Source organism: Periplaneta americana, chromosome 16 (assembly GCF_040183065.1).
Source record: "Periplaneta americana isolate PAMFEO1 chromosome 16, P.americana_PAMFEO1_priV1, whole genome shotgun sequence".
In the NCBI taxonomy this organism is placed as follows: domain Eukaryota; kingdom Metazoa; phylum Arthropoda; class Insecta; order Blattodea; family Blattidae; genus Periplaneta; species Periplaneta americana.
In genome coordinates, this window is record NC_091132.1 from 76772239 (window position 1) to 76916417 (window position 144179).

The following is a 144179-nucleotide window of genomic DNA, read 5'->3' on the forward strand; positions in this document are numbered from 1 at the left end:
CTTATTAACCATACATCTGGTTTTCATTTACAACATAAACAACGTTGAATATAAAAATCAAAACATCTTTCAGCGGTTACAAAGTAAAAAATAATTAATGTAATAAGTGTTCCTGATTTTGAAATCGCGGCCTCTCAAATCTGGACTGAGTATTCGATTCATGTTCAAGTTTAAGATTTCTCGCTTTTGTTTTGATGGTAATCATAGACGAAAAAACATAATTTGCATGAATACGAGATTGCAAATGTTATCAAAGATTTCAGAGTTCCTTTTGCAAACTCGAGGTATTCTTTAAGAACTGGTCAACACTCTGAGAAAAAAGGGCCTATTTTCAACATTCCATCACTAGATACATATTTCATTGAGTGTTTCTGTCATATTTTTTTGGAATTTCAGTCACTTGGACGCAATGGATTCAGTATCCATCTGGGACTGACGTAATTGCTTTGAGTTTCTTTCGAAAATACTCAAAAACCTGTTGTTTAAAATCGTACTTTTACTGGTATAAAGTCTCGCAAGCAGGGATTACCGACGACAGGAATGCGAACGAAACAACCTATAAGGAAGAGCGGGCGATAGGAAAGGTCACGAGATAACTTGAATGATAAACAATCGGAAGAGAAACGACGTCGATAGAATCAGTCTTGCATTGTGATAGTTACATTACGGTTTTAGTTTCAGTTCCACTGCATGTCAATACGTGTCTTGTTCCAAGGGCGTGTATTTTATTATAGGCTACTGTGTAGTGATGAAGCGTTCCCCTCGCAGAGTATCGTTATTTTATTCGTAAACATATGTTGCGTGTTTAATTTCCTTCGAATTTTAATTTCGTTACGCTCTTCATTTCCACAGGCGATGTTCCCATTTGTTCATCTTCTTAGAAGAGGCAGTACTTCATCGGCCCGCGCCTCTCTCTCCCTCGGCGTGCCTAAATACACGTCAAAACAGACAGTAACGTCACCACTGCTTTTCGGTAATCGTTCCTTGCGCGAGCTATATTGAGTAAAATTGTAGTATAGTTGTTCACGATTTTACAGATATTTGTATCTTTTTAAATGGAGTCAATTACCGGTACAGTAGTGGGGGTGTTCGAACTGAAGTCTCATTCAAAAGTAGGTCGCGCCTTGTAAAAGTTTGGGAACCACTGATCTAGATTAGATAAATAAAGTACATCGTCAGAAGTATAAATTATCTTAAGGGTCATTTACAGAGAAAGTGGCCACTTTTGTAACCAATTTTCTCAATTATAAAATATTGTTTACAGTGAAGGTTTTGATATGAATACGTCTCTAAAATCAGACCAACACGTACGTAGGGTACCAGACGGAAAAAATGATGTAGCGTTTGCAGGGTGCTCCATTCCGACTCTATAACATGATTGAAATAAATGTTGTCTCTTTCGATCGTGTATACGACTACGATGCGAGCATGACCTTGAGTTGGCGCCGTTCATGGGCGAGGCATGGTAGGGGACTGCGACGTCTGACAGCCACTTTTGGCGTGGGCGAAAAATTTCGGGCAGTATATCTTGCGATTCCGATGTGCTAGCGCTCTGATTTTGGTGCCAAACGAATAGATATATTGATTCAAGTTAGACGTATTCGCGTAAAGCTCACGGCCGTGTCCTCGACACAGCCACACCCTGATTTTAATTATACAGGGTGTTTCCGGGCTGGTGTTACAAGCTTTTAGGGATGATGGGGAAGGACACATGTATCAATTTAAGATAAGGAACCCTGGTCCGGAAATGACTGAGTCGAAAGTTATAAGCAAAATTAGTTGTGTGGAAATGGAATTGTAATTTCGCACCATGTGCCCTCCTTCCCTTAACCTTTGAAACAGTCGTGGAAAGATGGTATGGGCCTAATGTCTTCTACGTGGGTACTTGGCCCGATACAATCTGTGAGCTTGTCTATTGTTCCCATTGGCTCATCCGTATTGGAAAATCAGGTCTGCTTATTCCGCTCTCGTGTATTCCTCCATTTCACTAGGACTGATCAACTGGACACTGCAACTTGTACACGTACACTGCTGTCTACAGACGTGCATATCAAGACCGACCATGTCCGTTACACATTACGCTATCTGCATTGTTTTAGTGTAGTTCCTTGTCCCCACCCCTCAGACAGCGCACTGAATGGAATGGAATACTGTAAGCAGACAACGTAAACAACGTCAGGTGAATACAGTAGTGTAAGATGTACAGATAAATACACATAAATAAAGTGTACAGAGGAATAAGATTATTTCATTTCCACACAACTATTTTTGCTTGTAACTTTCGATTCAGTCATTTCCGGACCAGGGTTCCTTATCTCAAATTGATACATGTGCCCTTCCCTATCATCCTTGAAAGTTTGTAACACTAGCCCTGAAACACCCTGTATAATGAAAAAGGAATAATAAATACTTCAGTATAAAAACATACCATCCATGCTGAATGAGGTAGTTAAAATACATTAATACTATACTGAATGAGCTGCTGTTAGTTAATTGATTCTTTGTGTACCACACTGTGTTAGTCTACTAAAGTGGCACTTCTTAGGGACTGACGGTGGGATTTTTACAGTACAATAATCCACGATGAGGCCAAGAAAGCAAATATAGGGTTCAATATAGAAGTGTTACATGCATATTATTATGTGTCAACCTATACTTTTTAAGAACTCTTTGTGTATTTAACAATAATACTGTATATGATTGACACATTTTCCTTTATCTTTGATCTTTTCCTTTATCTTTGATCTTTTCACCTTTGTATGTTGCCATAAAAGAATCAACAGTCGTTTGATTTTGAATAAGTCGAATAACTACGCCTTTACTAATTCCACTATTTTGCTGACTTTGCTTTTATGTAATGTAAGATATATTTTCCCCCCCCCTTTCCTAAATATTTCATTTATTTTCTTAAGTTTCCAGATGAACTCGTTTTTTTCCTCATTGTTTTTGTAACCTTTTATTTTTTGTATAGCATTTTTGTCCGATTGCCGTTTTTCTGCTTCATCTGGATTGGCTGAGACGAAAAGTAGGTTAAATGGCTGAGATTCTGAAGACACTTTTATTCTTCTGTTCTACTAATTCTTCGCTCGATGTATTCGCTGCATCTCATTTCACTTCTTTCTTATTGCCTTTTGATCTCTCCTAGTGCGTATCCTTTTTCTTTTCTTTTGGTATGTTTATTTTTCTGGAGGTCTATGACTTTTCAAAGATCTTTATTCACTCCACCCATAAAATCCCTCTGTCTTTCCTTTGTTCATTTTTCCATTCATTCATTCATTCATAGTGTTTTGCCCCAGGGGAGGTCTTTTACTGCAAACCCAGCTTTCTCCAATCTTTTCTATTTTCTGCCTTCCTCTTTGTCTCTGCATATGATCCCATATCTTAATGTCGTCTATCATCTAAACCCCGAACTCTTCTTTCGTTCACCATTCCTTCCGTTGCATCCTTCAGTAGACAGTTTCTTCTCATCCAGTGACGCACTAATTCCTTTTTCTCCTGATCATTTTCAGATCATCCTTTCTTCGCCCACTCTTTCCAACACAACTTCATTTCTTATTCTGTCTGTCCATTTCACACGCTCCATTCTTCTCCATATTCACATTTTAAATGCTTATAGTTGCTTCATTCTGGTTCAGTAAATACATTACAAATAATAATAATAATAATAATAATAATAATAATAATAATTATTATTATTATTATTATTATTATTATTATTATTATTATTATTATAAATTATTAATAATAAATTATAATATACTCGTAACTTACTGTACATGTACTATAATATAGAATAAAATGGAATGTTTATTTCATCAGTCATATTTCTGCAAGACAAACCTGTTGCAATTATATTTACTCAAGTCTGTCTTACTCTACACCAGTGGTGGGCAAAATGAACGCAATCCACAAGACAGGAACTACATACTGTGGGAGGGGTTGCACTCTACAGTGCAGTGACGGATTTACAGACAGTTGCGCCACTACACTCCTACCTACCATATGTAATTAGAATAGCCCATTCACGTGATATTTAATTAATCATTTTTCAAAGCAATTTCTTCGAAATTGGGATTTATATCTGTGCATGCTATTTTCAGTTGAATTACACATATGATTAAGTTTCGCTTAGCAATGTAATTAGATAAGAGAAAGTGAAATTAATTAATCACTACAATGTATATGATATTTTTAGTAATATATCAATAGCCTAACACAATGTAATCTATCCATTATGCAACTGACTGTTAGTACATTCCAAAGGCAAACCATAGGTTAGAATTCTTCATTTTCATGTTCAAGCTTACTTGATTTGATAATAGCATTAAATTCTTATTTATTTGTTTGCTACTTGAAATTAAGACTTTGTTTATTAAATTTAACTATCCTGCTGATAACCGTAATACCACTTACATATTATAAAAGAACTGACCTTGAACCTGTATATAAGATAATTTTTTTCTGAGCACAATACTCACAGTCAAACAACTTCCACTATCTCTCTGATGAATTACATGTCTGCCAGACTTTACTGAAACTTAAATGCCTTGGGATTCTACACAATTAATGTGTGGCCTGTTAGACCAATGACAAAGGTGGACAATTAGTTATTCACATTTTTATATATTTTTTATTTGTAACACAAAATAAATTAAAGGAAATATGAAAGTAAAAGCATTTCCAACTAACCGTACCCAAATTTTCTGCTTTTTCAGATATTAAATAAAGATCATAATATTTAATTTTTACATCTTGATTACACAACGTTTAACAATATATCACTTCGGAAAAAGTATTATGTGTTTTTCTAGTGTTAAATTTCACATTACCTCGTTAACATGTTTCACCCTATTATCGGCCATCTTCAGACCTGGTTGTTGCTGGTCTTGGCGTCTTTTGTTTGTGTTTCCTGTGGGGATGTGTTTGTGTAGTGTAATGTGGAGTCAAAGAGTGTGTGTGTTCTGAAATTGAGTTGTGTGTTGAGAATTTCATTTAGATGTGTTTAATGTTTATATAGACACACAAAAACATCCAAATGAAATTCTCAACACACAACTCAATTTCAGAACACACACACTCTTTGACTCCATATTACACTACACAAACACATCCTCACAGTAAACACAAACAAAAGGCGCCAAGATCAGCAACAACCAGTCCCGAAGATGGCAGATAACAGGCTGAAACATGATAACGAGGTAATGTAAAATTTAACACGAGAAAGACACATAATACGTTTTGCAATTTAATTGTTAATTAATAATGCCTACAATGGGACAGAATTCCATATTACACTGAAGCATAAGTTTATGAACTTAATATTTATTTTTTTTAATTAGCTGAATTTATTATCACTAAATTTGTACACAGCCTACGCCTTGTGTGCTAAGCAGTGAAAAATATTTTGTTACTTATAAAATTTAAATATTTAAATTAAGTTACATTTAATGTTCAGATGCATAAAGTAGCCACCTATTCTTAAAATGACCTTGGAACATCTCAGTATTTATTAGATGTAGTTATTCCACAAGGTATAAACATTAACAACGAATTAATAGTTCTTTTATGTGGAATAATGCAACTCTTTATATAAATCCGAACATTCTATGCGTGAGTAGTGACTACACGAAGTGTTCAAAGACAGAACACAGTAATTAGTAGGGGAGACTGTTGTACCTTTAAACACTTTTCATATTTTATTTATTTATTTTTTTTTTAATTTTGGGAAATGAAATTTTTGAAATGAAAAAATGCTTGAAATAATTGAAGCGTCGGCTTATAAGTTACATTTGGTAAAATTTACAGGAGCTGCAAAAATGTATACACGTACAACGTTGTTCTTATAGGATAGCAAACTTTTGAGTGGACAAATTTCACGTACACTGCATTGATGGACAGTTGCAAGCCAAAGAGTATAGCAAGGTAACATGACATACAACATTATTACACGGAAACATGCCGAATGAACATTTTGTAACTTACAACGTTGTTCCAGCCGACGCTTCAATTATTGAAGTTTCCTTTGCATCTTCCTGTATGTATTTTCCTGTATACAGATCTATTAAGGATGGAAAAAATAAAATGAAGGGATATGTAATGTGTTCAAAGGTACAACAGGATCATGTACCTTGGAACATACCCTCTTGTAAGTTGGAACACATGGAATATAGGTGGGAATATAGCTGTAAAAACTGACAATTATATTTAAAATGTATTTTCAATCAGAGCAGGCTTCTCTGATTTAGATTTTATTCCTGGAGAATCAATAACTGCTTCAACAGCTTTCTTCAAGGCATCCGAATCAATTGGGGACCTCTTTAATTCCAGACTTACTTCGTGACATGACCTTAAAATAAAAGAAAAACAAAAACCGATAGTATCGTGTAATTTGGAACATGTTCCTTGGTAAAAGATGTTTTGTGTTCAGAGGTACAAGAGGGTGCACATTTAAACAAATATGGCTCCCAAAACTACTAGAGAGTCAAATAAATTACGGAAATTAAAATATGTTATTACTCACCAGATGGTAGGGAACACATCGTACTTGAAAGATATTAACAAATGCAATCTGGTTTTATGTTAGAAAAGATACATCAATGAACGAAATGTTTACTTTTGGTACTAAAAGAACTTATTTCGTCCACGGAACTCACACTTTACAGTAAATCAAACTGAAACTACGACCAGAGCTACTTAGCGGCGTTCTCTACAATCTACTTCATTTTGAATCCTCTAGGTAGCAGCAAAAATTGAAAAACAAAAAATGTTCAAAGGTACACTGTGCTAAAGGTACAACAGTCTCCCCTAAAACTTGTAGCCTCCCGGATCCCAGAGCCTAAATCTCTATGGGCCGTATTCATAGACGTTTTTAGCGCGGGTTTCCGGTGGATGATCGTATTCATAAACCAGTGTTAGCGGTAGGATATGATTTGAATTCTGTACAAGTAACCAATGGATAGCCGGGGCTAGCTTATTACGCGCCTGCTGCGAAATGTCTATGAATAGCACCCTATGGCTTTTATTTGTAGACTACCCTTAAAACAGAATGTGTATATAAACAATCCACACAATCCGGAGAATTTAAAGGAAAGTATTCGTCAAAATGTTTCTGAAATAGAGAGAAATGAACTTCACGCGATCTTTTCAATAGGATTATGGTAATAGAGTAAATACTTCGATCGTCCGATATCATGATGAATACCATTTGATTGTTTCTAATAAGTAATTAAAGTTAATGCGTTAGTAAAGTAGTGTAATGGAAACTTGTCTGGTTTACATGTAATTCAGTTTTTCGTCATTCTAGTAAAAAGTTGTTTCTTGGTCATAATACGATTTGAAACGCTACTCCTCATATCCTTTCAAGTATAATTTAAAATTAAATTATCAAACTGCATAACTTAAGCAAAAGTGAATGTTGTGAAATGACTACAGTACAGTGCAAGGTGAAGTGACATACTCGACATCAGAGACTTTTTACTGCTATAGTTGGTATTATAAATCCTTCACAGTTTCAAAGGGTTATAAATGGTGTTTTTGCTTACACTACAATCTTTATCGGTTATGTGCTCAATTCAACTACTTCCCAATACAGTACGTACTGCTAATTATTATATTAGGCCTGTGCATTTCGTATATGTCTAATATAAAAGGACTTTGCGTGTAAATTTATGTACAAATTCTGCCTTATGAATACAAATCTTGACATAGGCCAAATTCTAAGAGAAAAACTAATCTAATACGTTAGCAACGAAAAATATTTGCCTAATGGCAACCCTACTGCTGTACTGTTGGCATTATCCACTTGTTCCCTTAGTTCATAATTAAGGATAAAACAATCATCCCGTTTAGCAGTACCGTAAAATACCTCGGAGTGCATTTCTAATCTAATATCAATTGGAATACACATATTAAATATACATGTTAAGAAGGCATTCTCTAGTTTCCATTCACTAAAAAGATTGTATCATTATCCATTTAAATTTAAACAGACGCTGGTACATTTCGATTATTGCGACGTTTTGTTCAGTGATCTCAGGATTGATTCCTCTCAGAAACTACAGCGTGTTCCTAACGCGTGCGTCCGCTTCATTTGTAATATTCGATACTGTGATCATATCTCATCTTCTTTCGACAAGTTATCATAGCTTAGATTACATGAGAGGAGAAATCTGCACTCGCTTTCTCTCTTATATCGAATTATACACACTTCATCCCCCTCTTATTTATTCGCCCGTTTTCATACTCTCTATCGCTATCATAATATTAATACTCGATCACAACGCGATAACACGTTAGAAATTCCACCCCACACATCATCTCTGTATTCCTCATTTTTCACTGTTGCTTCGTCACTGGAACTCTATGCCGCCTGAAGTCAAGGGCTGCCGAACCTTGAAATCTTTCAACTCCAAGTTAGAAAATTATCTTATGACGAGTTGTCAAACTAACTTATTGTTTATGAAAAGTGATGTATTGCATGTTTTCACGTATTCACTACATTTTTTTTTATATTCTAGTGATATTTAACTTATTTTATCTTTTTGTTTTCATATTTCTCGCTAATGGTATATCTATAATGTGATAACTTGAGCTATATATAATCATAATTTTCCTTACTGTGTGTACTTAAATGTATTGTGTTCATTGTATGCCTTGTACTTCACTATTTTTACTACTACTACTACTACTACTACTACTACTACTACTACTACTACTACTACTACTACTACTACTACTACTACTACTACTACTACTACTACTACTACTATCAATATTATTATTCTTATATTTTTATACTTTGTCTCATTTATTTTGACCTGCTGTTCACATTTTATTATGCATTTCCCTTTCTTTCTATATAACTTATTATATATTAAGTCTGATATCTACTGATTTGTTGCTTACATTATATTATGATTATCTACTTCAGTTTTGTGTGTAAAATTGTAGTGTACTTTACTTTGTAAATTTGTAGTGTTTTTTGTATCGCAGTTTTACTCCTGGTTGAGTGCTAGAGAAGACGTATGGCCTTAACTCTGCCAGGTTAAATAAACCATTATTATTATTATTATTATTATTATTATTATTATTATTATTATTATTATTATTATTATTTCATAAAGCAGGCAATAATCACAATGAATGGTCTATTAGCAGTTATTTCTCGTCCATATTTAAGTACTTGAAGGATCCGAATATGGAACTTCGTTTAGGTGTGACGAATTGCAGCAGCTGACCTAGAAATGTTTCATAATTTTAAGTCGCTCAGTTTCTCCACCCATTTATGAGCATTAAATCACAGCTCAAGGTCGGGTTGCCAACTCCCCGTATTTCCTGGGATCTCCCATATTTTGCTTCATTTTGTTGAAACTTTCCCTAGTTGATACTTTACTAGATTTGTCTCTCATTATTTGCACCACATGAAACAACAACTAATTACTAGGCATTAGGATTTATATTAGTGCTGTTGATCGATCAAAATATTTAATCGATTAATCGTTAGATTAATTTGAGTTTTGATCGAGTTGAAAAATGTTTTAATATACTGTAATACATAATTATTGTTAAATTGAACTTGCGTTTAGTGATAAGTATAAATATTAAATGTTGTATATCTGTGTATACTGTATCGTTATATTACAAAACAACTATTTTAATTATTTACTAACATATTTATTACGAGGCTTATAATTTATTGTGCCAATTTCTCCGAGAATTTTTTAGACAAACGTAAATAAGAAAAAGTATGAAGACTTACCTAGTTAATACTGCTACATCCATGATTTTAAACATGTGAGTGCATTCACATGCTCCGAATTAAGTGCTCCTCTACGTCTAGTAACAATGTTTCCTGCATCACTAAACACGAAAAAACTTTTTTTTTCTGTCAAGCACTTCTCCACGATCATTCAATTTAAATCCAAACGTTTCACGGAGTTTACCTCTCAAATTCTCATATGACATAATGGAGTTTACACTTTTCACAAACCACAGAAAACCGATTTTTTTCTTCTTTATCAGACTAAACACACAACCTTCATATACAAACTCAGTACAGAAACTGCAACAGTACAGCGGTCGAAACAGAAGACTGGCCCCTATTGTAATCGAATTACCAGTGCAGATATGGCTATTTTATAAGGGATGAGGGGGACGAATCCCAGAAAAGTATGTATTTCATATGCTAGGAAGATGAGCTGACTGACAACAAGGTGGAAGTTTTCTTGGAAAACCATAAAACTTAATAAGGGTTTCGCATTGTGTTTCAACTTTCAATAGAGGTAGACTAGGCCACTGACCTCATATCTCCATCTCTTTCTGAAGTGTTTGTGCAAAAATTTTCTTACGCTACCTGGTTTAGAGTTAGAAAATAACAGTAGTATTGTGCTTTTAAGTAAGTAATTTCCGAGAGAGAAATATTATCGGAATTTTTAGTATGAGTTTGTATTAACAGCTACAACCGATTAATTTTAATCGACTCGATTATTCGATTCAATATTTTGATCGATTAATCTTACAACAGAAATTGATCGATTAATCGATTAAATCTCACAACACTAATTCATATACAAAACGGTATATGATAGTTTTCTTTCTTTCTTTCTTTATTTCTTTTTTTCTTTCTTTCTTCGTTATGCTTTACCTTTTCCTTTTATACCGACTAAAATCCATTTCTGTGTAGGGGAGGGTATCGGTTTGGTGGCTCAGTTGGTGGAATCCCTGATCACATATACAGGATGAGACAGGAGGAAAGGTACATGCTGTCAGGGTTGATAATATTGGTGATTCTGAATAAAAAAGTTTATATGAACATATGCCTTGTTCTTAACCAAACCGACATCAAGTTGTAACAGGATCGATGAAACGTATCCTGGGCATTGGATCGGTTGCGTTGGAGTAATTGCTTACTCACCGAAGTCACCCGACCATTCTCCATTGGATTACTGTGTGTGGCGTTGGCTTAACAGCCAAGTCTACATATGCAAAGTGGAAATAAGGGAAGAAGTCCTCACTCGGATTTTACACGCTTGTGCTCAAGTAAAGGAATCAGCTCAGATCAGCAACATAGCAGCTGTCTACAAGAGCTGCAAAGTGTATTGAAGTTAACGGTGTATTTTTTGAACATGTTCTGTAAAGAAAAGTAGACAAGTAAACAGAACATAAGGTGATAATGTTTTAATTTACTATCAAATGCACTCTTCCCGTTCCTCATTGTTCCCATTAGTTTTCTCTCAGATCGTTAAGAACAGGACATATGTTCATATAAACTTCTTTGTTCAGAATCACCAATATTATCACCTCTCTAACTATGTACCTTTCCTCCTGTCTCACCCTGTAGATCTGATTGGCCAATCCAATAACCACCAGGATCTCCACTGTTGAAATTGAATTTTTTGGTAATGACAGCTAGATGGAAGTACTGCTGCAGGCTATTACTCCATGCAATTCTATCAGAGTTATAACTTGACTTCTTTTGCGGCCGCTAGATGGCTGCATAGTGAATTTCATAAAAGTTACTGTCTTGAAAGTGTATTATGCTGCTCAATCTGTTATATGTGATCGGGGTAGAATACTGTCTTATGACTGTGGACTCTGTTCCAAAACTGGATCATATTATTGGGGGACAGATCCGAGGTTTCCGTCTGACAATACAACGAAAATAAATTTAAAATATAGATAAATTAGAAGACAAGACTAATAGTTGACGGATTGGGAAATTAAATATAATAAAATGCAAAACTTTGATATTATGTAATAGCCATGGATGGTTATTTAATCAGATATAATCAGACATGAATACTTTTGTTAATAAAATGTCTTCCATATCGAAAATTATTATAATGTAATATTATATTAGTCATTTCTGTAAAATCATAGCGATTATTTTAATCGGATTGAATCAATATTCAGGTTTCCTATATTTAAAAAAATAATCGTTGGCAACTCTGTTCACTGATAAACTACAGTGTCAGGTTTCAGGCTGACGGAAAGTTTAAGGGAACGGTTTTTATCAGTCGCTTACATTGATAATTATTCATAACATTTTGTGAAACGCGTTTTGAGGTCATATCACCGTACATTCGCCTGCGGTTACGTCTTGGAATATTACAGCTGTTAACTGTGTTGGCTGGTTATCTTGAATTTCTACATTTACCATGCTTGGATTGTTCTGCTTACACTGATTCAAAAGACAGTTTCATTTGATAAATTTCATTAATAAATCTTAATTTTTTAATTCTTCCACTGTACCTGAAATGCCAGTGTATCAACCTAAAAGTTCAGGGGCTACAGGTTCGAATATCGATAGAGAAATGAAAACATAGGTATTGGGTCTACAGCAGTATAGCATTCAGGGACTATTTTTTGTTAGGATATTTTGAATGTTATCTCATTTACGAATAATAGTTAACTACCGGCGTAGCTCACGCGGTACCACGTTTCCCTGCCGATCCGCAGTTGCGTTCCGGAGTAGGCTCGATTCCCGCTTGGGCTAATTACCTGTTTGAATTTTCCCAACTGTGTATTACATTGCTACGAACTGAAGTGAACTGCACCGAATGGAAGTCATCTGTATACAAACGCTCTAACCTTGAAGTCCCTTCGGCCTGTGTTATCTTTTTATACTGCGCAACACAAAATCTTCGAACTATCGATTTAAGGGAAACGTAAACGCTATTTGCTCTGCAATCGCGTTCGATTTGTAACAGTAAAAGGCCGACGGCATTTGCCCGAACGAAACCTGTCACCTGGTGAACGCTCTGTATAAGGGAAACCATTTTCATCTACAATTCTACATCGAGCACTGGGCCCTTCGGTCTAGTCAGTTGTTTTTTTCTTTTTCAGGATTCTGAACTAACAGTGATTATATAGTCACAAATAGTGAAACTTCCTGGTACTGCATTCAACATTGTAAAAGGCCATTTTGAAGACAAAGGGCATATCTCCACTTTCCTGCCTGTAAACCAGGGATGAGACGATATTAGCTCCCAATCACGGTAGAAGAGCTCGACCTTGATCACGGGCGCATAGCGCATCCACTGTAACGTAGGCAACAGGGATGTACATGCACATGCAGCGAATAAAGGCAGCAATTATTACAATAACCTGCGTTACTAAATTTCTGGCTATGTAATAGGGCTAATTACTAAGTTATTTAATATACATGTACATATATAAACAAATTGCAATGGGAAGGGGTTTTAGGAACAAAAAGAGAAATAGGAAAACTTAATTGTATGTAAACCATTTTCTTGTTAAAAGCAATTATTTATTATGTAAATACTTCACTTCATTGATTAGAAGAAACTAATAGGGTCTACCTGCTTGAAGTGTGTGATCTCTAAGTACTTTTGAGTATCTGTTGAAAAAATAATAACGACAATATTGATTGAAATAGAGTATATTGATTGTGTGATTGTGAAAATGTAGTCCTTACTCTCCAGTCGTGATTATGTAATGAGTTTTCTTAGAGTGATTTGTGAGATGCACGTAACACAGAAAAACAAATTGATTAAATTAAGATATTGAGAGCCATCGTAATTTTTGGGGTCAATCATTTAGGAGGATATGTATGACTTTTAAAACTTCCACACTTTTCAGCAAAAATGTTTGAAATTTAAACTATATAACCAGATCTATAATAATATCTTTACAAAATTTGGTGCAATTAGGTCTAATAGTTTTGAAATTATATTTTTAAGTATATTTTATATTGACGTTTTTAAAAAAAGCTCCTTGCATCAAAGTTTTCAAAATGTTTAGTTCATATTTGCTCAAAATCTTGAAAATAGTTACTGGAACAAAAGTGAATTGGGTTTTTGAGCTTAGTAATAGTATAAGTTAAAGTGCAATCAAAGATAAAATATTATTTCTAAATTAAAGAAACACGTAGTCTAATAAAAGTAAATATTCAAAAACAAGCAACAAATAAAACATCAACAATACATTTAAAATAAAGAAATAAAAGTAATCTAGATACAATCTACTGACCCAAGTGTAAATTAATTTATCTTCGATGTCAATTCCGAAATCAGTTTATTTCTCTCTTCTCCTGAATAATGCCTATATGTTTTTTTAATGTTGCGTCTCATAATGCCGTTTTATGTTGCTTTTTTTGCAAATGATATTTTTTTACACAAACACTGGACTTCATCACCATGCTCGAAGCATAAATATTTTATCTCCCACGCTTCCTTGAAACTTTATTGCATGAGCGCTTTTGTTCCGTCATGATGCACTGTGTTCTAAGATCTGTAAAGTCGGACCATCGGATCTGTGTCCCCGTAAGATATACGAACTGAACCCTAATTCCTTCTCAGCCTCGGTAATTCATTTCTCTCCCTGCATTTCTATCTCTCTCTTTTCTATCTCTCTCCCTTTCTCTCCCCCACTATTCACAATTTTGGCCTCCTTACGGGACAGTTTAGAATATTTGCACTTGCAGTGTCAACTCAACATGAATACTGTAGCACGGAGTGGCGAAAGAAATATTATTAAGCAAGTACGTAATAGCATTTTGCGATGAAGAGAATCAAACAGGTCAATATCTGTTTCCTATAAATCAGGCAACGACAAGAGCAACTGATATCATAGGTGAGGCTTATTTCATTTCAATTGATTACATACTAAAATTACTTACTTAACTAATACTAATAATACAACATTTTATGTAATTTATATAGACAGGTCAGAACTCCTAATAAAGAAAATCAGGAGAGAGGGAGTCTGTGCAGGAGATGAAAAGCTAGAATCACCACAGAAGAACAGACCAAGGGAACTTAATTCTTGTAGATCATATGAACCAATGTATTTTAAGAAGAAAGATACAAGAATTTTATGCCGTTCAGAAAGAAGTTTCAACATTGAAGAAGCTACTGAAGCTTGCGAGAGAAGCAATAATTTCCAAGGTTGGAGAGAAAAACTACGGAAAGTGATTCGAGACGTGGGATTTAGGTTTAAACATGTAGAAATGCAAGATGTATTTTGATTGAAAGAAATAATATCGTAACATGGAGGACCAGTTATTTATGACACCGTTTGACGGAAGTTTGGCAACATCCCTATTCGGCAAGGTTCGTGGCTTGCTGTTTAACGTGGTGGGAGGAAAACGGGTGGAATGGAGTGAGTACAGGCATGGATAAATATATAATAGGATGCGAAACTTAATGAGTTTCCCGTAACACATACTAGAGGCGCTGTTGTAGAAATTGATCTTGCTGCCATCTATTTCTGGGAGGGACGTTATTACATCTAGCAGCGCACCAAGCAGCGAAAAGAGTAATTACTCCATGCATTTAGCAGCGCACCTGGTGACGAAAATGTTAAACTGTGCAGAAAGTATTCCCTCCCACCCTCATCGATATTCAAAACTAACCCAATTTAAAATAAAACATTTACGGTTTTATTCCTCACAGCATATTCTACTGAAAATTCTTACCGGAGCCAACAGGAAGATAAAAGAGACTATGTTTTTACACTACCCGATTAAAATATAACCAGACAGGGACAAAAAATAAAGCAAAAGGTTAGATAATTGGGATTGTATTCTTTGGGTATGGAAAAGTCTGCAAGAACTACTTAGATAGTTCAATTTATTATATTAATATTACTTTACAATACATTCAACAACACTATTTTTACAACGTCCATAAACATCGCTGTTTAACATACACTGCTTATACACACACACGTATCACTTTATGTTCACTTATTAGCAAGTTTCAGTCCGCCATCTTCATCTTCGGTCCACACCTGTGGAGTAACGGTCAGCGCGTCTAGCCGCGAAACCAGGTGGCCCGGGTTCGAATCCCGGTGGGGCAAGTTACCTGGTTGAGGTTTTTTCCGGGGTTTTCCTTCAACCCAATACGAGCAAATGCTGGGTAACTTTCGGTGCTGGACCCCGACTCATTTCACCGGCATTATCACCTTCATTTCATTCAGACGCTAAATAACCTAGATGTTGATAAAGCGTCGTAAAATAACCCAATAAAAAAATCTTCATCTTCGACTCTCCCGTACAGCAATATCTCGAACGGATATATAGAGAACTCTCGGTAATGTACCCAACACGTAGTTCTAATATTCACCACCTACGACGTTGGGCGCTGATCACCTTATTTCAAACCCCCAAATCCAGATGGTGCTGACCGCAGTTTCGCATCCTATTATATATTTATCCATGGTACAGGCGTTAACTTTTCCAAGAACGACAACAGTGCTGAAGGGGCGCAATCCGATGGTCCGACAATATATCCTTTAGCAATGTTTACAGGTAAAAGAGCTCCGCGCTCTCGCCTGCAAATATTAGTCACCATCGCAAGACTGCTGTAAACGAAGCCGGGAGTAATGGAAATTCTGCTGAACGTGAGCCACAGATTACGACTGTAGAAAAAGCTGGTGTCAGCCGTGCTAATGAGAACAGGCAATACGAGATGCGTGCAAACTCATGTTTAAACATTACGATTTCCGTGCCATATTAGGAAGGGTGACCAATTACTTATTTAACTCTGCGTCATTAACAGATTTTGCAATTCTCTACTCTGCCAGCCGTGATATTCCCAACGACGAAGGCGCAACATTTATGTGGAGTTCACCATCGTGGGATCATATGATGATGATGATGATGATGATGATGATGATGATGATAATAATGGTTTATTTAACCTGGCAGAGGTAAGGCCATACGGCCGAACATTGAATTCTTTCAAATCCAAGTTAGAAAATTATCTTATGACGAGTTGCCAAACTAACTTACTATTATGACAAGTGTTGTATTGCATGTTTCCACGTATTCACATTTTTTTTATGTTCTAATGATATTCAACTTATTTTATATTTTTGTTTTCATATTTTCCGATAATGTTATATCTCTAATGTGATAAGTTGAGCTATATATAATCTTAATTTTCCTTATTGTGTGTACTTAGAAATATTGTATTCATTGTATACTTTGTACTGCACTATTTTATTACTACTATTAGTATTATTATTATTATTATTATTATTATTATTATCATTATTACTATTCTTATTATTTATTATTATTATTATTATTATTATTATTATTATTATTATTATTATTATTATTATTATTATTATTAGTTCTATAAAACTATGGCATTACCTGTGTTGACATATGGAAGCGAATCATGGATAATTAAAGAACGAGATAAAAGTAAATTACAGGCTGCAGAGATGAGGTTTCTTCGCAGAGTAAAGGGATGTACAAGAAGGGATCTGATAAGAAATGAGGATATCCGTAAAGAATTAAATATATACAACATAAACGATAAAGTTGAAGATTATAAAGGAAAGTGGAAAGAACACCTGTCTCGAATGGATAATGAAAGAATTCCAGCACTGATACAACAATACCAACCTAAAGGCAAAAGAGATGTCGGACGTCCTAGGAAGAGGTGGAACTGAATAAAATTTGAAGACGGAACAGGCACTAAGCCTAAACCATGAAGTGAAGATGATGATGATGATGATGATTATTATTATTATTATTATTATTATTATTATTATTATTATTATTATGAATAATTGTCTTTTTTTTGTATGCCTCATTTATTTTGACCTGCTGTTCACATATTATTATGCTTTTTTCTTTCTTTCTGTATGTTATATATTATGTCTGATTTCTTCTTATTTGTTGTTTATATTTTATTATTATTATTATTATTATTATTATTATTATTATTATTATTATTATTATTATTATTATTATTATTATTATCTTATTCAGTTTTGTGTGTAAAATTGTAGTGTAATTTTTAATTTGTAGTGTTTTTGTAACGCAGTCTTTACTCCTGGTTGAGTGTTAGAGAAGGCCGTATGGCCTTAACTCTGCCAAGTTAAATAAATCATTATTATTATTATTATTATTATTATTATTATTATTATTATTATTATTATTATTATTAACACTCAACCAGAAGTAAAACTGCGTTACAAAAAACACAACAAATTTACACACAAAACTGAATAGATAATAATAATAATAATAATGATAATAATAATAATAATGATAATAATAATAATAACATAATGCAAACAACAAGTAAGTAGAAATTATATATAATATATAACATACAGAAAGAAAGGAAAAAGCATAATAAAATGTGAACAGCAGATCAAAATAAATGAGATATACAAAGTGTAAAAATATAAGACAATTAAAAATAATAATAATAATAATAATAATAATAATAATAATAATAATAATAATAATAATAATAATGGTTTATTTGACCTGGCAGAGTTAAGGCCATATGGCCTTCTTTAACACTCAACCAGAAGTAAAACTGCGTTACAAAAAACACTACAATTTTACACACAAAACTGAATAGATAATAGTAATAACATAATGCAAACAACAAGTAAGTAGAAATTATATATAATATATAACATACAGAAAGAAAGGAAAAAGCATAATAAAATGTGAACTGCAGATCAAAATAAATGAGATATACAAAGTGTGAAAATATAAGACAATTAATAATAATAATAATAATAATAATAATAATAATAATAATAATAATAATAATAATAATGGTTTATTTATCCTTTCAGAGTTAAGGCCATACGGCCTTCTATAACACTCAACCAGGAGTAAAACTGCGTTACAAAAAACACTACAAATTTACAAAGTACACTACAATTTTACACACAAAACTGAATAGATAATAATATAATGTAAACAACAAGTAAGTAGAAATCAGACATAATATATAACATACAGAAAGAAAGGAAAAAGCATAATAAAATGTGAACAACAGATCAACATAAATGAGTTACAAAGTATAAAAATATGAGACAATTATTGATAATAATAATAATAATAATAATAATAATAATAATAATAATAATAATAATAATAATAAAATAGTGAAGTACAAAGCATACAATGAATACAATATGATGCATGTTTGTTCTGTGTTATTGATTTCCTATATTGCTCTGTCAAGTTGATTATCATAGTAGTCTTAATTGTAGTCCTCTGCGTTGGCTGAGTGGTCAGACCTTCACCTTGTCACGCAGGCGGTCCGTGTTCGAATCCCGGTTAGACCTAGGATTCTCCATTGAAAAATCCATAGTGACTCTTCTAGCGGACAAGGTTGCAATTGGGATTTTTCTCGGAGTTTTCCAGTTTCCTCATATTGGGTATCTACATCATTCCACCAATATCTTTCCATTCCGTCATCATTCCATAGCATTTCCCGAATTGCGGCTGGCGACGCACGAAGGGGGCTGACCTACGAACGAGAGGGTTGCCTCCTCGAAACTTTGGTAAAGAGCGAACTTTAGTGTAGTCAGCCGGTGTGAGTTTGAGAATGCGCATAGCTTGATGGTTAGTACAGTAGATCTTGTAAGATCGCAGTGCTGGGTCGTAGTGCCCCCCTTCTTTATTCAGTTAAATTCCTACCTGTGCTGTGTCTTCATATAATGTTAAGGCGATGCGCTACTGAAATTTCTAAAATACACAATTTTTTAGCTAGAGTGTTGAACTTTTTACTGAATATGCATATCAATACCGGAATCACGTATTGTAAATTTCAATCTTTTCTGATTAATAAAAAAAATGAAACGTATTTTTTTCTAATTTTCTTAGTGAAAATCCTATTTCTAAATATATATATATATATATATATTTTTTTTAAATATAATTTTTTCTTAAAGGTAACACTGCATATTGTGCAATGGTGGATTAGTAATGCCCTACTCTGATTTGTTCATTTGTAAAAAAATATATATACACTGTGTCCGGCTTAAACGTATAACATTTCATTATTTTATTACTTGAAAAGAATTGTTGGTATTTATTTACACACGGTTTGCTTCTATGGGTAGGGTAACTCAAAATGTTTCCTCTGTTTGCATGGCGGGAGTGTACATCGCATGCCAAACTATGTCTTTCGCGGAAATAGCCAATTAGCGCCAGTAGCCATGTAGACTCCACAGCAAAAGGCATTCTGTGTGCTTTCTCTCGCGGAGTTGAAATCTGTTACGCAGGTACAACGTCGATTTCGGAGTGAATATCAACTGCGACCAACTGACGATGTTCCAACGTACGTAAAATCATGAAAAAGGACACACGCCTTCGTGAATCTGGGAGTTTGGTTTCAAAGTCGGGCAACCACACCAAGCGCGCTGTTCCAGTGGCTGATGTCGAGTTAATCCGTACGTCTTTCCAGCGGAACCCCCGTAAATCAATCCCACGAGCAAGTAGGGAGCTAAATTTACCGACAGTACACGATGTCGTCCGTAGAAGGTTGCGCCTACGGGTGTACAAATTTCAGATTAGTCATCAAATCAAACCTGAAGACAAGCCGCGACGGTGGGCATTTGCGGAGACAATTCTGGCAAAAACTGATGAAAATGAGGCATTTCTCGTTATGGTGTGTTTCTCGGACGAGGGTGCATTCCTCCTTTCGGGAAGGTTAACAAACACAACCAGAACTGCGCCATCGCATTGTCGCAAATGTTACGCCTGCAATGCTGCAAAACACATGGAGAGAGGTGGAATGCAGATTGGAATGCCTAGGGGCGTCACTATACCTAAATCCGGCCCTGAATATAAGTGTATGTTTTAAACATGTGAACCCAATTATATCGTTGAAAATGGGACGGTTCATAAAACTGATGACATTTTGTTTGCATAATCCAGTAGATGTCTGTGCAGGTTTCATACCGTCTATTACAAGAAATCGGATCACTGATTGATGTTTAATTGCACATTGTCTTTTGACGTGAATTCGTCTTTAAAATCAGATCGAGATATAGGGTACCAGGGCGGTAACGGCATTCTTTTGCGTTTTGAGTTTCTTCCGGAAAATGCTAACAAATTTTTGTTTAAAATTGTGCAAATTTAATTGCATGTCCCCGAAAAGAAACAGTACTTGCCGTAGCATACGGCACGTAGCTAAATTTCCATCAGTTCTTTAATATGTTATTGGAATTAATCAAATTTCTAATTATTTATTTATTTTATTTATAATTGTAACATAAAACATAATATAAACACAAAAACTTTAGCTCGCCCCTGAAAGAGTAGCACTCGTGGTCAGGGGCGGATTCCTGAATTGAAATTAAGAATACCTATATAATACAATTTGTCTTATGTCTACTATGCAATTATAGTATATAAATTTAAATTTACAATTTTTCAATTTTTATAAAATCCATACATAAAACTTTTTAAATTTAATACTAGAACTATTAGAATTGACAAGATTAGGATATTTAAATATAAATTTCTTATATATTTTTGGGCCTAAATTACTGCTATGACTAAATAATGTAGCAGTGTTACATTTTGGTTCAAACAATATTAAAGAATTCATACCTTTTGTTCCATAACTATGAGAATACAATTCAAAATTATTTCGGTTTTTATGTATGAATTTTATTAGTACAGTATAATAAATGTGTTTTATTTTAAGAACATTAAAGTCCAAAAAAGAATTTTTGAGATTGAAAATCAATAGGTTTATGAAGACATATTTTAATTATTTTCTTCTGTAATAAATAAAGTGGATTAAAATTGGATTTAAATGAGCTACCCCATCCTATAATTCCATACATGATTACCGATTGAAATAAAGTTAAATATATTGTGCGTAATAAACTTATTGACAAGTAATTCCGCAATAAAACAAAATAATATACTATTTTACGTAATTTATTACAAAGGTAATTAATGTGTTGGTTCCATTTTAAATGATTATCGAAAATTATGCCTAAGCACTTAACTTAAGAGGACTCTTTAATAATCGGACATTTACACTGTATAAGACAACAATCAGAATTATGTAATTTAATACCTAATACAGATGTAGGAGGTGTGTTACATTTTTCAGATAATGAGAATGGAATAATTATGGTTTTATTTTCGTTGATAGAAAGATAATTTATGTGAAACAATGTTTTTTATTAATTCAAGTCCATTATTTGAGTTATTATATGCATCATACCAGGTTTTTCCACCAAAAAATAAAACTGTGTCATCTGCATAAGAATAATGAACATCATTGTATTGTTGTAAGTCAATTTTTAATAAGTCATTAATATAGATTAAAAATAAAATAGCGCCTAGAACTGTCTGTGCCTTGACAAATGATGTCGATTAGTCATCAAGTTTCCTTAAATATCTGCCGATTTTATCTCTGGTTATTACATTAATATCTCGACCTTGCAAACTGCTGTTCAAACTTCACAGTGATAAGATAGATCATTATGTTCATTATCAAGAGCGTTAAGGAGAGTCTTATGACACACTAAACATTTTGTAACCCATCCACTTCTACGAATAAGAAATCTTTCCATTCATTTTTAAAGACAATGCTTTAAATTTAATAAAATCGTATCTTAACGACAGAATTCAAATAACGAAAACTGACAATTATTCAAGTGAACCTTCAATTATTAATGTAGGTGTTCCTCAAGGCACAGTTCTATGCCCTATACTATTTTTAATATATATTAATGACTTATTAAAAATTTACTTACAACAATACAATGGTGTTCATTATTCTTATGCAAATGACACAGTTTTACTTTTTGGTGGAAAAACTTGGTATGATGCATATAATAATTCAAATAATGGACTTAAATTAATATAAATATGGTTTGACATAAATTATCTTTCTATCAACGAAAATAAAACCATAATTATTCCATTCTCATTATCTGAAAAATGTAACACACCTCCTACATCTGTATTAGGTATTAAATTACATAATTCTGGTTGTTGTCTTATACAGTGTAAATGTCCGATTATTAAAGAGTCCTCTGCTGAAGTTAAGTATTTAGGCATAATTTTCGATAATCATTTAAAATGGGACCAACACATTAATTACCTTTGTAGTAAATTACGTAAAATAGTATATTATTTTGTTTTATTGAGGAATTACTTGTCAATAAGTTTATTACGCACAATATATTTAACTTTATTTCAATCGGTAATTATGTATGGAATTATAGGATGGGAAAGCTCATTTAAGTCCAATTTTAATCCACTTTATTTATTACAGAAGAAAATAATTAAAATATATCTTCATAAACCTATTGATTTCCCATCTCAAAATTTGTTTCGAGACTTTAATGTACTTAACGTAAGACAAATTTATTATATTGTATTAATAAAATTCATACATAAAAATCGAAATAATTTTGAATGGTATTCTCATAGTTATGAAACAAAGGGTATGAATTCTTTAAGATTGTTTGAACCAAAATGCAACACTGTTACAGTATTTAATCATAGTAGTAATTTAGGCGCAATGATATATAACAAATTTATATTTAAATATCCTAATCTTGTCAATTCTAATAGTTCTAGTATTAAATTTAAAAAGTTATGTATGGATTTTATAAAAATTGAAAAATTCTAAATTTAAATTTATATACTATAATTGCATAGTAGACATACGACAAATTGTATTGTATACTTATTAATTTCAGTTCAGGAATCCGCCTCTGAGCACGAGTTCTCCTCTTTCAGGGGCGAGCTAAAGCTTTTTTTGTATATATTATATATTATGTAATAATTATTAGCGAAAAAAAAAATAAATAAATAAGTAAATAAATAAATCTTTGAATGACAAAATCGAAGACCTCCGTTTAGCACTGCTTGTTCTTGACTGATACATCGTTGTAAGGTATACAGTAGAACCCCGATTATCCTTCACTCTATTAACCGATTGGCGGATTTTCCGACTGTCTTTTTCTCATTTTTTTTTTTTTTTTTTGCTACAGAAATATATGAAGTAGGTACTGCACATTATATTAGCACGTTTTTTCTAGAGTGTTATTGCAAGTATTTACCCTTAAACATTATGGTCTATTGTTAGAGTTGTAAGCTTACTTTATAGACCCCATAACTTACATATAAAATGTTTTCCACGGGTATGAAAAGAAATCGTGTTGTGCGAAGTATCGAAAACAAAGTGCAAATCATTGAGTGTCTTGGGGAAAGAGAAATGTGGTTCACCTCGCATCAGAATACGACACTGGAGTTACAACTGTGTGCAATTTAATAAAAATTAAGGATAAAGCGTATAAAGTTTGTAACTTTACAACACGAGACCTCCACTATTCTTATCTTTCAACAGACAAACATTATAGTGAGTTTCTTTTACCCTTAAAAACCCGTCGTTGACGGCAAGACTTAAATTAGTGAACATCCGATCCTCTACCTAGAGTGTTAAATACAAGATCATGGAGGAAAATACGAAAGTGTCAGTATTATTCACAAAATTTACCAATACCTTTTATGGTACGGATTATCCGATTTTTTCGATTAACCGTTCAGCTCACCCCCTTCATTACCACGGATAATAGAGGTTCTACTGCATTGATGTTATGTTCCAAGTCCATCACTGACTATGTATGAACCCGCAAGCAAACGGCATGACGTCATGATCGTCTGCCAGTAGGATGCGCTCGCTGCCATTAAGGTTGTTCTTTGCCAATAAACAATTCTGCACGGGACTGCTATAGACTTTTAAATTCCCAGTGGTATAGGTCTCGCAAGCAGGGAATACCGACGGAAGGAATGCGAATCAAACAATTCGATAAGGAAGAGCGGGCGACAGGAAAGGTCAAGAGATAGCTTGAATGATATTCAAGAGTACAGTCGGAAGAGAAGTGACATCGATAGAATCAGTCTTGCGTTGTGATAGTTACATTACCACTTTAGTTTGTTCCATTGCATGTGAATGCGTGTCTTGTATCTCACGGTATTATTATTTCATTTGTAAATATATGTTGCGCGTTTAATTAGCTTCGAATTTTTCTTTTGCTACGTTCTTTATTTCCACAGCGGTGTCCTCATTTGTCCATCTTCTTGGAAGAGACAGTACTTCCATCGGCCCGTACCTCTCGCTCCCGCGGCGTGCCTACATACACACATCAAAACAGACAGCAACGCCACTATTGCTTTTCGATAATCGTTTCTTGCGCGAGCTATATTAGGTTACACCTCTTATACAGCTCCACACAAAATTTTGGCTATTTGTCAACATATTCCCCACCGGAAGTGAGACATTTGTCTTACCATGGGATCGATAGAGAGGTGCAGACGGCTGTCACACACTGGTTCCCAGGGTTGCCAGATAAAGGAATCGCAACCGCCGTACCAACTTATGAAAATTGTCGTACTTCAGCATAAAATTGTCATATATTCTCAGCTTCCTAATATATATATATATATATATATATATATATATATATATATATAATTCTAGTCTGTCGCTGTATAGTAATGGTTAGCATGTCTGACTGTGAAACGAGCGGGGCAGGATTCAAATCCTGGTTGAGACAAGTTACCTGGTTGAGGTCGTTTTCGGGGTTTTCCCTCAACCCATTAAGATCAAATGCTGGGTAACGTTAGGCGCTGGAGTCATTTCGATGACATTATATTAATGACTTGACTACAAACTTACATTACTGCAAGTATCACATTTACGCAGACGACTTACAAGTCTACATACACTCCCGACCAGACGAAATTGATGCAACTATTGGCAAAATTAATCATGACTTGAATCAAGTTTCTTCATGGGCGAAAATCGAAATCGAAATCGAAAAGAGAGGAGAATTGGGAAGACAAATTTAAAAGGTACGCAAAACGCGTCCTTGCAAGGGGTTGGGGGCTGTAAGAAACTAAATATGTGAGCTCCAAGCCTGTTGGCCACTAGTCTCACTCCGGGTTACGCTGCTCCACTGAAGGAGCTCTAGAAAATTTTGAAGGGGAAAACCAAAAATGGACGTAACCTCTTAGATACCACATACGCGAGGGGGATGGAAATGTGATCAAAATGATCACGGGACGGGACGAGGAGGAGATGGCTGGTGTAGACCTGCACATTGAAATGAACTGTCATTTCGCAGTGCAGAGGAGTCGAGAAGACTCTGTCGTCTGTTGTTCGATGACAAGGCAGGTGAAGACCGCCAGGAGAGACGCCGTGAATTCTTAATCTGCAAATTGAAAGGTTCCCCTGTCCTTTCGCATTGCGACATGTGTGATGTTGCACATGTATTTCATAATTTATACACTCTGAACTAGGGCTTTAAGTTGTTTGTTAGAAAAAAGGGGGGCTTATGGGGAAGGGCATGTAGGTCCGTGGCCCATTTCTCTTAGGGCTCATCCCGACATTTGTCTTAATGCCTTAGGGAAACCACGGAATACCTTAGGTAGGATGAGTTGTCTCAATATAAGAGACTAGCCAATTTGGCTTTTAGGTAATAGGTCGATTGATTTATGAATTTAGGATAGATGTAATTAATAATTAATTTTGAGTAATTAAGGGGTTCTTGGGGACTTAGGTTAAATGCTAGTAAGTCACAAGCTATAATAATTGGACATAAGAGACTACTGAACACAATGAACAACAGACATATCCCAATTATTACAGTAAATAATGCCACTATTCCGTACCATTCCGTCGTCAGAAATCTCGGCATTTTCTTGGACGAAAATTTAAATTGGGAATGCCAAATAAAGGAAATATCCAAGAGAGTGTGCTATACCATGCATTCTCTTAACTCATTCAGAAACTTCCTCCCGCCAGAATTAAAACAGACTTTAGTGCAATCCCTCGTACTACCACTGTTTGACTATTGCGACGTAATACTTATAGACTTGACAACTGAAATTTCGAACAAGCTGCAGTGTGTGTACAATATGAGGCTAGGGCTCCACTAGCTGTATTTGACGGCTGCTGTGAGCTGCATTCTACTGCCTAGATTTTTACTGCAAGAAGGTAGCTCCACTTGCTGTAAATTTTCTACATGTGAAAGCTGTAGTTCACCGCTCCGCTGTGCTCTGGCCCGGCCACTCCTGTTGTTCAGCTGAAAACAGCGTTGTGATGTTCTTTGTGTACTACAAGATCAAGCAAAAATTGCACTGAAAATGAGCACACTACAAGTATTTATCAAGGTGATTGTATGTTTGCTATTGGTTCGCTGTCGTCGAAGATTGCATCAAAGAACATGGTAGATACATCCAATATTAAGCAACAGAAAAACACGAAGGCATGTTTGCCGCAATGCATCACAAACTTAGGGAATATCCAGCTAAATTTGTTTAGTTCTACCGGATGTCGGAATTTTGTTCTAGGCATACGAAGTAATTGTTCTGTATGGTTGCGAATCTTCGACTCTCACTTTGAGAGAAGAACGGAGATTAAGGGTGTTTGAGAATAAGGTTCTTAGGAAAATATTTGGGGCTAAGAGGGATGAAATTACAGGAGAACGGAGAAAGTTACACAACGCAGAACTGCACGCATTGTATTCTTCACCTGACATAATTAGGAATATTAAATCCAGACGTTTGAGATGGGCAGGGCACGTAGCACGTATGGGCGAATCCAGAAATGCATATAGAGTGTTAGTTGGGAGACCGGAAGGAAAAACACCTTTGTGGAGGCCGAGACGTAGATGGGAGGATAATATTAAAATGTATTTGAGGGAGGTGGGATATGATGATAGAGACTGGATTAATCTTGCACAGGATAGGGACCGATCTTGGACTTATGTGAGGTCGGCAATGAACCTGCGGGTTCCTTAAAAGGCATTTGTAAGTAAGTAAGTGAGCATACCAAGTAATAATGCTCATACATAAGGGATGCTTCGCCTCATGGATAATTGGAAACAGGAGGACTACCACGGCCAGTGTAGCCAGGCTTCGGCGACATAACGGCACGAAAATGGAACATGTTCTATTCCCCTGGCAGTAGACCTTGGTACTGCCGCCGAAATTCTGTTAGGCGCAGTGAAATACTGCCCATATAGCCACCTACACTTGTTTTGCGTGTATTCCATTTTCAGGCAGTAGACTGCAGCTCACAGCAGCTGTCAAATACAGCTAGTGGAGCCCTAGCCTGAGTGTCAGATTCATCAGCAATGCTCATAAATTTGACCACATTACACCCTCGCTCAAATCTTTATCCCGGCTGCAACTTAGTAACCGTAGAACACTTCATTCGCTGTCTCTCCTGTTTCGAGTTCTCCACACTTCTACTCCAAATTATCTTCGTTCCCGGTTTAACTACTTATCCTCCAATCACAATCCAAACACCAGATCACAGGAGAGCCAAATCCTAGCAATTCCTGCTCACAGAACATCCCACTATTCATCCTCTTTTACTGTCTCAGTCCCCCGTGAATGGAATTCTCTACCTCAGAAGATAAGGGGTTGCCAGACAATAACCACTTTCAAGAAAAGGCTAAACGATTTCTTACGGGCGCAGTCAAATTGAAGTTATAATTGTGATCGAGTTTAATAATATAATTTAATTTAGGTATAACTATCATTACTATTACTGTTATTATTATTATTATTATTATTATTATTATTATTATTATTATTACATAATTACTTTATTGATGTTGTGAAGATGAAAACAATTGTCATTGTATTGTATTAATTATGTATTATATTGTCTTGTATTGTAGTATTGCATTGCTTTGAATTGTATTATATTAATTATGTTATATTCACAGCATTGTAGTAATTTTCTATCATACTGGTTGAGTGGAAGAGAAGGCCGAATGGCCTTAACTCTGCCAGTTAAAATAAACTATTATTATTATTATTATTATTATTATTATTATTATTATTATTATTAACATCACCTTCATGTCATTGACGCCAGATAATCATCGTAGTTGATAAACAATCATAAAATAACCTATAGGCCTATATATATGTCTACCAGTCAATTTCAGTTCCAAATTTTAAGAATTTATTGCTAATTTTTGTTCACATTCACAATGACATTCAGGATTGAAACAAATCACCACCCAGTTCCTTATTATCAACACTGTTATCGCCATAAAGCGTGCATGATAACACTTGATTACAAACAACTTTGTTATATTTAAAATCAGCAGAAATTTGATCTTTGGCCGGCGCGGCGGCAGATATTTTAATATCAGTCAATGCGGCGGCTGAAAATTATATCAAATTAATTCATTTACATCGACTCAAACCTGACACCTATATAATGTCGGCGCGCTTAGACTTATTAATGCTACTGCGATACTCTTTCACTAATAAAAGACTTCCTTTGTCGAACAAACAAGGAAGTTAATAAAATTAAATATGTATTACTTTGATATAACAGCGCCATATGCGTGAAACCTAGAGCTCAAGATGACAAATTATGACTTGCATGGCAAGCATAGTTACCAGATCGAGTTTCAAACCATTTTCTCCCGTTAAAAGCATGTTTCTTTCACATTAGTCAAGGACATACTGAATGAAGAAAACTTCTCTAAAAGGGAATAATTCACCATCAATTTTATTTCAATTATAAACCAACGTTACAAGTTCCAAAATATTTTTTTTTTCCTTCAGTGAAATAGTCGTACAAAATTGCGTACGACATAGAGATCGGTCGTATTTCGTACAATTAGTCAAAATAGTCATATGCGTACGACTATAGTCGTAGATATGGCAACCCTGCTGTTCCGATTCCAGGCGGTAGACTTCTACGACATAAGGATACAAAAGTTGATCACACGGTATGATCTCGAAATCTGTATAAGCATTTGTTTTGACAGTATTAACATCATGGAAAAAAAAAAAAAAAAAAAAAAAAACTTTTTTATCTGCCCCCATGAAAATGTTTGCTTGTCAGTGTGTAGGCTATATGACACTTGATAGGCCTACTCGATACAGATCTCGAATGCAAGTATCGCTATATGCATAGCTGCATGTATTGATGCAGATCTCAACGTGAATGGGGGCTTAACATGAAACTTTTACTTTAAGCAGAGGCTACTGTCATAGGTTAAGTCAGCCGTGGCTCGCAGTGATAGCTGTGCATTTCTCTTCCTTCCACCTTTCCCAACCCCCACCCCCACCCTCTCACTCACTGGAGTCAAACTCCGTTCCATTTGTATTTGTCTCTGACCTGCGAATGGCATATGTCTCTCTGGAAACTATGTACCTCTACAAGTTTCAAATAGGATGGGAAGACGCATTTTTTTTTTTTTTTTTTTTTTGCTGTCAATATGTTGAGAATATTAAATGTATGATTTGTTCACGAGTATTACGAGGAAAACGGTTGTATAACATAAAACGGCATTATACTACTTGTTACTCATGAAACATTAAAAGTTTAAGTATTATTATTATTATTATTATTATTATCATTATCATCATCATCATCATCATCATCATCATCATCATCATCATCATCATCTCTGTACGTCGATCCTTTCTCAGCAGATGTACGAATAGTGCGGTTAGCTCTTCAATTTGAACTCAATGATTTACAATGTGATGTCAAATGAAAGCTAGATGTAAGGACTTGACAAATGTTGAACTTTCAAATCTTTGCCAAAAAATAAATATCCGAAGCTTCGTTCTTTCGCTTGCTCTATTGAATCCATGTTCGCAACAACTTACGTTTGTGAAAAATTATTTTAAACAGTGAAAATAATAAAAACAAAATTTAGATCACGACTGACAGACAAATACCTTCGTGATCAACTACGACTGGCAATAAGTGACATAATTTCTGATTTTGAAACTTTGTCGCAGAGACATTATGAAGACAGTTACACGTACTAAGCATTAGTTTGTAGCCTTGTACTGTATAAAATTATATTTAAGTGCTTGACGTAAGGAAAATGAAAAATCTGTTAATAAGTCAGACAGTTGTTTCACTTCCCCTTCGGGTGTCCGCCTCCCTCCATAGGTGCTATGCACGTTGCAGATTACACAGTGGCTCGGCTCACATTACATTTTCGCCACGGCTGCGGCTGGGTTAACGTCTCATCTCTGACATAATAGTGTATCCTTTCAAATTCATGAGTTAGCTTAATTGGAAGTCTGACGTCATGGTGATCCCACGTCACGCAAGTCCGGCTGCTAGAATTTCGTATTGTTTGTAATGTTGAAATTGCCTTAACCTTGGTAGGTGAGAAATGACTTAGAAAAGCGTTAAAAAGAGATGTTAAACATAGCTTTGGAATCTCAAGTTCAGATATAAAATCCGTGAGAGAGAGAGAGAGAGAGAGAGAGAGAGAGAGAGAGAGAGAGAGAGAGAAAGAAAGAAAGAAAGACTTAGTTACATCCTCTGATTTTGTATTACAGTATGCTTGCTGTTAAAATTTCCTACCAATTACAATAAAATTACCAACAATAATTTTCAAGAATATCACATTGAAAATAAAGCCGAGAATTCATTCCATAAGCTAGGAATACTCACAGTGGAATTTTAAGAGCGTACTTTTTCAACTCACGGAAATTTTACTTGAAGCAAGTAAAGCGATAGGTTTGGAAGTAAATTCGGATAAGACGAAGTATATGATCGTGTCTCGTGACCAGAATATTGTACGAATTGGTAATATAAAAATCGAAGATTTATCTTTCGAAGAGTTGGAAAAATTAAAATGTCTTGGAGCAACAGTAATAAATATAAATGACACTCGAGAGGAAATTAAACGCAGAATAAATATTGAAAATGCCTGTTATTATTCGGTTGAGAAGATTTTGTCATTTAGTCTACTGCCAAAAAATGTGAAAGTTAGAATTTATAAAACAGTCATATTACTGGGTGTTCTGTATGGTTGTGAAACTTGGACTCTCACTTTGAGAGAGGAACAGAGGTTAAGGGTGTTTGAGAATAAGGTTCTTAGGAAAATATTTGGGGCTAAGAGGGATGAAGTTACAGCAGAATGGAGTAAGTTGCACAACGCAGAACTACAAGCAATGTATTCTTCACCTGACATAATTAGGAACATTAAATCCAGACGTTTAAGATGGGCAGGGCATGTAGCACGTATGGGCGAATCCAGAAATGCATATAGAGTGTTAGTTTGGAGGCCGGAGGGAAAAAGACCTTTGGGGAGACCGAAATGTAGACGGAAGAATAATATTAAAATGGATTTGAGGGATGTGGGATACGATGATAGAGACTGGATTAATCTTGCACAGGATAGGGGCCGATGGTGGGTTTATGTGAGGGCGGCAATGAACCTGCGGGTTCATTAAAAGCCATTTGTAAGTAAGTGGTAAGTACTTTTTGAATTCCAGAAAAGATTTATTATTGAAGTAAGATCAGTCACAGGCCGCGACTGTTGTTCAGCGATAGCGCGATCTTCAATTCGATGCCCGACCTGATCATCATAGGATTTGTGATGGACAAAGCAAGCTTTGCAGAGAGTGTTTCTCTGGGTACCTCTATTTAGCTCTTTCATTTCACCAACACTATGCGATAGTTAAAATGACTCTGGATGAAGTCTTGGGGTTATGAGACTTACCGTTTTCTGATGATGATGGTGATGATGATGATGATACAGGACTTAAAGGCTTGGGATTCCAGGCTCATGGGTATAATAATAATAATAATAATGGCTTTATTTAATCTGGCAGAGTTAAAGCCGAGGGCCTTCTCTTACATTTAACAAGTATTAAAACTTGCTTACATAGTTGAACATACAACTGAATCGGATTTAAGAAATTACATACAGATACAATTTACATAATGAGTTCAAAAGAGGTAGTTAAATAAATATTTACCTAATAAAGTAAAAACAAACACAGTAGAATACATATTAATGTTGTTAGAATCAAATACGAATCTCATAAAATCAGAAGCCGATAATTCAATAAAATGTACACAATAAAAATAAAAATAAACACATTGAAATACTGTACATATTAGTATTAAATTACAAGCAAGTAGGATTCGCATAATTAAACCAGAAACCGATAATTGAATAACATGTCTACAATAATAAAATAATAAAAAAGACATAGCGGAATACATATTGGTGTTAAGTGAGAAATAAACACGATTTACATGATGAAGTCATAAGGAGACATTTGAATAAAGAGTACACAAAAATTAACACTGCGGTAAACATATGAACATTAAATTAGAAGAAAATACTATTTACATAATAACGTTTTAAAGACAATTGAATTAAGTATACAGAATAAAAATAAGGAACAAAAAATAGAAATAAACACAGTGGAATGCATTGCATTAAATATTTGCAACACGATAGGTCTGGGAACTCATCATAAAATATTATTCTGATTTACATTTAAAAGGAATCAAAGTTCGATAGCCCTTGACTTGAGGCGGCAGAGAATTCCAGTGAAGATAAGTAGCAACAGTGAAAGATGAAGAAGACAGAGATGATGTGTGGAGTAGAATTTCTAGCGTGTTATCGTGTTGTGTTGTGACCGAGTATTTAGGTTATGATACCGAGAAAGGCTGTGGAATCGAACAAATAAGTAAGAGGGGGCAGAGGTGTGCAAAATTCGATATAAGAGAGAAAGAGAGTGTAACTTTCTTCTCTCGTATAACCTGAGCCACAATAATTTATCGAAAAATGGCGAAATGAATCGTAGTAGCGGACATTGCAAATGAAACGAAAATACGCATTATGAACACGTTGCAGTTTCTGGGATATATCCACCCTGAGATCACTGAATAAAGCGTCACAATAATCGAAATGAGGAATAATAAGAGTCTGTACAAGCGTCTGCTTTAATTTAGCTGGATAGTGGTACAATCTTTTTAATAACTGAAGGATAGAAAATACTTTCTTACATGTGTGTTTGATATGCGTGTCTCAGGTACAGGGATAGAACCTAGTTCTGCCAGCTCTGAGACAGGATGGCCCTCCTATTGGTATCGGATTCAACAGTACCTGTCAACTGTAACAAGAAACGCATATAGGGCGCACAACGGGCCAATACGAGGCTAACTGTTTGTGGTTTTTGTCCTAATATATTCACCTGTGGAGTAACTGCCAGCACGTCTGGCCGCGAAACCAGGTGGCCCGGATTCGAACCCCGGTCGGGGCAAGTTACCTGGTTGAGGTTTTTTCCGGGGTTTTCCCTCAACCTAATAGGAGCAAATGCTGGGTAACTTTCGGTGCTGGACCTCGGACTCATTTCACCGGCATTTCATTCAGAAACTAAATAACCTAGATGTTGATACAGCGTCGTAAAATAACCCAATAAAAATTAAAAAAAAAATATTCACGTTATCCGCATAAACAAGAAGCTGATGTAACCCGTTCAATTCCAAACCCTCTCTGTTATCCTGAACTTTCCTAATGGCATATTCTAGAGCGAAGTTAAAAAGTGACAGTGCATCTTTTTGCTTTAGCCCGCAGTGGAAAATTATTATTATTATTATTATTATTATTATTATTATTATTATTATTATTATTATTATTATTATTATTATTATAATTTTTAGCTTTCTTTCTTCCTAAAACAAACCTGGCAACCCTAGTGCAATCAGGAAAGCGAAAGTTTGTCTCCTTATTTGGATGCATGTTAAAATTATTCCATTTTGATATTATATCTATTGAGTAATATTCAAGGAAATAAATTTTAAAGGGTAATGTCATTCACATTAAAGGAATTTAATTATTACGAAACGTATAATACATTTTAGGAGAAAGTACAGGCTATTTATTTCTTTTCCAGTTTCTTTAATCCTGCTCTTCTTGCATTTGCTTCTTCCTGTCATCTGTTCCCCGTAGCTGCACATATCCATATTCCATAACGTTTGATGTACCCCAGTGCGTGGAGCTGTGTCGTCACAATGTGGGGGAGGGGCTGCCACGTGGTTTGCAACAGGTTGCGCTGTAGTCAGGCACTCACTCACTCATTCAGTCAGCTGATCTGCTGGAGACAATAGTGAGTTCATTGCATCGCTCTCACTGTCAACAGTTGCCGCGGAACGGCAGGCATAATGGCGCACTTGAGCGAGCTGTTCCGGTCCACAGAGGAGCAAGTGTCGCCGGTGGAGGCAACTGTCACAGGTACAGTCAACAGCAATATGTCCGTTATTGATACTGAGATTATCCTGTCACGTTGTTCTGACGTGTTATGTAGCGAGAGAATATGCACTGTTACAGCATTAACTAATGGGCACCTATAGTACTAGAATGGCTCCACAATTGAACTATAAGCACTTAAGAAAATAAGTGAATTATTATTATCATATCATCATCATAATCATCCTCCGTTGTAACTCATACAGTATCGCTTCCAGCAACAAATATAATGGACACACTTTCCGTTCACTGCTGAGAAGCTGATTTTAATATGATAGTTAATGGGATTCATGTTGAATGCTAATTTTTCGCTGTATTACCTCTAAAGTCGGCTTTGCTCCATGCTAACATAACCAGAGTTGCGTTGGGCACTTGTTAATTTATAGTGTATGACAAATGCTGTATTGTATTTGTATTTCTGGTGGTGTGAAAGAGAAGGCTTGATGGCCTTAACTACATCAGAATAAATAAATAAGTAATACTGAAAAATGCTTGCAAACGAGTAAGGATGCCTCGTTTTGTTCAGTTTTCTCGATTGTTAACATCCGTCGGGTTGAAACTGTTTTTGTGTGAATATTTTATTTAACAACGCTATATGAACTAGTAGGTTATTTAGTGTTGATGGAATTGGTGATAGCGAGATGGTATCTGGCGGGACGAAGCCGAGAATGTCATGGATTACTTGACATTCGATTTACAGTAGGGGAAAACCTCGGAAAAACCCAACCAGGTAATCAGTTCAGGTGTGCAACAGTTCCTGCACTTCATAAATTTTAATTTATTTGTGCTTCAATATTTACAATTTTTTCCTGGGGATGAAGTGATGTGTTCTGCTACAAATTTAAAAAAAAATTCGGAGTTAATTCTCCGACAATGAATTTGAATATTTCATACTTTTAAGAATAGACTATATTATTTCTTGTGCTAGATGTCTTAACCGATCGGATTACGTTGCGTTGATCACATCAGAGTATAATTTTTTCGGCCATATATCTTCTGGCATTCTTGCCAAACCAATTAAGCCTTTTCATTTAAATTCTCGTCAAAAGTTCCCTTGGATTTCATTCTTTCCTTAAGTTCTCATTCCTAATATGATGGATAATCTCGAAGTTCAACGTAGATAGTAAGTTTCTAATATCTTAAATGGAAATGAGATATTTAAATGTTAAAGACGCGCAAGGCAAATGACTATGGAAGATGGGTACGGAGAAATGGCACCTAGCGATATAACAGGAAATATACAGGGTGTAAGGGGTATAAGTGACATTATTTTAACTGATGATTGTTCGTGTCATAAGGAAGAAAAAATGTCCTCACGGTTTTTTTTTCTGATTGTAGTATTTAACTAATTATTAAAGCTTATAATATTAGACGTTTGGCAACGTTGCTGGCTGGGGAGGAGGGAGTTTACAAGTATATGGTACAGCTCAAGTGGATTACCAGTTCAAAACAGATGCTCTGTTCTAATGAAGGGGCGGACCGTTGTTTACATAAAACGAAGAGCAAATACAAGTTTTCAATCTCATTAATAGAACTTTATGGTAAATTTCCACTTTATTTAACAATATTTGGAATATTGGTCAATTTTTATTGTACGTCTAAAAAATAAACAATAATGGTTTAATACACAAAATCACACGAACTTTTTTTTTAAATGTAACATTTTAATCTCTCCCGCTTCCATAAAGCAGTACCATTTTTAAACAAATTTCTGGTTGTGTGATTTTCGAAACGAGGTAAGAGACTCCCAGTTTCTAATAATTGTTGAGAAACTGCTACAAAAGTTCGCCGATTAGGTAACGTTCTTTGAGGAAAACGTTGACTGTACATTCCTTTTGTCACACTTGAATTACGACGACTTTCTGCATAAATTTATAACATATGATATTCCTAAACCGTAAATGACATTGTAAGTTGTTTATTGAATACCTGTACTGTACTGTCATCCGCTCTGTAGTAGACCTATGGACAGGGAGCTTGAACTCAGCTGACATGTACGTACGTCTGTGCAGGGTACTGCCTGCTGAACACGTTGCCACGTTTCTCACGTCAGAATATTAACAAATTTAAGCATGTATTTTTATTTAATTTCAAGAAAACGTAATAGAACACACATACATGTATTTAAACTAATATTAACGCTTTGCTAGATATACCTACCAATGTAATTGTTTTCGTAATTTTACTAACGATATAAGCAGTATAACGCAAATAAAATAAAAAAGAAATATATATTTTTTCTCTGGGAAAACTATAAAGTTTCGACCCTATGTTGTATGGACATTTTTTTATCCTGTGGGCAGTCTCAGACGACTGTGAAAAGGACCATACTTATACACCTTACTCTCTGTATAATTACAATTTTGACTTTTTGTCTTTTTTTCATGCAGGATAGATTACTCGTATAGCCTTAATATTTGAAACAGTTTACTTGCTCAACAGCTTTGTTACAGTATATATTATACATAAAAATTTTGCTATGGATCTATAATTTCCCTTCAAATTGTGTTGTTTTGTTGTTATTTATACTCGCTTTAACATCTCTGGTCATATCGTGAGTTAATCTTTTGGGTGAAATCCGAAGGCCTGTGTACTATTGTTGAGTACTAGATGGCGTCTGTAGATGTATTACTGATTTGTTATGAATGTGATTTTTTTGGTGATGAAGGAAGCCGGTGATATTCAGAGATGTTGCCCTAATTTCCTGGCATTTGCCTTACGGTTGAGGGAAAACCCTGAAAAACCTCAACCAGGAAATCGAACCCGGACTCTTTGCGTAAGAAACGAGCATGCTGACCCCCTACACCACAGAGGTGGTCTCAAATTGTATTATTTTGAATTTGTCGACAGATAATTTCATGTTATGTTCATATTATTTCTAATGGTACACTTATCTCTGTAATCCATCGTCGGTATTTGCTAAAAGTATGTTGTTGTCTGCGAGCAATAGAATATCTAATGATAAAATTACGTTTAGTACTCATAATATTAGAGGTGTAAAAAAAAGCTTATCCGCTCACGAGTGTGTTACTACTTGACTACTGATCAGTCATAGTTCAACTCCTCTTCTTTCTTCCCGTTTTCTGACAATTTATGTCTGACTCTGTTCTCTGATGATCTTAAGACAGTAAACATTCATTTCCGAAGGTGGTTTGGTTGTTTACTCTAGAGCAGGCCTGCAGAACCCGTAAGTAGGAGAAATATGACGTCAGCCTCACCCCACTTCTATTGGGGATGCTCGAGTTGTTTACATTCTCTGCCCGTGCAAAGTGGCGGCATGTAATTTTCAAAAAGGATTGTAATAAATTAATTGTATTTATAATGCGTTATCTCGTTTCAAGGTTTACAATTATGCTAGATTTCCTGTCTGTAGTTTCTTTGAGATCTCTTTGCATCTAACCTGCTTTAGATTTTCAAAAACTTTCCTCATATCGTCACCTACGGAAACATAAATTTATAGCATTTAATTAATGAACCTTGAAAGTCAGTATTAATTTCATTTCAAAATGAACACAACGAATGACGTCCTTAACTTAACAGTATATAAATAAATAATCAATATACAGTTCGTAATAATGAACTTACCCGAAAGTTTGTGCATTCCATAATTCTTAATATGGGCTTTGTTGAAATGTGGTTTAATATTGAAATGACGAGTAGAAATAAATTGGATGGGACACAGTAAACAAGCAATTCTTTCGTCTTCTTTAACAAAAAAAAAAATCATAATCCATTTCCTTTGGAAGTAGGCCTAATATTTCTTCACGGGTTTAGATTTTTCCATGTTCAAGTTATCTTTAAACTGCTGTACGCTTATTGTGTATGTATATTTATTTAGCTGGAGTGCGTTACAATGTTGAATGACAGCATTGACATCCGGTCATATAGCTATCATTCACTTATCAAAGTACAATTTATTTATCGTCCTATTACTAGTAAACACAGTGAAGACCAGTAGTGCAAGTTTTGTAAAAATAGGAATTTAAACTTTATTAAAGCACGAAAAATCGTAATAAGTTTTTCAAATAAAGTAATTGGTTTTTTGCCTGCATGCAACATTTCGGACTTACTTCATTTTAGTAGAATACAGAGCACGGAAACACAAGTCGGGGACTGTATTTTATTTATTTTACACAAAAAAGTGGACTTAATCGGCTTTAATAGTAATAGGACGATATATACATATCGTTACATTACATACTCTTACATTATATGCACACATACATTTAAAAATTTATTTTACATGTCTTTTAACTTACTTATTTCCCTCATTCATTTTTCTCTTATTTTCTAAAGGTATGTTCCTAAGGATTTTATTATCTGTTCATTTGTAATTCTTGATAGCATATTGTATACCTGCCGCTGCGAGAATGAATGTGGATGCAGTCGAGCGTAACTAGAACGTATGGCTGCACCGTTAGGAAAGGTGCGTGTGTAAGGAGGGGTAGTAAAGCAGTCGCTCTGAGGAGCTACAGTTCTGGAGGTCTGCTCTAGAGAAACGCATTTTTATGTGTAAACGTTGTTTTAAATACGATTCAGCTCATCGTGCGTATGCGGAGTTTATTCAAACATTTCCTGATCAGTTGCCTCCTTTCAGAACTGCAATTCACGAAGCCATTCGTAACAAATGTATTTTCCGGATACAGTTCCTGTTCAGCCGAGGGAGGACGACATTTCCAGCATCTTCTATAAAATCTTATCTTATAGAAGTTTTAGGAAACGAATTTGAAGTAAGAGCTCGACCGGCTGCCGTACCCTTAGTAGCCGACACTCAAAACACCGCATGAGCGGACAAGGAATATGAATAAAACCTGTGGTATTGCTATTGATATTACCATGATCGTCCTCGATGTGGTCTAATACTTAGCGTACTTGTCATTATATCAGAGATTCACTGGTTTAATCCCGCCCAAGAGCGATGTATTTTAAAAGTGACAATAAATCTTTGCATTACTTTCTTCGAAAAGGAAGTATAGTTGGTAATCTCGTGTTGTATAGTCCGGGTCAGCTTACTTAATACCCTAAGGGTGAAACCTAACGATTTTTCCCCCATTACTACATATGCTAGTGGATTGTGATGATTTTCTAGTTTGCAGGTTGAATTTTCTTTTGCCAACTTCGTTTCGAATTTCGATACTGACAAATACTACGAATGGTAGTGATTTTATAACTGTTATGTTTGAAGCTGAGACAGATGTTGCTGGTACTGGAGTTCCATGGAATTAAAATTGTACTAGATTTCTGAGCAGATTACTGGAAGATAGTGAAATTTGAACATACTAATAATTAATTAATATCAGTATCAATATTAATATATAATAGTTATTTTGTGTATTGCGTTGTGGTTAGAATTAAAGATTATAGTCAGATAAGTGTAAATAAATATAACATACTTGGGTGTGGGTAATCGATAGAAATACCATTTCACATTTTAATGAATTTCTTTCGTGTTAAGATTTTTATTACAATAATGTCAAAAAGAGGAAAAAGCGACCACTAAGAAAACGTAAAGCGTGCTGCGAGAATGGGGATAACTTCCCCTACTGGCGTTCTGTTCGTTCAGATTTAACCGAAAGAAGATAATGAAGGAATTATACTCACAGAGACACCAGTTATAACTAGAATAGCAACATTATTAGGAATATGTATTCTTAAGCATACATTTCATGGTTATATTCAGTTTTCGGAGTCAGTACTAATAATTTCATGTGGTCAAACAAAATACATTTTTAGGTTAGGTCTCGTGAACCAATTGTTTAGTCAAACCAATTAATTTCATATTGCCAGACAAAATACCTAACATGTTCATCCCTTTCTCGTATAGTTTGCCTACGAAAATATGTTACAAATTATTGAATTATTTAAAACAACCTTCCAGCATAAAGGTAAAATATGGTAAGTAAATAAGTTATTCAGTACGTAGGATCATGGTTTTACTTCATATGGTGATATCTGGTAACAGTTGGCAACATTGACAAGACGGCAATATTTGCTGTTTAGGAACTGTTCTTATGTGACCATCACTATAGATTCTTACAGTACGTAAAAGAATCGTGTCGCTGATAGCTCCAAGACAAATTTGTCAGCTAATTCTTGTCTGTGTCAAAATTTTGAAGAAATATTTTTCCTATTAGTGACCAGTATGTGCTTTGGCTGTATTATGATATCATAATCACAATCAACGACATGTCCATCCTTAGTATTCTTAATGTTATAAGTCCTGTCAGCTCAGTTCTTACAGTGGCTTACTCAAGTCTTCGGAGGTTTTATTCCAGATATCAAGGTCGTGTCAAATTGATAAAAGCTATATTTTTCTTATGATAAGCGACCGGCGCGAAAGTCCAACTATTTGAATCGGTTCCACTCATGCCTCCACCATGGGTTCCACTAGTATGTCTGACCAGTTCGTCGGAGACACGGAGATATAAAATGTGTAATTGAATAATAGGCCGAACAATAATAATAACAGTAATACGCGATGCGTTTTAAAAGTTCGTGGCCTGACACATAGATAGCATTGAAACGTGTCAACAATGCCTCCCATTCTACATTATTCCAAGCACAAAAAATCATAATTTTCTGTTGAATACATTTTGTGTACTGTAGTTTAATTTTGAAATTAGTGCGCCGAACAGATTGGCAAAAATGGAAACTATCGAGCTTCGTGCAGTCGTTAAATATCATCCTAGATCATATATACCCCAGATAGGTCGGCCTTATAGGCTTTGATGTTAACAACTTTTGTCAGGTTTACTATTTGCCATCTAGTTGTTACATAAGGAGTCACGTCATAATTCCCATTTGAATTGCATTAGCGACTGTACTGCCACCTCGTGTTCGTTTACGACGGACGGGTGACGATCCTGGCGGTTGTTATCTTCAAAGTGCTGCCGATTTTAATATAGCGATGACTTGTCTGTTACATATCTGCAGTGCCTGGGAAAAGTGACATAAGTCAGTTTCCACAAACCTTTTTTGATAATTTATTGACAACTTACAAAACATCTGCTCGCTTGGAAAAAGAGATATAAATATTTCTTCCATTACAATAATTCATACAGAAAAAAATCAAATCTACATAAACCAGTATAAGTTGTCAATAAATTATCAAAAAAGGTTTGTGGAAACTGACTTACGTCACTTTTCCCGAGCACTGCAGATGTATGATCTAGGATATTATGTAAAAAGGAAATGAATCCAACAGAAATTAAAGCAAATCGTCGTTGTTCCTGCAATAACTCCTATGTGACATTTATTGATTTTCAGATTTTTGCTCTATTAAATAACTTAAATCGTGATACAGCAAATAATAAAATCTCTTATATGTAATTATATTTATTTGTTTCGAAAATGTAAGAATTCACAGTCTCCTATGTTCGGCAGCCATGGGATGAATAAATGTGTTTTTTTTTTTTCTCCTACTGAAAGATTTTATATTTTGCACATAGGAGTTATTGCAGGAACAACGACGAAATATGGACATTACACTGGCGGAATTCCCTCTAGCGCTTTAGATTGTGGAAAAAATGGGCGGCACTTTAAACATGGTTGAGAGAGTGTGGAAGACGACCTCTGCGGCGGATGTCCAGGAACAGCAACAAGTGAAGAAATCGTAGAAACAATCCACGATCCGTGTTTACGAATTGCATGCGGAAAGAAAAAAGTGTCAGAATTGCGTGTCGAGGGTTTCTAGGAGGTAACAGTTGCGTGCCATCATAATCATAGCCTCGACTCGAGTTGAAGACACCCAGCTTTTAAATCCTGTTGACTTTCAATGTGAAGATCTACTTTTTTTCCATATGAAACAGTTGAATGTCCTTGTTCTGCGTCAAAAGAAGTTTAGCTAGTACTGTCCGACAGAGTGATTAACTTATGTCGCATGCCGGTTTCCCCCACCCGTTTCTGCTGGCCTCTCTGTAAAGGCTAGTGGCTGCGTTGTTAGACTCTTTCCTGAAAATATTTTCTGTACGGAATTGGAGTTCTACGTAATATTATATAACTGTTAAAAATAATTTAAAGAAGTGATTGTCATGTGACTTCCCCCGTTTCGTGACTGCGACAACCGCTCGGTCGGACATAGTAGCAGAGTTCGAGGTTCGCGGGTTGAAACCAGGACGAAGGAGATAAAATCCTTAATCAGACTCCTCCTTGTGGGAAGTAAATCTGGGAGACTCTTTCAGTAGGTTTACAGTATTTAAAAGAACCCTGCTCCAAATAGAGGACTCCAGGTAAAATACTTCTGCCTTTTCTCGCCCGCGTCAAATTTCTGCGATGAACAACCTCTGTTGTTGAAAGCTTCGTTAAATAAAATATTGCTAATACTAACTAAGCTTGTTTTCCTGTATAGTTTTAAATAGTAAACTTGCGGTATGCTCATCATATTATGAGAAGAGGCCTGACGCTTGTGAATGTCGAGTAATAGTTAAAAATTCCTCAAAGATGCTAATGGTACGTACGTTTAAGTGATAATTTTTTAACTTCCATTATTAGAGCCCGGATGTTAGGCAAAATGTATTTTTTAAACTGAGTGTATAGATGAAAGCCTATAAGAGATAAACACGTTTCCACACATTTGGGGATGATAGGCCCAATTCTTATTTTGCTTTTTTTTGCCTATTTTAGCTTCCGTTGCCTATTTTAAGGTTAATTGCCTTTATAGCCTTTTTACGTCGTTACTGTACATGTTCTATATTTTTAATACACTTAAAATAAACCGCACATAAATTATATCAAAAAACAAAAAATGATGGTTTTACAAATTAAAAAAAATATATATATATTCACCTCACACAAATATTTGCTGAGACTCTTATTCTCCAGGAATACATATATTTCCCAGAACTCTTAAACTTTTCTTCCCTACCGATTCCATCTTTTATGTCACTTAACAAAGAAGTTTGAACAGTATAACCCTCAGTAATCAGGTCACTTCGGGGTTTACCAACGAAAGAAAGGGGGTGAGGGAAGTATTAAAAGCAAGTCTCCAGATCCCGTTACTGTTGTCGCTTGCACGCACAAGTCACACGTACTTTGAAGTCCCTAATCCCTTCTCACACCCCTCTTTTTGACACAATACACAGAAGGTTTTTCCCGATCTCTGAAAGAAAGTAGAGACAGCCCTTCTGAAATAAATTCTTTTAAGTTTACTCCAATCACTTCAATAGAAGTAGAAAGATCTTTTTCCACCATGAAAAACGTTCTCTCTGACAGGCGGCTCACTATGGCAGCTGACAACTTAAAAAAGCATCGTTGTTGTGACATGTAACCAAGGAAAGTGAGTACCGTATGGAAGTATTTGTCTATTTTTTGCCTGTTTCCAAGTATAATAAATGCCTACTTCACTGCCTATTTTTACTATTTTAGTGCCTATATGCCTGCCTATTTTAACCAAAATATATCGCCGCCGTCATCTTCATAATGTTAAGCATCTACCGGCATAGCTGCGTTTTAAGTACTGTCTGTATACAGTACTTCATTTGCATTTCTTGTCTAATCTGCAGACATCGAGATTTTGGACCCGACAGAATAAGTTTACTAAGTCCATACTGTAGAGAGCTTTGTCACTGTGTTTGAGTGGATGGGAGTCGGCAGTAGAAGAGACGTGTATACGCGAAACCAAGTCCAGTCCAGTCTGCTGGTGCTGTACAGTCACATTCGAAAGAAAGAGGACTAATTTATCAAACATTAAAATAAAAACCTACAGTGCGAAATTTTCAAAATAAATTAATATGCATTTCCTTTCGGGTTCTTTCATAAGCACATATGCAATACTTACACAATATACATAATAAACATACACAAAAAGACAGAACTTATGATGCACAGTACATGATATCCCCACATTATATGCAATATACTACGTAAATTATCCTATATATTCACAATATATTTACAATATAATGTAATGAGAAGTATTTATGTTCTGTTCAACTTGTTTATTTTCCAGTTTTCTCTTCTCTTACAATGTACTACAACACACATTATCAAGACCTCAAAACTAAATTTTCTTCGGTTGTCGGCAAGATAAAGTTTGTATTTGGAAAAGTTCTGCTCTGCATCACATGATGTAATGGGTACAAAACGAAAAAAACACTGTCTCTTGGTATATTTTTCCATGAAAGCTTTGAAATTAGGGTTGTTTACTTTATTAAATGGTTGTTTATAGCTACCATCATTTCACATAGATCTAAGAAGAACTCAGATTCTTTATTTGTAAGCGAATCTGACACAGGTGGAATTTCTTCCCTCTTAAGAGACAAAATATTTACATGTGAAATGTGTTGTCGGGAGTTGCAATGGGTCTCAATGTATCGTGTTTTGTCTCCTCTTAGTTATATGTAACATGGTCCCCCATTAACTTCAAAATAATCACTTCCGAACTATGGACAAATACGTGTTTAGAGCCTTTCACTTTTGGCATACTTACTGTTATTATATTCTTCGACTAAACAGATAGATAACCACATGAACCCATCAAAACTAGACTACTATCTCCTGCCCTCTCTTCTGACAAAGTGGACTAGGTTTACGGACTGTTTTTATTATCAGAACAGTACCTCCTCTCCCTGTCTTATAAGTATGACTGAGTTAATAAAATACATGGGATAACAGGTAGGACGCTACCCTTATTGCCTCCACCCGCTACCGTCCTGCTTTCCAACTCGAAGGCTCACTGTTTTCGCCTATTGGGTCTAAAGTCTCTAAGCCTGCTAATCTGTTAAACTGTTTTTGTAAAAGCCATTCCATTACATAATGACGTAATGCCACTTATGTTTGCTTGCGCAAGTTTCAGTTGCTACCATATTATCACCGTTGTGATATACACCGGGACATCACTTTATTTTTACTTGCATTTTTATTGTACCTGCGTTTCTCAATGTAATTGACTCCCATCCCTTGCAGTAATCTTCTTGCTCCCGTCAGCCACACAAACTTACGGCCGCTGTTGCATTCAAAGTCTGCTAGCAGTGAAGTAAACAATACAGAGTATAGTGTGTTTCAGAAATATGGTTGCGTTTTCCATAGAAGGAAGAGCCTATATTATTGAAGCTTATTTCCAGGGGCAGGTATTTATGGAGATTGATTTTATCATTTGTGTTTTTTAATATTGGTGTCGGCGGAGATTGCTGGAGATTGATTTGTACTTTTGTTGGATATTAATGGAAATTTTGGAAAATACAATTTTTTTTAAATTGGAATATGAACTCAGTATGAATGTTACTTTCCAAATAAATAACATTAAAGGTTCATTGGATTCTGGTAAAGGTGCGGTACGGCCAGTAGACAATATTTGCTGGATTGAGACTGTATTTAACACACATTAATTAAAAAACGAAAAAAACTTGTATCCCTTAAATTAATACTTTCAAATTATTAGTGAAATGTTGAATTCTCCATCTTTTGAGTTCACTAATGTAATGAGAACACCTGGAATACCATGTAATGTAGCTTACTTCAATATGCAACAAATTCAAATAAAAAAAGTCCCAAAAAAGAACTCAGAATATGAAATTCGCTATAAAACGACACTATAATAATAATTCGCAAATGTGTCCATATTTCGCTATTAGAACTCCATTTCGCGATTGTTTTATCCGCATATTATTAATCAGAATCATTTAATTCGTAAAGATTAGTAAAAATCTATTGTATATCTATTATGTCGTGATTTTCGCGATCTCCGTAAATACCCGGCCCTGCTTATTTCGCACAGGTACGGTTTGTAGCATGACTGAATAACTTTGAAGTGAAGGTTAGAGTTACCGAAAGTACGGTAATATGCTGAATAAAGTAGCCATTATATAATGAATAAAACCGCCTGAAGAGTTGAGTTTGTGAAAAAAAAAATGTTACCACTCTACTATATTTTGATAAAATACCGTAAAAGTAATGATCAAACTGAAAATCCTAATATCGTATTCCCCTGTAACATAAATGGATACACTACTTTTCTCTCCTCCTATAGCTAGTAAAATGATTTGTTTACATATTGCACTAGTAACACCAAACTCCTGTAATGGAAGGAGTTAACAGTGTTTCCGACTATAGCCAGGTTAATGTTAAAAATGTTGGTAAAAATAAAGTGATGTCCCTGTATTTAGTGATAACGTTTTCTACTGGTTTTGGCGTTCTGCTTCAGAAATAATGGCAAAAATGTTCGATAATAAAAGGATGGAAACTTCCACGTACCTCCCATTTTCCCTGCTGTGACTGAGTGGTCCGACCTTCATCTTGTCACGCAGACAGTCCGGGTACGAGTCTCGGTTAGGCCTAGGATTTTTCCTTGAAAAAATCCATAGTGACATTTGTGGCGGACAAGCTGGCAGTTGGGGTGTTTCTCAAGGTTCTCCCGTTTCCCCATACACCACTCCGTCAACATTTCATAGCATTCCCCGAATGCCGACTGGCGACGCACGATGGGGGCTGGCATAGGTACGAGAGGGTTGCCTACTCGAAACCTGGCTACGCAGCGAACCTTAGTGTAGTCAGCCGTGTGAGTTTGAGAATGCGCCCAGCTTGAAGGTTAGCGCAATAGACCGTAACAAGTTGCAGTGTTGGGTCATAGTGCCCCCCTTCCGGAATTCTATTCCATTCCATCTCCAATTACGATATTGACTTTTGTGATTATCCGTTGCTATACAGGATATAAACAATTGCAAAAAAAAACTGGTGTTAGAGCATAAATTACTTACTTACTTACTGGCTTTTAAGGAACCCAAAGGTTCATTGCCGCCCTTACATAAGCCCGCCATTGGTCCCTATCCTGAGCAAGATTAATCCATTACTGAACAAAAAAGTCTAATACAATTTTTCTGTAACTTTTGTGGTTTCCCTAGAAAAATAAATGTTATCTGTGAGTCTAATGTTTTTGGAAATGTTACTAGACAGTCATTATTTACTTCGATCCACCATGTACAGCAGCGGTGACTAAAACTCGAGCTGCAGTGATTACATGCGCCCGACAGCCTATGAAGTAAGGAGACGGAGGAAAGGTAGTTGGCATGAAAACTACAACCAGTGGTGGTTCCTGTACTAACATCTTGATCAATTCCGCGAATAAAAATCTCAAGTTTTGCTGTATCAGTAATGTCATCTAGAGCCAGTGAATAATATACGATTTTTCTTGCTTCTTTTTTAATTTTCCTCGTGAATATAATCAGGAATTTTCTAAATTCTTCTGTCGATACTTGGTCGAGAAATTCGTAGTTTTTCAAAATTAAAAACTTCTTATGGACATGTTATTTGTTATTTTAATAGTTATACTTTTGAGAAATTCTGTTCTATTAAAAGACTTTAGAGCACGAAATATTTCAAACCCCATTAGGTAGCTTACTTTCTTACATTCATTTATCTCATCTTTCTCTTCCTGGCTATGATTTTAGACATATCAATTCCTAGCGTTTAATAGTTCGTTGGCACATAATACTGAATCAGTTTTTCTACAATATTATTATTAAATGAATAACTAATAAATAGTTTCCCTCATCAAACGTTTAACAGTTCGTTGGCACATAATATTGAATCAGTTTTTCTACAATATTATTATTAAATGAATAACTAATAAATAGTTTCCCTCATCAAAAGATTAAGAAGATTAAAATTGAGATAAAACCTTTAGGGTGCTATTCATAGACATTTCGCTAGCCCGGGCTACGAGCGTGCTAAACAGGATTCATATCATATTATATCGCTGACACTGGTTTATGAATACGAAAAACCTTAGTTCGCTGATCATCCACCGAAAGCCCGCGCTAAGAATGTCTATGAATACGGCCCAGTAATTTTATCCTTCTAAGGAGAATATCTAAAAATATCAATATTCATGCACGTACAGAAGAATTATGGAAACAGATACGTAGTGGTCAGTAATAATAATAATAATAATAATAATAATAATAATAATAATAATACATTATTCAGCGTGGCAATTAATGTTTCTATATACTCCTAATTGAACCGTTGAGCAAAGTAAACATATTACATTTTGTCCGACAGAACAACAAAAAAGTTCTCCTTCTCATTCTGTACGAAACTACCCCTTACTGCTTGTAGCGACAGAGTTTGTAGAGCGAAATGATACCGCCACTACTTGCCTTCAGTACGTGAATGAAAAACACAGCAATGTACAGGAAACTCCTCGTACCCATTTGAATGTCTGTGATTACACAATGTAATCACGACACCCGCTTTGGTCACCACTGATGCACAGTCTTACAAAGAAGTTTTGTCGCACAGATACATTAAGTCTCAGAAAGGAGGCAGTGTTAGCCGCGGACTTGTGTAGCATGGAGATTAACTTCTGCCCAAATGTGACTGTTTTGGCTATTGTATACTTCTCCCCTTGTAAATGCTGCTTCATCTGTGAAAATGATGCCTGACGGAAATTCATGTCTCTCCAAGGTCTATCTAAAATCAACCGACAAAACAGCATCTAAGCAGCAGGTCACCTGGACGCAAAGATTGCACTTGGTGTGGATGGAATGGATACAGTCTTTCCTCTTGTAAAACATTCCACACTAGTCAAGAGTGACTCCAACTTCACGAGCAACTGATCTCTTACTTGTTGACGGCCCAAAATGTCTTCGTCGAACTCCGGAGTTCGTACTGATCGCCTGGCAGTACTGCAGATGTTTCTAAAGAACTTGAGGGTACTTTCCGGGGGATATTCAATATTAAATTAAGTTCGCTTATTGTTATTCTCCAATTCTCTCTGACAAGAGCATCAACATCTTGAATTGAATTTGACGTGATAGCGTTGAGCGCTTGATATGGACGTGGATTGCCCTGTGGATATATTCTGCCGGGCGAAACACGTATCCCCATCATTTACATCTGATTTCCCTTAGAATGTCTCTCCATATACTACAAACATTCTGTAAAGATATTTCAGCAGGTGTACACTTTTCTGTAGTCTAAGAAGAAAAATAATAACTACAGCACTCTTTTGGAATCTTCAATCTTGCACCATTCTCTTTTCTTTTTTTACTTATTCGGAGCATCAAGTATGCCAACCACACATATTCCTGAAAGAGTTGATGCATGTACTTCTGTTGCACATGCTGTAGTAAACCTCGGCCGACTTTCATTTCAACTAACCAATTTATTAGGCCCATATCCCCTATATGCAATATAGAGAGAATGTTTCTTTATTCATGCCTAGAGGAACTACAAAAGAAACAAGGGCTGGATAAAACGTTATGGCAACACTGCTGTCACAAGACGATGGTACGTTCGAGAGCTGCCAGCTGTGTGGACATGATCAAGGACTGTTAGATGAGTTAGTGCAGCCAGCGGCGACAGTACTCTGTCAATCTACTGCAGTGTGTAGAATGTTTCCTTTCATAGGGATAGTGCGAGCGCTCTAAGATCATGTTTACAAAACTAGAGCAACGTTCCTGCATCAAAATTGATGTGGCACGAGGTCGTAGTACACAAGAATGTTTTCAGGGACTGTGAGAAGCACCACCACCTTCGTCCAGCGCTCAGGAGAAAACGACGACACTTGGTGGTACAGAACCCCATTATTCTTCATGACAATGCAAGGAGTCACACCGCTGCTGCTGTCAAGGACCTCTGGCGCCGCTGGCAATGGAAGATTCTAGAACAGCCAAAATAGTCACCCGATATGAGTCCATGCGATTACAATCTCTTCGCCAAAGTGAAAGAACCACTGTGAGGGACCCGGTACAATACCAGAGATAAACTTATTCGTACTATAGGGCGGTCAATACGGAATATCAACAAACATTGACGCGCTAATGGTGTACGACGCCTCCCAAACATTTGGCAAAATGTGATAAATAAGGAGGGCGAATATATTGAAGGTACGTAAATGTTGTACCCCTGTAAATAAAACAATGTCAGAATTATCGAACTGTTGCCTTTACTTTTTATCCACCCTTTTGTATTTTACATGAATTGTATTGTGAAAATATATGCGTATTGTAATGTAAACATATCTTGCACACATTACATCCTTATTTTTCAAGGCGGTGCCACTTTTTACTGCTATTTGTCTTTCCTGACGCTCATATTTGTTAAATGGAGAGATGTGTTTTATGTAAATGCCTGGTGGGAAAAAGATTGTGACCATTGTGTTAATTGATTACATAAATCTGACAAATCTAGTCTGTTGTATTTGTACAATTTGTGAGTACCAACAATAGATTGTTAATAAATTAGGAACGATAAGCATTGTATGTTTGTATATAGGCCTATGTCTGCAATATTGTATTTTCTTAGAGATACTAAGTAAAGAATTAGGTAAATTCATTGATATGGTATACTGCGTATTCAGTTCAAAGTGTGCCATGGCTCGCTGTATGTCGTCATGTGGCTAGCCGATGAGCCTAGAGAATTCAATCTTCCTACATTTCCGCAGAGGCGTATTACCTATGTGCAAGAGAAGTTGCCTGGCAAGTACGGCGTTCATTCTGAAGAGTACTTACCGATTCGTACCGTAACGCCGATAGTGGCAGGAATGTGAACTGTTTGGAAACACGTACTGAGGTGAATTTTTTTTCTTACTGTCGGGATATGGGGAGAGGGTTAAGACTATTACTTACGTACAGTATTTGTTGACATTAATTCCGACGGTCAACATAGACACGGAGCATTTGATTTGTGTTGTGGAATGTTGCCATACGCAACCGATGATAACAAATACCCTGCGTACGACTTGCCCGCGCAAAACACAGTTCGAAAGAGGTTGTGGTAGCACACAGACCGTACAGACCGCCATGTGTTGCTACGACGTTCAAGTTATACCGTACATGTTCTTAAGTTCAGATTGAACTCCTTCATTAATAGGCAACTGTTCTGACATAAAAGCTGAAACTCGCTTCAAATCACTGACTCACCAACAATGACGTCATGACACACTTTGAAATGAACACCCAGTAGTTCATTCGTTATGTCGTGAAACCTACCTGCGCGTGAGAAGAAGAAGAAGAAGAAGAAGAAGAAGAGGAAGAAGAAGAAGTGGACTGGGAGCTTTCCCTCCCACTTCAACCAGCTAGCTCATTTACTCTCACAATAAGGTTCTTACCATAAGCTACGGCGCACGCATGTACTTGGTTTCACAAGATAACAAATGATCAATAGCCTACCTAGGCTATTATACAGAACACATAAATATTATCTGACCGACAAACTTCGTGACGTAATAGTATATGTGTTCAAAACAAATAACTTTTAACACAAAGGTGGTTCGGAAATGTTATCTTTAGTTGATAGAGACCGCCGACTTCCAAGTCCACTACACATTGCACTCAAAGCTGTGCTTATAGAAATATTTTAGTTCAAACTTGTACCAATTGTTTTAGACAGCACGGAATATTGCAATAAAAATTGTAATATACAGAGTCCGCCAAAAAAATGTATACACACTTTGTCAGACTGTATCGGGAGACTGATATTGTAAATTGATTTGAATTACGAGTATGTTGTAGTATGGTCTTTCGCTCAACAGATGTCGGTACTTTCATACTTTCATCGCGACAGTGAGAAAACAAAATGGCTGGAGCACGCTTGACCACAGCACAGTCTACTATATACAGTCACGAAGCTTGGGATGATTTTTTGCAAATCTCGAGATAGTTGCTAGCCGCTTGGAGCGCTGTGAGTACTAGGAACAATAGATTGTGCCACAGCCATCGTGATCTAATGCAGGCCGTAAGACAGACCATGGAACTCGCTTAACCCCGATCACGAAGGGCGGCGTTTCAACCATTATAAATTAGTTGGAATGCATAAACAGTAACATATGTTTCTCTAAAATGTAGTGTAATTCCATTAATAAAATTTAAAACAATGATTAGGAGACACTTCAGACATAATTCACTTGCGAGTTAAGATGTAATATTATTTATGGTGTGAAAATTACGTTGTTCGTATGTGTAATACCTGCCTTTATTTCGATTAAATATTGCGAAATTCTTGTACATTCGTTTATGCACGATTCAATAATTTTCAATTGCACCGCACGGATATTTAGATATGTTGAAATTACAGGTTATGTTTACTGTACCAGTTGCCCCTTTCTGTCTAAATTTAGTGATCTCCAATGCCTTGCCATTCATATAAAAATTATAGGTTATGTTTACTATATTTAACTTATATTCCTAAATTCGCAATCATACATTATAATTAAGCATAATGTCATGTATGATACCCTGGACATTCAATTTGTCTGTATTTTAATACTACAATTGAGTACTGAATTACTGTATTTATCTACTACCTAAGAGACGAAGTAACACAATTGTACGTACACTAATTTCATAGGAGTGGTATGGTAAATGTTTTGTCTAAAATTAAGGAAGGTAGATGTGCTAAATTGAAATCATAATATAAATTCTTTTTTATTAAACCTCAAAATAGCTTCCATTCTAAACTAAAAATGTTGACGCGAGCAGATTATGTTAACATGTAAAATACTCTTCACATTAAAATAACACAGTTTTGTAATTATTTCTGCAACATATTATGCAACAAGAAGTAAACAGAACTTATGGACACATTACACTAAATAAAGCTTAGCAATGATAAGCAATAAAGTTATAATATAATATTTCACTGAGCTCCATACACTGAAATAGAAAACCCGAACAAACATTACGGCCTGGTTTTGACTGTGCCATATTTCGCATTTTTGTGAAAAGCTACGTAAACTGTGAATGTTCGTTATCGGTTGTAATAAATGTAAATGGCTAAAATACAATAATTTGAATAATAATATGGGACAAGAAGACGTTTGTAGTACTATAAATTGTAAGAAAAATAGGTTAGAGTTATCCTTCTTCCGAAAGATCCAGGAAGGTGAGTTTATAGAATATAATGTATATTTTATGAAAATAATATATAAACCTTATGTAGGCCTATTTCATATTTCAATAGTGGAAGGAAGGTGTTAATTTTTTTCAAAAGAACACGATATCGAAAGTACAATACATTTTATGGTCTGCTAGGGAAAGAGTCTGTGATAGTAGCGATCCTGGTGGTGAGCAACTATCTATGGATGCATATTTCAACTGTCTATGTTTGCATATTTAGTAAGTATATACAGTCACGAAGCTCAATACGTAGGGAATATGCATCCATAGATAGTTGCTAACCACTAGGATCGCTACTATCGCCTCATCATAGACAATGCGAAATAGCACCGGCACAGTCTATTGTTCCTAGTAGTCTACCCTCAACAACTCAACCTTCGTGACTGTATATACTAGACTGTGGCTTGATGTTCGAGTAGCGAAAATGTATTCTGAAGTGGTTCATGAGGATTGATAATGCCGTTGTTTCTCTAACTTCTCATAAAAGTGCATACATGTCGATATTAAACTGAAGGAGTGAGGATCCACAACTCATATCATTCTCATCATAAAGCAAGTCATGAAATGTTTGCCATGTGGCAACTTTTATATTGTGTGGAATATGCATGCTTGTTCTTGTATAGAACCTAAAGATGCGATATGAGCGCTATTATTACGATACGATTGGGAATTTTGCTGATTGTATGAATTCCAATCCATTTTGAACAATCGCAGTGTTTATTATGTTTAAATAGAAAAATAGGCGTCTTATGAGTGAACAAAGGGGCTTTATCAGCGATAAAAAGAAAATACTAAAAACTACACACTACTATTAGCCCATGTACTGGGTTTTTGCCGGAAGGGAGAATTAATGAGAATTGACCGCCATAGTAAAATTCGCTCAATGATTGTCAATGAACTTCGCCGGGCTGATAAGCATGAGGTGTAGGAGGAAATTGGATGCTTTTCCGCTGATGGATCATCTCGAAGAGCAGATACCATTGTTACAGACCGAAAAAAAAATTGTGGACTCATTTTAGATCCCACAATCGGTTTTGAGAATCGCGAGGGACAACCTAGAGAAGTCTGCAAAGAAAAACGTGCAATTTATCTGCCATGCTGCAGTGATTTTGGAACCAAATGTAAGATCAAGACAAGGGACGTTATAGGAATTATGGGTGCTAGAGGCGCACAATCCCACTGGAGTCCTTAGAAGTCTTCCGGAAATTAAAAGTCCCTGACAGCACGCTGGAGGTGATATCCTCAATTGCACTGAAGTCATCGATTTGCGTAATTAATCATTATTTATATTCTTTATAAAATGTTATTTGTGTTGTAGCCTAAATTGTCTGTTGTATTTCCAATATTTTTTTCAATAATAGCCTACCTAACTAGGGTTTCTATTAAAAGAAAAAATTGAATTAAATATAAATAGTCATTTAGAATTGATTAAACCCTGGTTGGGACGGCTATCAAATATCTGTAAAATATTTAATTGTTTCTAACATTTATACATTAACTTAAAGCTTTTGAACAATTTTTGTCCACCGCTGTACATAAACGGTTAACATGTCTGGGTTCAAGTCTTAGTTGAGACAAGTTATCTGGTTCAGATTTTTCCGGAGTTTTCCCTCAATCCATTCATTAAGAGCATTAATGCTGGGTAACTTCCGGTGCTGGACTCTGGCTTTATCACCTTCACTTCACTCAGATGCTAGATAACCATCGCAGTTGTTAAAGCGTTGTAAAATAAACCAATTAAAAACAAGTTTTGTTAATTAAAATGATAAATTATTTTACTGTTTAACACAGTTCTTTATGCATGTCCTCAAGAACGTCTACGTTGGTATGTTGTGTGAGTGACACTCTTTTTTTTTTATTTATTTATCGCGTAACCTGTACCGTTACTACTTATCTGTTGACATAAATAAATTACAAGTGCATAAAATTATTGAAGTGGCGCAACTTGGAAATATTACACTAATTTTCTTGCGTTTTTGAAGCTACTCCATGTAACACATTACCGCAATAATTTATGTAAGTTCCGATAATTTTAGTCCCAATCAGAGAATAATTAAAATGATTTAAGTATGTTTCTTATGAAAGTCTTTACATTGAGTCTATAAGGCAGCGGTGACCAAAGCAGGTGTCGTGATTACATAGTGTAATCACAGACATTCAAACGGGTACGGGGAGTTTCATGTACATTGCTGTGTGTGTCATTCACGTACTGTAGGCAAGCAGTGGCGGTATCATGTCGCTCTACAAACTCTGTCTCTACAAGCAGTAAGAGTTGGTTTCGTAAAGAATGAGAACTTTTTTTGTTGTTCTGTCGGTCAAAATGTAACATGTCTACTTTGCTCAACACTTCAATTAGGAGTATATAGGAACATTTCTTGCCACCTTGAATAATGTATTATTATTATTATTATTATTATTATTATTATTATTATTATTATTATTATTATTGACCACTAAGTATGTGTTTCTATAATTCTCCTGTACGTGCATGAATGTTGATATTTTTAGATCTTTTCCTTAGAAGGATGAAATTATTAGGTTTTATCTCAGTTTTAATCTTCTTAATCTTTAGATGAGGGTAACTATTTATTAGTTATTCGTTTAATAATAATATTGTAGAAAAACTTGTTCAATTTTATGTACCAACGAACTGTTGAACGCAAGGAATTGACATGTCTTAAATCATAGCCAGGAAGAGAAAAATGAGATAAATAAATGTAAGGAAGTCAGCTACCTAACGGGGTTTGAAATATCTCGTGCTCTAAAGTCTTTTAATAGAACAGAATTTCTCAAAAGATTAATGATCAAAATAGCTTAAATAACTTGTCCATTAGAATTGTTTAATATTGAAAAACTACGAATTTCTCGACAAAGTATCGAGAAAATAATTTAGAAAATTCGTGATTATATTCAAGAGGAAGGTTAAAAAAAGAAGCAGGAAAAATCGTATATTATTCACTGGCTCTTGATGACAGCAGTGACATTACTGTACGCCAAAGCTTCTGATTTTTATCCTTAGGATTGATCAAGATGTTAATACAGGAACCACCACTGGCTATAATTTTCATGCCAACTACCTTTCCTCCCACTCCTTACTTCATAGGCTGTCTGCTCGAGTTTTGGTCACCGCTGCTATAAGACATCAGTGTCGTCCAATAAACACAGTGTCTACAAAGCGTCTGTGCTTTAGACAGAATTCGAACACCATGAACATAGTCACCATGTAGCGTAATGATATTGTACCGGGACATCACTTTATTTTTACTTGCATTTTTATTGTACCTGCGTTTCTGAATGTACTTGATTCCCACCCCTTGCAGTAATGTTCTTGCTCCCGTCAGCCACACAAACTTACGGCCGCTGTTGCATTCGAAGTCTGCTAGCAGTGAAGTAAAGAGCACAGAGTATAGTGTGTTTCAGAAATATGGTTGCGTTTTCCATAGAAGCAAGAGCCTATATTATTGAAGCTTATTTCCAGGGGTAGGTATTTATGGAGATTAATTTTATCATTTGTGTTTTTTAATATTGGTGTCGGCGGAGATTGATTTGTACTTTTGTTGGATATTAATGGAAATTTTGGAAAATACAATTTTTTAAAATTGGAATATTAACTCAGTATGAATATTACTTTCCAAATAAATAACATTAAAGGTTCATTGGATTCTGGTAAAGGTGCGGTATGGCCAATAGACAATATTTGTTGGATTGAGACTGTATTTAACACACATTCATTAAAAACGAAAAAAAAAAAAATCTTGTAGCCCTCAAATGAATACTTTCAAATTATTAGTGAAATGTTGAATTCTCCGTCTTTTGAGTTCACTAATGTAATGAGAACACCTGGAATACCATGTAATGTAGCTTACTTGAATGTGCAACAAATTCAAATAAAAAAAAAAGTCCGAAAAAAGAACTCGGAATATGAAATTCGCTATAAAACGACACTATAATAATAATTCGCAAATGTGTCCATATTTAGCTATTAGAACTCCATTTCGCGATTATTTTATCCGCATATTATTAATCAGAATCACTTAATTCGTGAAGATTAGTAAACATCTATTGTATATCTATTATGTCGTGATTTTCGCGATCTCCGTAAATATCCGGCCCTGCTTATTTCGCACAAGTACGGTTTGTAGCATGACTGAATAACTTTGCAGTGAAGATTAGAGTTACCGAAAGTACGGTAATATGCTGAATAAAGTAGCCATTATATAATGAATAAAACCGCCTGAAGAGTTGAGTTTGTGAAAAAAAAAATGTTACCACTCTACTGTATTTTGATAAAATACCGTAAAAGTAATGACCAAACTGAAAATCCTAATATCGTATTTCCCTGTAACATAAGTGGATACACTACTTTTCTCTCCTCCTATAGCTAGTAAAATGATTTGTTTACATATTGCACTAGTAACAGCAAACTCCTGTAATGGAAGGGGGTAACAGTGTTTCCGAGTATAGCCAGGTTAATGTTAAAAATGTTGGTAAAAATAAAGTGATGTCCCTTTATAATGTTATCTTTTTTTTTATCAGTCACGTGTATAGCAATTCAAAGTTACTTTTAATGTTACCAGGAAACAGACTGTGTACATTAGGAACTTTTTTTAACTCTGTAAATTCCTTTGTTAAGTAAATGAACGGGCAAACAATATGAAGGCCAAACCTAATGTAAAGTTCTTAAATACTGTTCACAAAGAAAACATAAATATTATGTGAACATGACTCACGTGAAGCATAGGTAAGTTACTGCAAGGAGAACCCGTGATCGGCTTGAGGACGTTGGACTACAAAGCCTTTATTCAGCATCGAATATTAGTAATTGTGGCTGTTATACTTGCAGTATTTATAAAACGCGTGTGTAGCCATTTTACGATTCATTCCAAATAAACACTAAAATCTATTTCCGGCTCACACACAGATGCCAGTCGCCAAGTTTGGCAACAAGGATGACGTCAGAGACGCTGGGAACGGAAAACTGCGAGCAATGATCGGGGCTGTTGAAGTGCGGCCTTTATGTAGCATTCTAGTGTATCCCAGATGATGTTGGTCGTAACGATAATACTACGATAATAATAATAATAATAATAATAATAATAATAATAATAATAATAATAATAATAATAATAATAATAATATTTTTATTAGGAATACCCTACTATGCAATGGTTCTCCTTCAATTCAAACCAATCTGCTGTCGCCAAATTTCCCTGTCCATCATCATCATCATCATCATCATCATCACTGTTCTTTTTTCTGCATGCTTCGTCGGCCAACATTCTCGTGGTCTACTCCTTCCTCTTGTCCCCTCCTCCATTAAATTTCTGTCATCCGTTTTAAATGTCCATACCAACTCAAACGTTTTCCCTCTATTGTTTCTAAAATATTCCTGTCCACCTGCATAATTTCTCTGATTCTATTAAATAACTTCTTTCCCATCTGGAATTTTTTTCTAAAATACAGGGCTACTCAAAAAGAAGGAGCAGATTTCAAATATTTATTTCTTCCAAATTACAAAAGATAGAAACACAATTCCAACGTTCCTGGACAGACGAAAGTTTAAATTTTGAACAGTCCGGGTAGAAGTTCCAATCACGGCCGCATTGGCGCTGTTGTTTGTCTGTAGTAAAATGGCGACAAAATAGAAAAAAGCATTTTGTGTGCTGCAATTAGTAAAACTAGAGTCCATTATTGAAGTTCAACATGCTTTTCGCCGTCAGTTTAATAAACAACCGCCTCGTCATAACTAGATTTACGAGTGGCATCGAAAATTCGTAGAAGATGGTTGCATCTGCAAAGAGAAAAGCACTGGACGTCCACGCACATCTAATGAAAATATCGAGCGTATTCGTACAGTTTAAGAAAAGAGCCCAAAAAATCCACAACACAAGCAAGCAGAGAACTGAACATTCGTCAACCAGCGCTACGGCAAGTTCTGAAACACCGTCTGCACATGAAGTCGTACAAACTGCAGTTATTGCAAGCATTGCATCCTGACGATCACAACAATGACACCATTCCAGGACGTTGGATTGGAAGAGGAGGAGAAGATCAACTTCATCGCCGGTGGCCTCCCAGGTCTCCAGACTTCACTCCTTGTGATTTTTATCTGTGGGGTTACGTAAAAGACCGTGTTTTTATTCCCCCTATGCCTGACATTAGCCTTAACACTGCAATCAACAGCGCCAATGCAGCCGCGCATGAGAAGCAACAGCGCCAATGCGGCCGTGATTGGAACTTCTACCCGGACTGTTCAAAATTTAAACTTTCCTCTGTCCAGGAACGTTGGAATTGTGTTTCCAGCTTTCGTAGTTTGGAAGAAATGAATATTTGAAATCTGCTCCTTCTTTTTGAATAGCCCTGCATATCGCATCATACTCAAAATTTACCTTTCTTATTGCTGGATCGTTTGTAGGTGCATATACACCAAAAAGACAATATTTATTCCAAATATTACTAATTCCATCATTAATAATCTCTCGTTGATACAATTCCAAAGCTTAATTTTGTTCTTAAACTCCTTTTTCATTAGAATGGATACTCCTGCAAGACCCCTGCTGCCTTCATATCTCCTCCGCTCCAGATATGTGAATAGTTTCCACAGTATTCTTCTATAGAACCCTTCTTTTCAGTTTCTGCCAATACTAATATACACATATAGCCTACAGAGTGTTTCCGGGCTAGTGTTACAAACTTTCAGGGATGACGGTGAAGGACACGTGTATCAATTTGAGATGAGGAACCATGGTCCGGAAATGACTGAGTCGAAAGTTATAAGCAAAAATAGTTGAGTAGAAATTGAATTGTAATTTGGCACCACATGCCCTCCTTCCCTTAACCTTTGGAACAGTCGTGAAAAGATGGTCTCTTACGTGGGTACTTGGCCGATACAATGCTATGTGTGAGCTTGTCTACTGTTCCCATTGGCTCATCCGTATTGGAAAATCATGTCTGCATATTCCGCTCTCGTGTACTCCTCCATTTCACCAGGACTGATCGACTGGACACTGCAACTTGTACACATACACTGCTGTCTACAGACGTGCATATCAGGACCGACTATGTCCGTTACACATTGTGCTATCTGCATTGCTTTAGTGTAGTTTCCTGTCCCAACCCCCTCAGACAGCGTACTGAACAGAATACTGTAGGTAGACAACGTAAACAACGTCAGATGAATACAATATGTGTAAGATGTACAGATAAATACACATAAATAAGATGTACAGAGGAATAAAATTATTTCATTTCCACACAACTATTTTTGCTTGTAACTTTCGACTCGGTCATTTCCGGACCAAGGTCCCTTATCTCAAATTGATAATGTGCCCTTCGCCATCATCTCTGAAAGTTTGCAACACTAGCCCGGAAACACCCTGTATACATTAGTTTTCTGCTTCTATAGGTAGGCTATCCCTTTTATTTTGTTCGCAATACCTTGTATATTCCAACAGCCAGATTTCAAAATCTGTTTATTTTTGCTATGGTGCGCAGACTTCGCATCTCGCAGTTATAGAAACTACTCACTATCTCTCGTGTAGTCCGGATTTGTGCGAGGCGAGCCTCGCACGTCGCATACGTCGGTTCAGAAAAGCCAAGGCTTTAAAGTATTGTCTCCGGCTTCGTTAAGTTTGGGTCTTTTAGCAATTAAACATTTTAACGTAGAATGAGGAGCTAGCCCATCGCTACAACCCCCAAACTGGAGGACCGGAAAAGACGGGTCTGAGACGAATAGACTGGCAGTTAAGCACTGCTCAGTGATAGCTTTTACGAACTTTCGCTCTGGTCGCCTGAAAGCCATCACTGATGCATAGTGCTCACTGTGCGTTTGTTTATAAGGCAGTGTAAACTGGAAGGACCAGGTAGGGGGTTTCAGAGTTCCGTTTTACTTCCCCGTTGTATCAAGGACTGTGTTAGATCATAACCAGGCTTCGGTCATGGGCACAGAAACGTATGAAGTTCAGAACGCACGGACGATAGTATTCTGTTGTTCGAGTGGAGTGGGAGATGGAGCGCGCCGTTACGTTGTGTCTCGAAGTGTAAACAGTCCGTCACAGTATGGCACAAAATATATTTCACTCTGTACAGATGCAGTATATACAGTACATTCTTAGTGCAGACAATAAATGTCTACCATTAAAGTATTAACGTGAGTTGTAACCTTCAATCAGGTGTCCCTACGCCGAAGCCTGTTACACGTACCGCAGCCAAGCAGCAATACACACAACGGACCCACCTGTGCTGTTGCAGTCACCCTTCCACACGGCTCATGACGTCATTTATACTCCGTGTACTCTAAACCTCATACTGGTTACTCTGTGTCCCTAGACCGAAGCCTGATCATAACTTACATATGAAGAGTCCACTGCAAGAATGATGGATGTCATTTGGAATACATTTTGCAGGAGAAGCAATTGAAAGTTTGAAATGCTTAGCGCTCAAAGGTTAACTGTGATTTTCCAATCATTACTGGACAATGACTATCAGTGTTAATGCCATGTAACTCTGTATGTACTTTCTATATGTCTTAAGCTATGCATTGACAGTCTTGGTTCATTTTCGACAAGAAAGTGACATCCATCATTCTTGTAGTGGAGTCTCCATATCTGAAAATAAGACATTAAAACAGATTAACCTGTTGTTATCTCCTTCCGTTTTGCATAACTCTTCTTAGACTTGTGCTCATTAATTTCTTGTGACTCTTTATTTTTACGTATTCGGTATAATTTATGATGTAACTACGAGATACAGTACATGCAAGAAATATAATTTTACTAGAATGATTATGAACTTGTAAACCTCTGTAATGTGTGCTGTTCAGTGCTAATGTTTAATTTCTGCTAAAATATAATCATATTGAAATTATTTTGATAAAATACAGTAAACTTATTCTATGGATGGAAAAAAGACCTATAAAATGCTCCAATAAAATATGTATATTTATAACACCATTAAAGTCGGACTGCAATAGTTAACAAAATCTTGTTTAATAAATATTATTGCAACATTATGCAAATTGTTATTTTGTTAAAAATATATTCAAATCACAATTACATAAAAATAAATCTTTCAATCATTGTTTTCTCGAGACATGACTTTTGCTTATGGGCCCTATTTCCGGCTACCGCGTCAATTTTCCTGCAGCTCTTAATTTTTCATTAAATAAATATTGTATACGTATGTTTACTGGGTTCCCAGGTCACATCCCAGAATGGCTCAAAGGAAACTTCGTGAGGCTCGGACCCGGAAAGTTTGACCTCGGAGACTTCGTAATGAACCATTGGTTCGATGGCTACGCCGTGCTTTACAAGTTCAACATCAACAATGGAAAAGTGAGTGACAGTATTAAGCAGCGGTATATATTTTGTAAATACAGTAAAACCTCGATAATCCGGACTAATTGGTGGATAAGTTGACCGGTTTAACGAAAGTCCAGATTAACTGAAATAACCTAAAATAACAGTAGAAAGTGCATTGAAACTCCGTTTACAGTAACAAAACATATTTATTATGGTTTATTTAAAGAGTATAAGTCTAAATACACTGTACAGTACAGTAAAATGTAAAGTAATACATACAATCCAGTAAAATTTTAATACGATAGGTGTAATATTGTAATTCAATAGTTATAACATATAAAAGTAAGTCTTCAAACAAGGTTCTTTAATTTTTTCAAACTCATCTTTTTTTGCCTGTCCGGATTCAGCGAAGTTGGGCTTATCAGGGTCCGGATTAACGAGGTTTTACTGTAATTAATTAGCTGAAACTTGATAAATACGCTTTGAAAATTTGTTTTCACTATTCAGTGTCAACGATAGCAGCGAGGAACGGGAACAATGCAGGTGATAGTAAGTTAAGAGATTGCTACCTATATGTTGTTTAATTCTTCATTTCTCTTTATATAACATGTTCAAAAATACCACTACCAGCCTCGATGCATTTTGCAGTTCGTGTAGTTACATGCCGTGTTGCTAATTTGAGCTAGTTCGGACGTTCCTTAATGTGATCAGAAGAATTTAAAACGGGGGCAAGCAATTGCTCTTTAGCCAACTCCTGAAGCAATAATCTAATGGCGTAAGTCTGGTGATCTCGGTGGCCAAGAAATGATTACCATGTCGACATACTCTGCTTGTGTTAAAGACTGGTGGAATTGTAACTTTACTACACAGAATGTATTCGTAATTAGAAAACTGCTACAACCTCCCTGACACAGACTCGAAGTCGACGAGCCAGAATGGTAAGATTCATTCCTGTACTCCTCATGCGCATTTGCAAGTGACCAACATGAAAAAAGCAATAGTACAACCTGATGTCGTTTTGGTTGCTTCTGCATCACTGTGAGCAATTATGCGGACGAAGAAATAGAGACTAGTGCCTGTTATTTTCAAGTAGCTGTTTACCAGAAACCATTGAGAATAATACATTTGTTTATACAGGGACATCATTTTATTTTTACTAACATTTTTAATGTAAACCTGACTATACCTTTGGATCAACGTTTGAGAATCGGAAACACCGTTTGCTACCCCCTTCCACGACTGGAGTTCGATGATACTGGCGTAATATACAAACAAATCACTTTACTAGGTATAAGAGGGAAGAAAAGTAGTTCATCCATTTACGTGAACTATGAAATATCACGCTTTTGAGTTTGATAATTTTCATTAGGTTTTTGTTTAATCATAATACAGTACAGTATTAACAATGAGTGTTTTTACTCACGAACCGAGCTGTCCATGCGGACGTATTCATTATGCAGTGTATATTATACTGTCTATAGCACATTAGTGTACACTATAGAGAATGAAGTTAAGTTAAATTGAAAAATAATCATAATATAGATATTTAAACACATTTTTGAAAATGGTGGCCGTTCATTTCGATACAGGCTTCAGCTCTAATGTGCATATTATCGCACTATAGACTATTGTATGTAATGCCAATTACCAGTTTCGTCCTTCGTACCAATAACTCATGTTGAAATAATTCTGTACCTACTCTATAAAAGAGTACCTTACGTACTGTAAATTCAATCTTCACTTCTGCCCTATCCGAAAAGATAAAATTACTCAAACATACTATCTACTGTCCGTCCAAGTGGTTATGTCGCAGGGTCGTAGAAAGGGAGGAAATCACGTGACAGTCAATTACTTAACGAGGCCCTTTTATTTAAGTTACTTTAAACAGTTGTACGGGTGTAATATTGCGTAGACGTCCTATTCCTAACAGAAATTAATGTTCTCAGAAAAGAGCTAAGACAGCCTAGCCATTAGCCTTTACAGAGAGGCGAGCAGAAGCAGGTGGGGGAAACCGGGATGCGACGTAGGCAAATGGACTGCAGTATTTGTGCGAAAATGATTCAATATTGAAAGCTCTTTCGTTACTGAAAAACGCGAACATATTTTTGGAACGTACTGTTTACTATAACCGTAAGATTACTATGACTGTATATGCGGTCTTTGATCTGTGTGGAGGAAGGTTGAACTTAATTAGTAGAAGGGGTGGGAGTGAAGTACATTAAAAAACTCAGGTACAATAAAAATTGAAGCAAAAATAAAATGATGTCCCTGTATGATATTTTCCCTTGAGAATTACCCATACTATCACTCCTCAACGTAAGACCCTTTCCTCCTGAATCACCCCGTATATATCCGTTACAAGAAAGCCTAGTTCTGAGTACTTCTATTAATCTTGCAGACTTAAAAATCATTATAGAATATACACAGTAAAAATTCCATTGCTTATATCCATATCTAGAGGATCATAATTTTGAGAGGTCGTTCATTCACTTCACACTAACTTAAACGGCTACAGAATACATATGATTTGGAGTTATTTACGATACAAATGTTAAATATGAAATTTTATTCTGTGAGTAAGGATATTTGTGAATTGAGTCCTCAGATCAAGTGTAGCTAACCTACTAACAAGATAAAATCAGTTTTAACATGTCATACAGTGTTGCCAACGCTCTCAGATTGGTCTTACAAACCCGCTATATATCCGTCAGATTTAGAAAATTGTATCATAGTATATACATAACTCTTTTTACTATAATATCAGAAGAACCTAAATATTCATGTACTGAGATGTCGTTTGACTCTTCCAACAATAAACTGTATGGACTGTCATGAATAGAGACCAGATTTTAAAAGGAATCCTTTTTTTTTATTTCAACATCAAACATGAAATAATTAATTACGATGTTCAAAACTATCTTCCACCGACCAAATTATGTGGTTTTTACTTCCCTTTTTTTAGTCCATATTTCCTTTTATCCCAATTTTTTTTAATCTCTTATTTTGGTCCTTTTTTACAGAATATCGCAAACATTTGGATAATTTTCCTATATGTTTTCCGATAGGCTGTAACATCCTGAGCAAGCGAAAATAAATATCGTTCTTCTTCTGATTCTAGACATTGAAAAACTAATAAAGTGTGCTGATTTAGAGTTCAGGATAAAAAGAAAATTTTCACCTCTGGTTTCAGTTGATGTTGAGCGGTCATTTTTTGTTTATAAAGACATTCTGCATTCAAAGAGGCAGAATCATATTGAAATGTTGAATGTGATCGAATACAACAATTTCCTTATGTTGTGAAGCGATAAATATAAGCTTGTGTATGCTATGTGTATCCATGAATGTGCGGTATAGCATGTAGCGAGCAGCTGATTGTGTCACGTGGCCATGAAAAAATAATAATAGTAAACTGCCCCCCATCGATGGTAGCTCTTACGGACTCAGTATATCCTCAAAAAAATTATTATACATATGTAAACATAGATATTAAATTTTAAAGAAGGGAAAGAAAGAAAAGGGCGTGAAAAATTACAATTGCTATTAATGTGGCACCATGTGATTAATTAGGATTTGGCAGAATTTTTTAACACAATTATCACAATGTCATCCCTCAGAGATGTTGGCAGAGCAAACTGCTGTCGAAATTCTTCGAAAAAAGCTGGTATAGTCCCTCGAGCACCTATGAGCAAGTCGAATACCTCAACGTGAATTAAGACATATTTCAGCTTGAAATAGTTGACTGTAGACTCATAGATCGACTTCTTCTCAAGGTGGACCTCGGCTGACTGATGACATTCTACTTCAAAACGTATCGTGGGGTCCACAATGATGCCCTGTTTAGTGTCAGCATTGTACGCTAAAATATCTACTCGTCTCGTTGACCCATTTTCAGCTAGACAGGAGGTTTCTTCTTCTACTATCCAGCCCTAATTTCTCAATGCGGCAGCAATTTTGGATCTTACAAGATGATATCTAGAGTTCCTGAAGAGCAATCCCTGTTCACAGAATTCCAACACGTGTGCTAAAGTTTCAATCTCCGGGCAGCCATGTCTGCACCGGGTACCGTCGAGAGATCTGCAGGGAACGGAACGAACAGCTGCTAAATTTGCTGTCATTTTCAAGCTAGAAAATCCTTTCTTGTTTGCAATCCAACTGTTGGCGACTGTTACATCGCTATACATCTCAACACCTTTTCCCCGTCCTGAAAGGGTCTTCCATGATTCATATTCACGACCTCTCAATTCTTCTCGAAAATTTCTAATTGTAGCTTTAGTAAAGTCTTCGGGAAAAGAAAGGCAGAGGGATCACACGACGATTTGAGTTCGACATCTAACTGTCTCATCATGTTAACATGCGGATTATCTGCTCTGATTAATGATAGACAGATGTTACAATGTTGAAGAAAAGCTCCCCACGAAGCGCGTATTAACTGAAGTCCTTTTAACTTTTTACTAGCGTACAGCATGATTGCACGTATGATTAGCTTTATTGAACGTTATTACAAATACGAATGCCTATGGAATGTTCAACCATAATTTTGAGAATCAAATAGACCTAAGTATTGGATTGATATTTAATATTTATTAGTTATATATAGGACTACGCAGTGAAGATGATGATCAACACTGCGCACCATGTGGACACAAAATCTGTATGCATCTTAATTGAACGTGCGTTTTCAACTTGATTCTTTCGATTTCTCCCTAGATCGCATGCGTATGGGCATGGAAAATTGAACCGTGTAGAAGCAGCTTAAAACGTTCTCTTTCACTTGGTATAGGGAAATTCTATGAGGTGAAGAAGAGTTGTCTGGTAAAATAAGCCGGGAGTAGGATTTGTTTTGCTCAACAGAAAGGTAACTCGCTGGACCTCAAACTTTGCCTCGCTTTCAAATCAATAAACATGTTTATTTTATTCCCTCTTATAATTCCTGATTTGAAGCACCGAACGTCGGTTCCAATTTAGACTTATAATTGTGATCCAATAGGTCATTAAATATAAATAAACTAGATAAGATTACAGCTTGCATAAACGCTAAACTTCGTAGGAAATGGAGAGGAAAAGAATATTAGTGACGAGAAAAAGAAAGAAAGAAAGAAAGAAAGAAAGAAAGAAAGTCTTGCTTCTAAATTTTCTCTTTGTGAACTAGCCAGAAAAAAGGACAGCTGTTATGTCTACGTTTTAAACGTAAATGCGCATGCGCCGTGATGAGGTCATGATGGCAGATGCAAGTGAGAAACACTCCTGATATTTTTCCTCGAATCAGCAAAAGTGGGGAATGGAACGCGACGAAAACAAAAGACGAGACTGCATGAGTCAGCTGTCTGACACAGCGAATATTCCAGAATCTGTAACAACTGCTTTGAAACTTCACGTCGGCATTCAAAACAGTGACAGGCAGTGTGGTCATGGATAATATTTATCCATGACGTGGTTGTGAAATATGACCTTGTTTTAGGCATAACTAATCTTGAAATGTTAATAGTGCGGAAAGTTAACCTCAATAAATAATGAGACGGAACTTCCTTTTTGTAAGAAAAACGTAGGCTAATGTTATTCTGCCACTTCAATAGTATATGCTAATGACTAGAGCCTGGATATTTAGGCATTTATAACAGTTAAAATAGGCAGGCAAAAAAGGCAATAAAAACGTAAAAAAAGGCAAAATAATCTTTGAAAAAGGTAGTACCGGTATAAATTTTAAAAAGTCCTAATATATTTTAGCAATAAGTTTAAATATTAACAACATAACTCACATATTTACTTCGTAGGTGACACATGTTGACTTATAAAAGACTTTTTTTCGTGATTAACTGCCTTTTCACAAACCTTGCATAACAAAACTGTTTCATCGGTTTCAAGTTACCCCCATACCTACTGTAGTCAGAAATACGTAGTTCCAAGTTAAAATAACAGTTCTGCCCCCAACTGTTATGTCCATCATAAACCTGACAAAACTGAAGCGAGGTAGTAGTGGTAAGAGGTTGGTAATACAATGTGTAACTTTTTTTTTAGTAGGTTATTTTACGACGCTGTAATGTGTAACTTAACACATATGCTAACATTGACGAGTCTGTGAAGTGACTTAGATATGGCAGTACATAAGAGAATACAACTTCGCAGTCTGGATCCTGCGGACATGTTATTTATGTATGAAAAGTTTTTCTGTAGTAATTTTACTAGAGGTTTTGACTTATCTAGAGAAAATCAAAACTCGAGTGGTATTTAATTGACTATTACAGGATTAGAAGAAAGCATATAAAGATTAGGAGAAATAAAGTACTCTAATACAATAAAATATTAATTGATTTGCTAAAAAACTAAACTGTCACCATCTCATCATTACAAATATTCCGCTAGATGGCAGTAGTATGTTATGATCTGCTGTTCTCTTGTTACTAGTTGTACCAACTATACAATCTTCATTGAACTCTATGGACGATTACTAGTCAAGAAGACTTTGTTGATTCATATGATGAAAGACGAGTGGAACAGAGAAAAATTCTCTCCGGCACCGGGATTTGAACCCGGGTTTTCAGCTCTACGTGCTGACGCTCTATCCACCGGATTTCCATCCCGATGTCGGATCGAATCCTCCGCAGTACTTGGGTACATCATAATAATATTTGTTGATTCAGTTTCATTTTTATTAAAACAGTAGCATTCCACTTCAGTTATCAATATATATTAAACAATCATTGATACGTGTTACCTGGTTGAGGGTTTTTCCGGGGTTTTCCCTCAATCCAATATGAGCAAATGTAGGTAACTTTCGGTGCTGGACCCCAGACTCATTTCACCGGCATTATCACCATCTCATTCAGACGCTAAATAACCTAAGATGTTGATAAAGCGTCGTAAAATAACCTACTTAAATAAAAAAATCATTGATGGGTGACTATCCATAATTTCATACAGCAGAAGCTATAACATAACCTAAATAATATACACAAGATAAATGATAGAAAAGTTTCAATTAAAGATGATGAAATAAACATGAATCATTTTAAAAGGTACAATATTATTGAAAGTAGGCCTACAGTGTTGGCAAATAAAGAAACAAATGGTAAGGAGGTGATAAAAAACAAATGCTAGGGAGGTGATAAAAGTTGTAGGATAAGCAGCCATGATTGATTGAAACACGTCGTTCCGTACAGTTTTATTGGTCAAAAGTAGTATGACGTAGTAAAAGTGTAATAGTCTTTTTAAAGATCTACGCACGGTCCCAAGTTTTTTTCGAACTTCCAAAATAAATAACTTATGTAAAACGCACTTCAGATACCATTCTATCTGGAGATAAAACCAATAGTGTGTTCGATAGGGTTGAAAACTGCGTCACAATATAGTATTTTTTTAATTTTGTATCATAGGTTTTTTCCACTTTATAATTAATGCCTTGTAACGGTTAACTATGACTCTTTATTTCTTGTTATCTATTTTCAGTGATAATAATTACACTACCCAACATGAAATTTACCTCCGTGAAGATAATACATGTTTTTAGTCCATTTTCACGCGTAAATTCTACAAACAATGCTTAAAATGTCGCATCACGTCACAACTTTTGGATATTTTAGATATCCTATATTTTAAACGATTTCGCGTGCTATCTTGTAACACGCGTGTCATATGTTGGCTGTCACTTTTATACACGATTACTTACATACTTACAAAATGTAAAGATGAAAATGTGTTATTTGTTATACTATCTAACCAAGGCTTTGTCAATTATCAGGATACCGGTAATAAATCTGTCTTTTCTTCTAGAAGTAGACACCCAGGTAGAGACCACTCTGGCACTTCTAATGGGGTTGTAAAATAATATTATTTCCTGCATAAAACGTGATGCAACTTACGTGAGAATATGTGTTTCTGTGTAGACGTTAATGGTTTAATGAGTGAACTAGGGGTTAACCTTAATCCAGATGACTTGAGATTGTTTGTAGATTCACCTAAGTTTAGCTTAAAAGCAGTGTTACTTCGTGATAATGAATTTCCATCTGTTCCGGTTTTTCATTCTGTAGATCTTAAAGAAATTTATGAAAGTATGGTCAAATACCTTACTATAATAAAACCGGGTAGCTGTATACTAGCAGCATTGGCGTGAGTGCGAAATATCGCGGACCTGACACCTAGCGGAGAGGGATGGAATTACGTCCACATATACAAATATTAACATAGCGGGATTCTGACTATTGTTAAAAACGTGAGTTACTAATGTGGAGTAATATATGAAACACTTAAAAAATGTTGATTAATATTTAATGTAAAATTTTCTTATATCAAAGCTGCATATTATGAGAAATATTGCATACTAAATATTACTTTCCGTATTTAATTGTTACATATTTTTTCTTTGGTTTAGTGAGACAAAATCAATTCTGATATTAGGAATGAATTTACAATAATGCTTTATATACGCATTGCTGACAACTGCAAAGATAAAATTGATAGTAATCTGATGCTTGTAATAATTAGTAAAGGCATGTGGACAACAAAATAAACTTAATTTGATAAAACCTTAAAATTTCCGATACATTTTAACTTCTATTCATTTATTAGGTCTAGATAAAAAGCCAATTTGTATTTTTCTATCAACACAAAGACGAAGGAATTAGGCCTACTAAAGAATGTTGTTGAGTCACGTTTTATGACCCTCGGAAATCGGAAGTACGATTTGTAATGCTGTAATTTTGTAGCAATTATAAACAGCACATAATATACACCGTGACATTTTAACACAGCACTAATTAATAAAACTATTAACTAGCCCAGCAACAATATACATTGCAGTTGATTACAGCTTGTTTCACGAGTATCACCATACCGGCCGCCTAGGTAGCAGCACCAGCGTCGTTCGCACGTAAAATTGCTAGCTGTCCGGTATTATTATAGTAAGGTATTTGGTATGGTTAAGATTGTGCGTGTTTTAAAATATGAAACTCATTGTTGAAAGATATGTGGTAACCTTAAAGTAATTGGTTTGCTGCTTGATTTGCAAGAGGGCTTCACAAAATAGTTTTTTTGTGTGTGTTTGTGGGACAGCCGTGCTACAGAAAAACATTATATGGTACAACAGTACGACAAGCAGCAGGAATATGTTCCAGGGGAAAGTAATGTAAAAGGAACACCATTGGTTCAGCCTGATAAGATTTTTCTTCCTCTCTTACACTTAAAACTTGGGCTGATGAATTTTGTTAAGGCACTCAACAAGGACAGTAGTGATTTTGAATATTTACAAGGCAAGTTTTCACAGTTAATACACGCAAAATTGAAAGAAGGGATTTTTATTGGATCTCAAATCAGAAACCTCATGGAGGACGAAATGTTTGAGAAAAATTTACAAACTGTTGATTTAGCAGCTTGGCAATAATTTTAAAGGGTTGTGCGTGGTTTTCTCGGAAACACAAAAGTAGAAAATTATAAAACTTTTGTGTCAAATTTGTTGAAATGTTATAAAAATATGGGTTGTCGAATCTATTTGAAAATCCGTTTCCTTCATTCACATCTAAACTTTCTTTCCGGAAAATCTGGGTAATGTTAGTGATGAACAAGGGGAATGGTTTCAAGACATTTCCATAATGGAGAAGAGGTACCAAGGTCGTAAGGATCAAGTAATGATGGGGGATTGCTGTTGGTTTCGTGTGAGGGAGAACAGGCAGGAGTACAGGAGAAAGTCGCATATTACCAAACACTTTTAAGCAAAGTTACAATTATGTTCCCTAAAAATATGGTCCAAATATTATTTCATGCATATAAAACTACATTTGTAAATTAATCTTAACCTAGCATGAATATGTCATTATATCATACATCATTATATAATAAGAATTAATCTAACATAATATTTTATCTGAAACCGCGTATGTGAGATTCTAAATGTGTTTGAATCTTTTTAATCTGATGTGATAGGAGATTTCTATGGCGATTTTCAAAATCAGCGCAACTTTTCGTTAAGAATCGCCTGTTTTATCGCGGAGGTATGAAAACTTTCTTTTTTTTTTTTTTTTTTTTTTTGATAGTGTTATCTTTCAAAGTCCGTATTACAAAGTACAAGTAATTACTGATTTAGAGTCAGTGCTGGACAACTGGAAAATATTAGGCAATTAATTTCGATATTTGTCACTATTCCCATTCAAATTGATCAATAAATCACAAGACATTTCAGTCTCATTATTCATTATTCCGTCTAAAATTATAATGAGGACTATTACGATATTTAAGGCTGATTCACAATAAACCGGGAACGGAAACGGAAACGAGAACGAGAACGAAAATATTGTTAAAATAAATGTATTTAAATGTGTGGATTCATAATTAACGATTGTAAACGCTCACATTTAAATACATTTATTTTAACATTATTTTCGTTCTCGTTCTCGTTGCCGTTTCCGTTCCCGGTTTAATGTGAACCAGCCTTTACAGTGAAACATTTGATATGCCATCCTGACAATAAGAGCTTAAATAAAAGGTTCGTTCCAACAAGCGGTTCATGGATCAGTTCATGTACGGTTCCTGTACCATCTTATGCGCATGCGCTAGTTGAGCATCTGATATGGGATTGAAACTGGACTGGACGCTGTTGGAACGCTTTCGCGGATCGTTATGTACTAAATCCAGAGATGCTATAACTGTGATCATCTTTGCTAAGAACGGTATGCTTATTGTCATTTCGCAGCTAATTCTAATTGCAGAAAATAGAATTTCGATCATTTTCTATTAAAAGATGACAAAGTATGGAAGGCAAGAATTCCGCTAATTCAATGTGTACTGGGGGTCTCTCATCTAAAAATAGTTCTTTTTTAAATTATTAATTTATATACGTTATTTATTATACTTTTAATCAGAGCTGCATGTTGAAATTGTAATTAACTATTTCAATACCCAGTTAATTTCCATTCCCTTTCTTTTTGGCGAAAATTTAAATTAAATCTCTAGTTTTATTATTCGTCTGCACTGTCATTTTTCATCTTAACCTCATTGATGTGAACAGTCGATCATGTCTTTCTTCAGTATCCAGGAGACGTTGATGAGCTTATGCGCATGCGTACTCTTCCGTACATGCCTCAATCCGCGGACTACTTCTGACCGTTCCGAACCCGTGTCAAAAGTTTGTTGGAACGCCCGACTGCAGTACATGTTTCCGGTTCAGGACTGGTTCGGATTGTGTTGGAACGCTTTTTCTGTACTGCGCATGCTCACGATGGTTACGGACGGTTCCTGACTGTTGTTGGAACGAACCTAAAAGATCCCTGTTATGATGGTGAAGCATATTTTCTCGTCGAATTCTTGCCACATTACATAATACTAGCTTAGAGCAGTAAAAGTCTTCACCTAGCACCACACTCAAAACTCAACTACGTACAAAACCGGTTATGACTCGCGGCGGCTGACCTTGACTACGCCGAGAATACAGTACAATCAGTTTCGGGTGTTTCCGACAAACCTAACTGGCGGTCACTCAATACTTCATCTTCGTCAAAACTCTCCTATTGTTCTTAAAATTATTGTTACGCCGATGATTGAGTGTATTTTTGTAAATAATAATTATGTTAGCAATACTTGATGTACCATATCGATGTGCGTGATGTTCCTTTCATTGTTTGTTACAGGTCACATTTAGCAAGCGTTTTTTGCAGTCAGACGCCTACAAGAGGGCAGTGGCCGTGGGCCGTCCTGTATTCACTGAATTCGGGACGAAGTCTTTTCCAGACCCTTGCAAGAACATATTCTCACGAATGATGTCTTCATTGGTGAGTACAATTCACGGTTCGCTGAATAACTATGCTTAAAAGAAAATTTCTTGGGATGCAAGTTGAAGCATTAGCTTAGAGATTACTACATGGAGGGAGGAAAGGAATATTTATCATTCCTCTTGCAACAACTTTCTTCCACTTACCATTATATACGAGATTTGTTTCTGTTGTCAACTCAATTTTATAGATTTCTTAAATTTCAACCTGCTATACTCAGGAGATATTACATACAAGCACGTTCAGTGGAAAATATCCGCAATAGAAAAGAGAACATACCTAGAATTAGATAATTTTGAAATAGAGAAGCCGAAAATGGATATAATCTACGGTAATAGCTACCACATGAGAGGAGGATATCGAAAACACGACAGAACAGCAACAAGGTAGAATCGCAGTCTAGTATATACAATCACGAAGCTCAATACGTAGTAAATATGCATCCATAGATAGTTGCTAACCACTAGGATCGCTAATATCGCCTCATTACAGACAATGTGAAATAGTACCGACCAACGAGCTAGATACTATAGAGAGGCTAAAGACCTCTGAAAGTTGAAGACAATTGAACATTGGTCCGCCATATTTTGGTTAGTCAAAACAAAGGGGCGTGGCTCGGATGTTGTAGGAAATGACTGTGATGAAGTTAGTATTATTGTGAACCGAGTTACATATTAAGACTATGTTAATAAGTAAAAAGTAAAATACACAGAAAACTTTACGTTTTATAACAGCTGTAGGCCTATGTTTTATTAGTTTCACTAAATATAGCCCAGATATTAGGCCTAAATGACAAGCTATACTCAATGCAACCAAAGCAAAGCACCTAAAGACGGATGAATGTATTCGGCAGAAGAAAAATAAATAATTTTTTGGCTTCGTCACATATTTAATTACCTTACAGTTAATCTAACCTAATATGAAATCATGTAATTCAGTGCTCACCAGTGATTTCAAGAGAGACGACGTATGTAACTAATAGGAGTAAAATATAGGAAAGGTAGTGGCGAAAATTAAAAAAAAAATCCAATAATTAAGTTATTGAGAAAAATTAATTTGAAATTGGAATAACACAGAGAACTTTTGAAAACTGCAATTATTAAAACTACAAATAACCTCTTAGCATGAAACATAATAATTAAAAAATGACACTAATAGAAAGTTACTCATGATCATAACTCACCACATTTATTGAAACGATAAGATACTTACGATTAACATTGTTATCAGAAACAACAGGAGCCACAGCTAGCTACACTTCTTTTCGCGTGATGGAGACATCATGTAGTCTAATATAATTTGAAACAAATATTGATCTCTCACGTGTCTCGCAACTAAGCAGAGGCTTTTGCAGAATAAAATTCTTCTTACATTATTTTGAACAATAATGACAAATTGTGTGTGATGCAAGTGCTAACTTTCCTCTTTGTTAACAAAAAGAGCCCTACGCATTAATAAAAAGAAAATTGGAGTAGGCCCTATAAACACAATAAATACTAAACTCTTGATGGTACAAATTTATTAATACAGATATTTCGCTTATGCTCAGTCCGTCTTATCTTATAATTCTCTGGGGCAATGGTACCTGTATTGAGAGGGTTTAATTATCCAGCAACGAATATTATGATTTACGGTACATTTCATTTAAATCCGAAGGAATGAGACATTTTTGGAAATTTTAAAGTCTTAATTATTACTTTTTCATTTATAAATCAGCTTTTTACAAACCTATAGCGAAATGTTTAAATTAAATATTGATGTATCCGAAAAATATAATAATTTATTTTATTTTACCTGGCAGAATTAAGGCCTGCCCTTCCACTGACCCAAGTCTACAATTAATACAAATACATAACAATAATAATAATAATAATAATAATAATAATAATAATAATAATAATAATAATAAAAGATATGTTGTGAAATATTATTATTGAATGTGTATCATACAAGAATATGAAGTAAAGTATTCATTGGAAACTACGGGACACCTTATTATTTAAAGTCTCCCGTTGTTTCCGTTTGCCACATTATAACCAAATTACTACTTGACATAATTTCAAACTTGTAATAAGTTTATGGTGATGTTAAAGGACTATTTGTTTCCATAATATTTATTCGGATCAAGTATCTAACTCGTTGCAGTGTACCTTTGATAAGCATTCCTTGCGGAGGTTGGCGGTACTATAGACCGCCATGCTTTGTAGGGAAGGATCCATAGTACTGTTGGCCTCCGCAGGGAGCGCTTATCAGAGGTCTTCAGCCCCTCTATAGTATCTAACTCGTTGGTACCGACACAGTATATTGTTCCTAGCACCCTCACAACTCAAGCTACATGACTGGATGTACTAGACTGTGATAGAATCCAGTAGCGGCCGGTAATGGAAATCCTCGGTGAGGCCAGATGCAACTAGTTTAAGTGCCTCCGATAGGAAATGTTTATTATTATTATTATTATTATTATTATTATTATTATTATATTATTATTATTATTATATTATTATTATATTATTATTATTATTATATTATTATTATTATTATATTATTATTATTATTATATTATTATATTATTATTATTATTATATTAATATTATTATTATATTAATATTATTATTATATTAATATTATTATTATATTAATAATATTATTACTGTATTATTATTATTATTATTATTATTATTATTATTATTATTATTAATGAAAAATAATAATTTCACTCACCAAATAAGCTGTTATGCTGTGAGTTTGTGATTGTTTCAGTGTGATGAAGCAACCCATATTATGTGTTGAAAATCCTCTTGCTTTCTTTCTTACTTTTCTTTTTATTTTTTTCCTTGGCAGCAACAAACAAGGCCAACAGAGAAGTTTATTTTGCACCACATTACCACTTAACCATTTACGTTGCCCATACCAGCATGCAATAGAAACTCGCGTTTTAAGATTATCTGACAGAAAAATTGTCAGCGATGTCGTAGGTATCTCGATAGACTCTCTCTTTATTTAAAATTTCCTTTCTTTCAATATTATTTCTTCTCGAAAAAGAACACTCTGACAACTATTAACTACATCAGCATTTTTTCTCGCAATTGTTTCTGTTTATATTTTCCCGAAATGCATAACAACATTGGCCCAGATTCACTACTGTACTACAATAGTACAACACCCTAGCTTAAGTCATAAACTAAGACATAAGGGGAGAGAATAGTGTGGGTCTCTGCCTGCCAAAGAGATGGAATTTGTGTTATTTATGGCCTATTTAGGAAGACAAGTCACCATTGCTATTCCCACCCTACTTTACCCTTGAGACCGGCCCATGCATGGGAGGAGTGAAACCTGACCAGGCCACGAGGCCAGACGAATTGTGCCTCCTCAGCTCGTTGGCTACAACGTTTTAAGCGCAACCTCAAAAGACGGCGAAGACACACGAATTGCAGAAGCGGATCCGGCACGAGCGAACCTGGCCTCAGGAACAAATTTTACTGCAAAACAGATCTATATACATCACAAGTCAGACCCAGCACTAGCGATCCTGGCCTTAGGAGCAAATTTTACTGCAAAACAGGTCTATATACATCACAAAGTTTTTAAAGGCTTCTACAGCGATATATGCTTCATTCAAATAAATAATACATTATATAAAAACACAAAATTTGATTTCAGTTAAGCCAAGTGACTGAGGCCCGGCCTCACTTGCCTCAATCAGCCGCCACTGGTAGAATAAGCGAAGGTGTTGATTTTGTCAAAGTCAATGGGAAAATAGGAGGAGAAATATTAAAAAAAAAACCTACGCGAAAAAGCGTCATTGAAAATGAATTTGGTGTTGAGAAAAACTAAATGTGTGAACTCCAAATCTGTAGGCCACTTGTCTCATTTCGAGTTCCGCCGTTTCACTGATGGAAAACTAGAGAATTTTGAAGGGAAAGCCGAAAATGAGTGTAACCTAATAGCTACCACATGAAGAGGGAGAAGCATGACAGACGAACAAAAGGTAGGAATGGCCGAAGATGTTTAAAGCCTGCACATAGAGTGATCCTGAGACTGATCAGGTAACAGATGTCTGCCGCTTCACTCTCGAGCCCGATGCTATATTCGAGGTCGCCAGAGACAGAGCTCAGCTCCGTCAGTTCAAAATGAGGGAAGGAATGAAGGCAGGAATGTGATGGGGAGTGGTTCTGACTTAAGATGATCTGGATTATGGTTTCCAGATTTTAAAAATATCAATGAAGGACATTTTACTGCAGTTGATATAAAAGTGACTTAATGATAATGATAATATAATAATAATGATAATATAATAATAATAATAATAATAATAATAATAATAATAATAATAATAATAATTAATGTTGCTGATTAAGATTCTAGCTGATACGTGCATCTGTTATAAGACAGTATATCTCGCACAATTTATTGTTTGTATACATCTGAAGACTGATTAGTGTAATATGTAACTAGTCAGCGATGTATGCAATGGAGGGAAAGGAACTGGCCGCCCTACTCCATTATCTTCTGGCCCAGTTGCCTCATGGATGATTCCTTATAGGGTCCAGATCTGTCTTTGGGCAGTTGACTTAATAATAATAATAATAATAATAATAATAATAATAATAATAATAATAATAATAATTAGTGCTCTTGATCGATCAAAATATTTACTCGATTAACTATCTGAATTTACTCGATTAATCGAGTTTTGATAGAGTTGAAATGTTTTAATATACCGTACTATAATACACAATTATTGTTAAATTTAACTTGTGTTCGATGATAGCATAAGTATTAAATGTTATATATCTGTATAGGTCTATATTGTATCGTTATATTACAAAACAATATTTTAATTACTTACCAACATATTTATTATGAGGCTTATAATTTATTGTGTCAATTTCTCCGGGAATTTTTGAGACAAACATAAATAACAAAAAGTATGAAGACTAGCCTAGTTAATACTGCTTCATCCCTAATTTTAAACATGTGAGTGTATTCACATGCTCCGAATTAAGTTCTGCTCTACGTTTAGTAACAATGTTTCCTGCATCACTGAATACGAAAAAACTTTTTTTTCTGTCAAGCACTTCTCTACGATCGTTCAATTTAAATCCAAACGTTTCACCGAGTTTACCTCTCAAATTCTCATATGACATAATGGAGTTTACACTTTTCACAAACCACAGAAAACTGATTTTTTTTTCTTTACCGAACTGAATAGACTACCTTCATATACAAACTCAGTACAGAAACTGCAACTACAAAACTACAGCGGCCGAAAAAGAAAACTGGCTCCTATTGTAATCGAATTACCAGATTTTAGAAAGAGAAGAAGGTAGTTACGCTCTCACTTGCACACAGTGTAGACATGGCTTTTTTTATATAACGGATGAGGGGGACGAATCCCAGAAAAGTATGTATTTCATATGCTAGGAAGATGAGCAGACTGGCAACAAGATGGACGTTTTCTTGGAAAACCATAAAACTTAATAAGGGTTTCACATTGTGTTTCAACTTTCAATAGAGGTAGACTAGATCACTGTCCTCACATCTCCATCTCTTTCTGAAGTGTTTGTGCAAAGATATTCCCTACACTAGGTAGCGGTTTACAGTTATAACAGTACTGTTGTGCTCTTAAGTAAGCAATTTCCAAGAGAAATATTGTCGGAATTTTAGTATGAGTTTGTAACCGATTAATTTCAATCGACTCGATATTCGATTAAATATTTTTGATCGATTAATCTTACAACAGAAATTGATCGATTAATCGATTAAATCCCACAACACATAATAATAATAATAATAATAATAACAATAATAATAATAATATGTTAATATAGTGCAGCCTTTGTATGGCATAATTAAAAAATAATTCCTCAACATTTTAATGAATATTTATCATTAGACATATATTTAATTTATAATACTGTGTCATTTAATGGGACAATTTAATGTATTAAAAAAATTTTAAGTAGCATTTAGATGAACATATAAATATCAAAAAAGAAACTTAAAATAGTAGGAGAGTATTCTCTTGAATTTGCATATCCCTCATGTTTCAACACTGCGTGGTGCATTTGTTTCGTATCGTGCGCGAATTTCAATTCCGCTTAGGAATGGGTAATATTTTGAGCGGGACATGGGAAAATTTCCTGAAAATAGGGAATTTTCCGCCATATCGGGACATCTGGCAACACTAGCTGGAGTGATACCTGATCAAGAGCCTCGAACAATCAATGAGTGCTTGTCGCTTTTGAAGTCATTTCCGATGCTGTATTCCAGGCCACCTGTAACACAGTTCAGCTCAGTCAGCCCAGATCAGAAAGCTTTATGGGCGAAACTAGACTATAACACAAAATTAATTGTCAACTCTGATAACAAATGTAAAACTGCCTGGAATCTGATAAATAAGAAAAGGTTTAGTAGCTCTCAAAATCAAATAAACAATCATAATATATCGCCGGAAGAGTTTAATGAATTTTTCATTGACTCTGTGAACAAAATCAAATCCAAAATTCAATGCTCTGAGCTATCCCCTATGGAAATACTAACCGAAAGTGGCAAAATCTCAAGCACTTTTAAATGGAGAGAGGTCACCACTGAAGAGGTATGGAATATAATAAAAACTTTGAAAAAATCAAATTCAAAAAAATGTTTACGATATGTCAGATTATTTTTTTAAGAAAGTTATAAATTCAATTTATATTCCTATTACAAATATGATCAATATTTGTCTAAAACAAGGTCTATTTCCAGATCAACTAAAAATTTCGGAAGTAATCCCAATTTATAAAAAAAGGCAATAGATCAAGTCCAAATAGTTACAGACCAATCTCTATCATTCCAGTGCTGTCTAAGATATTTGAATATGTAATTTTCAATCAAATTTATGATTACTTTGAAAATTCAAATCTCTTTAGTACTAACCAATTTGGCTTTAGAAGAAGGAAATCAACAAATGATGCAATTGAGCTTTTAATAACAGAAATTTTAAAAAATTTTGAAAATAAGTCACAAGTTAATGCTGTGTTTTGTGATCTCTCCAAAGCTTTCGATTGCGTTGATCACAACTTAATTCTATCAAAATTAGAATTTTATGGTATTCGAGGGAATACACTAAATATTTTTAGAACCTATCTTCATGGCAGAAGGCAATTAGTCTCAATAGGTGAAAATTGGTCAAGTCTCTCCAGTATACATTATGGTGTTCCACAAGGCTCAATAATTGGTCCACTGCTATTCTTAGTAGCAATAAATGACCTTCCTAAATTCATTAAAGCTATAACAATTATGTATGCTGATGACACTACAGTCTTATGTTCTAGCTGTACCAGTGATATTCTATCACAGATGGCTTTATGGTTTGAATCTAATGGTTTTTTGCTTAATCAAGAAAAAAACTATCAACATAACTTTTACCCTAAATCATGTATTAAAAAAGTACAACATGCAAAACTATACCAAATTTCTAGGACTTTTTATAGACTCCAGTTTAACATGGGAAAAACATATCGAATATATATGCACAAAATTATCAAGAGTTATATATTTATTAAAGAAATTAGTGACTTGTGTTTCTGAAAATTATTTAAGATGTGCCTACTTTTCGTTCTTTCAGTCGATAATTAGGTATGCCTTAATTTCCTGGGGAAATAGTAGCAAAATTGGGAGCGTCTTGATTTTGCAAAAGAAAGCTATTAGAATTCTGTGTCAATCAAACTATCTTGAACATTGTCGAGAGCAAATGCTGGGTAACTTTCGGTGCTGGACCCCGGACTTATTTCACCGGCATTATCACCTTCATCTCATTCAGACGCTAAATAACCTTAAATGTTGATACAGCGTCGTAATATAACCCAATAAAAAAAATAAAAATAAAAAACATTGTCGACCTCTTTTCAAACAATCACAGATATTAACTGTCATAAATTTATATATATACAACCTAGTCCCTTACACTCGACAAAATATAGACAATTACTCATTAATAGCCAATATACATGAACATGAAATTAGAAATAGTGAACAAATTAATATTCCATACTGTAGATTACATAAAACTAGTACAAATTTTTGTCATGGGGATGAAATTATATAATAAGCTTCGCAGTCAATATTATAAGTTACCAACCAATAGTTTCAAAGCTAGATTTTACAATTGGCTTTTAATTAATCCTTTCTACTCTGTAGATGAGTTTCTTCACATAAATTCACACGAAATTGTTTTTTAATAAATTTATTTAGATTAGTTACAATTATTTTTCTGTTCCTGAGTTTTTCAACACAAATTTGTATGAAATTGTATTTTAATAAATAAGTTTAATTGCAATTTAGTCAGTTTTCTTCAATTTAAAAGTTTCAAATTATTTCATGTTTTCATTGTATTACTTAAATTTTACTGTTTCTATTATTAGTGTTTTTAAAAATGTATTTATATGTTTTTTCAATGTATTCTGACGAAACCTAAAACTGTATGTCTAATGGCCAAATAAATTGAATTGAATTTAAACTTGGCTGAAGATGAGTTGGGGGTGGGATAGAGTCGAGAGCCTCGTGCATGCAGTAGGTGGCTAGGTGCATGACGCTGCTCACACTGTTCTCTATGCTGTGTTCGGAGCTGTTATTTGAAATTCCTCTTTCTTGTAGCTTCCGGATCTCACGGATAACGACGCCATCAATGTTTTCACTCTAGAGGACGCTGTTTTCGTTGCAACGGAAACAAACTACTTGCGTCGCATCGACTTATCTTCGTTGGAGACGATGGAAAAGGTAAGATTCTACGTAACAATTCATTCAGTTTATATTGTTAGATTAAGAATGGATTAAGATTAGTTCGTGGCATCTCTGAGTTAACTGATAGGCCCTCGTACGTGGAGTTAAATCAGGCACGAATAGCCACTTCGCGAAAGTACAGTACGATTATTTAGTCCTGACAGTCGCCGGAGATGTGCGCCTGGGTCAGGCAGTCCAAGGGGTGTTTCGGTTAGTCATTCGCTTGTCTTTGGAGCTATCGGATGTCACACGTGCGGTAGAGCGGTATGTTTCTAGTACAGTTAAGCTGTACTGCATTCCTTTACCGACCGCTCGCCCTTATCTCTACTCCGGAGCTTTCCCCACTACTCCTATTACTTCCCCTCTTTCGCGTCGCTGAGCTGTCAGGACTAAATAATCGGTATGTACAGTTTACAATTCTGGCTGCTTACTTAACTAATCTGTCACTTTACTCTCAACTTTTCCTTCGTTGAAAATCAGCTGCCGAAAGTCTTGAATTCGTTTGTATACTTTATTATCTCCTTTCACTTCCCTACAGCCTAAGTTCGAAACTGTAAATATATCCGTAATTGTAGTGTTAGTATGTTAATTGTGAATTTTTAACATGAGACGTAGTGATTACTTTTTTTTCTTAAATTAGATCATTATAAAAGGACTTGAATCTTACTTCCAGTAAAATACTTATTGGTGGTGGTGTTGGTTCATGATTTTAACATTACTTTTTTTAATATTCCGATTATATTTTCACTTTTTCTTCAGTGAATATTTTTCTGGTCCTCTGATTTTCAATATTTTGTTATATTTTGAAAAATATGGCAGGCAAGGGTATTCGTGGAATCCCTACAATTGCGTGGAATGTTTAGGTGGTTGGTGGTTGTGTGATTGTATGGGTAGGATTTTTGTAAGTTATATAACTTATGTTTTGTATAATATTAAAGATTATTATGCAAGCATGTTGCATTATTAATGGTTATCGTATTTTATTTGTGTAATTTATGCTATGTTGCGGGTGGAATCGGCGCGCTCCCGCTAAAAGCATGGTGCGAATCGGTATTGCAGAATGGTAACGAAGTTTTTTTTTTTCGAATAGGTGCCCACTTAAACGTTCCACTTTAAAAGTAATTACAGAATTTCTTGCAAGATAAATGTCTGAAATTGAATTCGACAAGTAAAATAACTTTCACTCGCTTTAAACTTAGCCTTTCCTTTCCATTGATGACCGACCCACTGCTTTGCTTGCAAACCAAGTTCAGAACGTGACGTGGAATTTCAGGCAACTTCACCACGAGTTTTCTCATAACGAGAAAATTCAACGAATTTAAAGTTCGAATGTTGCATTACTTGAAAGCACGTACCAGAGTTTTGGAAGTACTCGTATTTTATTCCTTTGACTAGCTTTAATTTTATTAAGGATATTAATCGAAACTATATGGGAGAATTTTTCGAACAATCTAGTAAGTCTAAATTCTTTTGTACAATTTAAAAACTTCCATAGTATTACACGTATGGGATTTCTTGGTTTCTGTATGAAGTTTTACATGCAGTAATGTCCAGCGTATAGAAGCAATTTATTGGTTGCAGCGTCAGGGAAAGCTAAGTAATAAAAATATCTGTCCGTTCCTGAAGAACAGCTTTTGCTAATGGATTCAACAGAAAGCTTTCCCTTTCCTTATTCTTTTTTAAAATGGTTGGTCTGATGATAGGTAGTTCCTAAACGTTGGATTTTTCTGAGATCTGTGATATATTGGAATAAAATCTCCAGCCTAGTAGATCTATAATTGAATGACTGCCTAGAATAACGTTGTAAGCCCGTTTTTGGCCAAACTGAGTTTTCGGCTGAAAAATATTGTAGCCTACCGCACATCTTGCATCATGTGCTGTCATCGTCTTGCTGATATTCACACTACTTCGAGGGATGTAGTATTTTGATTGTGTTGCTGAGCTGAATAACGTTGTAACGCAAATAAAATGGCGGACAATCATACTTGCAGCATGATACAAGGTCCCATAAAAAACGTAAATAAAAAGAGGAAAGTTAAGATTAATATCATAAAATGTACGTAAGACACTAAAGGATCAGGGGAAAGAATGTACTTCGAAGAAAGGTGACATTAAACCAGCTGTGAAACGACCTGAACTGGCGAGTAGAATATTGTAAGTCAATGTAGGCCTATAGAGTGCTAAAGGAGAATAGTTAAAGGTAATAAAGGCATGGTTACTCTGAATTCTGCCATGGCCTAATAAGAAAATAAAGAAAAGGAAAAAAGGATTCTTGTCTGTGTGATATTGATATTGTATGCCTAAACATATGATCTAAGTTGTGTAATTTGTTTCAAATTCTTATGATATAAATTTGTCTTACTATTATTATTATTATTATTATTATTATTATTATTATTATTATTATTATTATCATCATTCGGTCGTGAGCCGTCATGCTGTTCGGTTGTGTGTGCGTGTAGCTCCCGTAACTTGCAGCGTACAGCAGGTGCATCGAAGTTGTAATTTGGATATGGCGCCTAGTAAAGACGTCTGTCTTGTGTGTAACTTGCCTTTCTTTGGAAGGCAAAAGTTTCTGAAGTGTGCAGGGCCTTGTGGTCTTCGTTATCATCTCGATTGCCTAAATATTGGTGAGGCCGAGTATGATATCTACATGCAGAGTGGCAGTTCTATTTTTAAGTGTAAAAAGTGTGTGAGTGCAATGAAATCAACACAGGGGGACAACACGCCAGTGCGTCCTACTGCTCCAGGTGAGAAGAAGGTGATCTCACCTACAAAGAAAGTCGTTTCACCTTCAAGGGATCTCAACCTACCGAGCCTGCCTTCAGTAGATTCACTTTCCGTCCAGGTTGAAACTGTTCGTTTAAATAGTGTGAACATTCTGGACACAGTGAGCGACATTTTGGAATATGTGAAGAGTCTCCAAAAGGAGATGATAGAACTTAAGAACGAAAATGCGGCTCTGAAAATTCAGGTGGCAGAAATTTTTGTGAAAACTAATTCTAATGTACTCACTAAAAAGGGTAATGTCCCTTCTGAATCAATGCAATATGAATCTGTGCAAGCTAAGGGCCCTAGGAAGTCTTACGCTGAACTTGCTAATGAAAATTCGATCCTAAATGTCCAAATGGCAGAAATGTTATCAAAGGGGTGCTGCCCCCCGAAATCATCTCATAGTATTTCTCCTATGGGTCAGTCTAATGACCCCATTAAGAAATCATATAGCAAGGTAGTGTCTGTGAACAAAGCTGCTGACAACTTGCATACTTGCAATTCTGATGCGTCAGCAACAAGCAAATCTGTGTCAACAACTCCTCCTGCTAATGATAGACATAACAATATTGAACTAAATCAGGCCAATGCTTCAACTTCTGCCAACGTATCTGATGGTTTTCAATTAGTTACTCGCAAAAAATATAAAAAAAGAGAACCTAAAGTTGGAACATTGGCCATGAGTAGCATTGAAATGGCCCCTGAGAGAATTAAAAGTAAATCTCTATTTGTTTCGAGATTTAGTTCCAAAGTCAACACAAACAGTATAGAGGACTCCCTGAAGAATCAACTTCAGCTAAGATCTCTTGTTGTAACTAAACTAAAAACCAAATATCTATCATATTCTTCCTTTCACATCACTGTTGATGTGAGGGATTTCGATTCCATTAACAAACCTGAAGTTTGGCCTGCTGGTTGCCTAATTGCACCATTTTATGGTAAATTAAAGCCTGAGCAGCACTTTGCGCATTCTGCTAATTCGAACTCTGTTGATTCTCAGGGAAATGCCTCTTAGTCTTAGTCTTGCTCGCTCTCATTTTCAATGTTCAGTTCTATTAATCATCTCGAGATTTTCTACCAAAATGTTCATGGACTTAACACTAAAGTTGATGAAATTTTTCAGAATATAGTGAGTAATAATGATCTCATTATCTATCTCACTGAAACATGGTTATCTGAGTCAGTTATTAATTCTAATTTATTTCCAAATAACTATACTGTGTTTCGTGCAGATAGACTGTTTGAAGACACTAACAAAAAAAGAGGTGGTGGTGTCCTAACAGCGATTAGCAACCAGTTACCTTTTACAAAAAGACGTTTTGACTTAGAAATTATTAGTGAATGCGTTTGGGTTGAACTTAGAATGATGGTTTTAATCTGTTATTAGGTAACCATTATTTCTCTCCTGATACAGATCACATTCACTTAAAATCTTATCTTAATTTTCTTGAAAAAAATCTCGACACTCATAATTTTAGAATAGTAATCCTTGGTGATTTTAATACTCCTGGTATGGACTGGTCAACTGGTTCCAATCTTAATGATACTCATTATTACTCTAAAATTAAGGCTAAGGATTTATATTCCTCGTCCTGCCTTCTTGGATTAATTCAAATTAACTCTACCGTTACGAGTAAAAAGCTTCTTGATTTGGTTTTTACTAATGATAAAAACAGTACAGTTAAACTTGCCGATCACTCTCTAGTTTTAGAGGATACTTATCACCCATCTATCTCTATTTATATTGAAGTAAAATTATCGTTACCGGAGCACTCTCTAATCAGTTCTTATTTAAATTATTCTCAAGGTGATTATCTGAACCTTTATTCTATTCTATACAATTATGATTGGACTAGCATATATCAGACTACTGATGTAAACACTGCTGCAAATTCCTTGTCTCAAATTATAAACAATGCTATATCCCTTTGTGTCCCTGTCACCTTTGTTAAAAAATCGCACTATCCTAAATGGTTTTCAAACTATTTACGTCAGCTTATAAAGAAAAAAAAATAAAGCTCATAAAAATTACAAAAAATATAAAACTGATCATCATTATCAAATTTTTTCTAATCTTAGAAAACAAGTCAAAGCCATGATTAAATCTGATAAATTCAAATGGTTACAATCAATTGATGATAACCTAAAGCATGAACCAAATAAATTTTGGCAATATGTAGAAACTTTTCGAAAAACTAATAGTAATCCCACAGAACTAATAATAAATGGCGTTCACATCACAGATGAAAAAGAAATTGCAAATGCATTTGCTAGTCAATTTAAATCTGTTCAACAAAATTGTAACTCTAATTTCATTACTTATGATTCTAATATTACTGACTGTTTGTCCCTGCCTAATATTACATTCGATGATGTAAATAAAGCTATTAAAAAGCTAAAGCCTAATAAATGTAAAGGTACTGATAGCATTCCTAATTTTATAATCAAGGGTTGCTCTAATATTTTCTTGCCTGTTTTAACTTTTTTGTTCAATCTTAGCTTAAAAACAGTGTTACTAATTATAGACCCATTTCTATCCTAAACAATTTTTCTAAAATTTTTTTAAAAATTATCCACAAACACATTTCATTTTATGTTAAAAATAAGATCAATTCGGCCCAACATGGATTTACAAGAGGGAAATCTACTACTACTAATTTAGTTTCCTATCTTAATCTCATAATGCCTATTGTTGAAAATCAAGGTCAAATTGACTCAATTTATTTTGATTTTAGCAAAGCATTTGATGTTGTTCCTCACAAAATTTTATTAAATAAATTAAGTAATTTTGGTCTCTCCACTAACTATGTTAATTGGTTTGAAAATTATTTAACAGATAGACAGTCTTGTGTTCGACTAGGTAATTCTCTCTCGGTTCCATTTAATAGTTTATGCGGTGTTCCTCAAGGGTCTACTTTGGGACCTCTCTTATTTTTATTATTTATAAATGATATAAGTAAAAGAATAAGTTCTAGCTGCCTTTTGTTTGCGGATGATCTCAAAATCTTTCGCAAAATTAATAGTTTGGTTGATTGTCAAATTCTTCAAAATGACATTAATTCAATTTCACAATGGTCTGTTGAAAATGGAATGAAAATTAATCAATCCAAAACTTTTGTTATTTCCTTTTCACGGAAAACTATCTCCCTAAAATTTAACTATTCTCTCAGTAATGTCGTAATTACTAGGAAAGACTGTATTAGAGATCTTGGTGTCCTACTTGATTCAAAATTATATTTCCATGATCATGTGCAATATATTTATACCCATTCGTTAAGAATGCTTGGTCTAATTAGGTCTATAACTTATTCTTTTTCCACTCCTATGTGTTTATTAATTTTATACTATACGTTGGTTAGATCCAAGCTTGAATATGCATCTGTTGTATGGAACTCCATTACTTCCACTGACTCGGCTAAATTGGAGAATATCCAAAGAAAATTTATTTCCTTGTGTTCTTATAGATTTTTACCAAATTCCGATTATAACTATGAGATTAAATGCAATTATTTCAATTGCGGTAGTTTCTTCACCAGACGTCAGGATCTTGATTATTTATTTTTTTGCAAAGTCATTAAGGGTGATATTGATTGTGAATCTTTCATAAGCAATATCAGTCTTCGTATTCCTGCTAATGGTTTAAGATTTCATAAATTGTTTTATAATAAGAATCCTAAATCTCTCTCTCCGGTCTGTAGATGCATTAAATATGCTAATTTGCATGGATTCAACTTGGATCCATTTAATGTGTAGTATATCTTTGAGTTTTAACTCACTGATCTAATTTTAATAATTATTTGTCCATATATTTCTTGCATTTGGTCTATTGATTCATGTAGACCATTCCATTATTTCATTTCTCATTGTACTAATTTTATAATTTTATAATTATTATTTGATCAATGATTGATGTAGACCATTATATTGTTTGTATTTCATCTCATTGCCATTTTCTATCATTCATTCTCATCATCATTTGTTGTTTTGTTCTGTTTTGTATCGTGCAAAACTGTAATTGGCCTTGTGCTGTTGTTTTTGCACGTTAATATTCTAAATAAATAAATAAATAAATAAAATTATTATTATTATTATTATTATTATTATTATTATTATTATTATTATTACTATTATTTAATGTACTCAAATGTAACAACCATAAAGAATTTACCAGGAAATATGGACAGTATTTAAGTTTCTTTGCTTTACAACGTTGTTCTTCTGGATTGATATACAACGTGTTTCTACTGTATAAGTTCAAAAAGTTGTGTTATTTGGAAGATGAAGACAATACATATATGTATATAATTGGTGTGAATATTTACTGAAGTATTAATACAGATCTAACACTGTCATATTTTGTAATATTTAACAATGTTAATATAGAATAAACATATTTTTAATTTCCTGACAAACTGTAAAAACTGACTTACAACTTTATTCTAGGCAGACATTCAATTCTCGTTATCTGCCGGATGACTCTTTCGACATTAAAGTGGACATGTTGTGAAAAAATAAAGACGTATCATAACCTTATAGAGACACATCTAATATTTACACAATCCACACCTGTGGAGTAACGGTTAGCTCGTCTGGCCGCGAAACCAGGTGGCCCGGGTTCGATTCCCGGTCGGGGCCAGTTACATGGTTGAGGTTTTTTCCGGGGTTTTCCCTCAACTCAATATGAGAAAATGCTAGGTAACTTTCGGTGTTGGACCCGGACTCATTTCACCGGCATTATCACCTTCATCTCATTCACCTAGATGTTGATAAAGCGTCGTAAAATAACCTATTAAAATAAAAATTTACACGAAAGGGAGACTACCAGAGACTGATTCTTAAAACGACTACTTTGACTATTGACAAGTTGACAAGGAAATCAGAGACAATTCTTAAAATTTTTTGACAAGCTTTCAAGTGGTTGTCAGTACATCACATATTCATTATTATATGAGGTCTCGCCTACCTCACTGAATATTACACGACTACTATGAAGTAGACAATGTGTATTATCACCATTTAATACGAGAAAAGTTCGTTCCGGCACCGGGAATCGAACCCGAGACCTCTTAATGAGGTAGGCGAGACCTCATATATATAATGAATATGTGGTGTATTAACTGTTAGCAGTTGTCACAAACTGATGTTGAATATGGCCATAAAGTCATTTAAATATGTGCTCCTGCATGTATGACTTACATTGTCTAAAGTGCAGGTAGTAAGACCGTAAAACATTACGAGATGAGTTCGGCCGGCACCGTGGATCGTGTCCCGGCATAGCTCAGTTGGAAAGAGCACTCAGCGCGTAGAGCTGAGAGGTCCCGGGTTCGATTCCCGGTGCCGGAACGAGTTTTTCTCGTATTAAATGGTGATGGTTATCAATTGTTGAAAAAATTGACAAGTAAGAATGCAGATTACATTGATTCATAGTCGTATGAAAAATAAGATTATTTTTTATACGTTTTCACTAAAAATTACAATTAAAAACTGAAAAGAAATTTCTCTGTTGATTTATAAAACATTAATTCGACCAATGTTTCGCCTCAATTCATCTCCATTTACAGTTACAAGCTGTACCATTTTTGTTGACATTAACATGAATCTCTAATTAAATTCGTGCATATTTTCATACCCGAATAAAAAACTTGTTTTCTGTATATTATTTTCCTTTCAAGGTTTTTTACTACAATTTTCCCTTCCGAATCGCATGAACACATATTTCTGACTACTATTTCTTCTCCACTGCTGCAAAAGTATAGACTTACAGAATGACTAAGTTTAACCACACGACTTGGACTTACCAGAATAACCTAAAAATTATAATCAAATGTGACGAGTAAATTTTTTCAAGAAACGGAACACTGGTCAAACTCGTGAAACTAGTTCCTAATTTGCCTATCACATGTCCATCGTTACTTGTCTCTGTGTTAGATAAAAACCTGACAAGTTGGTACTTGTGACTTGTTTTCTTTGTCACTAGAAAACGTGAGAAACAGGCCCATGGGCGAGGAAATATGAGCAGCATAGTATCACAGTTAGATAACTTCATTTTTTTTTTTTTGCGATTTCGAGTTATTGATTGTTTCTCATAGAATTTTGTGTGCAGAATGCGATTCTGGAACTGTTTAGGTTCAAAAACGGACATAAAAGAGCGAAAATAGCGCTTAACTGTGCGCTTTAGAATCAAAATGTAGACACCTCCACTGTGGCTTGGTTTCAAATTAGGACAATTCCTTCAGTAGTCGATGAGAAGCCCACTTTCGTACCACCTTCTCCCCCATCACGCATCGCGAATCCAACATGGCTGATTGTTTATATAATCGGCTTGTGGATGAATAAGTAGGCCTACTACTTTACGTAAATTTCCTTTGTAATCGAGATAGAAGAGACTTAGATTCAAAAGTAGACAATTAAATATGGCTTCGTTTGGTTTAAAAAACGGACAACTCCACTTTAAATATCGCTTCATTTGGTTTCAAAAAAAAAAAAAAAGAAAAAAAAAAGAAAGAAAAAAAAAAAGAACTCCATGATGACAGTTTCAGAGATGGACAACTACACTTTTTAAACTTAAATTTCGACCTGAATATTAATTTTAATCACATTTTGAGACTGAAAAAATATTTTTATGACCCAAGAGAATGTTAAAAAAAAAAGTACTATAAGGGTGACATTGGTTTCCAAGAATCTAGTTTTTCGCCTCTCCTGTTAAAAAAAAAAAAAGAAAGGCAAAATTGGAGTTGTCCAACTTTAATACCAAGCTCCTCATACTCGTATATTATCGGTAACCTTTCCTGGAATAGTCGTAAGGTTTGTTCACAATGAACCGGAAACGGAAACGAGAAAGGAAATATTGTTAAAATAAATGTATTTAACATTATTTCCGTTCTCGCTGTCGTTTCCGTTTCTGGTTTATTGTGAACCAGCCTTTACTCGGGCTACTTTACGTGTCGTAAATCTATAATATCAGATTCTCTTTTCACTCCTAAATTTTGGTAGTTGGTAATACATTAGTGTTTATCACTGTGGAACGCTCAGTCCTCAAGACAGAGAGGTAAGAGTTCCTATTATTATTATTATTATTATTATTATTATTATTATTATTATTATTATTATTATTATTATTATTATTATTATTATTATTATTATTATTATTATTATTACGATGCGATGACGGAGGAAAAATTTTGAAAGGAAGCCGAAATAATCTGCAGAAAGCTCTAAAATTGCTCTTATCGCAAATGCCAGTCGACGTTTAAAACTCTTTGATTAAATAACTAGAATAAAGACTAAATAAAAATGAATTAATAAAAGCGCCATCATTTAGAAATGTTATATCGTTGTTTCATTTGATTTGAGCTTCCTGGCGCTAATATTGGCTTTAAGTAAGCAAGGGGTCATAAAGTCTATCGATGCAAAATACAGTTACTCTCTATCTGGACTCCATACACCAAGGGTCACAGTATACAGGTTATTGTCAGAAGTATCGCTTGCGTAATTATGACTTAAAATTACAAAGCACTTAATACTGATAACATTTTACTTTGTTTGTTTATTTTTATGCATGAATGAATAGAAGGCATAGCATAAGAATAAGTAATTTACATGACTCGTTGACATCCCGTTAGAGTACTAAATATGTCTAATAGAGAAACGAAAGCATACAGCATTATACAGAGCGGTTAGTAGCGTTCGGGGCCGTCGGACTCTGTTCCGTGTCTATCCTATACCTCATGTCGCAACTGTGAACTGGTAGTCAATGTCGCCGTTAATAATAATGAGCAAAGTAACCCTTTATAACTAAAAGCAGAAATTGATATTTAAAACTAATGATAATACAAGAATTGCTGAACATTTTGTCCCTCAACAGCGATATAGGCTGCCTTCTACATCTGCGTAGAAAATGTACTGTTAACACGTACAGGGACATCATTTTATTTTTACTTAAATTTTTATTGTACCTGAGATTTGAATGTACTTCACTCCCACCCCTTCTACTAATGAAGTTCAACCGTCTTCCACACAGAACCAATACCTATATACAGTCATAGTAGCCTTACGGTCATGGTGAACAGTACGTTCCAGAAATATGTTCATGTTTTCCAGTGACGAAAGAGCTTTCAATATTGAATCATATTTTCGCACAAGTACTGTCGTCCGTTTGCCTACGGATCCCTGTTTCTCCCACCCGCTCTGCTCGCCCCTCGTAAAGGCTAGTGGCTGGGCTATCGTAGCTCTTTTATGAAAACATTAATTTCTGTTAGGAATTGAACGTCTATGTAATATTATAAACTGTTTAAAATAACTTAAATAAAAGTGCCTCGTTAAGTAATTAACTGTCACGTGATTTCCCCCCTTTCTAAGACCCTGCGACAAAACCGCTTGCACGGAGAGTAGATAGTATGTCTGAGTAATTTTATGTTTTCGAATCGGGCAGAAGTGAAGATTGAATTTACAGTATTTAAGGTACTCTTTTATAGAGTAGGTACAGAATTATTTCAACATGAGTTACTAGTACGAAGGACGAAACTGGTAATTGGAATTAGGTACAGTAGTCTATAGTGCGATAATATGCACAAAAGAACTGAAGCCTGTATCGAAATGAACGGCAACCATTTTCAAAAATGTGTTTAAATATCCATATTATGATTATTTTTCAATTTAACTTCATTCTCTGTATTGTACGCTAATTTGCTGTAGACAATATAATATACACAGCATAATGAATACGTCCGAATGGATAGCTCAATTCTTGAGAAAGAACACTTAAATACAGTACAGTATTTTGATTAAACAAAAACCTAATGAAAGTTATGAAACTAAAAATCGCGATATTTCTTAGTTTACGTAAATGGATGAACTACTTTTCTTCCCTCCTATACCTAGTAATGTGATTTGTTTGTATTTTACGCCAGTATCATCGAACTCCAGTCGTGGAAGGGGGTAGAAAACTGTGTTTCCGGTTCTCAACCGTTAATCTAAAGGTATAGCCAGGTTAATATTAGAAATATTAGTAAAAATAAAATGATGTCCCTGTATAATTTATTATGTATGAAAGTAAATTTTCGCTTTCTGGATTGTACAGAAAATACATTCATTATCATTACAGGATTAAGACGTTTAATTAGGCTACATACTTATGAATTTCACATTTTGAGTAGGTACGTCAATAATTTTGCACAAAACTGAATTCGCAACGTAAATTAGAAAAGATTCTGTATTTATATATAAAGTCATTTCGTTTTAGGAAACTTTTGTTTCACTAGTAATATTGTTTGTTCTACATAATAGAAGAAATCACGACTAAAATCTTCGACTTTGATTTAGGATGAATCGTAACCGAGCGAGATGGTTCTTGCATTCCTCACTGGATTCTCATTCTGGAGGTCGACGGTTCAAACCCACTAACCTTTTTTCCGTAGTTTTACACAGTTACTTAGGCGAATACCGGGTTGAAATTTTCATTGTCACGGTCTATTTCCCTTCCTCTTCTCTGTGGAAAAAGAATTTAGATTTCATATCATGTCATTCATCTTCATCATTTCATTACATAGACATATTCAGATCATGACGCGTGTCTTTGTCCGCTTAGGGGATGGGCGTTCTCTTCGAACCAGTTTCTGGGTTCCAAGCCTTCCGCACTATCTTTGCCAGGATTCATTCCTTAAGAGCACTTCCAAGGGCGCTTAGACACCTTGGAAGAGCCGTTGGAATGGATCCTGTGCTGCTTGGTTATCTTGGCGGTATAAACTTCGGGCGAGGGGCTGTAGGAAGCCCATTGGGTGAGCAGGTGAGGCGTCTTATACGGCCGGTGGGCTCGTATACCTCATCTCATCCGTCCCATAATTTGGGGTGCACAATAGGCCTCAGTCTGGCCGACGTGCTGAAGGGTCATCCCTAACCCGCCTCTAGTCATCATTCCCTAATACCCTAATCCCTAGAAAGAATTGCCATCGTGTGTTTTTGTTTTAAAGTCAAGACCATTATTTTGTAAATTCACTCGTAAATACGGACTATAAACAAAACATTCATATTTAGGAGAAATCGCTGAATAAAGAGAAATAGATGGCATGAAGAAAACCACAATTTCGGTGCCAAGGATAGGCCTACTGAAAAAGTATCTGTATTTTGCAATTTCACGACATTTTTAAACAATTGACCGGTACGTAGTATTTAGTCTCTTTTTTTCTTTACAGATAGAAAATGACATGTTGTATTCATTTAAATAGAACCCTCTGTATGCATATGTCATATTATAGGCTAATAATGTCACACTTTGAAAATGTGAGATCATACGATGAAATGCTTCGCTTTATAGCACAAATATTCTAGGACCAGATCAATTACTACACAATAGAGATGTATAGGCCTAATTCAGATATTAACTAAATAGGCCTTACTTACTTACAAATGGCTTTTAAGGAACCCGCAGGTTCATTGCCGCCGTCACATAAACCCGCCATCAGTCCATATCCTGTGCAAGATTAATCCACTTTCTATCATCATAGCACACTTCCCTCAAATCCATTTTAATATTATCCTCCTACCTACATCTCGACCTCCACAAAGGTAACTAAATAGGCCTATTAATATTAAATATTATTTGTACTGAACAAAAATGTGGAATTACGTATAGTCTTTTGAAACATTATATTGTTATTCATTATTATTATTGTTGTTGTTGTTGTTGTTGTTGTTATCATCATCATATTATTCTCCTTCACGGGTTAGACCTTGGGCCTATTCCGTCTTCAGGGGAATTCATCATGCCACTTTGTTCTAGGTCGTTCAATATCGTGCAGTTTGTACAATAATTTATTGCTATTTTCGGTAGCTTGTCATTACAATATGTTCAGTCTAAAAATGTGCTGTACTAGTTGTGTTTTTGTTGTATAATAATTGCTTTGAAATTACATTTATTTAGCTGTTTGCGTATATCTGAATTTATCTTCTTGTCTAAACTGGTGGGGGGTGGTAGTTTATTATTATTATTATTATTATTATTATTATTATTATTATTATTGTTATTATTATTATTATTACTATTATTATTGGTATTGGTATTGGTATTTATTATTCATTGTAGGTGGATCTAACGAAGCTGGTAGGAGTGAACCTGGCAAGCTCACATACATACAAAGATCCATCAGGAGAACAGTACTACAGCATGGGGACGTCACTTATGTCAGGGCCCAAGTACCACATCATCAAGACCCCAACTACACCATCAGGCAAAGCGCAAGATGGTAACTTGTTTTCCTTTATCGTACTCTCTGCGAGCTGGAATGATAATATTGAAACTTATTTTCGGCAAAAAATATTTATATGCACATAATTTAAACTTAAATGATAGACGAAACTACAAATGTATTGAAAATCATAATACCTCTCCCACTACGAACATAACACTGATTTGTGACAGAACACAGTGTAATAAATTAGAAAATCCCAATGCAGTGATATAAATTGCGTTTAGAATTTGTTCATCATTATTATTATTATTATTATTATTATTATTATTATTATTATTATTATTATTATTATTATTATTATATACTGAGCTTGTAAAGTGAATTTTCGTCCACACCTGTGGAGTAATGGTCAGCGCGTATGGCCACGAAACCAGGTGGTCCGGGTTCGAATCCCGGTCGGGGCAAGTTATCTGGTTGAGGTTTTTTCCGGGGTTTTCCCTCAACCCAATACGAGCAAATGCTGGGTAACTTTCGGTGCTGGATCCCGGACTCATTTCACCAGCATTATCACCTTCATTTCATTCGGACACTAAGTAACCTAGATGTTGGTATAGCGTCATAAAATAACCCAATAAAATAAAAATAAAATAAAAAAAATGAATTTCCTGAATTAAAGATTAACTCATTATTTACTCTCGGGGATTAGGCTGTCTGACCCCTCCAGCATTCAACACCATAATGATTACAGACAAAGACTAAACAGTCGAAAGTTATATGGATTTCCTGGTAATGTGATCAGAATTGTGCAACCCATCACTTCTTACAACAAAGACAACATGCACACATACCTTCCCTGTTTGTGGAGTGTTTGCTGGATGTATTGGGATAAATGGATAACGAGAATAAATGTCTGATTTTGTGTGCTTGTGCATTTGCGTGCGTATTTTCCCCAATTGCAAGGTCGGGTTGGTCTTCATAGTCTTTTAGCAGCACTATCACTCAAGGCATTGGGTATCGAAGGGAAGACTTAAATAAGATTAGTCCTTCACGAGTATAGAGGAGGAGGTGAGACTTGGCATGCGCACTATTCGAGAGGGGAAAGAATAAGCTATCAGAAAGAGAGTTTGTTTCATGATGGTTTATATTATACGAATCTACAAAGTTCATCCCAGACTAAAACCTATCTTCCTCCTCCTGTCTGATTGTCAATTTATATAAAGTTTAAATATGTTTTTTTCTCTCTCTTTCTCTTACTTCTTCTTTTTTTTTTTAATTAAGTTACTTACTGTATATTTTATGTTATATTATTGGCTAAGACCACACCATATATGAACCTGGCTCTTACAATAGTGGCTAGAAACATTTTTGTTTTAAAATTTTAAATTGTACTCGCTAGCTAGCTAGTTAAATAAATAAAATACCCATTGGTGATATAGCCACTGCACATAAGGTCTCAGGACAGGTCTTACCTCCTCTGCTGTAGGGATTAAAAACGAAATTCTTTCAAACATAGAGGTCTTGTCATCAACGTTAACGCACAGTCATTCAGAAGAAATGAACACTTAAAATGAATCGTTCAATTTCAAAGAAGCTAAATTTAAAGTGAAAAACAAGCATATCGTCGCTGCTATTAAAAAACCTCATAACTCCAGAAAACAACATTTTTCAGTCAGAATAAAAATATTAATGGAGTGTAAGCAAGTAATTTCACAAAATATAACTACCAGTACCAAAACCTCGCATTGACCATTGACCATTTACCAGATTTTTTGTGTTAACAGAATAAAGTGCCAAAAGACTCGTATACGTCCAAACATTAGCTATAGTAGATGTATTAACAGGTAGACTTGTGCTTCCATTCTAGTGTATACTGGTGTTCAAAGATACAATAAATTGACAAACTTTAAAAGAGTTCCGTTAGTTCTCAATAGATGCCACCAGTATTGGGGCAGTTAAAAAAAGTGTCGGGGGGAAAATGATTATGTAGATTAAGTATAAATTATTCTCACAATTGACAGTATCAGCGGTTACCAGCTAAACCTAGTGTTGTTTCACAATTAGTAGACAGGTAAGAAAAATTGAATTCTGTAAAGCGGGTATATTTGTGGACGATTCGCAACACTGATTATTATCTTCGCCATCTATTCATAGAAGTAACAACTAAAGAAGCCACACTTACACCAAAAAATTATCGATCACTGTCGATTAGAAGGGTCAGATATCGTTGAGCGTCATTGTACATGGTTTGATATTTTATTTGCGGAAAATGTTTGTTCATAAACCATTGAGAATCGATATTTTGTAACCGTTAAATGCAAAACCTCGATGTCAGTGGTCATTGGATTTACGAGGTTTTGGAATAACACCCACGATATTTGTAATTCAGTCTGTCTAGGAATCAATTTGACATTTGTATTTATTTTACTCGAGAAAAATCACATGTACTGTACCTCTTCGTATTTGCCTGATTACTTTCTCTATTAACATTGTCACTGCATTATTCCTGCAGCACTTAAGAAGGCCGTCATTCTGACTACAATATCATCCAGTTGGAAAACCAGCATGAGCTATTACCATAGCTTCGGCATGTCTGAGAATTACATTGTGTTCATTGAGCAGCCTTTGGTGGTCAGTGCAGTAAAGCTCGCTACAAGCCAGGTCAAAGGACACTCCATGAGGGACTGCATGAACTGGAGTCCAGAAGAACTGGTGAGGATATCTGAATTTCATAATTCATAAGAAATTTTAAAAAGGGAATAAAATAACACTTTATATTTAAGCATCTTTAAATAAGTAAATTACGAGTACATATATCAATTCTGAAATTGCATGTAATTGAGGCGTTTTCTAGAACAAGAAATACATACTCATATCACGAACCATCGACAGATTTTTAGATCTGGTGTAACCGCATTGCGCAGAATGACGTTCAAATGTTTCTAAAGAACGCTATGTTTGTTGGAGGGAAATAATATTTTGTCAGGAGGGAGATGTGTTATTAAGCATTCAACATATGCTGGCAACGAAAAAACGACGTAACTTACATTAAGTTGTTATGCCAGGGAATGTCTCAATTTCTCTGTATACAGTTTACGATGTAGTAATTAAAAAAATCGTTTTTATAACTGTGGATCTGACGTGCTGATTCTAAAAATAAGCGAGAAGGAAAAACCGATTAATATGCTGGAATTATTTAGTATATGGCGCATTAGTGCGAAAGTCATATATTTCATATTGTTGAACATGCCATACCTATACACGCAAGCAATGAGTCCATTTGTAGGGATTTCGTAATCGTCTGTTACTTACTGAGTGCTGTCGTACATAAAATTATATTGAAGGATCATGACTCGTGGGTTCAAACCCTGTTGGGGACGATACAAATATCACTTTCTTGGAAGTGACGTAATGCCAGGATGTCTGCTTCGTAAATTTATAGTATTTAAACAACACTGTCTTTTTCAATTAATCAATTAAAAGAACAAATGTTTGTAGGCCTGTACATCTGAAGTCTTGATTAGTGCAATATGTAACTAATCGGCGATGTATGCAATGGAAGAGGAAAGGAACTGGCCATCCTATATCATTTATATCCTAGCCTAGTTGTCTCATGTCATAAGTGGTGCCATGTTGGTATCACTTATGAGGTTCAAACCTGTCTTCGGACAGTTGACTAAACGAACAAAATAAAGCTTATATGAGAGGTATAGATGCAGAAGGGACATTATCCACTTTTTAAAAAATTACAGAAATTAAGAAAATCTGATCATTGCACAAATAGCCCTACTTGTGCAATTCCTTATTTCATTTCACTAACTCATTAAAATTTGATGAAAACGTTTATACCCATAGGTTTTAGTTATAAAAATCATTAGAAGTAAATTAATATTAATATTTTGAAATGAATAATGTCGCCTTTGAATGGAAATTATGGATAATGTGCCTCTTGAAAAGAAAAATGGTTTTACATCACATATTCATTATATATGAGGTCTCGCCTACCTCACTGAATATTACACGACTACTATGAAGTAGCCAATGTGTATTATCATTTAATTCGAGAAAAATTCGTTCCGGCACCGGGAATCGAACCCGGGACCTCTCAGCTCTATGCGCTGAGTGCTCTTTCCAACTTTCCCGGTGCTGGAACGAATTTTTCTCGAATTAAATGGTGATAATAGACATTGGCTACTTCATAGTAGTCGTGTAATATTCAGTGAGGTAGGCGAGACCTCATATATAATGAATATGTGATGTATTAACTGTTAGCAGTTTTCACAAACTGATGTTGAATATAGCCATAAAGTCATTTAAATATGCGCTCCTGCATGTATGACTTACATTGTCTAAAGTGCAGGTAGTAAGGCCGTAAAACATTACGAGAGGAGTTCGGCTGGCACCGTGGATCGTGTCCCGGCATTGCTCAGTTGGAAAGAGCACTCAGCACATAGAGCTGAGAGGTCCCGGGTTCGATTCCCGGTGCCAGAACGAATTTTTCTCGAATTAAATGGTGATAAAAATAGTTTTGTTATAAAAAGAAATGAATTTGCATTTCAAAACTGCATACAGCATTTTAACAAAAATGTTCAAATGCTAAAAACTGGAGCATCTCTAGTAGCTTCACACATTGCATCATCTTGGCCGATATCTTGATCTAGACCTGCATCAATGATGAACTTGAACAATTTTAGCTTCTCGTCATTTCTCCAATTTGCTTCATAATGCTTATTTAGAAGATTATCAACATTTTCCTTTTAATCTTTTTTTTTATACTGTTGCCTTTGGTGGTTATAGGAAGTGAACGTTTTCTCCAGTTTACAGATGGATCCTTGAAGTAATGTTGTGTACAAAATGGAGTAACACGAAAATGGTCACCTTAATTTGTGTTCAGTAAATATTAGTATTTAAATCCATATGGTTTTTATTTTGTTTTAGGCTACAACATAACTACAATGGATCAGCCACTAAAGCTTACCGGTACCTTGCTTCCTTGGCTTTGTCACGCTTCCACTGTCCAGGTATCCTCGATCTTTTCCTTCTTACCCCTCCTACAGGTACAAATGTTAGATATTGTTCCAATTGCACTGATTTAATTCATTTCAATGACTAAAAATGAACACAATTATAATAAAACTCACGCTCAAAGGAGTTGAAACTGATCACAATGATGCTCTTGTTGACATCATGTGACTCCATTCAAATCGTTACACTTCATGAGCATTAATCAAAGTGTAATAGACTATTGGGTGATGAATATGAACACAGTCCGTCAAGTAAAATTTAGGCAGACTGATGGACACACACAGACAGCATATTAGCACAGTCTAGTACATACAGTCACAATCTAGTATATACAGTCGCGAAGCTCAATACAGAGTAAATATGCAAACATTAGATAGTTGCTCACCACTAGGATCGCTAATATCGCCTCATTACAGGCAATGCAAAATAGTACCGACACAGTCTATTGTTTCTAGCACCCTCAAAACTCAAGCTTCGTGACTGTATATAGTAGACTGTGATACAGTCATGAAGCTCAATACGTAGGGAATATGCATCCAATGAGAGTTGAACTTTAGTTGCTAGCCACTAGGTTCGCTACTATCGCACAGTCTATTGTTCCTAGTACACTCAGTTGCTAAACGCTTGAAGCATTGTATCGCGAGAAATGCAAAAAATCACCTCAAGCTTTGTGACTGTATGTACTAGACTGTGATATTAGTAAGAAATGTTTTCATACTTTGGCCTAATGAATTCTACACTCTCTTGCAGAACAAATTCTTTGTGATAGAAAAATCAACTGGAAAAATCTTGCGTGCGAAGTACAAGTCTAAAGAACCATTTTTTCTGTTCCATCACATCAACACTTACGAAGAGAATAACCAAGTAAGTATACAAGACTATGGATCTCAACTTTCTGAAGCTTATACAGAATGAGTAGAAAATATGAAAGTAATTTAAGTTATAAGAGATGTATTTATTGATGTATCATTGTATATAGTTACTATTTCGGAAAATGTATTATGTTTCTGTCATGTTTTAAATTTTATATTACCTTGTAACAAAGTAATATAAAGGTAATATAACATTTAACACGTGAAAGACACATAATACGTTTTCCGAAGAGATATAGTGTTAAAACTTGTATAATCAAAGATTTATAGTTACTATTTATTTAAACAAGAACCTTGCAAGGTTTATTTTAGTTTAGCAATAATTACAATGAACAGTAGTGTAAAATAGTTTTAACTCAATTTCGTACAGTTGTGTAAATACGAAATAAATGAAACTTAATTTTGCATATTGAAATTTGGTGCAAAGAACAGTATTACATGGTGCTACATTGCTCTTGCATTTCGTAAATTGAAGGTAAATTTCTGGAACAGTCAAATTCTCAAGCCAAAGTGTAGGCTTTGTGGCCTCGTATATACAGTACATATAAGGAGTACAGTACCGTACATTGTGCAGAGAGATAGAGCTTCGACCTTTCGTAATCCCAGAACTTGCAAGAGAGGTCAATATATCTTCCCGACATATTTGCACTTCTGACATTGTTTACAGTGTCAATAGGAAGTCCAGTCGGCCTCGAAGCCATTCCACTACAGGTTATAGTTGTGGGAAAAAAATGCAGTGTAGATGCCCAGAATCAAACAAGTTTGCAGTTAGTCTGTCCACTACAGACTTTCCACGAATTCATGAATAGTTAAACTAAAGAGGCTGGCCGCACAAGTCACTAATAGGCCTACGAGTGTACTTGTATGATGATATAATATGTTATGTCGAACATGGAGTAAGGCCATAATGGGGGGAAAAAACCAAAGGAGAAAGATTCGATCCAGTGCTGTGGATTGAGCCTCGAAGTAGCTCAGTGGTAGAGCACACAGTGCGTAGAACTGGGAGTCCTGGATTCCATCCCCGCTGCCAGAGCGAATTTTTCTCTGTTATTATTCTGCTATTCTGGCAGAATTTAATTCAGTTCCCAACTTAAAGCACTTGTATGACATAATTCAATAACAATGAGGTTAGCCTGCAGAGGCATCTAAATTTGTGTATAATACGGGAGTTAATTATAGGCGGACTAGATAAGGCCGTAGGCGGAGTTATGGGGGGGGGGGGACTGCCCTCCAAACTTGACCAAACTCTTTCTTTACTATTAACGTTAGAAAATATTGAATTCAAAAGATTTTTCTAGATTTTGTTAATGATTAAGTTTCTGTGCTTAAATTGACGAATTAATGTCTTCAGATCATGTGTCTGAATAATATTTATTTTAAATTTCTGAATGTATAAGAATTTCTATACCTTGTTTGAGGAATGGAAGCACTGTAATATTTCTTTTGTAACAGCCTGTACTAATGTGTTAGAACTCTGCAGGTGTTCAAGCAGCCACTTGGAGAAATATGAATAATATACCGCACAACAATGCAGAAAAAAGAAAAGTGATCCCGGTATAATGTGTAAACTTAAAGACGAGAGTAAATAAAATAATTAGAATTTACATTTCATATGATATCTTGCTTTTTTAATAAACAGATAGAGTAAATGTAAAATTGGTCCACAGTTGTGGCGAGTAATGTTAGCATGTCTGTCCATGAAATGAGCGGGCCTGGGTTCAAATCCTGGTTGGGACAAGTTACTTGGTTGGGGTTTCCCTTCAACCAATTGAAGCAGAATTGCTGAGTAATTTTCGGTCTTGGACCTTGGACTCATTTCGCCATCATTAAGTCACATATTATCCATAAAATAGCCCAAGTTAAGTTCACGTGCTGTACTTGTATAAGAATGCGGCCATTTGGCTACCCAATCATTCCCAGAATAGGAGTGGTAAGCACAATAAGCCTCAGGCTGCAGTGCAAGCATTCGTGTCCCTCTTCCGAACAAGAGGAAAGAAAAGTAAAATTGTCTGTATATTTTGTTACAATTTCACTTAATTTTATAATACCTTTATTAAATGATCATATTCCAATATACTGTACCAAGGTCAAGCTATAACGGGGAGAGGAGATAAATGATGTCCTTCATGATCTCGTTATATCAGGATTCTATGGTTTTGCTTTGGCCCCCCCCCCCCCCCCCAAGGAAACAGTTCTCTCTCCGCCTATGGATAAGGCTTACAGTGTTATCGGTCGAATTTTGTGAAATTTACTCATAACATCTGTCATAACCATAAACTTAGTATGGCATAAGACACAACTATAATTTTCTTCCGGAGGAAGGCGTGTTTTGAATTTGTTGTAGAAAATCTGTCCCTCTCGAGTGGATTTGATCCTGTTGTACTCGTAGGTAGATGGTGCAAACTAATTATCACAACAGTACACAGAGATTAACTTTTTACGAATTAGAGATTCTTTGAGCCTCCTATCACTATTCTTAACTTTCTTACATCGTTATACAGTTCTTCTTATTTACCTATTACAAAGGAGATACGGTCTTGGTCAACGTTTCACTTTTAATTGCCTACATTATCATTACAGCTCTTTTTTATCTGTAACAAGGCAGAGAAATGCCTTCAGAAAGTACAAAAACAGACAATAATATTTTAAGAGGGAAATATTTTCAGATATAGAAGCCTGGTTTGAATGGAACCACAATGCTCAACTTTTGCTTCTTGGTGTTGCAGTTGGTGGTTGATGTTGTGGCATTCGATAGCCCGGATATCATTGACAAACTGTACCTGAAAAAAATACGCAATAATGAGTTGTCGTCCAAAGATCCTGGCTATGGGAGGAGATTTGTGCTGCCATTACCCACAGAGAAAGTAAGTAGTGCGTAAAAATGGATACCTGTACTATGTAGATGAAAGTAGACATGTTGGTGTTAGTGGTAGCTTAAACAGATAGTTAAGTGGAGATGAGAGTAAATAATGCAAAGATCCACGCACGAATTTTTCCACAAATTTATCCACACTCGAAAATTTTTGTCTCTAGTTCATCAGAATGTTAGGTCATAACAATGTCAATTTAACACGAAAATAGTTACTAGTAGGTACTTATTCCGTTCATTAGAATAGGTAATTAGAATTAAGGTCAATATAGAGTATCCACCAGCCATGGAACAGATAGCCTATTGCACACTTTTATCACTGCCAACGTGGCAATATAAACCAATTTTCAATTCTTTTATCACAACCACAACACATTTTCAATTCTTATTGTACTATATATATTAGAATTATTATTACTACATTAACACATTTAATATATCACAAGACATAGACTGAACGAATTAAATGTAATTATTATGAAAGTCGCCATATTTTCTTTTTTGGAATTAAGATCCACTTCCACTAGATGGCTACCGACATCAGTAGCAGAGTCGGCAATACATACAAACAAAATTATACCAAATGTGAGGAATGTTACTACAGATGTGTAGTATTATGCGACAGGTTAGGTTAGATTAGATTAGATGTGTAGGTATTATATGACAGGTGTGTAGTTATGAGAGAGGTTAGGTTAGGTTAGGTTTGGTTTGGTATGTAGTATTATTACTATGTTGACGACACTGAAACTCACTGTTACTGTACACTAACGAAATATGGTCGTATTCATCATTCACGCACGACGATTTTCGTATATAAGTAAGGTCTACGTATTTAGAGTAGGTCGGGTGGGCTTATAGCTTTCCTAGTAATCACATCAATTTCTACTAATCAATACTATAAATCCAAGGCAATTTTAAGGTGTTTTATCAAGTTCCTATAGTGGCTGGGACATAAGTAATATTCACCAGAATTAATTACCAGTATTAAAACTATTCTGACATTCCTTAGTAGCTCTGAGTGAATTATCGAGGTTATGTACTACCTATAGTTGTAGAAATTGTCAAAAGATAAAACTCTGCAATCTGTAGTGAAATTATTAGGCCTAGTTTTCTTTAAATATACCGGTAATGTGGCATTTAATTTAAATGTAGAATCGAACCTTTATAAACTAGTAGGCCTACATCTTTAAGTCTACTTGACTTTTTCATCAATGAATGTTCTTGACTTCACAATTGTTTCAATGAGTTAGACGACAGGTAAGTTCAATAATGAATTAGATATCGTAGTAGTGCTCTGGACTATAGACTTTTCATTAACATTGACTTAACATATTTAAATATTGTTCATTTACTTGGTTGCTAAGTTTGTTTGTATTTTGAGAACATTATGGACATGAAGAAAATAATGCTGGTTTTCGATGAAACTACCGTATTTAAAATTAAATGATGTGTAAAAAAAATTAAATGTAAACCAAAATTTTTCACTATTGTCAGATCTATTAAACATATTAGTTACGAAGATTATTAAATTAAAACCCAAGAATGTCTAAATGATGACCATTTTCTGTATTTGCATATACTAAGCAGCTTATTTAAATTTTGGAACAAGTGCACAATACTAGAGGTGCCAGATTTTCACATATGCCAGTTATGCATCAACTCAAGTAGTCTTAAAGGGTTGTGGAAGTAAGGGGGATGGAGAATAAGAAACACTTCTCCTTCATCTACCCTTTTCTTCTCTTATTCTCCCTTTTTACTCGCTTCCTACAACCTTCACTCCACTTTTATATCACACATACGTATATTAATTATAAGTTACTTACCATATTGGAATAACCGGGAATCGATCCAGAAACTTTCTACTTACTAGTCTCTCATCGTAACTATTACACCACAAGATCGTTGAAAAATTTGTTCTTAAAATTCTGTACAAGTTATACCTTCGATAAAGTATTTCAACCAATTTCAACTGTCCATATAAATTTATCGATTCAAGTAACATTTATTCAAGTAACTTCACATAGACATTTCAACAGAATGAAGACAGCGCATTAGATATAAGTATAGGCGGAGTTATGGGGGAGGGCAGTGCTCCCCCCCCCCAAACTTTGCCGATTTCCCCCCCCCCTCTATTAACGTTAGAAAATATTGAATTCGAAAGATGTTTCTCGATTTTGTTTATGATTAAATTTCTGTGCTTAAATTGACGAATTAATGCCTTCAGATCATGTGTCTGGACTATAATATTTATTTTAAATTTCTGAATGTACAAGAATTTCTATACCTCATTTGAGGAATGGAATCACTGTAATGTTTTTTTTGTAACAGCCTGTACTGATGTGTTAGAACTCTGGAGGTGTTCAAGCAGCCACTTGGAGAAATATGAATAACATAAGTTACTGCACAACAATGCAGAAAAAAGAAAAGTGATCCCGGTATAATGTGTGAACTTAAAGACGAGATTAAATAAAATAATTAGAATTTATATTTCATGTGATATCTTGCTTTTTTAAATAAACAGAAAAAAGTAAATGTAAAATTGGTCCACTGCTGTGGAGTAGTGGTTAGCAAGTCTGGTCATGAAACAAGTGGGCCCAGATTCAAATCCTGGTTGGAACAAGTTACTTGGTTGGGTTTTTCCTCAACCAATTGAAGCAGAATTGCTGAGTAATTTTCGGTGTTGAAGTTATTCTTTGAGATATTTCTAACAAAAAAGTTCAAAACAATTTTACTCGTTTTTGCTTCCTTTTCGAGTTAAAAATTGTTTCAGGTATAAGAAACATTTCATAATGTGTCTTTGGGAAAGCCATTGGTTGAATTCCCAATATGCCCAGTCAATTTAAGAGAGCAGTGTATTATGATAATATAATCAATTGAAAACATTTTAGTTTTGTTCTTTAAATATGCAGAAATTTGATCCGAACAAATGTAACTTCGTTCTGCAAAGAAATTTTACAATGTTACATTTGTTTGGATAAAATTTCTACACATTTAACGGACAAAATTAAAATTCTTTCAATCATTTATTATCATAATACCGGTACACTGCTCTCTTAAATTGACTGAGCGTATTGAGAATTCAATCAATGACTTTCCCAAAACACGCTATGAAATGTTTCACATAAAACAATTTTTATCTCGAAAAGAAAGCAGAAATGAGAAAAACTGTATTAAACGTTTTTGTTCGAAATATCTCAAAGAGTAACTTCCTGAAATTAATGACATTACTTGCGTTTCATTTTGCATATTCGTATTGTTACGATATATTATGGATAAAAATCCGTGAAATTCTTGCTATTACATTGTGATGAACTGTCAAAATATGTCAATTGTTAGCAATTATTCAATTTGGCGATGAATAATATAAACGAGAAGAAATCATCATCAAACCAGCATAGGCTAAATGGGTGTTAGTTGATCTTATCTGGGTGGCTTGAAAACAAGCCAATTGATAGACTGATTTTCATCCAACATAAAATATAAAGAAAATCCTTAATTGTTAAGAATATTGTTAATGTTAGCTAATTTGACTGTTTGTAACAAATCATTCAGAACATTATTTTCCTTACAATAAGGAAATACTAGTCTTCAATTTTAGTCTACAGAGACACAGATTCAATTTGTGTAATACGTAATTACAGGACTTTCCTATTGGCGAAAACCTGGTGACTCTCAAGACCACAGCAACCGCTGTAAAGAATGGAGATATAATCCAAGTAACACCTCAGATTCTTTCTGAGCCAGGATACGAACTACCTACAGTCAGCAGAACAGTATTTGGCAAGAAATACCGCTACTACTATGCTTGTGGATTGTATGATCCAGGAGCCTTCACAAATGCAGTTAGTATTCCAAACACTTTAAATCTTCAATCTGTAATTAAAGTATAGTCTAGGTAGTACAATAAGCCTAAGACTGTGGTGCGTCCGGAGAAATAGCAGGCCTAATGTGGGGGGAGAGGGAAAGAGTATAGTCAATCATTAATCCAACTACAAGCTTTTAATTTAGTTAAAACCAAAATAAGTTACATGTATATAGTATTGCACACAAGTCATTATTAAATAGAAAGGTACAGAATATGTTTGCTTACATTCAGTCTGGTTCTTGTGATGCCAAAAGTTAATGTGAAAAACGTCAGCTTTCTTTAGAATATATTTGAAGATCTCATTTTCTCTCTCGACACATATAATCACTGACGTTAAGTTATTTGAATAAATAATAACTATTTCACTGTGTTAACATCATAAATTTTGGTGTTCTGTTATCTGATTGACTAATTTCGATGTTGTTTGCGTCATCCTCTGAATCCTAGTTCACTAGGACTAATTTCGGCGTTGTTTTCGTTCACTAGGATTCAGAGAATGACGCAAAAAACATCGAAACTAGTCAATCAGATAACAGAACACCAAAATTTATAATGTTACACAGTGAAGTAGTTATTATTTATTCAAATAACTTAACAATTCATTAGTGAGAAAACTTTTACCGGTACAGTACAGTGACATTTGTTAAATATCGAATAACTCAAATTGATGCACTGCCATTGCTGTCGCCATCACACTTTCTAAACATGAAATGACTGACGTCACTAATCTGGCAGTCTGTTATTCTTACAGCTCTCATACAAAGGTAGAGAATATATCTGCTCAAATTCAGACTGGTTCACTATGAAAGCAAGTTAACACTCAAGTCTAGGAGCTATATAAGAAACGTAAATAGGTTTGAATGTCTTAGTTTCTTTTTTGAAATATAACGATTTCTATTTTGATGTATGTAAACACCACAGAAGCTTCTAAAATATCAAATACCGGTAATTAAAAAATGTGCTCTGTCACCATTATCGCCATCACACTTTCTAAACATAAAATAATTGACAACAATAATCTGGCAGTATGTTATCCTCATAACTATTATCCATTCAACTCAAGACTGAAATCTGATAACAAATGCACGTGTTGTGATGTCATGATTTGCCATCTACTACAGTACATCTCTGTGTTATAGTCTCTTATCATATTTTACATTTTAACATTTATTTTTTGTTTTCAAATAAAAAACATAATAAAATAATAAAATCTATGTTAAATCATTACCGATATGCTTTAATTTCATATATATTTACCATAAGATTGCATTGTTCATAAGCCACCGCTCGTTAACACATGCAATGAATGGCCACCTCAAGAGTGACACTATTTGAAAAAGATGGGATCACAGCCTGACACAGTTTTGACATTACAGCAGAATGTGAAGGAAGTCAGAGTGTTGTAACCAAACGTAAAATTGGTAAAGCTCTGAAGAGTGGACAGAAAGAACTAAAAAAAGAAACATAAAATATTAATACATGAATTAAATTCATTTCTAGCTATTACTCAGCCTTATGTATTTGCAGTTTTACGTACGGTACTTCATATTCTAAAGAAGTAAATTGTTTAGAATGTTCTTAATACACCTAATTTCTTAAACGCCATTGAGATGGCAACTGTCTTGTTTTCACTCTACAGCAATGTTAAAAAAATGTACCGGTAATGGAGAAATCTGTTTTCCACACCCTCAGTTCACTTGTTTCGTGTGTCTTGCGACCAGTGGGTTTACATTGGTCCCATCAAGTGAAAGTTACTCTTGTTTAAGTATTACGTACCTTTTGTTTCATCTTCCATTTATCCCAAGAATTGTGGAACCTGTTATTTCTGAGTGCACACTAACTCTGTGTGACTTTAAATTGTGGTTTACAATTTAAAGTCACACAGAGTTAGTGTGCACTCAAATGTTGGTTGCTTGACTGTTGTCAACCCACTGTGAGGTCTGTGGATATAGAGGGAAAAATTGGATCGGTGTCGGGTAGAGTTCCCGGGTAGCTCAGTGGGAGAGCGTTGGTACATTTAACCAAAGGTCCCAGGTTCGATACCCGGCCCCGGAACAATTTTTCCCTCGAAATTATTCAAATTAACTTTACAGGGAGTTATTCCTGAAAGCTTAATTTGCAGCATTTGAAGAGTTTGCGGGAAAAACGATGAATGTCACATTTCTGTTAAGGGTTACATAATGATCTAATTGAGTCTATAACTGCAAGATGTAGTGCTGTTTCTATAGAAAATAAAGGAAAGGATTACTGTATTCGTGGTGATAATTCTGCTTTTTACCATTTTTCATAAGAACAATATTAAATTTCGCAGTAACCCATTCAATTAAATAATGACATCAACCTTAAGAAAACTATGACATTCATCGTTTTTCCCGCGAACTCTTCATTTCTTTAATGCCTGTGATACTCGGGAAGAAAACATGCTGAGGGGAAGTCACTATGTAGATAGAGATCATGAACTAATCATGCTCCTTGAATGCGAAGTAATATAAACTGCATTGTTTATGTGAGGTTTCTTTTTTTGAGCTGGATGGATTATACCATAGCTATTGTAAATTGTTTTATTCAGGAACAATGTATATTGCAATACTTGGCTCAAATAACCATACTAACAATATTGCATCATCACATCCAAAATATAACATGTACTTACAATATGGTGGAGGTGGTGATATGGTGCACATTTTTGGAAAAATAATAATGCAAATAAATAATGATAGTGAAACATCATCACCATTGTTGGCTTGGCTATCATAAAACTACGCCGTTCATAAAGTATGTTAAATAAACCATGAAACAGATGAAAGTCACAAATAATTTGTCACAGCTGCTGAAGGTGGACGTGGAAACGGGAGATGTGAAGACTTGGAAGGAGAATGAGTTCACGTACCCAGGAGAAGTTCAGTTCGTGCCTTGTCCTGGTTCAGCTTCTGAAGATGATGGTATATTGTTGGCTACTGTCACTGATGTCAGGAAGGGTGAACCAGATTTCCTGCTAGTGCTTGACGCAAAGAGCTTCAAAGAGCTGGCACGAGCAGAAGTGACAGTCCACATCCCCAATGTTATCCACGGTATTTTCCTTTCCAATTCTTAGCAGAAACAAGAAGAGTGTGCAGCATTTAAGTACAAAGTGGAAGCCACATGTTTTGTGCAACTGGCAGATATCGGGAAATAATGTTCTGTACGGTATCTGAAAAGCAAGTTATCAAGTTGTTATTTTTCACATTCTAATAATGTATATTTTTCTTAACGGGTTACTTGTTATTAAACTATTTGTCTGTGATAATAAATAAAGAAAAATGCAATTTAAAACGTAAAGTCTTCATAATGATTTCCATTTTTCTTTTTTTAGTACTGTACAAATAGTAATAGCAATGTGTTGCAGATTCCATTAATATTTGAGCATAAGCGTAAGTTTTATTATATTTTATTGAATTTTTAAAGCCATAGAGGTCTCCTTAGAGAGGAACAAAAACAGGAATTTTGTATTTCAAAGAAATTATCTAAATGGAGCTTGAGATACCTAATATCAATATATATATATATATATATATATATATATATATATATATATATATATATATATATATATATATCTGGCTGAGTAGTCTGTAGTCGAAAATGTTTGTATATAAGAGTAAGGTAGACAGTATTGCATAGTATCCGGGAATGGGATTGAGGAAAGATAAAAAAGATGAAAGAGTTGATAATAACTGTACATCTGAAAGTATGGAGGAAGAAGTAGACAGAAATAGGGTTTAACTTTATGTAATGGGAAGATATGGGGAGATATAGATGATAGGAGAAATATGTTAGGATAGGTGATTGAATGTATCAAGGGTAGTGGTGGACCGTATGCAGAAATGTGAGGGGAAACCATTGCCTGAAAGCCGTATGATGATAATAAATATGAAATATATGATGATTCAATACTGTATGACTGCCAACGTAAGTGCTGTAAGAGCCGGTAGGTCTCAGGACAACCACTGTAGGCGATGCCTCAGTGATATAGAAATCCTTGGACATGTCCTGGGAGCCTGCCCTTATGGCGAAACATTGCGTATACATAGGGACCATGCAATTAGAACTAAACTGGCTGATGCCCTTAGAAAACTAAAATACACAGTCTATGAAGAAGTCCACGGAACTGCCGACAATGGCAGTAACAGACGAATTGACATAATCGTCATTAGCGAATCCCTGTCTCAGGGTATGATAATCGAGCCCACCATCAGGTTTGAAATGTATAAAGGACAGCCTGAAGACGTACATGAGGAGAAACGAGCAATCTACGTTCCAACCATCCCGTATTATAAAGATAAATACCAACTCCACGATATCAGTGTTACGGGATTGATGTTTGGAGCAAGAGGAATGATACCTAACTTCTCTTCTCAATTCTGTAAGACCCTAGGACTGCACAAATCGTTTCTGAATGAACTGGCCCTCCTCATAATTAGAGAGTCAGTCAAACTTTTACGGAACCACCTATATGGACTCTAATTCAGTGTACTGAAAAAACTGATGCACCATTATCATTTTTCTTTCTCTTATTAACTCTCATTGCTTCTTTACTTGTAACTTTTTTTATTCTGTATACTGCCATTGTTTGTGTACTTGTTTACTTTTTTCCTTACTCTGTTATTTTTCATCATCTATTTGTTCTTGTATTATTTTGTATGCTTTGTCTAATGGCAGCCTCTAATTTGAGGAAGCTCTAGTAAATAAATAAATACATACATGAAAATTCGCCACAATAACTTCGTAATAAAGATACTTATAAACTACTAGTGCACAAATAAAATGTAACAATTTCATGACTGATTAGTGTTACATGTAACTAGTCAGCAATATATGCAATGGAGGGGGGAAAGGAACTGGTAATCCTACCCCATTATCTCCTGGTCTAGTTGCTTAATGAGTGATGGCTTCTTGGTGTCATTTGTGGGATCCAGACCAGTCTTCAGACAGTTGACTAAACAACTATCCGGTATTACTTCATGGAGGATAAAACTATCTTGTAGTCTTTTTTTATATAGAACATGATTATTATTATGAAGTATAGAAGGAATTAATTGCATGGTAGTATGATTGTTTTCGGAAGGCCCTGAGTATGATTCTCGAAGTCAGTTATTCTGAGATTCTCCATCTTTCTAAGCAAATTGGGCGACAAAATGTGATTTCTTTCATATCACGTTCCACCACTTCAGTGACTTGGAATAACCTCCGTATTTTAAGAATTCGGTTATAGTAAAGAAAAAAGATAATTTAATTAAATGTAGATGCTGAAGAAACAAATATCAGAAAAAAATAGTTCTTAGTTTTGCTACAAGAACAAAATTTATTTACAAATTAATTTTGCATCCATAAAAAATTCTTAATGGATCATTTTAATTTAATTTATTGCAGTGTTAATGTGCTGTATTTTTAAATTCATGATATTAATTAGTGTTGGAACTAGTGTTTAAAATTGAGGATTCATACATTTTTATACATAAAAATGCGTACATTGCATATAAAAACATTTGGCTGTGTAGCTGTGTGTGATAAGTGTTTCGCCGACATGTTAACATCCTTCTGCTGCTTCCCCTGCTCAGCTGATTTCTGTGGTGAGTCATAGTGCATAATCATTTTTTCAACCACCAACATTAAAATCAATTTAATAATACAATGATCAATGTTATAAATTTTTTAAGTTTTGGGTGGTCAGAAAGGAATAATATGTCAATGAAAATTAGCATTAGTTAATTTCGGAATATATAGGCCTACTGGTATTTCTTTCGCGTGTTAAAATTAAGTACCTTGTTGTTGACTAGTTCAACCTGTTGTAGGCTATCTTCAGGACGAAGATAACCTACAACAGAGTGAACTAGTCAACAACAAGGTACCTAATTTTAACACTTGAAAGAAATACAGTATATATTTCGAAGTGATAGTGTTAAAATTTGTGTAATCAAAATGTATAATTACTGATGTTTGGCTTGATGAAACTACAATATGCTACAAAATCTCATTATTCCAGTGATTGATAATTTATTTTCAACATGTTGCACCGTTTCCATACTGAACTAATACTCATTATGTTTTTAAGATTACGCTGTGGTTATTTATTAATACTTAGGCCTATGTTAGTTAAATGTATGAACTTTAAAAAGTTGGAAGGGTATTTACGAGTAAATTTGTTGGGGCCGGACCCTTGTCTTATAGAAATGGAATTTACCGGGTCAGAGTCTCTCAAAGGCTGAGAACCACTTGTCTTCACTTTTTGTAGGTCTGTAAATGCAATGTGTACCTATATGTCAATATTAAATAGCATATATATTTATACTAAGATCATCATTCTGTGCATGATCGATTTTCCCTAGATCCATTTTAAGCTTCTGATAGCATTGTTGCTACAATTATAGTTGGTCTCTGTACAATGGTTTTACTATATATTATGTAGCTTGTACAAAGAAGACTTACTACTACGATAATTTTCACAAATGCATTATTTTCTATTCCCCCCTTTTCTTTTTTTATAGAAATGACTACTCCTATTTGCCACTTTTCAGGTACATGGCTGTAATTGCAACAACTAAACTTTACAAGAAACCTTCTGGAAGTATATTTATTCTTTATGCTCAATCAAAACCGGTAGTTTTTTCAATTCTTACAAGTTATCATAACTTTCATGAACTGGTCCGTATGCCTGTGTATGACCACTTGCACCTACCAACAGATTTTATTAGAAAGAGGCTGGAGTGGAACCTGTCTGGATAGAAACTCTCTGTATCGTACTTATTATCTTGTGCTTGTGTTTCTTAAGGTTATATTTTGCCTCTTTTGTAATGCTATCTATTATGTTGGGGTTGCATTCATTCTCTTGGGCTAAGTATTTTACCCGTATTATGTGTACTTCATCATTATAGGCTTGTTGGACGTTGGTTCATTGGTATATGTATTTATTAATCTGTGAATCATGGATTGGAAGGCTGCATGTTGGTGTTGTTATGTAAGTGTGTTAGGTATTGTAGTTGTGAGTTTCTTATCAATTTTGAACATATGTCTCTTATCTGCCTTTGTTGTTGTGATGTCTAAGAAATGTATGAATTTGTCATTCTCATTTTCTAGTATGTAGCGTAGTTTCAGGTATATTTTGTGTATATGTCTGCCTTTTGTTTCCTTTGTACCAGTATAAAATAGAATGTCTTGTAAGTAAGTAACTGTGCAAATGTATTATGTGAGTGCTTGCTTTATTATTATTATTATTATTATTATTATTATTATTATTATTATTATCATTATTATTATATTATTTTTTATTATTATTATTTTTATTATTATTATTTTATTATTATTATTTTATTATTATTATTTTATTATTATTATTTTTATTATGACAACTGTCCGAAGACAGGTTTGAACCCTAATAAGCCATCACTCATGAGGCAACTAGGCCAGGAGATAATGGGGTAGGGTAACCAGTTCCTTTTCCCCTCCAATGCATACATTGCTGATTAGTTACATATTCCACTAATCACACTTCAGATGCATACAAACAATTATTGTTCTTCCTCTGACACACATCGTCAAGTGAGATGTACTGCCTGATAATAGATATACATATCAGCCAGAAGCTCAGTCACAGGTATATTATTATTATTATTATTATTATTATTATTATTATTATTATTATTATTATCATCATTATTATTATTATTATTATCATCATTATTATTATTATTATCATTATTATTATTATTATTATTATCATTATTATCATTATTATTATTATTTCCAACGAATGAATCGGAATAGACTTCCAAAAGCCATGCTTCAATACAGTCCCCAAGGGAAGAGATCTTTAGACCATCCAGAAAAAGAGGTGGACTGAGAATGACTCACTGAAACCATAACAGACCTTGAGCCTTACACTTGTTTGGATGATATTATCGTCGATATTATTATTATTATTATTATTATTATTATTATTATTATTATTATTATTATTGTTGTTATTACGATTATTATTATTATTATTATTATTATTATTATTACTATTATCGGAATTATAATTATTATTATTGGTATTATCGTCATTATTATTCACGATGTAGCTGCCATGGTGGTCTAGTGGCTAGAGCGCTGGACTTAAATCCTGTGGACCTGGGTTCGATACCCAGTGTATCCCCGATTTATAACTTGTGTTGGGTAAGCTCGTGATCCAGGTAACACAGGTGTTTTCTCCAGGAGCTCCAGTTCCCCTGTGACATCCCAATATCCATCATCATCATCATCTCATCTCATTGAGAGTGTAATGTAAACCAGCCCCATATGGCGCACCCTGGGCAATGACTCTGTTGGTCTATGCAACTGTCTTCATATGGGTGAATGACGAAAAGTCACGCAACCGCCATTAGTTGGAAAAAAAAAAAAAGAAAATATTCAGGGTGAGTGTCTGTTCTATGTTATATGTGAAAATTTCTGTTAAGATGCTAGAGATGAATGATCCCATGGGTAAACCTTCAGTGTGGATGATTTCTTTGATGTGTTCATGTCGAATACTGTTATTGTTGAGCATTTGTTTTTGTTTATTCAACTGTCGGAAGACAGGTCTGAACCTCACAAGTGACATCAAGAAGGACCACTTATGAGGCAACTAGGCTAGGAGATAATGGAGTAGGGTAGCCAGTTCCTTTCCCCCTCCATTGCATACACTGCCGACTAGCTACATATTACAATAGTCAGACTTCAAGTGTATACAAACAATTGTTCTTCCTCTAACACATATCGTGAAGTGAGATGTATTGCCTGATAATAGGTGTACATATTAGCCAGAACCTCAATCAGAGGATGTTGAGTATTTGTTCTAGTATGATATTTAGTATCCCGTTCATTGGTATATTTGTGTATAAATAAGTTATATCGAATGATACTAGTGTTGCACTATGTGGAACATGTTTGTTCTTCATTTTATTGGTCAGGTCGATGTTATTTTTTACTGTTGTTTGATTTTAAAATTTCGTGCTGTTTCTTATGATGTCCATGTGTGTTGCTTTTTTGTGCTGGTGCATTATGGTGGTTTACTATTAATAATAATAATAATAATAATAATAATAATAATAATAATAATAATAATAATTCTTTATTTATACTGGCAGAGTTAAGGCCATAGGGCCTTCTCTTACACTCTACCAGGGCACAAAGTATACAAGCAGTTAAAATTTAACAAAAAGTGGTCTGATTGATATGTTGTCTCTGTGTATTTTGGGTAGTGCGTTTAGTTTGGGTGTTTCAGGTTTGATTTTAGTTACGATATTGATTATTCAGTATTGTGTGTGTTTTTTGGTAGGCTACTGGTATTACACATTGCACAAATGATTGCCGATTTCGAGAGAGGCATTAATGGTATGTTATGCAATATGATCCATCTCCTACGCAGTGTTTATGCTTTAGTTCACCTACTGGCCGTTGGCAATCATTTGTGCAATGAGTAATATATTGTATTGATGGCTCCCAACACATATTAAAGCGGACCCATGATAGTTAAGAAATAACTGCCAGGCCATCAAGGATGCCTTGGATAAAGAAAAAATTTACCAACTACAGGTTTTTTAGATATTAAAGCTGCATATAATTCAGTATGGAAGCAAAATTTAATACACAAAATGGAAAAAAATTAGCATAAGATTCAATACGGTATATTAAGGTAGATTGCGTCATTTATTGAACAAAGAATTTGTAAAGTTAGTACCAGTACTCACCTTCTTAGGAAGATGTAAATTGAAACTGGTTACCTCAAGGAGCTATATTAAGCTATGTCTTATTTAGTGCATATATGAAAGACCTGATTAAAGCGATAAACTCGATATAATATGTTATTAAATGCCTACTGTATGCAGATGACTTACCTGACTTAATTTTGTTAGGTACTTGTTGATCTCTGCGTTCTGAATCCTGCTTATTAATTTACTAATATCTCATGAGGCTGAAGTTAAATATTTTATTAATCACTGTCTTTGCTATTTTACTAGTTAATTATACTTACAAATGGCTTTTAGAGAACCTGGAGGTTCATTGCCCACCTCATGTAAGCCTGCCATCAGTTCCAGTTTTGAGCAAGATTAATCCAATCCCTAGCATCATATCCCATCTCCCTCAAATCAATTTTAATATTATCCTTCCATCTACGTCTCTTAAGAAAAATATTAATAAAATGAACTAGCAGCATTTCTCACAAAATAAATGCATAGAAACATGCAGCTACCTCATAAATACTTGCAGTAAAAATTTCATCCAGATTGATTAATATTTAGCATAAGAAAGTTAGTGTTGAATCAACAAAAATGAGCACAGAAAAATAGATTTGAAAATAAAATGAATATTTATGTAAATTAATATTCTCCTCCGCTACATTCATCTAGTAACTTTAGGGAGCCAACAAAAAGTTACTAGATTTGTAATCAGAAATTTTAAAAAAGAATTCTTCGATGAAAAACAATTTTGACAGCTCTTTAAATTCCACGCCCCCTTCTAGCCTTAATTTTAAAAGTGTAAACATACGAGTATTTGTAATCAGAATTGAGCTGAATCCATTTGGAGTATGATAATATAAATTCTGAATAAGTGAAATAGCTAAAAAAATTTGGAAAAATTTTCATGATTTTCAGTGGAGTTTTCCCTTAATTGCAGCCTTTATAATTAATTGATCAGAGGGAAAGAACCTTGAACTGTCTCATAGAACTAGATTGGCGTGATTTGAAACTTGAGGAAATTGCTCATGGACATCAGACAAAACAGCATTACCTGCCTTAACAGTGTTAATAGCTGCTGATATGGGTCCTCTGAGATAAGTTCTAGAAGCATCTTACTACGTGAAGCAAATGAGTACTTATAAATCTGAGACCAGCCGCCTGATGTTTATGCACAACAAAGAACATTGCGGTAGTGAAGATTGCATCGTTTTATATGTATTATTACTATGATTAACGCAGTATTATACAGTGCTTGTTGGTATTATCCTAGATCATATATGTAACAGGTCATCGCTATGTTAAAATCGTTTGCACTTTGAAGAGAACAGCCGCCAGGATCGCCACCCATCCGCTGTAAACGAACACGGGATGGCAGTACAGTCGGTAAAGCAATTCAAATGGGAATTATGACGTGACTCCTTATGTAACAACTAGATGGCAGTGTAGTAAACCTGACAAAAGTTATTAACATCGAAGCCTATAAGGCCGACCTATCTGGGGTATATATGATCTAGAGTATTATACAGTATTTTTACAACTCTACTTATGACCATGAATTGGAAAATTATCTAAGAAATTACGAGTTTAAAAGTAAGGAAAAAAAAATAGGTAAAAACCTCTATACCCGGTCCCTATGACTGATTAATTAGGACTGGAAAGGAAATAGATTATGGCCATTTAAATAAATTGGTACTATCCCAGCATTCACCTGAAGAGACTTGGGAATCACAAAGAGCTCAAGTCAGGAAAGACAGGAATGATAATCATTACACCAACATGCTTGGTCTGTCATTCTTTGGATATACCAAAATCATTCCTCATTTAATTTACTTACGTTTCATTCCATAACATTGGCTCTATTAAGAGAAATCTATTGGTATACATCCAGCTACTGATGCTAAGTTTCATTCATTCATTCATTCATTCATTCATTCATTCATTCATAGTGTTCTGCCCAAGGGCAGGTCTTTCACTGCAAACCCAACATTCTCACTCTTTCCTATTTTCTGCCTTCCTCTTTGTCTCCTCATATTATGATCCACATATCTTAATGTCGTCTATCATCTGACATCTTCTGCCCCGAACTCTTCTCTCATTCACCATTCCTTCCAGTGCATCCTTCAGTAGGCAGTTTCTTCTCAGCCAGTAATCCAACCAATTCCTTTTTCTCTTTCTGATCAGTTTCAGCATCATTCCTTCTTCATCCACTCTTTCCAAAACAACTTCATTTGTTATCCAAAACAACTTCATTTGTTTTTCTGTCTGTCCACTTCACATGCTCCATTCTTCTCCACATCCACATTTCAAATGCGCCTATTCATTTCTCTTCATTTCGTCTTTATTTACTTTTATTCTAAGTTTATCATAGTAGTTTGTTAAAATCAGTCTTTATAAGTGCATATATATTAGTAAGTTGTAATGATATGTTGTAATATATTATTTTCGTTTAAGATCTTATATTTAAGTGTTTAGTAGAGTGTCTGCACACTCAGAATTTATTTAAATTGACACAATTTTTTTTCCCATTGCCATGATAGGAAGAAATGCAGCCTAGATGACCAAATGTTCAGACTTATCCTATGGTGTTAATACTGGTACCAATAGAATCATTGCATAACTTCTGAAATATGCAGTTACATGCACTAAAAGTAACTACCAAGCGTGGTAGCTCAGGTGCTTACATTTGAGACTTATATTCGGGAGGTTCCGGGTTCAAACCTTGGGGTTGGCTAATCTGATGCAGTGGCGACTCGTGATATTTTTTGTATGTAGGATATAAGATTGACGACTGATGACCAAGACAGAAACTAATATTAATAATAATATAACCTAGTAATAATAATAGTATTAATAATAATAATAATAATAGAGCATGCACAATCAATACAAGTAGGCCTATGTTAGTCTTTGACTCACCATTCTGGAACTGGCAGTTTATTTGTAGTGAAGTTCGATTCTCCTCCACATTTTAGTTGCGAAGATGCCTCCAAAGCCATTGTACTGCCCAATATTTACCGATGCTCCATCGTACGTTTGCGCAATTAATTTCTTGCTACAGCAAAATTCTTCTAAATGATCAAATACAACTTCAGATATTCTTTAGGCTGTCCTGTCGTCTGAAAGTCCTGTTAATTCTTGTATTTATATTATATCATTTTAAATTATTTATTATTTCGTGTATTCTATTCTTTTAAAATGACCAATGGACTACATTTAAGGATGCTACAAGGGTACTTGAAAATTCTTATTGTCGTCTCTGACACAGTCTCCATCACCCGGAAAGAAGGGTCGTAGTATTAGCATACACAGTCATATTCTCAAATGCGGTTAAACTCAAGCCATACCCCTACCTCCGCACTCTCCCCTGTCCACTAACTTCACTGCTATAAAAAACCCGTTTGCTGTAAGATATTTGGATGGTTCCTCGGAAATTATTTCTGAGCTGTGCAGTGGCGACAACTCATGACAGAAAGTGGAAGCTTAAAGAAAATTATTGCATTGGGATGCATTGAAAATCAAAATCTGTAATTAAAATGTTTTCTATCCTCAGAGGCACGAAATTAAACTGTGGGCTCATCCTCATATCCTTCATGGAGGAATCGCCACTGATCTGATGTTTTTCTCGTGGTTCCCCCAATCTATTATAATGTATATTTACAGTAATAAAGGCAAATGGCTGGTTGGTACTCAATTTCTACGAAAAACAGCCCCATAACCCTCTGATAATAGCAGTATTTCAGTAATCCAGCCATTGTAATAGTTGTAACATTGTACACAAGATAGTGACGACGACCTTCTTCATTGTAGTATTATTATTGTTCCGGCTTCATGTAAGCCTTGACAATTCTTCTTTTTCCAGAATATTATAGTCAATTCATCATGCACAGCAACTCAAATATAAGTTACTGCTGTACTATTTTACATTAAAATATGTTTTGGAGTCCTGTGTTTGTGGTACATTGCAGCATTATAATTTTCAAGATTTGAAATATATTTGTTTTCATTTTCTTTAGCAGTATGGTCAAAAGTTTTCGAAACTATTTTGATATATTCAGGTATAGTTGATATTTCAAGGTCATCATGCATCTGAACTTGAGTTGTGTAAAAATCATATCCACCGATAATTCGTAATGCCTTATTTTGAACAACCTGCAAGTGATGTATAGTAGTTCGGGGAGCAAACTCCCATGCAGGAGCTGCATATGTCATTTGGCTACGTATGTACACTTTGTATAATGTCATTTTACATTTCAAGAATAAATTTACACTTAATAGAAGTGGTGTAAGTTGTTTCAGGCGATTCAGTGCTGTATACCTATATATGATCTTTCCAATTTAGACGTGGGTGAAGCAGAATGCCCAAATATTTAGTTTTCTGTACATATGCTATTCTAAATTTATGGAGCATTAGCTGTCGTGGTGGCACTGGTCGACATTTAGTAAAGATAATAACGTTTGATTTCATGTTGTTTATTTTAATCTTCCAGGTTTTTGCCCACTTATCTATTAACTGAAGATGTTTCTGTACAGCTCTATATGCAGGTAATATGTTTATTTTTCGGCTGAAGATGACAGTGTCATCAGCATACATTGCCAATTGTGTGGCATTATGATGGGGAATATCTGATGTATATAAATTGTAGAGCGTGGGAGCCATCACTGAACCTTGAGGAACACCTGCTGAAATATGTTTAATTGGAGATTATGCCTTACGTACTCTGACTGAATTTACGATTAGAGAGAAAAAAAAGAAATTATAGATATGAGATTATCCGGAATTTGTAGAAGGATGAGCTTTGCTATGAGGTCACTGTGCCAGACTGTATCGTACGCTTTCTCAATGTCTAAGAATGCAGCAATTGTACTATATTAATAGTGAAAACCTCTGGTGATATATTCTGTTATTCGTGTCAGTTGATGTACTGTCACAAGATAGTGTCTGTCAAGTGAAAGTTTAAATGTCCGGCCCAGAAACAGATGGTGTTTTGGTCGAGGGTTTAAGTTTTCAGCTGTCACGATAGATGTCATGTTGGTGAGACAGCATCTTGGCAGTCCAATCGAAGTGTCAGATGTCTTCGGGTTAGAGAGAGCACCTAACTTCAGACAAAATATGTTATCTCGCGATATGACCATTATAGTTAAAGCACCTATAAAAAAAAAAAAAGTATGACAAGAAAAAATGATAGCATGGTTATTTGCATGCAAGATTTGATGCAGATACTCGTAATAGTTAATTGGCAATAAAATGATTATTTACTACATGCTGAAATTATTTATTTACATAATAAACTGTAGTAACAATAAATATCATTCAAAAACCATAAAAGGAAAGACACTGCATACTTTTTGTTCAATTGCCAACAATTCCACATTCTTGGAATGGTCCATCAGTATTTACATTAATTACCTTTTTTAAAAATTTCTCTTCAGTTCCATATATCCAACATAACAATTCAACTTTAAACAATTAACTCATTAATACTCTATATTTGATGACATACAAAAGTAACTCAACAAATACATTTCAACTTCTGCAAATTTCTTAGGCACCAGACAAGCATATACAAAGTTTACACACAGAAGTTCTCAACTCTGTACGTATGTCAACTTCTTCTCTCATTAACAAGTAAATCTCTACTGGGATCTTGGATTCCTTGCATTTGTTTACTCTTGCCTAGAGACCACAGATTTTCACATTAATGATAAGAGACAAATCGTTGATTAAAACGAAATTTGTTTTTCTTTGCGAATGTTTTTTTTTTTTTCACATAAAATCTCTTTCCAATTTAGGCCTATACGAAATTACTGCGATAACCTTACATCTAATTGGTGCTAAAATGCGAAATATAATATTTTTATCATTTCATTTTCGAAAGTAATGCAAAATTCTATGGTCCTCATGTATATTGGTACATTTGAAACATTAAATATATAGATATATATATATAATATTTACGAACGAATAAAATTGAACTGTGTCAGAAAAATGTGTTCTAATATTAATTTAACTTAAGTTTGAAAGTCTGCTGGTAGTACGAGTAATTTAGGATGTCCAGTTTTCGTGAATATAAAATATGGTATAGTAATTTGTAGTCTACAGGGTGCGCAAAACTCTGTGCAGAAAAGTATGTTCAAATTTAAGTATTTTGAGGATAGCAACTGGGGGTCGTAGATTTGTTAAGACGCTATATGTGTCAGTATTCAAATTGCAAGTTTTTGTGAAATCTGATATAGGCAATCTAATTAGAACGAAAACGGACTGTTCAGTTACTGTTACAAAACCTTGTTTTTATTATCACTAAAAGCTTGTATTGATTTCTTTACATTAATATTTACAAACGAAACAGGAGTCAAAATATTGTACTTACTGCTGGAAACGAAGTTGGTCAAAGCACCTATGTACTACTGTACATGTGAATTGGACATGGTGGACCATTAACATGGCTTCCGCATTCACCTGACCTGCCACCTTGCGATTTTTTCCTCTGGGGTGCCATGAAGGAAGCAGTTTAGGACATGCCAGTTCAAAATGAACAAATCTTAATACAACACATAATGGCTGCAGCAGAAATCATACAAACTAATCCAGGGATCTTTCAAAGAACACGTCAATATTTTTTGTGCCACTGTGTTACTTGTCACAGTGTCAACGGTGCTGTGTTTGAACATTGGTTAAGAAATGTACACGCATTTCATGATAATAAACAAGGCCTTGTGATTAAAAAAATGCAATTTGTAAGTTGACACATGCAGCACCATGACGAAGCTGCTGCGACCCCCCAATTTCTGTTCTCAAAATATTTAATTTTGAACATACTTTTCACTCTTTAAATTTTCTTCACAGAGTTTTTCTGCACCCTGTATTGCCATTTACTTAGGATGACTAGATTGTACTAATATAAAACATAATATTTCTTTTTTGTTTTTGGTAAAAATTTGAATAAACAAAGGCATTTGAAGCTAGGGAAATGAATGGGAGCTGGTGGGGGTGGGGGGGTTGGTGTGATTTGGATGTGAGGTTTGTTATTTTATAAAGTAAACTAAAGTGAAATTTAACAAGTTAACAAAATTTGTTTATATAAACTTTACTACAGACTATGTTACTACTATTTGTATTTCCACAGAATATAAATAACATATCAACAATGAGCGTGATTAACTTGCAACCATGGAACCCACGATATGTATTAAATTTTAGACATGGTCGAAAAAGTGACACTAAAACAATTTAACTTGTTCATATATAACTGTATTTTTGTTGTTAAACTAATGCAGTTTTTTTGGCAACGAAGACATTAATTCTCTCGCTCTCCGATATAGTAGAGTGATGTACAAAAAGTACAACTGTTTTAATGTAGGCACCATATTTTTATGTTATGGTGGTTATATCACCTACATGCAACCCCCAAACTGTTTGGAGGACCACACTGTCGTTGGTTAGCAGGACCATATGACCTAGTCAAGAGGATTTTCAGACAACTCCGCTGACCATATCCCCTCTTCACCACTTAGGGGAAGCTTATGCATGTCATGACAAGTCAACATGCTGAAATGGCATTTCCTCCATTTTTGATGGCACAGTTATACCGTTGTGACTTGGTCCCCAGAGTCTCGTTTGTTAAAAACAGGTTGCAACAAAGGAAGGTGAGGATCATATCCGAGTAGGAGAGGTTATGGAACGTGCTTCACTAAATGCATGTAATAGTTAATTATTTAATAGTTAGACAACCTTTTGAGTTCACCTTCAATATATAAAAAGAGATCATACAAATGCACATTAGAGGCTAATAAATTATTTTCAACTTTAAATTGCAGTATAGGCTGCAAAACTGTTAAATTTATGTATGTTACTTGAACCTATTAGAAAATCATAAACATACAATTGTGAATATCCAATATTTCATGGCATCAGATAGGTCTGAATCCATGAATCTTAGACCTGTATCAAGCTTTGTCCAAAATCACTGAAGGTAACAAAAAGTAAAAGGTAATTTTGTTCATAAACAGGAAATATGATTTAAAGAAAAAAAAAAATTATGGTTTATTTAACAACACTCACAACTGCAGAGGTTATATCAGCGTCGCCGGTGTGCCGGAATTTTGTCTCTCAGTAGTTTTTTTACATGCCAGTAAATGTACTGACATGAGTCTGTCACAGTTAAATGCCATTGACCTGGGCCGGGATCGAACTCGCAACCTCAAGCATAGAAGGCCAGTGCTATACCAATTACACTATCGAGAGCAACTGATTTAAAGATGATACTTACATCCTAATACAAAGGACTATGACTCACAGTTCCGATAGACTTATTCCCAATAAAATTTACATTCTACAGATTGTTTTCTTTCACTCTTTGGTTTATTATTAAAAATTCACTGAGTAATTAGTACAAACAAAGGAAGGCTGGGTTCGTTAGATCAACATCAATCCCACAGCACAAATTAGAGTAGTTCTTAATAGCATACTTAGAAACATGAATAAAATTTTGTCATGAATAAAACCCTAGATCATATATACACAGATTGCTTGGCCTAATAGGCTTTGACGGTAACAACTTTTGTCAGGTTTACTATGCTGCCATCTAGTTGTTACATAAGGAGTCACGTCATAACTCCCATTTGAATTGCATTAGCGACTGTACTGCCATCTCGTGTTAGTTTACAGTGGACAGGTGGCGATTCTGATGGTTGTTCTCTTCAAAGTGCTACTAACTTTAACATAGGGATGAGCAATCTGTTATATATGTGATCTGGTATAAAACACAAGAATGGGTGTTGGTTCTGAGTGGTAAGGTTTTATTACAATATGACTTACGTCAAACATGCATATTTCAATTAAGCTTCATACATATACGAACTTTGGATTTCATTCAAAATAAATTATCTGAAATTTAAGTGATGAAGCAACAGTTGATAAAACTTCACCAGATTATAACATGAATTACAGAGTGAATGTTTTCAATGTGGCAAAATAATGATACACTGGAATATTTCTTCTCTCTGGTGTCATCATAATGACACTTTATTTTCCACAAATAAATTTTAATTTCTAGTTGCAGTAATGCTCATTTACATTTTAATAATATTCATTTATATTTCTAGCAAGAATTACATTTAAAAACAGTATATTGTTTCTAAATGCAATAAATTTTTTCATGAACATTTCAATTATTTCTAAAATATCTCTTTTCTGACATTCAGTTGGTATGCTTCTTTGGTATAACAAATGATCAGAAGTATGCAGTAGTTACTACAGAATTAGTAAAATGCCAAATACTGCTCAGATAGATGCTAAGAAAACTGAATAAGTCAATTTTGTACTTAAAAGGGTTCTTCACTGACTTCGAGTTGTATGGAAGGGAGCACTCACAAGCATCTCTCCCCACTCTCTTATGTATAAATAGTATCAGATCGTTTTACAAATTTTGTGCATCTGTATAGTAGGGTGACACAGAAGTCCTATTTTTAATGGAATTGTCCCTTTTTTTCAGCCTCTTGTCCCCTGCCATGAGAAAAGTATGCTCGGGACATGAAATGTCTCGATTTTTTTTAAATGGCATCCCGTTTCCCTAAATTATTGTTAAAATATTTCTTCTTTTTAAATTTTATTTAATAATCATGTGAAACATTGATTAATTCTATACTTAATTGATTAAATGGCGATCTTACTCGTGTTAATTATGTAAGCATGTGCGGCTTACAGCTGCTTCGGTGTTACTTGACAACATCCTCAGAGCCTACTAGATCTCAGCGCTATCTCAACTTCGCTGCCTGTTGTGTGGGTGCATTCGTGTGCTGAAGAGTTGTTTCAAATAGTGTGTGTGTTCTGAAACTGATCTATGTGTGTTGAGTATTTGATTAGGGTGTGTTTTAGTGTGTCTATATATTTCATATTGTTCTAGTGTGTTGAATTTTTGGTTTTTGGGTTGTATGTGTAGGATTTCCATATCTGTATTTATGTTATTGTATGTGTGGTTAGCATTAGTTATGTGTTCGGCATATGTAGATGTATTGTGTCCTCTGGTTATTGCTTTAATGTGTTCTTTGTATAGAGTTTGGAATGATCTGCCTGTCTGTCCAATGTAGAAACTGTCGTAACTATTGCATGTGAGTTTGTATACGCCTGTGTGGTTGTATTTATTTATTTGTGTTGTTTGTATGTTGAGATGTCTTTGTAGTGTGTTTTCTGTTCTGTATGCTATGTTGTATTTCTGTTTTCTGAATGAGGATGCGATTTTGTGTGTGTTTTGTTTTCGTATGTTAGTGTGATGTATTTCTTGTGTTCTTGTGTTTTGTGTTTGTTGAGTTTTTGTTTTGTCTTCCTTATGGTGTTGTCTATTATGTTTGGGTTGTATCTATTTTCTTGTGATATGTATTTGATTGTGTTCACTTCTTCATTGTAGTGTTGTTGGCTCATGGGTATGTTGAGTAATCTGTGTACCATTGTCCTGAATGCAGCAGATGTTACCATAATGAATTAAATTCAATGATAGATGAAGATAACCTATTTAGTCAAGTGAATCATGTGAAGAACATATGTTGCTGTTTAGTCAACTGTCCGAAGACAGGTCAGAACCTCACAAGAGATATCAAGAAGGTACCACTTATGAGGCAGCTAGGCCAGGAGATAATGGGTAGAGTGACCAGTTCCTTTCCCCCTCCATTGCATATATCGCTGACTAGCTACATATTATACTAGTCAGACTTCAGATGCATACAAACAAAAGAAGAACATATATGGAACAAAATTTAAACATTGGAAACAATGTGATGTTAAAATTACAGACAGGTGGACTGAAACATTACAAATTCGGTACATTAGTTTTACAAACATGACTCAGTGCAGTACATATTAGAAGAGTAAATCTTCATTTATGACATGTGTACTACAAAAAAATTGTACAAAAAGTGTCGTGCTATATTTTCTGCAATTGATAGTTCCAGCACTTATTACAAGAAACGCCAATAAATTACATTGCAATGCAATATGATAGTCCTGAGATTTTACTGCAGAAGCTGACATCTTGCATCACCATTAAGGGAGCCATTACTTGCCCAATGTCACTTTTTGAATGGCACCGTACTGAGTGAAACCTGTTTTTAGGCATACACCCATTACTACCAGATATTAATTTTATAACTTAAATTTTGTGTCACAAAATAATATAACAAAGACTTTGGAAATCATAAAATATGCATACTGTAAGCATTATTTCCTTAATTGTTCTGAATTTCGTTACTGACAAAATTAAGTCTCATCCCACAATACATTCTATATTACGAAATGTAAACTAAATTATCACGTTATGTATTATTCTAAGCACACCTCATTAAATTGAAAGTGCATTATTTATAGGTCATATTTTCTCAATGTGAACATCTTTCCATTTTCAGTAAGAACTGTGCTTTTGAAGATTCAATTTGGAAACTAATGACAGAGTGATTAAAATAACTCTGAACATATTATCTCGATACTGGTATGATAGCAGTAATTTGAAGAACACATTTTCTGAAAAATCAGAACATTATGATCCTATTCAAGCCAGTCTAAATTAGCTTAGGTATTAGGATTATATGCACCCATACAAAACACCTACTGAATTTGTTGCATTTTTAAACCTTTCGAACTAATCTGATGTTGGACAATTTAGGGTAGATGGTCCAGGAGGAGAATTTGTGCACTCTCTCAACCACTAAGCCACACTCTGACATACTCAAGCTTATTATTTCAAACCTAAGTTTATATATAGCTTCGAGGAATACTTCTATCTGGTTTGAAGGTTCTAAGTTGAATTTTATATGGCAAATTTATATCAAAGTTATAATAAAAAGTGTAACTTCTGTATGTATGTGCACTTCTTGTAGAACTTCAAATATTTGTCACTAAAAATATTTATTGTTTTCCTCGGTTCTGTCCATTATTTTCTTCGTGGAAAATTTAGCAATATAATAAAATTAATTTAAGGAACAAATTTACCAGCAGACATAGTTAAAATTACTACATAATTAGAGATTTTCACAAAATATACACATAATATCTGCAAATCAAAATATATAGTGTATGTTTGTATAAACCGACTATTAAAAAGTCATCCTTCTATATAATCAAATAGTATGTTTATTCAGAAGCAGGTATAAAAAGAAATAGATTCTTGATGCAATGCCAAAACTTACATTATATCGACATTCTTTTGTTTATTTATATTTCTGACAGAGAAAACATATAAATAAATAACAATATTTTTTGTTGTTTTCATATCTCAATGCTACCATATGTGGAACACATTACCACATATTACAGAAAGTATAAAAGTATTTCTTTCTTTTCTAAACATATAAATTTGCTTATACAATGTGGTTGCATCACGCTGATCTGAAGAATGCGGGCGGGAACAAGTCTGTAGAGCAAAAGATAAAATGCAGCATAAATCTGTAATCCCCAGTGTAATGCACTCATATAACTTTAATTAATGGCATGCACACAATTTTTAATTCACTAAATCGCGGATTTTCTGTGCACCGGAATCTATTGCTCTGTGAACATACATAACCACGTAAATGAAACCATGCCTCATCAGAAAAAATTATTAAATGTGGATCAGCAATACTGTGAACAATTTTTTTTTTTTTTTTTTAAACCCAATTACAGAAATTCATTCTCTAAGATTTCAATTTTAAAAATTCACTAGCCGTATGGACTGAAGTTTTTGATACGCCTACTTCTTGTGCGACATGACTTAAAGATTTATTAGGAGAATGTTCAAGTGAAGCACCAATATCATCGAGTTTTGCTTCTGTTAGAACCATTCGTTTGACCTACGAATTTTAGAGTTGAGCGATCCCATTTTTCTTACTCTAATGACAAGGTTTCGAACTGTACCTCTATTTGGCAGTCGAATATCGGAGAATTTCTCTACAAATTGCCTACACACCTGTCGACATGAATCTGTTTTGACGTAAGTTTCGTACATAAATATTCGCTGTTGTAGAGTAAACTTCTCAGCCAGCATTTCATTTATCTAAACAACTAATTTAATGCACAGCACATACACACTTCAAACATATTAAAAAGAAGTAAACAAGCACACACCTCTTACTTACTTACTGGCTTTTAAGGAACCCGGAGGTTTATTGCCACCCTCACATAAGCCCGCCATTGGTCCCTATCCTGAGCAAGATTAATCCATTCTCTATCATCATATCCCACCTCCCTCAAATCCATTTTAATATTATCTTCCCATCTACGTCTCGGCCTCCCTAAAGGTCTTTTTCCCTCCGGCCTCCCAACTAACACTCTACAGTATATGCATTTCTGGATTCGCCCATACGTGCTACATGCCCTGCCCATCTCAAACGTCTGGATTTAATGTTCCTAATTATGTCAGGTGAAGAATACAATGCGTGCAGTTCTGTGTTGTGTAACTTTCTCCATTCTCCTGTAACTTCATCCCTCTTAGCCCCAAAAATTTTCCTAAGCACCTTATTCTCAAACACCCTTGACCTATGTTCCTCTCTCAAAGTGAGAGTCCAAGTTTCACAACCATAAAGAACAACCGGTAATATAACTGTCTTATAAATTCTAACTTTCTGATTTTTTGACTCTTATCATTAATATCTCAGACTGTACAAAGCTGTGGCAATGACCAGTAACATACAGGCCCCACGCAGCCTTGAAGCAGTGGTTGGGATCTTTCCAGATTCTTCGGATGAAGCGTGATGCCACCTCCCTGTACATCCATTATTTACTTATAGGTTCATGATGATTTTCCTTACACCAAGCCAATTAATTATGCTATACATTCAAATGTCAAATTTCGACAGCTTCTAGTTAATATATACTTGACCTTTGCAAGTTTAAATGAATCTTCTTTTAATTATAAAGGAACCTTGTCTCCAGTCTCGTCATCAGAATAAAATAATAAATGCAAAGATTTGTTTTTTGTGTAACTTAATAAATGTCAATCTCAAACATTTTATTGCCTTTCACTGAAAAACAAGATATGTACAGTATATTTCATTCATGGCATATGTATAACAGGTTGAGAACCCCTGTTAACATCAAGAGGAAAGTGCAACTCATTGCAATACACCCCACTCAAGCATTTGGCTTTAAAATTCAATTGAACTCCACTGTCTCCAATACTGAAGCAAAACTCGCAGCATTTAAAAATACTGAGTAAGTCTGCATATTTACACTCTTACCAATAGTCCGACGACACTGAAATATAACACCAAAATTTTACCACATAATAAATAACAAGTAGTATGTGCCCGGTCAGACTGGCAAAGTCTTGGAGACCGTACTTGTAACAGCCGAGGAGAATAACCGCGTGAAGAACTGGAGACCTGTCTGTCCACCAGGAATGTAACTGATGAGGAACCATAACAGTGCCACTATCTGGCCCACAGCACACAGAACTGTGAGGGGTGTGCTCTGCACGTGCAGTGCAAAGTACAGAGTTGCAAACAGTGTTCCAAAATAAGCCGCAGTAAATGGCAGACGTTCACGTGAGAAGAGATGCCGCAAGTGATTCATCGGGCCCCAAAGAAATGAAAAACTGCAACACAAAAGTCAAAAGGTAATAATAATAGTTTTATTTTCCCTGGCAGAGTTAAAGCCATCAGGCCTTCTCTTCCACTCAACCAGGATCAAATCACATACAGAAAAATACATACCAGTATACAAATATTAACTTAAAAATAATAATAAACATAATTAAGTAAAAAAGAGAGATTGAATACATATACACAATCAGTATTAACTTTAAAATAACAATAAAAAAATATATAATAATAATAATAATAATAAAAAAAAGAGACTGAATACATAATCACAAACAGGAAAATACATTCTAGTTAATACATATGAATATAATCTCACAACTAAAGGAATAGTAGAATTAGTATGATCAACACAGCACGTGTTACATAGAGACAATGACAATTACCTAGATATAAGTGTTAATGGAAAAATAAAGTAATGACTGTGTAAAATAATAATAATAATAATAATAATAATAATAATAATAATAATAATAATAATAATAATAAAATTATACCTAAAAAACTAATTCTTTGCATTTAAAATATTTCTAAACAACTGAGGACTAAGACTACCCCTGATTTCCAGCGGCAGCGAATTCCAGGAGTGGGCCATAGCTATTGAGAAAGAACTTAAGTACAGAGATGTCTGATGACGTGGTATTGATAGCAACAGATTGTGCTGTGAACGTGTATTTCGATTATGATGTGAAGCTAGGTCAGTAAACCGAGAGGCAAGGTAGTTGGGTGTGGAATCATGTATAATTCGATATAGTAGGCAAAGAGAATGTACTAAATGTCGATCTTGCAAGCGGAGCCATGAGAGTAGAAAATATTCCGATATATGATCATGTCGGCAGATGTTGAAAATAAATTGGAAGCAGACATTATGTACACGTTGAAGTTTTTGAGAAAGTTCAGTACTTAGGTCGCTATATAAAACATCACAATAGTCAAAATGAGGCATTACAAGAGTCTGTACTAGAATTTGTTTGAGTTTAGTAGGAAGGAAATTTTTCAGGCGTTTCAAAGAATGCATGATAGAGAAAACTTTTCTACAGATATATCTGATTTGCGTATTCCAGTTCATATTAGAGTCGAAATAGATGCCGAGGTTTTTTACAGTAGCACTGAAAGGAATTATTTTGTTGTTGAGAGAGACAGGCTGAAGGGTGTTCATATTAATGGAGGATAAAAGCCTTTGCTGCCCCAAGAGAATGCACTGGTAGCATGCATTGATACAGTGTTACAGGTCATTAAGTGTCTAACAATGATTATGGGAATATTAACCACATTGACTTCTCCTGTTCGAGGTCAGTCATGTACATCAGTCATAATATTTCGAAATAGTTGACAGTCTTCTTCATGGATTTTCTGAAACCTGTAACACCATCTGTACCATACCAAGCACATCAAGGAGTGCTGTAATCGATAAAGAGACATAAATTTTGCACTACTGGTTCAGCATTAAACAAGAAAACAAACAGGAGAATGTTTGTTTTAAGTGAACCAGGTATTGATTAGGGGTCAAAAATCCGATTTTTTATTTGTTTTAAGAAAAGTACATAACTTGCTCTTTAAAACAATATAAATATTGTGAGGGTATTACTGCAGATAAGCCCTTTAATTGGCCTCTTTAAATTTGGCGGTGCATGTAATTCATACATCTTTCTTTTTTTAAATGCAGTTTTCTGTAAACTGACATTTTTTAAACTTCAGTGCATTTTTCTCTGAAACTGCTGAATCAATTTACATGAAACTTTTAAAGTGTTTTCTGCAGCCTGTGTTCTACATAGTAGACCTACGGGTTTAATAATATCACACACACAACACGAGAAAAAAATATATACGGATTGATAAAAATTGTAAAATATGTTAAAGTTCATTTTTTTGCTTTGTTTTGTTTCACTAGGGGTGAAATATTTAACTAAATTTTGCTTTATAATTTACAATATACATTACTAGATAACTTAAAAAAATATAAGTTATATGAGTGAAGATTGTAGCAAGTAATGTGCACCTGAAGAATGAGGTAGCCTACACTTAGCAAAGTGGCAAAACAGGTTGTCAGTTAGTGCCTTTCTTTTGCACTTGAATACGAAACTAGGTACTTGTCTTCTATACCACTGAATTCAGAATAACTGATTGTATAAGCATGGAAATTTTTATTCCACTCTGAGCACTCAAAGCCTAGAAATATTGAACTAAACTTTTGTACTGAAACTTTTTAATCTCACAGGCATCACTACCCACTTCTCTTAACTGAAGAGAAATTGGATCATTAGAAAAAAAGTCTTCCAAGGAATACCTCAATTGTCAAGGAGCACAGTGTGTAGTTTCATGTGAATCTGCAAATATAGCAACAAAATTACTGAAATTGTGACAGTGTAAGATTTCAGTGATACCAATAGCAACACTAGAATTCAGATTTTTTAATTGGTTCTTGCAGTCTGTACACGATGGAATTGTGAAGTCAGAACTAATAATTTTTACAGACGAAATATGGCTACAGTTTATTGGGATTGTAAATTCTCAAAACAGTCGTTATTGAAGTTTGGAAGCACTTCATCAATAAATATGAGAGCTCAAAACTGATGAACTATTAAGTTATTTAAATTAAATAAATAACAACTTCACTGTATTAAAAATTATTTAAATTGTGTTGTTATTTAACTGACTGGCTAGTTTCGATGTAATTTCCATCAACCTCCGAATTCTAGTGAGTTTCCACGCTATCTTCTGACTTTTGTTATAGTAGAGTGTGTTTGCGATTCGTAGTGTTATAAAAAGAGTGTGTGTGTTCCGAATTCAATTGAGTGTTGAGGATGTGATGTGGGTGTGTTTTTGTGTCTATAAATTTCGTATTGTTCTAGAACAGCGGTCATAAGTACAGTGCACCATCAGGCTAGCATCTCTTATTTGTGGATAAGACATTGCAAAAGCGTGCATCCATGCCTGCTGGTGGGTATGCTTCCTCCTGCATGACGATACATATTCAGATACACTTCTTACCCATTACCCATTTCAGCAAGTGCTGACGACCACTGTTATAGAGTTAAAAACATAAAATTACTTAGTCATATGTTAAAAAGTGTTGAAATTTTAAAAAAGGTGTATACCTTCGACAGACGGCCCGTTTCGACGTTATGTCACGTCTTCTTCAGTGTTTCCTGAACTACTGGTGATCTTGAATTCTGCGATGTGCATTTGTTGAAGCTAGGGGTGGGGGTGTGTTGTTCTTATGGTGGGGACTGGTTGTTTGTGTGTTATGATGTATCATGACGTCGAATAATGTGTGGGTATTGAACTGTAATTGTGTGTTAAGTATATGTTGTGGGTATGTTATTGTATGTTTATATATTTTGTATTGTTCTAGGATGTTTAACTGTGAACTTTTTGGTGTGATGTGTAAAATTTCCATATCTGTTTCTATATTATTGTAGTCATGATTATTGTTGATAATGTGGTTTGCATAATTTGATGTAATGCAGGGTTTGGTTATAGCTTTAATATGTTCGTTATATCTTGTGTGAAAGGATCTTCCTGTCTGTCCTATGTAAAAATATGGGCAACTATTGCATTTTAGTTTGTAAACTCCAGTTGAATTATATTTATTTGAATGTTTAATGAGATTATTTAGATATTTCTGTGTTGTGTTATTTGTTTTGTATACTAACTTGTATTTTAGTTTTCTGAATGAAGTTGCAATTTTGTGAGTAATGGTATTGTGATATGTTAATGTTATGTATTTATTCTCATGTGGTGTTTGTGTTGGTTTGTTCTGTTTTTGTTTTGCCTTTTGTATTAGTATGTCTATTATGTTAGGGTTATATCCATTGTCTTGTGCTATATATTTTATTGTGTTTAATTCTTCAGTGTAGTTGTCATTGTTCATTGGTATATTAATTAATCTGTGTCATTATACGGAAAGCTGCATGTTTATGTTGTATGGGATGATTTGATGAATTGTGTATGTGTGTTGTGGTTGTAGTGGGTTTCCTGTATATTTTGAATTCGTGTCTGTTATTTTTTTTGGTTATGGTGATTTCTAAGAAGTTTATAGCTTGGTTATGTTCTGTTTCTATTGTATACTTTAATTTGGGATGTATTTTGTTGAGTTGTTGATGTAGGTGATACAACCCCACCCCTACCTTCGACAAATGCACATCGCAGAATTCAAGATCACCAGTAGTTCAGGAGAAACTGAAGTAGACGTGACATAACATCGAAATGGGCCGTCTGTCGAAGGTATACACCTTTTTTAAAATGTTAACACTTTTTAACATGTGACTAAGTAATTTTATGTTTTTAACAAACAAAGTGTTAACGTGAACTTCAATCAATGGATGTTATAGAGTATCCAGTTTATGGTTTTTTGGGTGAATGAAGAGTTTGCATAATGTGGGAGACAGTGTGTTAAGGAACCATTTTCCGAGTTGCGATAGAAATGCTAATTATGTAAGTTGGAATACCCTAAACCAAATCATAGAATCTCTTGGCTACTAAACATAATCATTTGCATGAAATTATCGTACATTTGGCGCACGAGACAACCTTATTTTCGTACCTCGTACAAATCATTGAAATTTATGTAATTCAATAATTAAAATAAAAATAGTACGAGATGCAAATGGTGCTAGATGTTTGTTAGTTATTTCAGAGGAGACTAGCGATGTGTCTTCTGTTGAACAATTTTCTCTGTGTGTCCACTATGTAAAAGATGATGGCTTGAAAAAGTACATTATATAGACCTATATGAGACATTTTTGCAATTTATGACTATAGAAAACGTAAAAAGTGAAAGTTTAACACAAACAATTGGATGGGCTAAAAGAGTGTAATTAATATCAACACGGAATATCTAAAAGGTCAAGGGTACAATGGGGCTGCTGCCATGAGTGGCTTAATTATTTACCTCGTGCTCGCTATGGCATGTTCTCACACTACAGACAGGAGCGTTGCAAGTGCTTTCAATCAGGGGCTGCCAACACTCAAAGACTGCTAAATTATAAATATCACTAAAATCGCCTGCAGAAATGAAAGTATGGGAACTTAGGCCTACTTTGAGAATGAAAAATTCTTTCCATTTTACTGGAAATACACAATAAAAATCTGGTTCTGCAGGGAGGAGGGGCTTGAGCCCCCTTAGCCACCCCCACGTGTGCGCCATTGTATACAGTAGATAACTGTATGAACTTTCAAGTAAGTGAGTTCAATAAATGTAAAATATGAGTGAAGTTAGCAGTGAACTTTACATTAATCTCATTTGAATGTCGACAAGAAGTCAAAGATGCAAGTGCCTATATACTCAACTTTGAAAGCATACAGTTGCCTAGTGGAGCAGTTACTTACATTTATAGTACATACACTTGTTTCTATCGATTTTTTTATATCTTATAAACACAACAAATAAATTGTAGAGATCATATATACAATATACATAAATAACTCAGGAAGTTGAAAATGTGGCTACATAGTTACTCAAAAATAGAAATTCTCCAGAAAAGCTACCCCAAGAAGGCACAATTTAAATTTGCTTCACTGGCTTCTGTGAAAAACACAATATTTTAGTTTTCAGCCACAAATACTTTCAATATAAAAATCATTTGACACTTGATTGTACAGTAGGGAGGAGGAGTACCTATGATTCTGCCTGATACGTTCATCTATTATCATCAGACAGTACTGGTACATTTCACTTGACAATGTGTTTCAGAGAAAGAACAATTGTTTGTTTACATCTTAATTAGAGCGGTGAAATATTTTCTAGGGAAAGGAAATAACCGCGCTATCCCATTATCTCCTATCTCCTAACTTAGTTGCCTCATGAGTGATGCCTTATCGGTGTCACTTATGAGATTCCAACCTGTCTTTGGACAGTCGACTAAACAACGAGGGAGGGGGCTACAACAGTGCAGTAGAATATACAGATAAGTATCAAACGATTTTTAAATTGAATACATTTGTGGCTGCAAACTAAAACCACATATTTATCAAATCTCACAGGATCCAATCAAAGAAAAGAAAATTGTGCCTTCTTTAGTGTAGCTTTTCTGGAGAGTTACCACTCAGTTATACTGTTAATGTATAATTAGACCATACATACCTACATATTGTAAATAAACTTCCCATTGTATAGAGAAGGGCAAATTTTCTTGCCTTTAGCAGCAATACTGGAGTATACATAGCTGCCAAAACAAAACACAATAGCCCCAACATAATACAGATACAGAAACCTATTATCCTCTGTACACGACTCTGAAATAAACAAAGAGAAGAAACTCTTAAGTCAGCAACATGTATTAGTAGTTGTCATTCATAGTACTTCATAGGCCTAGGCTGTAAACACATACCAGACTGGGGCAACAGTCCTTCTGTGCGTCAGATAACCATCCCGATGATGTATCTTCATTTGTTGTTGATTTTCCAAACCACTTTCCGACATCTGGTTTAGAAAGTAATGCTGGCATTGTGATTTTTGGCTGAGATTTATTGTCATTTCTTGCCAGATAGTCATCCAAATCCTTCTTCAAATCCGCCATGCTTGATATACGTATATACACATTTGACGTATCCACCACGTTCGCCAATATTGAAATACCAAACTATATTGCAGTGGGAGTTATTTCAGTTTCATAAATTGGCTCTGTTGAAAAATCTATGGCGGCGGACTTTACAAATTTATGTGTATGGTTTATACAACGAGTTAGTATCTAACTCGTTGGGCTTATACCAAACTGAAACAAGTTTCTTAATAGTCTAAAGGTGCATCTACAGTTCTACACGATTAAACTTTCCTTTAAACGTTTGAGCATTCAAGCAATGCATGCAAGAGTGAACGAAACGAATTCAATTGTGCATGCTTTTTCCACTAAAAATGAAAACGCATGCTCCAATTGAAAGCCACCCATCGCTTGTGTCGTATTCCGTTCAACAGTAGCATGTAACGAGCAGCTAACTTATTCTAAATGGCTTTGAATAAACAGAAATTGTCCTGTTTGGCAATGATGGATCATTTAAGCTGAAAATGGCGGCAAGTACGATTAGCTTTATTGAAGATTAGTGAAGATGACGTTCAACACGGCGCACCTTGTAGACACAAAAAATTGTTGTTAATTTCTGGACATCAATGAGATTAGATAAAGCACTCCTCACTCGATTGACCATTAAGAGGTCTGTTTCAATTTTGAGAAATCTTTATGAATTTAACAATTGATGTGTTTTATTTAAGATTGAAGATTGTGCTAGATATAATTTAAAAATTATAAGTAATCGACTATTGATCAGATTTATTGTATTCGGCAGATATGGAAAAAAATGGGAGTATAAGGGCACAGTAAATCAGTTTTTCATAGAGTTAAAAAGGTATATGACTCGGTTAAGAGAGAAGTTTTATATAATATTCCTATTCAATTTGATATTTACAAGAAATTAGTTCGATTAATTAAAATGTGTTTCATTGAAACGTATAGAAGAGTCCGTATAAGGTAGTTTCTGTCTGACGCTTTTCCAATTCATTGTAAGCTAAAGAAAGGCGATGCACTATCATCTTTGTTTTTTAAATTTGCTCTAGAATATGCCATTAGGAAAACAGGGAGGCTTTGGAATTGAATGGGCTACATCAGCTGCTTGTCTATGTGGATGTTGTGAATATGTTAGGGAAAAATTCAAAAACGATTAGACAAAATACGGGAAATTTACCTGAAACAAGTAAAGAGATAGGTTTGGAAGTAAATCCTGAAAAGACAAAGTATATAAGATTATGTCTCGTGACCAGAACATAGTACGAAATGTAAATATAAAAATTGAAAATTTATTCTTTGAAGGGATGGAAAAATTAAAATATCTTGGAGCAACAGTAACAAATATAAATAGCAGAGGGAGGAAATTAAACGCAGAATAAATATGGAAAATGCTTGTTATTACTCGGTTGAGAAGCTTTTGTCATCCAGTCTTTTCTAAAAAAATCTGAAAGTTAGAATTTATAAAACAGTTATATTATCGGTTGTTCTGTAGTCTATGGTTGTGAAACTTGGACTCTCACTTTGAGAGAGGAACAGAGGTTAAGTGTGTTTGAGAATAAGGTTCTTAGGAAAATATTTGAGGCTAAGAGGGATGAAGTTACAGGAAAATGGAGAAAGTTACAGAACGCAGAATTGCACGCTTTGTATTCTTCACCTAACATAATGAGAAACATTAAATTGAGACGTTTGAGATTTTCAGGGCATATAGCACGTATAGGTTAATCCAGAAATGGATATAAAGTGTTAGTTGGGAGGCCGAAGAGAAAAAGAGTTTTGGGAAGGCCAAAGTGCAGATGGGAGGGTAATATTAAAATGGATGTAAGGGAGGTAGGATATGATCATGGATGGGCAACTCTTGCTCACAAAGTGCTAAAAAACCTTGAAAGAGAGAAAGATAGGCGGAGCCAGCCGCAGCAGTTACAAGTTGTTTGTAATTTCGCTGTAAAAGCAGTTCATTGCCACGGTGTGCTCTGGTGGCTCATGCATGTGGTCGTGATATTTACTCCATGATTGAATTTCAGAATGACGCATGGCACAATAATTATAATAATTTTAGACAGACTGTACCTAAGCACACATAACAAAATTATATTATTTCCTAGCTTTGTAACTTAGTTTAATACTGGAAACACAAACTGAATACAACCTTTTCAAGATACAACAAACATAGCTGCAACACTTATTTATTATTACACAATTTGTTAATATTTCTTATTTGAAACATAGAACGCGAGAATTTACAAATATTTATACATTAAAGAGTATTTCTGTGTTCTCAGAAAGGTAATAGTCTGTAATCGCAAACAATCACAAATTCAAAGAAGTATTTTTTACATGTCACGGCAGATGAAATAAACTTACTTCTAATCTCTTTCTATACATTGATAGCTTTTACATTTCTTTCTTGTATTAAACTCTGACTCAAGCACGTACAGTATATATGGAAGCAAAGATTATATTTGCAAATTCTGACTTAGACAGTATTACGAACATTTCGATTCCTGATTTCGGGGAATCTGAGTGGCGTCCTCTTCTGTATATTTTCAATTCAAGCTATAAACCTTCAGGATCTTCTATTGGCTGTGATCCAAAAGAATTTCAGAAAAATCTCGATTCTTTGTCAATTATCACTGTTTCTCCAAACTTACCAGTGAATTCTGCTGTAGGTCTTGAAGCAGAGTCTTATATTAATTGATAAGAAGATTTTCTTACCACTCTTCAAGATAGTTTATAGTCAAAGAAAGTGAAGTTGTCTATATTCTACATGATACTGCCACATTTCAAATTGATCAATAAATGTTCTTAGCTAGTCGATCATATGTCGTACAATTCTGTAACTCTCACGCACAACTTGCTAACGATATATCAGTCTCACCTTGTTGATGTCCTATTTTTACCTTTAGCAATTCTAAAGCAGATCTAGACAGTATTTCTTTACTAAAACCTTCACTGTGTTTATTTGTAACATAAAATGTCATGCGTAAGGAAGTGTAATAGAACACAATACAAATAATCTTTCTATTGCGACTCATCACTAAAGGGAAATGATCTGGGGATTATATTGTTTTTCACTTTAAACGAATCGCAGACGCGAGCAAACTTGCGTCTTGCAAGAACCGCATACAGACACTACAGATAGTACAGAGTCCGTTGTACCTGCACTGAGGTTGTGTTCACACTTTGAGAGCACGAGTTGCCCACCCATGGATATGATGACAATAATAATAATCCGTGGCGCTACAGCCCGTGAAGGGCCTAGACCGACCAGCCGGCTGCTGGCCTCACGCCCACATGTCGAAGCAGAGGTGGACGATCATCCAAC

At 34.9% G+C, this 144179-nt stretch overlaps 2 protein-coding genes across 2 annotated transcripts; one reads left to right on the forward strand and one right to left on the reverse strand.

Moving 5' to 3' along the window:
• Positions 1-34640: 34640 nt before the first annotated feature.
• Positions 34641-113367, forward strand: LOC138716495 (carotenoid-cleaving dioxygenase, mitochondrial-like). The gene is made up of 10 exons (XM_069849638.1): positions 34641-34806; positions 62853-62986; positions 74566-74706; positions 83344-83466; positions 97322-97481; positions 99937-100136; positions 103200-103313; positions 106048-106185; positions 109832-110032; positions 112883-113367. Exons 1-10 carry the CDS (start codon positions 34737-34739, stop codon positions 113147-113149), a joined length of 1548 nt encoding a protein of 515 aa, XP_069705739.1. The 5' UTR covers positions 34641-34736; the 3' UTR covers positions 113150-113367.
• Positions 113368-133472: 20105 nt separating this feature from the next.
• Positions 133473-140969, reverse strand: LOC138716494 (uncharacterized). The gene is made up of 3 exons (XM_069849637.1): positions 140687-140969; positions 140440-140591; positions 133473-134350 (listed from the first exon to the last, which is right to left on the reverse strand). Exons 1-3 carry the CDS (start codon positions 140873-140875, stop codon positions 134068-134070), a joined length of 624 nt encoding a protein of 207 aa, XP_069705738.1. The 5' UTR covers positions 140876-140969; the 3' UTR covers positions 133473-134067.
• Positions 140970-144179: the final 3210 nt, after the last annotated feature.

Bases quoted from the DNA above. Each gene is read 5' to 3' on its own strand.
- LOC138716494 (XM_069849637.1), bottom strand. From the start codon at position 140,875: ATGGCGGATTTGAAGAAGGATTTGGATGACTATCTGGCAAGAAATGAC. The intron at 140,592-140,686 runs GTATGTGTTTAC...TGTTTATTTCAG, and splicing joins AGGACTGTTGCCCCAGTCTG to AGTCGTGTACAGAGGATAAT. The intron at 134,351-140,439 runs GTATGTATGGTC...TTTGTGTTGCAG, and splicing joins AGTTTATTTACAATATGTAG to TTTTTCATTTCTTTGGGGCC.
- LOC138716495 (XM_069849638.1), top strand. From the start codon at position 34,737: ATGGCGCACTTGAGCGAGCTGTTCCGGTCCACAGAGGAGCAAGTGTCG. The intron at 34,807-62,852 runs GTACAGTCAACA...CTGGGTTCCCAG, and splicing joins GGTGGAGGCAACTGTCACAG to GTCACATCCCAGAATGGCTC. The intron at 62,987-74,565 runs GTGAGTGACAGT...TGTTTGTTACAG, and splicing joins TCAACATCAACAATGGAAAA to GTCACATTTAGCAAGCGTTT.